At 39.5% G+C, this 144,179-nt stretch overlaps 6 protein-coding genes across 6 annotated transcripts in view; 2 read left to right on the top strand and 4 right to left on the bottom strand.

Annotated features, from left to right (window-relative positions):
- The window catches only part of yod1 (YOD1 deubiquitinase), an 8,552-nt gene extending 2,608 nt beyond the window's left edge, over positions 1–5,944 (bottom strand). Inside the window, exons 1-3 of the mRNA XM_062415886.1 lie at positions 5,917–5,944; positions 1,837–2,049; positions 1–142 (exon numbers count right to left, since the gene is read on the bottom strand). The exon at positions 1–142 is cut by the window's left edge and continues 2,608 nt beyond it. Of these exons, the coding sequence (XP_062271870.1) occupies positions 1–142; positions 1,837–2,044 (350 nt within the window). The 5' untranslated portion in view covers positions 2,045–2,049; positions 5,917–5,944. The remainder of the gene's footprint in view (positions 143–1,836; positions 2,050–5,916) is intronic.
- Positions 5,945–10,659: 4,715 nt separating this feature from the next.
- On the bottom strand, positions 10,660–18,999 carry pfkfb2b (6-phosphofructo-2-kinase/fructose-2,6-biphosphatase 2b). Its single transcript, XM_062445457.1, has 15 exons — positions 18,872–18,999; positions 18,096–18,221; positions 17,504–17,600; positions 16,403–16,469; positions 16,101–16,175; positions 15,350–15,406; positions 15,080–15,204; positions 14,656–14,863; positions 14,228–14,374; positions 13,738–13,842; positions 13,361–13,490; positions 13,183–13,245; positions 13,031–13,095; positions 11,986–12,228; positions 10,660–10,725 (listed from the first exon to the last, which is right to left on the bottom strand). The coding sequence occupies exons 1-15, from the start codon at positions 18,954–18,956 to the stop codon at positions 10,660–10,662; spliced, it is 1,659 nt and encodes a 552-aa protein (XP_062301441.1). The 5' UTR covers positions 18,957–18,999.
- Positions 19,000–19,790: 791 nt separating this feature from the next.
- phtf1 (putative homeodomain transcription factor 1) lies at positions 19,791–32,341 on the bottom strand. The gene is made up of 17 exons (XM_062415988.1): positions 32,035–32,341; positions 31,694–31,837; positions 29,150–29,206; positions 28,966–29,035; positions 28,526–28,684; positions 27,505–27,688; positions 27,028–27,148; positions 25,685–25,882; positions 25,219–25,458; positions 24,917–25,045; positions 23,801–24,070; positions 23,144–23,275; positions 22,926–23,012; positions 22,520–22,675; positions 22,272–22,367; positions 21,344–21,469; positions 19,791–20,595 (listed from the first exon to the last, which is right to left on the bottom strand). Exons 2-17 carry the CDS (start codon positions 31,721–31,723, stop codon positions 20,575–20,577), a joined length of 2,076 nt encoding a protein of 691 aa, XP_062271972.1. The 5' UTR covers positions 31,724–31,837; positions 32,035–32,341; the 3' UTR covers positions 19,791–20,574.
- Positions 32,342–33,726: 1,385 nt separating this feature from the next.
- LOC133978014 (olfactory receptor class A-like protein 1) lies at positions 33,727–34,680 on the bottom strand. Its single transcript, XM_062416334.1, has one exon. It carries the CDS (start codon positions 34,666–34,668, stop codon positions 33,727–33,729), a length of 942 nt encoding a protein of 313 aa, XP_062272318.1. The 5' UTR covers positions 34,669–34,680.
- Positions 34,681–38,609: 3,929 nt separating this feature from the next.
- On the top strand, positions 38,610–39,575 carry LOC133977881 (olfactory receptor class A-like protein 1). The gene has a single exon (XM_062416180.1). The coding sequence runs from the start codon at positions 38,610–38,612 to the stop codon at positions 39,573–39,575; it is 966 nt and encodes a 321-aa protein (XP_062272164.1).
- Positions 39,576–81,528: 41,953 nt separating this feature from the next.
- LOC134003834 (plexin-A2-like) lies at positions 81,529–143,284 on the top strand. The gene is made up of 31 exons (XM_062443189.1): positions 81,529–82,752; positions 85,507–85,689; positions 98,312–98,446; positions 104,578–104,678; positions 106,847–106,970; positions 108,084–108,237; positions 108,758–108,854; positions 111,384–111,498; positions 112,427–112,627; positions 114,680–114,776; positions 115,398–115,597; positions 118,327–118,478; positions 120,557–120,674; positions 121,253–121,389; positions 121,890–122,057; positions 123,643–123,736; positions 127,526–127,765; positions 128,625–128,768; positions 129,268–129,502; positions 130,075–130,217; positions 131,331–131,599; positions 133,080–133,146; positions 133,538–133,684; positions 134,972–135,131; positions 135,942–136,045; positions 137,957–138,053; positions 138,865–139,064; positions 139,206–139,375; positions 141,275–141,487; positions 141,919–142,069; positions 143,189–143,284. Exons 1-31 carry the CDS (start codon positions 81,529–81,531, stop codon positions 143,282–143,284), a joined length of 5,736 nt encoding a protein of 1,911 aa, XP_062299173.1.
- Positions 143,285–144,179: the final 895 nt, after the last annotated feature.

Here is a 144,179-nt window from a genome sequence, read left to right as displayed (position 1 = left end):
CTGGTGAAGAGGCAAGAGTTGTCAGCTGGGACGACTCGACGTGCCAGGATGGGCAAGGCTTCCAGGCGCGGTGCTTTAGTCACAGTGGAATGATCCTGAGGCTTTGGCTTGTTTTTCTCTTCCTCAACAATGAGTGTGTCACCTGTAAGAGGATCACATGCAGTTATCAAATTAATGTTGTGTATATATTATATTTTTACCCTTCTTTTTTATTTATGTATATATATTTACAGGTCAATGACGTGATGCGACCCAGTGTTAATTGGTGTAACCGGTACTTTTTCATAAAAATCTGATTATATACAGGAAAATATATATGAAATAAAATGTGGAATAAATATAATCCACTTCTGCAAAGCAACACTATGGTTTTTAACACATTTTACATAATTTGTAATAACTTATTTAGAAAAAATTGTTGTTTTTATGATATGACCTGCTCAATATTGACAAAATGCTTTAAAATGTAAATGTAGAAATACTATAATAATAAATGTAATAAAAAATGTTCTTCTCATTTGATGATTTAAAATTAAGCAATACACTTAAATACTATACAACTATATTTAATATTTATCATTCTTTTGTGGTTACACCATTTGACATTTTCAGGGGCATTCAGTCTTACTTTAAAAAAAAAATGTTGTAAATATCATTTCAAATGACATAAAACTAACAAAAATACAAGATGTACATTTTAACAAACCTGATGCTGCTCTGAAAACTATTTTTTAAGATATTTTGAATTGCTCATCTTGCCAACCCTTATTTGGCACTGACCCATACACGTCATACATACACACCAGGTGCACAATATGTTAACAAAAACAAATAGTCAAAAGTACAAATGCAAGAAAACGAAATAACAAAAAAACACAAACCAACAAATAAATGTAAAAAACAGCGACAACACAACAAATCTGGAGTTCATTAGGAGTTCATTGGCATTTCAAACAATAAAAAGATCTTAATTTAAAACCAAAGTCATAATCATAACTCCTTAAAACAAGACAGTAAAGGCCTCCACAATTCAACAAAAATCTCTCCATGACCACATTTTTCATATCAATTTCTCCAAAGGAAACATTGTTTTTAAAGTGGTCTATAAACATCTTAAAAGGTGATTCATTTTTTGGCAAAGTATGATGTAATTATTAAAAGTCTGCATTTTTAATTATCTATATGAAAACCAGGCATGTAATTCAGTAAATAAAAACAGGGATTTAAATCAAATTCAAATTGTAAAACTGATTTTGGTAAAAAGATGAACTGAGATACAATAGAGTATGTATATATTAAATGTGTAAATGCAAATAAGGTATAATTACATGTGTTCAGTTCATCTTAATTATTAAAAAAACAGGTTTGTCGAGGTTATTAGATTACATCAGGTATTTCTGACTCCACCCGAATACTTAAAAGGCAGTGTCCTCACAGCATTAAAGAAAGAAAAACAGTATCACAGTTGTTCAGCAGATTGTTCAGACTTGTCTTAAAACTACTTAAATGTTGGCTCAGTCAATGTAATTATAATGTTGTTACTTCATAATTTTAAAGCAAATCATTATTCTATGCTCTATTTTAGTCTAGCTTTTTGTTTTCTTTCTCTCTTTCTATTTTTCTGTACTTTGTTTTCTTTTTATTATAATTAGGGTTTCTTGTTTTTAAATTGCATGTTTTCATGTTTCCAATTTTTACTGTTTAATATTTTGTTTTTATATATAGAAATAAAGCTGCCTTGACTTTAAACTAAACTTGTAACATGCAATGAAAACAACAATAGTCATCTAAACAATAAAAGATGTGAACTAGAACATTTTCTGACGTCTAACATACCTGATTTGATGGGGTAGTCCTTGAGGTGAGCGTCTCCGTTTTGAAGATCGAGACTGGAGGGAGGGTAACCGACCATAATTTTCTGCACATCACAGGGGATCCCTGTCAGCTCCTCCACCTTCCTCTTCAGCTCTTGCACACAGGACTGATGAGTCAAGCCTTGCATTATGTGGCTCCCATTTTTGGTCTTACAGCGAAGCCGCAACATTCTGCCTGTAAAAAAAAAAAATGAATCAGCAATTTGAGCTTAAAGGCGCAGTGTGTAAGATTTAGTGGGATATAGCATAATGGATGAGGCAGAAATGTAATATAATCTTCATAAGCATGCTTCAATTAGTGTATAATCACCTGAAAATAAGAATAGTTTTGTTTTTGTTACCTTAAAGTGAGCCCTTTATATCTACATAGAGAGCAGGTCCCCTTCCACGGAGCCAGCCATGTTTCTACAGTAGCCCAGAATGGACAAACCAAACACTGGCTCCAGAGAGGAATTTTTGCATTTTTCATGAGTTTTGCAGCTACTGTAGGTTCTCCTACATGTTTTCAGTGGGTCTGCAATCTCATTGCTAAATGCCACTAAATCCTACATACTGGTCCTTTAACTCAAATTTGCAACAGTGCAAATATTTGGTATAAACCTTTACTCAAACATCAGAGCAAAAGATAAAAAGTTACATTAACTAGTTATTTAAGAGGGAAGTTTCTGTTCATCTTCTTTTTAATCAAGTTTGACTTTAATAATAAAAATCTATATGATAGATCTTATTATTGTGTCTGCATCTTAAACAAGACATCTTTTACAAATACAGTCATCTTCTAATCTAATTCTTAACAGTAAATATGTAAAACTGATAACAGAACTGTTTGTATCAGTCACTCTCAGCATTAAATTGTTTGAATAACCGTTGGCCTATGTGGCTTCTTCAAAGCAAACCTGTTTGTTTTTCAATATAAAATGGGATGGAGGCCGCACACACATTAATGCCTGCCCACAATGGCTGCTTCAAATGAGCAAAAAGTGTGTTTGAGTCAACATTGTTATGGTTCAACAGAAAGGTTTTCAGTTTACCATTTTAATAACGATAACAGGAGGTAAGATAAACTGTTACTGTTAGTCCAAATGCAAACAGAAAAGCAGTATGTTAGTGTTATTTAAATTAGAGGAGTGGCCTTTATCTGAGACAGGCTTTAAAACAAACAACTTCTTTTTACAACATTGAAGAGAGTTTATATCTTCTTTTGTAACAGCAGCGTCTATAGGATTACCAGCGTGTTTAACAACAGAAGGTTTATTTACCAATCTGCTAATCTTCTCTATGTTCCTATCATATATTTGTCATTAAAATAAAGCGTTAAAGGACAGGTTCACAACTGCTCATGTAAACAATAGTCAGGAGTCCAAATGAACATTGAAATAGGCTTCTTTTTTTTAAGGGTTAGGGTTGATGCTAAAAAGACTGTAAATATGGCAGATATCCACTTGACATGACTAACTCAGACTGCTTAAGCCTCATATAAGCTGCAGATCTAATTTTAAATGCATTTTGGCACAAAAGGAAATCTTTTAATAGCCAGTAGGAACAGGAGGAATTATTACAGCGAGGAAAACCCTGTTTCACTGCTAATATGGGCACCTAGCTGTTGTTTTAAAGCAGACTTGAAGAAATGTGAATCTGTCACTCAACTCGAATTTAACTCTATAAGCAAAAGTCTAACACAGAGATAATGGGGCACAATCTAAGCCTATAATATAATAATAACTTAGCACCTTAAATAACAGATTAATAAGATAATGGGGTAAGATTGAGACTTTTAAATGACCTGTAGACAGTTAAAGTAGGTCTACCTCTTTTAGAAAAAAAAACACTCCAAAATGTTGTTTGGTCGAGCTGGTGATGAACTTAGCTTTATTCAAATCTTACTGTAGTCCTTTACTGTTGGCGAAGTTAACTCGAAACTTTGTGGATATTACTATAAAACTATATTAGCTGACTCAGGCTAATGTAAAATTGTTAGCCACTCTTATATCACAACATGCTGAAAGTAGTGTCATAATATTGCTATGCATCCAGATGAACACCACATAACAATAAAAAGTGCTGATGAATAACAACAGAGGAGGAAAAAAACACCTGACAGCGACGTTGCTTTGTTTTACTTGTCTTTGTTCTGTTGGTGTTATGTGGAAGTCTGTCCCCCCCCTCGAATAATGTCCCTCTCCTGTTAAAACCAAGGGTGTAACTTTGGTTTGAGAAGTGGGGGGCAAACAAAACAATGGGTCTGGGGGTTCCTCTGCTATAAAAAAAAAAAAAAGTTTTCGATTTGAATCCAATTTATGGTATGGTAATACAAAATCCAGGAAATAATTAAGTTGGTCATAATATTCCTCCAGAAAGTATAGTGGCACCTACCTAGACTGGTAAAATCTGGACTGGATTAAATCAGAGAGGCCAAAGTCTCTTTAAAACACAGATTCAGAATTGTGAAAAGCTTTATTCTAATTGTGAAAATGCAATAAAAGGCTGATTTCACTGTTTTCTTTTCATATGTAGAAACTTTAGACCATGTAGGAATAGATGAAAAGAACAGTGATTGTCCGTGGAGATGACGCTGTGTGGTTAAATAATAAAATAAAAATAATAATTAATTAATTTGAAGGGGGGTTGCATGTCCCTCCTTTGTTATTTGAGGCAGACTTCCTCATAACACTGGCAGAACAAAGAATTATGTGTTTTTTTCCTCCTCTGTTGCTATTCATCAGCACTTTTTATTGTTATGTGGTGTTCATCTGGATGCATAGCAATATTACGACACTATTTTCAGCATGTTGTGATATAAGACTGCCGGTGTTATGTGGAAGTCTGTCCCCCCCTCGAATAATGTCCCCCTCCTGTTAAAACTATGTTACTCATAGCAACACATGCCCGGCTGGAGTTAGGTTATGTTACAGATAGCTGGTTTGGGGTAAATTGGGGTTAATATTAAGCACAAGAATTTTTTCTTTTCTTTCATTTTGTACTTAACTTTTTACAATTACAAGTACAATTCTTTACTGTTTTCCTTTATTTTATTTTCATTGTTTGTGTATAATATTATTAAGGTAAATTACATTTGTTTATTTTTGTGATTCCTCTTTGCATTGTTATTGTATATTATCTCTTATAGGTGAGGTCTTAAGATAAGCCCAGAGTGGGTTTCTACCTCACCCGCACGTTTATTTTTTTATTTTTCTCTAACTTTTATTTTTGTGCAAATAAACTAAACTAATCAAAAACTTCAGACTGTACAATCAGCACTTCTCCCAGTAAACCGCTGCATTTTAATGTCAAATACTCGATTCGAATGAATATTGGTATTTCATGTATACAGACAATACTAATAATTTCAATTGTGTACAATATTCATATAATATACATATATATTTATTTCACTTTAATCTGTGCAATAAAAATATCACCTCTGGTATATTACCACTCAATACCAATATTACTCTTGTAAATAATGTCACGATTATCTTTATTACATATTTTTACCAATATTGTTCTTATTGTTTTCGTACTTATCATTTATTGTTCTTTATACTTTTCTTATTGCTGCTCTTATATTCGATTTTGCTGTCCACTTTGCTGCTGTACTAAAGCAAATTTCCCCATTGTGGGACTAATAAAGGAAAAACTTATCTTATCTTATGTTCATGTGAACATAACAAGCCAGTCAGAGGCTAAGCTAGGAACTCCCTGTCGAGCTAGAGAGAAAATGCAGGATCACATATTTTAAAATTGTCACATAACTTGTCACAGATTATTGGCAGTACTCCGGGACATATATATACAAAAAGAAACATGTTTACTTTTGCTCGAATTCATTCACAAATCGCCTTTTTACGCGTTGCTAACCCACATCATCTGCTAACGTTAGCATGCTAATCTACTTTGTGTTAACTGGACAGCTTTTTAGCTTTTTAAAAAGTGTTTCACATAAAGGTTAACTTTAGTAAATTCTGTTGCCTGTCTACTGACTAATCTACACACGACAATATACACTGACTGACCTGACAACGAACTATTTTAGGTTTCTTACCTGCTGGTGACTGCAGCTCTTCATCAAACAATAAACATCCAGTGAGAAGACTGATGTGTGTAGAGCGTCAGGCGACGTCTCTATGACCTCATGACGCTCCCAGTCCACTGAAAACGTAAATTCTCACGTATGAAACTGAACATGTATATAGAAATAGATATGTATGTGTGTATGTATGTATGTGTGTGTGTATGTATGCACATGTATATGAATATATATTTTGTATTATTATTATTTCTTTCTTTCTTTTCTTATTATTATTATTTTTTTATTTTTATTTTTCTTCTTCTTTCTTTATTTTAATTTAAGGTTTTTATTTATTTATTTATAATTATTATTATTATCATTATTAGTTTTATTTCTTTCTTTTTTTTAACTTATTTATAATTTTTTTTTTTTTTACATTCTCTACTATTTTTATTCTTCTTATTTTCCTCTTTTTTAACATGTGTACATCATAATAATGTTTTAAAACTATATGTTTTATATTGAGATATATATACATGTTTAAGGGGAGGAAGGGAGGTGAAGAAAAAAAAGAAGGGTATTGAGTTTAAGTTGGCTTAAAAGTGTATTGATAATTCCAAGACTTTACTTCTTTTTTTTTTTTTTATCTAAAGCAACTACTGGCAATGAAATTACTGTATGCAATGCTCTGAAATAAATAAAGAAAAGAAAAGAAAAAAGAAGGGTTAGGGTTGTAAATTCTCTAATAGATGTACAGTAACTGTGTGTGGAAGTTACTATAATCTTTACGATATGTGTGCATGTTTTTAATGCACACATAGACAAAACATAATTATGCCACGAGTAGGCACAAACTACATTTAAAGTACTACATTTACTACATTTTATTTGTAGATTGCATGTTTTAATGTTTCCAATTTTTTTTTATCATAATTGTTTTTTTAAATTGTAGGTTTATGCTTACATTTCTTACTGTTGAATATTTGTTTTTATGTAAAGCACATTGAGTTGCCCCTGTGTATGAAATGTGCTATATAAATAAAGCTGCCTTGCCTAAAGACAGGGCAGATTTAGTTATTTTGCCCCCTCTGTCTTTGAAGTGTGTACTAAACAAACTGTACATGACTTTAATTTGACACTTTTTGTAGTTCAGATTTGTCCCCTCACTTGAAAAAAAAATGAAGAAAAATAAATAAATAAACTCAAAATCAAACAGCCACTGGAGGCACCTCAGAAGTGAATCTTACGCAGGGTATTAAAAGGGTAAAAAAAGGAAAAGTGCTTTGTTCAGGGAACCATGGCATTTCTTTTGGTTTATTTTACCATTTTTTACAAGCAAACAAAGAACAATGATGTCTGCTGCCTAATACTAATATTATATTATAATATTGTAATCAAACTAATTAAGCTATATCCTTCAAAACAAACAGCAACAAAAAAACAAACATAAATCAACATTTAATTATTAAATCTATAACACGAATAACAAATAGCTCCAACATTCATTCAGTCACAAAACTCAGATTATTACAGATTTACACAATTGACTCAGATTAGGTTATGAATATGAATCTTAGTTTAGGTTGTCTTGTTATGTCTATTATGACTTCTTTGGAGTTATATTTTATACTTTGTTGTAAACCCCATCTGTCATATGATCATCTTAAAAATATTATCTCATATGAACATCTTCATACACACATTACTGTCTGATATGTGACATTTTCAGCAGTGAGACAGTAACTGTTGGCTTCTTTGACAAATTATCACTGTTCTCTATGTTCAGCCAGATAATAAAACGCATTCATTCAGTGAAGTTTTTTAATTGTTTGTTTATTAGTTTATTCTCACTTTATGTATTTTATTGTTTTATGGTTTAAGTGGTTTCAATTTACTGCAGTTATAGTTGAAAGGTGAGACAGGATGTACTCATTAAACCCTTGATTATACCGCTTTTGAGGCCCATTATTGATCAAGCGAGGCACAAACTATGTGTTGTTTTAGTTCTTTAATAGTATTTGAGACATTTGTGCATTAAACAACAGACAGTTACATTAAGGTCACAAATACCTTGTAACAGGTTTGGATCACAGAGTTCACTCTGTAGGAAAACATGCTGCAACAACTTGTGTCTTGTGCCTATATTTATAATGAAAACTTTTTAAAAATCATGTCACTTCACCTTTACTGTCTGCTAAAAAGGCACAAATAGGCTTTAAGCAAGACATGAACTCATCAGCAGTCAAACATCACATTGTCCTGAAAAACTTGTAACATTGTCCATTTCAATACTAAAAAAAGTATCCTGTGAGTCAGAAATAAAAGTAATTAAAGCCGCAAGCGGCGATGGCGGGCCCTCGCTCACCCATGCCACCGCGGGGCCTGAGGCATGGCGGGGCTGTGGCGTGAAGCAGAAAGTGAGAAAAAACCTGGAAGGAGGCCAAAAATGCAATGTTTCGTTCATCCAGTAGGGGGCAGTCACAGGTAGTTACACATATGGTCTGGTGTGGTCTGGTGTGTTCAGGGCGGCCACTCATCAGTCATGTGAAGTTTGGAGTGAATTGGACAAAGCATGGAGTTATGAGAGGTTGATGGTTCATCCACCAGGGGGCAGTAGAGTGTAACAAAACACAAGCGGTTGCATTCAGGGTGGGACAGTGATTACACATGTGAAGTTTTGTGGAAATCGCACAATGATGATGTAATATATGGCACTTCCTGTTTCCACTAGGGGGCGACATGAGTGAGATCGCCTATGAGCGAATGGAGACGTTGAGGTCGGCACCCTGGACCTGTGTACCAATTTTCATGATGATACGAGTTCAATAAAGCCATCAAAAAGCCAAACGTATTTTCATGGCGAGGAATTGATGGTCGCCGCGTCGCCACACGGACGCCATTACTCGTAGCTTCACAGTCTTCATAATGTAGCTTCACCAACTGGTTCTGAATGAAGTTGATGGGGCAAAGTATGTAATTTTAATGAATCTTAGTTAACTTCCTGTTACCACCGGGGGGCGCTATGAGTTACGTGGGAAGTTAATATATCGGGACGTTCAGGGCGGAGCCATCATCATGTCCAGCAAGTTTGAAGCTGATTGGATGAAGTATGTGGGCGTGAGAGCCACTCGTATGTACATGGCGAGCACGCCAAAGTTAGTTGAGCCCTGGCAGACACGCCCTTTGACCTACGGATGCGCAGAGCACAACTTAAGCTCAGCTAGGTCTGGAGATGTTGCGTACATAATTTGAACTTGATCGGGCGAACGCTGTGGGAGGAGTTAATTTTAGGCAGGAAAAATCAAAACCAAAATGGCCGACTTCCTGTTGGGTTGAGGTCATGAGGTCAAGAGGCTTTTTTGCATATGTGGGTATAATACATATGTGTACCGCATTTTGTGAGCATAGGACAAAGTTAGCAAAATTCCCTATGGGCATTTTTGGACTTTGTAGGGGGCGCTATTCCGCCATTCTGTGTCGACCATGTGCGACCACCCAAAAATATCGAATTTCGGATGAGGCCGGACGTCCGTGCAAAAGTATAAGCATTTTCGCATTTGGGAAAGGGGCGAAATTGGGGCACGAAATGTCGGAAGAATAATAATAATAATAATAATAATAATAATAATAATAATAAACATTACAATTTCAATAGGGCTTTCGCCAGGCGACTTGCAGTCGCCGCTCGGGCCCTAATAATAATAATAATAATAAGAAACATTACAATTTCAATATAGCATTTTTCCCCGGGGGTCTTCCATACCACATGATTACTTGATTACTTGATTACTTTGGGGTCACTTGCACTTTGGGGTCACTTGCACGTTGGGGCATGAACGAATTTCAATAGGGCTTTCGCCAGGCGACTTGCAGTCGCCGCTCGGGCCCTAATGAGAATGTAAAGGAACAAAAAAACACATTTGCATGAAGTAATTAACAACATTTTTAGGCAGTATGATTAACATGAACACAAGTGACTGTTAAACACCGCCTTAACACATTACATTTACAACTTGCAGCTTCTGACAGAAAACTATGTTGGTTTTTTTTGTGGTGGTTTATCTTTTGTTGTTGATATGCAGTAAATCCAGCAACATGGAGTGTATTTCTTAACAACATATGAAATATAAAATGCTTCTGAAACAGTACAAAGGAAGTTCATACATTATTTTAACATTCCTCACTCCTTGATCATTTACAGCACCCTTCTTTCAAACCTGAACCAAACCGCTTATATACAACGTAACAGATGATGGCTTATGAATACATTTGATAAGAATCACAAGTACAGATAGTGCATATTAATGGATTTATATTATAAAAATATTTGTACTGCATCTACTTTATAACTATTTATTCTATGAATAGTGAAAACTGATTTTTATCATAACAATGCATTACTTGTTCGTATTACATTCAGTGGCATACAGAGGACCTAATTCTATCAATATATATGAAGGTCAATAAGGCATTGTACTATTCACAATGAGGATCCATTGCCAGCACTGAAATACAGTTTGTTCAGTGGTTGACACTAATGATAAGGCTTTCACGTAAAAGCCTCAGCATGCAGAGACAAAAAGAGAGAGGTTGAGATAAATAGACAAAAAAGTGACCTCGTGTCCACAAACAGTTCGACTTCATCCTAAATTTAAACCGGTTTAAAAAAAATCCAAAATCCAAAAAAAAAAAACCTTTCTTTTTCGATCTTTTGATTCTTTAGACTTGTTGCTCACTTTTCACTGTGCCATGAAGAAAGAGGCTTTTCATCTTCACTCAGAAGCGGACACAGCCACTAGTTTCATCGGGGCTGTCAAAGTCGATTCCTTCGCACAGGGACTCCTTCAAGAAAAAAGGAGAATCTCACTGACATTCACAAATTAACGCCTTATAAGAGCAAATCCTATTCGAGGAAACTAATAGCATCCCAGACGGCCCAGGAGTCTTAAGATCCTATTTGAAAAATTAGGTCATTATGTGAAGTGTGGTAAAACAGCCACATCAGTGGAGATTCTTCTTTGGCACACTCTCAAGAAGTGATTAATTATTAATCACATTCTGACCCCATCTATGATTAGCTCCGAATTATAATCTAGTAGATTCAATTATGTGCGATAATAAGATCAATAGTTTATATTTTAACAGTTTAACTACTTCTTTGTATCTAGGTGTGTAACAAATACCGTCATCAAACAGTTATATGGAAATTATTTTATTGCTGCAGCTTTTTATATTACTAAAGAATCAGGTCATGATAATGTTCTTGATAAGGCCGCTGAGATGAAACAATGCTGACACAGCCGTTCTAAACTTCAAAGTGCAAAGGTGATGGAAGATTAGAGAAACCCAAAGACCGAGAACCATAAAAAAATTAAAATAAAAACAAAACACCACTTTGATAACATATTGGCATGGATAACAAATGACATGAGTTGAATTGTGGGAAAGAAAATGAAGGGCTGGCAACATTAAAGTCTCCAAAATACTCACAGACAACCGCTTCCTATCCGAGGCTGTAAGACAGGTTTGGAGGAAGTGGAGAAAGAAAGAGATAGATAGAAATGTGGAGAAGGGCTGAAGCAATGTACCCACAAGACAAGGCCAACAAACACACAACACATACAAATATGAATATGCATTTAAAAAAATGTGTAGATCAGAATAATGACAATACCTGCTTTGTTAGGAGGTTAAATTTAAATAAATAGACTGATCACTTTTAGTTTATAATGGTTTTGTGCATATTATGATGACTACTATATGTGTACATTTGAGATATCTTTGATGATTGTGTGTCTTTTGTATCCCATGAAGACAACTCATAAGGAGCATTCCTCGGGGAAAAAAAGAGTATGAGGCATGCTGTTCTGTATATTCAAGCTGGAGACAGCCCAGTGGTGAAGCAGAGGACATGCAAAACAAACATCTGGCTTTCAGACAGCCACAACATTAAAAGAGGGAAGTCCCCAATTCAAAACATGCCCTGGTAGAGATAGAGAAAGAGAGAAAGAGATGGACTCCATGTACGTCATTTTCAACACATACACTAAATCATCGAGAGGATCCAAAACTGAGGCGAGGGAATGCCACACACAGGTTTACAACTGGGGTGGGAAGTGACTGATTGTAGCTGACGGTGACTGATTTAGAGAGGGAGCCTATTATTCTGTCACTAACTTGGCTTTGCCGTCCCTCTGGCATCAGAGCCGATGGGGTGGGGGCAAGCGGTAGCCAGGGCTGGTTGCCCGCGCTGTAGAGCCTGGGACGCTTGAACTGGTCGTGACTGGACAAGGGAGTGTAACTATTCCTCCGCAGTATGAGAGCAGAGTCCATCGTGATTTTACCCTGGTAGGAAATGGGGAAATACCGCAAGTATTAAGGAAAAAAAAGATCTGCGAACAGACAACAGCTGGGACACCTGATCAAGACACAGCCAAGCAAACTTGCTGTCTTTTCCACGTGGATCCACAGCAGCAGGTTAAGACAACTGAAGCCTTTTTCCAACCATGTTACTTCACCACACGACACACAACAGTAATGAACAGTAACACTTCGACCCTGATCGCACAGGACACACAGATTAGCACCTGCTTCAATCAAGATAGTGAACTTTGTGACAGGAAAATGATTAGGTGTGCTAAATCTCCTTTCATAAAGTGTGTACATTATCATTGAGCATAATATCAAGATGCAACCAGAGCGATGGTAATGATTATATCAGCCAAGCAAGGTAGCAGGATCAGCCACGGCTTCCATCAAAGTAAAAATATTAAAGAAAAAAACAAAACTCACTTAACATTCAGTAGCTCAGAGGTCAAGCTTAGCTGATTAATTAAGGTTAACATAACAGAAAACAGGGATATGAGGAGAGGAGTCAAGAAAGCAAAGCCTCACATACAGAGAGGGGGGTGAACAGTGATTGCATCACAATTAGCTTGAACAAGCAGACACAACAAACAACAGCTCAACAGACTTTGGATTAGACATTGCAAATCTTCTCATTCATTTTCGGGTTATTACGATGTAAGTAAATGATAAAGACATATTTTGAACATACAATCAGATCTGAGGCTTTTACTGAACAATGCTGAATGCACATTAATGCAATTTTTTTTTTTTTTTCCCAACACAATTCAGAGCAACTTACAAGAGGTCGGTCTCGATGTGTGTTTACTGCCTCCACATTAAGATAAAACACTTCCACTTTACAACCTAAAGAAGAAAAACAAAGATAGAAGCATTTTTAAAAGAAATTATGAGACGGTGTAAATTCAAGCTTTCTGTGAGGTAAGGACCTACCATATGCAACAGGAGTAAGTTTGAGCACTGTGTGAAGCGGACATTTCATGTAAGGTAGATCTTCTGGGGTAAAACAGGAAAAAAAGAGAATATAACATATCAGCATCTGCGTGTATGAATGCACAGTAGTCATAACCTTGAGCTGTGTGAATAGATCTTGTACATCTTCTTTTTATACCTGCACTTTTGTCGAGGAAGTAAGCGAGCAGACAGCGCATCACAGCCTGGTGGCAGATGACTAACACGTTGCCTTGACGCTCTAACTCCATAATAACTGGCTCCAAACGCTGAACAAGATCCTGGTAAGACTAGAGAACCGTGAGAGATGGTTTGAGCCTTGCTATAGAGGGCTATGCTTAAAACGGTGCAAAGTAATCCATGAACTTTTATAACTTGTAATAGTAGCTAAAAGGAAACGACACTGAACAAAGGGTGAAATAATTGCTGCTACACAAAGAAAACTGCTGGTCTGATGAGATTAATTGTCCATAGTTTTAACCTGACTAGACCAAAAAAGAGGTAATTGTGCAAAATGGGCAGTGTGGGTGGGGTCACCTCTCCCCCCGGGTAGCGATAGTGGTATTTGTCCTGGTCCCTCAAAGCAAACTCTTCAGGGAATGTCTTCTGGATCATGTCATAGCTCATCTCCTCACACACACCCTGGAAAAGGAAACAACATGTTCATCCTATATGTAAAGAAATGCTTCTAGTACCATAAATTTAACATTACTGTTAAATAAAACATGAGTGCATAATTTGGCTATAGCATATTCTGCCTAGATGTCCTTGAGAGAGCATGGACTTCCTCCAGAATCATCTGGAGAACATTACTGGGGAAAAAGGTCAGTTTTACTGCTCTGCTGCACTGTTGTCACCGTGACACTGGCTAATTGCTATCAAGCAGTGCTGTGACACATGGAGAGAAACTGAGGACCTGCTGGGGGGCAACTTAATATCAAATCTGTGCTCATTAACTTTTCATCCCCTTTTTTTTGTCGGTCTAACTGCAGGTGAAATGCGGGAGGTGAGATGTCAGGGTACTGACAGCATCGATCTCGTTGAGTATCTTCCACTGCTCATAAGGAACGCCGAGCTCCTCCGCTGTCTGGATGGTTCTTCTCAGCTGGCTTGTCCACACTTTCAAATCTGACAGCGTGTGCTCCTCAATGAAATTGCGCAGGGCATGTGCAAACTGGGATGTGAGAGAGACACAGAGAGTGGTTTTCAATCATTGTCTATTCATCATTCATGCATTCATCATTTTCACGGTATTCCAGCTTTCATGCTCAGTTCATAGAGGCAGGTAAATGGGAGACAGAGGAGATTAAATGAGTTAAAAGTCATCACTGAGGTGTTTAATATATTGCAGTTAAGTACACCGTATCCCACTGAGCCATTTCCCTGAGAGAGGTTCATAATTGGGTTTTGAGAAGATGCTGGCTATGCAGTTCATAAAATGAGGACTATGAATACCTGTTTCCCGCGAGGAGAAAGTTCAGAGTCTCCTCCGATGCGGCCTTCGATGTTGTGGTTGCTCTCTCCGTGCCGACACAGGTAGATGGAGTGAGAGTGCACATGGATGTTCATGAGGTAGTAGACAATCTTGCTCTGGATGTAGTCCTGCACCCGGTTCACCAAAAAACGCCGGCCCACATTCATCACCTTGATTAAAGACAGATCCCTGCAGGTACCAACCAATGGTTGTTCACTGTCACCATCTAGTGTTTATTTACTGAACAGCAAGGTGTTAATCTCCAAAAGAACATTATGTGACACCAATTTTACTGCTTGGTTAACAATTAATGGAGTGATCCAGTAATAAATGAAACGAATAATGGCATTTTTCTAGCTGTAAGATGAAAAATGAAGAAAGCAGTAAGATTTTATCAAGTCTTACTTGTCGTAATCATCAGGATCTAGTGGTTGATAAGTAACCTTGTAGCACTCGATTCGTTTGAGGAAATCATCCATGACTCTCTCTCTGTGCCTCTCTGGGTAATCTGGACTTGACACTTTTACTTCCTGTCACAGTTATTCAACACATGCAAACAATGTGAGCAAGCATTGCTATTCTTATATAACACTTTTGAGAGTGTGAATATTAATAGATTATGGGTTTGACCCAGACATGAAGTCATAATGCCCCATGGGTGACATAAGGTCATACCAGAATATTGGCAGCAATGACCTCTGGGTCGTCACACACGGACTCCACAAAGAACACCTGTTGAAAGAGAGCAGCTCAGTTACAGAAAAACATACAAAACCTGCCGCTGCATTTTCTTACTTATGTATGTTTACATGTTTCTGATGCAATGCAGTTTCCTGATGCAATGTTGCATTTCGTGGCATTTACTGGAAATAAAGAGTTGACCAATCAAACAGTAGAATAGTATGCCACTGTCAGTGGGAATGTACATCTAAATCTACTTTTGTATGAAAAATCATGAATCTTCAAAAACAAGCAAAAATAATTAACTTCTGCTGAAGTAAATCAACTCCATAAAAATAAAAAACTTAATGTCAGTAACAGAATAAGTGCATTATTTTCTAATACATCACAATATTTTGCCACCACATTCATGATTGATCCAGTTTGGTCTTGGGTTAGTAGGTCAGCAAATTTCAGACTGAAGCTTTATAACTGACATTAATGAGTATGTTCACTGACTTTATGACCCCTTTTTTTAATGTACTCAAAATGTACTGTGTGTAAGACACAGAAGCAAAGTAGTTGACTCAAGGGAATTTTGGGAAATGACGGCCAATTCAATGCTGCTATGTTGAAAGTACCACTTGTGACCACAATCCCGCTTTAGGTTAAGACGTGTGTTTAAATATCAAAATCCAATTTCCACCAAAGCCCAAGAGTGAACAAGTAAAATAAGAAATGATGACATAAATTTTGACAAGCTCACCTTGAATGCATTCTCTTTAACAAAAGCTTGAATAAGGTCTCTACGCTCTCTCGTTGTGTTTGTGGCATCAAAAACCTAAGCAAAGGAACACAATAGCAGAAAACATAAAAAAAACATTCCTGACGTGTGATACGTCGTGATCTATGATTAAATGCTTTTAGGACAGTTTCGGATTAAGACTGTCCCGATGCCAGATGTGTTTCTGATCTGGATATTTGAAAGCTGTTGGGAATGAGCCAACACAGAGATACAGGCACAGACAGAGAGACAGATGGATGGAAAGGCAGAGAGAGAAGACTCACTGCAATCTGACCTCCCTCCACCGTCAGGTACACCTTCACATCCTGCAGAGCTACCAGAGCGCACTGCCTGCAGGAGAGAAAGGAAACATAGCAACGGTCTTACAGCCTTACTGAAATTTACATCACGTGTATATTGTATGTGATGACTTAGAAAATATAACTGTATATGCAAGTTTTATGTTATAGTTTGTATTTAAGTCCTAGATTCTGATGATGCCTTACAGTAGCAGTGGCTAAAATAATCCATAGACCTGTTTAGGACAATTTCTTTGGTAGAACAGTAATATATTTAGGTTGTTTTAATGTAACTAGATGTACTAAACAGAACATCACAACATTGTTCCAAGTCTAAATTGCACACTGAATAGCTTGCTTGAATTCTTGCCAATGGTTAGATATAAGATTTATATCGCTCTTTTTTAGCTAGGAAGCATGTAAGTGTATTAAACAAAATGGCAATCTATTCTCTTAAAACCCTCCCAGCTGCCACTTCAAAAAGTGAGACGACAAACTTTTAAAGACTATTTACAGCCTGTGTTTGACCCAGGTTGGATACCGATGCAACAGCCTGGAGGACTCGAGTCAACTTCAGAGTGACAGTGGCAGCTTGTTTGATATCTAGGTCAGAATTTGGTGCTGTGAAGCTGTCAAAAGCCTGTCATGATTTCATGATAGCAGTGCAACACGAGCAACATTTTAATTACTACCACAAGATATGAAGTTAAGAGACGGTTATTTTCTTTGTTCATCTTTTTGAAGAGCTCAGCACTGATTTACACTTGATCTGAATGCAAACTAATAACCACAAGGATTTGGCGGTAACAGTTTTTCCGTGTGTATGTGTGTGCATATTAACTACAGATCAATGACAGACTAAGGTAGGATAAACTCTCTGCTGACCCAGGCTGAGTATCGACTGCTGGCCCAAAAACAGCTTTGTCACTGATGCAGCAGCGGAGGCTGCAGAATACCAAACAGATTCATGTTGACTGGGAGAAATGGGATACTCATGAGGGGACACGGCTGCTTCCCTTACCCTGCTACCCTACAAGACAGATGATATGTGAACATCCTATATTATGACTGACAAGTGGAACTTACTTCCTTATTTTCATGGCCTCCTCATTGTCGTGGCGGAAGAAATCATAGGACTTATAAGCTCTGACGGCCTCTCTGCGATACACACCCAAATTAAACACTGCAAAATGACCAAATGACATTAAAACTTGTCACGTAAGTTTATAAAGATCTTACAAGCAATTATAACTACTATAATTCAAGTGCTCCTGAATCAAGTCTCCTTTTCTGAGATACTCTGACATACAGTAAAATATACATGTCCACCACAACATCTCTAGAAATCATAACTCTTCATAACTCTCATCCATCTTATACTCCAAGCAGGTTAAAGCCAATAGTAACAAATGATTGGCAATTTATTTGTTTTGGACAAAAATCAAGCTCTAAATATAACCACAAATTCTCCTCCAGATATCTATAAGCTTGTTTGAATGTCCTAAAGATAAACTTCTAAATAAAGTACAACCACTTGTAGACCACAATATATTGTACTGCCATTTCAGATAAGACAAAGTAACCCTCTGAGTAACCTTTCCTTCTCCCTAAATATTTTCTGAATGGACAGTCAGGAAGGAACTGAAGGACACTGAGAAGGAAAGGCGTCATGTTCTACCTTTGGTTGGGACGCCTATCCAGTTGAGGTAACGTGTGAGTTTCTTTGACATGTAGGTCTTCCCTCTCGCAGGCAGACCGATCATTACGATCACTGTTGGAGAGTTTGTCATATAGGACGCCCATGCTGCACAGGAGACAGACTTATATTAGTTATACACATTGCTTAAAGTATTATAAAAGTATGTCTGGCCCTTGAATGTTAAACACCAAAAGATAGTGGAAAATGTTGTCTACAAGGCACAGAAATGAAATAATAAGTTGTGTGAAAACTAGTAAAATTAAGTAAATGTAAATTTATTGCGTCTTGTGCAATCTCAGTACAAAGTCAGGCTGTATTTCAGTATAACCACTGCTTCAAAAGTTAATTTTGACGTTAAGACAACATCGCAACTGGGTCATGTGTGAGCTAGACAAAAATAATTCTCATTTTTGGACAAAAATAATCTGTGTACTGGGATCAAAGAGATAATGAGAAGAAGAAACGTCCAGGGAGGAAATAGTCATTTTCTTAGTAACAATGAAAGTGACAAACCACAGAAGGGATCACACAGTGTATTTTTATACCACTGGTCATCATAACTTATAATATTTTTTTCCCTACAGAGATTCACTCCTGTGCTGCGTCACTTACAGATGTGATTTACCACCAAAAAACGTGTGAACTCAGTACAAAGTGAACAACGCCAGATCTTATGTTACATGTGCACCTGTGAAGTGTTAAAGCAGCCATGCAGAAGAACAAATCTAATTATGGGAGGCTTGGACTTTACTTACAGCATTTCTTCTCATTCATTCTCAGGTCTGTTTTCTTGGCTTCTGCTGAGTTTGCAGAACCATTGTCTCTCTGAGTGCTGGACATGTTGAAGCCTTGTTTAAGCCTTTAAGTCAAAATCAACTCTCTCTCTCTCTCTCTCAGAGGGGCATTGTCCAAACTGGTCTGAAACAGAGATATGAGACATGCATGCAACGTGTTATATCCCCACATGCGTGTGACTGCATTGTGAATCCTGCGCACAAAGCTGTTATTTTTCCTGAAAACGTGTTATGGATATAGATATGTATCCCTGGCAACATGGCTTGCACTCCTGCAATGAGGAAAAAATGCGCTGCCACATCATCTATCCATTTAAAAAAAACTGCACAACGCACTATATTTACAAAAGCCGCATATGACAATGAGCAAGATAGGTGATCATTTCCTCTCCATAACCATGCGACACTAAAGCAGAGATGACAATTAAACATAGAATCCATTGCAGCATGCATTTTCACAGCATCACATTCATCTGTCTAGTTCATTATTTTTTTTACCCAGTCGGTAGATTAAAAAATGAGTCTTCCCAGCCAGAAATGCCTCAGCGGACGCCGGTGATCAGCGTGCACGGAGCGGTCTCCAGATGAGCCAGACCGGGAGTTTCCGTCCACCTCGGCGGCCGAAGGAGCCAGTGTGCTCGGCCTGTCCTTGGAGCTGAGCTGCCTCGGCCGGCTGGTGTCCTTCCAAGTTGGAGGTGTGCCTCTACGTCATATTTGTTCCCCTTACCGTAACGTTGATAATAGACATACGATAGCACACGTCAAAGCACTGCCCTCTATCACTTAAATGAAAAGCAGTACAAAAAACTAAGAGCTGTGCAAAAGAAGTTCAAGCATGATACAAATAAATTAAAAATGATGCAAAACATGCATGGATGAAAAACAGTTTATTCACCTCTATCAAACATTTCATTTAAGCACAACTACACTCCTCTTTGCATAGTTATTTTATTCAACAATGGTCTGCATTACAAAAAAAGGCAGATAGTGGTCATAGAGTCATGATACAAGTTTAAGCGCTAAAACAGAACCCCAAATAAATAAAGCCCACTTACAATCTTACAAGGTTTTCTCTTTTAAATTGTACAAAAAATGGTTGAAATCTTCAGTCCTATGGAAATTAATTTAATTTAAAACACAGCCTGTCATCCATTTTTGATTTACTGGCTTTGATAACACGTCGCTTGTTTTACAGTTGATTGTACTACACTGATGAGAAACCTCAGTGAATCAGACTAAAACAAACTTATCTACATTAATGTTAATTCACTATTTTACATCTCACTTTGTGTCCAAAACATCTGTACAAGACGGGATGCCACAGAAGCCTCACCACTATATTTAACCACACACTGAGGAACATTCAGGGGTCAAAGGTTAGGCACTGGGTTAGTGGCTGATGGAAACTGTGTGCTGCCACACCAGCTGAGCAGCCGGTAGTGGTGTGTGTTTGTGTTTGTGTGTGCGTGTGAGCGATTGTCAGAGCACCTCAGGCTTGTGACGGACAGATGAAACTCAGTTGGAAGGCACAAACAAATGAAATATACTGTCAGTAGGTCAGCACACTTTTTTTTTTGTAGATGAGAGGCCGTCTGCAGAGGACACCGGGGAACTCTCTGGTCTCCATGTGTGTCCGACTGTTTAGTGGTTTTGCTGTATTCACATTAAGGCTTAATTTTCCACAGCTGGGAAACAAAAAGAGGATATAAAACTTTAATTAGAGACAAAAGATTACCGTCAGTTCAAGGACATTTTTACTGAACACCAACACATAATCACAGGATCATAAAAGCCCATTACCATCAGCTCTAAAGCTTACTAATAAACAAATTATATCTCTTTTGTTTAATCTGTCTCTATCACAAATGTATGAATTACAAATTGCTTTAGAGGTACATTTTTTAACTTTGGGAAGAGCCAGGCAAGCTGAGATAAGAGTCTGATACTTATTTCACCTTTATGAGAGCGGTGCCGTTCCTCTAACTGTCAGCGGGGGGAGCACATTTTGTGACATTTCCCAAAATGTCAAACTATTCCTTTAAGAATTCACTGTCCTTACTGAGAGCACTTTGACGCTTATCAGTGTATAGTACTTGTTATTTGGGCTACCACGTTAGTTGATGCATATTCTCCTTTGAGAGCTCATCATACACTTGTTAAAACACTTTTAAGTCTCAATATGCATGATACCTACTTGACTGCCAGATGGCCTCGACCAAAAGCAAGAAAATTAGATGAACATGCAACTGTGAAGAGAAAATCTCATAAGCGTCATTTAAGGGCCACTCGAGCAATTTATTATAGCAATACCATAAAGTTGGAGGAGTTACAAGATGTGTAAAATCATGACTTCCTCTTTCCATCCATTTCTTTGTCTTCTTGCACTATTTTTTTTAAGACACAGCAATTTTACCAGTTGGCACAAAGACTCACTCTGATGTTGAAGCCGAGCAAATCGCTGACCACAGCAGACACAGCGGAGAGGATGACCACTCTGGTGATGTTATAGATCAGAGGGTTCACGGTCAGACCCAGCAGTCTGAATGGAGTATCCAGCTCCTGGAGGAGAGATGAGGGAGGAGAGAATACACTGAGTCAGCTCACACACTGCAAGACAAAGCATCATTTTTATGAGGAATGGTGATTTAAATGTTATTCTTTGGAGCATCTAAGTTAAAACTACAAATGGGCAGCTGTTTTTGAGGACATGTTTATTGATAGATCAAACTAATCTGAATTTGGAGTAGTTTTAACAATAGACTCAGGTAACAATGAAGTAATAATAAACTCAGATATATTATCATTCACCACCAATATTATATATTACACATAATGTTATTTTTTTCCTATATTTGTTTCCCCTACTATTGTGTTTTTATTGCTTGTGTACTAACTTACTATGTATTGTTTTTTATTCTTTCTATGGATGCTCTTTCTGATTTTTTGCTATCCACTACTGCTGCAATAATTTAAATTTACCCACTATGGGACTAATAAAGGAATATCTTATCCTATATTTACATTAATGTTCTTATTGCATGCACTGTGCAGCTGTATTATGCAGTAAAGTATAAATACTGTGTAAAGACGTTGCTACTGTTGATACTTAAATGACCTGACTGGACAAAAACTTGATTTGATATATTCTTAATCATATTTAGGCCAAATTAAATTTACTGTAATGTGCTATATGCTCAATATATTACACTCAGAAACACTTCAGACATAGAATTTGGGGGATAAAGCTCTAAGAAAACTGACAGTAAATGACAACACATCTGTACAGCCAAGTACACTGAAGCAATTTCCTTTTAAACTAGAAAACCAGGCTGTAAAACAGAAAAGTTCAATTCATGCTCACCTTCATCAGTTTTGTAGCTAGTTTCAAAACATTGTTCACAATATTGAGTTCTTCTTTCTTATTGGGCTTTTTCTCCATCTTGAGATACAAGTTTATCTGAAACCAAGAAGAGTTTTACATACTGTAAACTGCAGAATAAAGACCCAAGTAATTTATTTAAACCTGCATTGACGAATGAATGAATCAGCTGACAGTGTCATGTCAAAGGGGAACCCACTGAAATCACTCCATGTGTTTTACAGACCTACCTGCTCAGTCAGCAGCACCGAGGAGTTACTGTATTTGTAGTTTGTCTCTGAGCCCAGCGTGGCCAGCCGCAGCAGAAAGAGCATGAGGGAGGAGCACCACACCATCAGATCCCAGTTTGTCAGAGACTCCAGGAATGTTTCGTGGCTGTGTAGAAGCTGACGTAGATCAAAACCAACCAGTTTATACTCCCGCATTACTTTAGAATACAGCATACTTTTTAAATTGAGTTTGCGTTTTATCTTGATCTAGGCAATAAGGGTACATGATCGCATGTTTTATGAATAACTTTCTGCCTGTTATTTTCCGTGAGACTCACAGTATTTGCATGTGTGACTCACACTATTTGCACAGCATTGTTTAATGTTTTCTAAACAGAGCAGGTCTGTTGCAGCAGATATGACTGACCTGGGCACAAATGATGAACGAAATGGAAAGTGCTAAAAGGAAGATAGTGGAGACAATGACGTCAACGGATCGCTGCGGCCCTCGTCTCTGCAATGAACAAGAGAGTCAATGACACACCATTACAAACAAAGGCAAGTCTATCACACCCCTCTAGTGGTGAAACTATGTACAGTCATAAATTAAAAGGTGAATGTTTGTTAGAGCAGGAGAATACACACCCTGAGAAAGGAGCGTAGTGACAACCACATCTTTATGTTCTGCACTTTCTTCAGTCTGAAATGAGGGATCTCGGATTTCTTGGCCTTGCGAGCTGAAGTGAGATGACTGAAGTATTTGGCAAATAAGAGTCTCTGTTGGTAAAACGTGGACATACGTTTTCAGACATGCAAAACACCTGACAGTGTTCATCAGTCCTGCAAAGAGGCAGCTCATTACTGCTACTAGGGGAGAGGACATGAGCTAATGTGAGTGAATGAATGGATGGATGAGTGTGAGTGAGTTGCAAACTATCTGGATTTATTTAAGTACTTTGCATTGTGAATTTTTAATCAGTTTTAATAGTAGAATATACATAGAATATAGATTTAGATATATCTTTTACTGCTTGTATGATTATTGTCATTACAACTTTATTGAAAGATCAGAGGTGACAGAGAGCAGGAGAATGGTTCGTTCAATAAGGGATGAAATTATTTTCATTATCAGATCTACTGACATATTTATTACTTAATTGACAGATTATTTATTCTATGAGATATCTTATTTTATCCAACCAACACTCCAAAACCAGGAGATACTCAGTTTTTGGTCGATCAGCAAATTGATTAATCAACTCATCGTATCAGCTCCTCATACAATACAAAGTCATCGCTCACCTGTTTGTAGGTCCTCTCAGCCACACACATCATGAAGAAGAACAGTCCTGTGAGAGAGACTCTTTGTACCGTCGTGATGAAGAGGAAGGTGTAGGCCTTGGCATCAGGCGGTCCCACCACGACTCCTAACAGCTCCATCGGGGACAGCGAGCCGAAGTTTGACATGTCCAGACGTTGAACCAAGCGGAAGACAAAGGGAAGCAGCGCCAGTGTGGCGGTAACCAGCCCACCAAACACAAGGTAACCCATATCCTGCTCCACCAACTTCACCTATCAACAAGAGAGAAGAAAGAGACGAAGATGGAGACAGGAGACTTCTTGTTTTACAGTTTATGTTGATGGAAGTATCAGTCAAACTACAAATTTGTCTTGGCACCTCACTCACTCAGACAAGTTGACAAGTGATTATTTATGTCTGACTGAATATTGCACAGAACAACTTGGTATCCTTGTTATTGCGACAGTCACAGGTTTGTCATCTGTCATTTTGATTTGCTGCCAAACAGCAAGACGGTGGGTCTTATCTTCAATGAGCCTGTCAGAGAGCAGATGTCAGGAAGACAAAGAGTAGAAACAGCAGCCCACGAGTGCCGTACTGCTGACAGCGAGGAACCCTTTTATGTAACAGTTTCTATCTCTGTCCATTAGTTAACCTACATTGACTCTGTGCACTTTTAGTGACACGAGAGGACGGCCGCAGCAGGTTGGCCCCTGATCACATGGCGAATGTAAGCAGTACTGCAGAGAGCAAGTTGAGTTCACCTGCATCCTGTTATCAGTTGGTAAAAGCTGTATGGTGTGATAATTAAAGGCTGTGCTGTGACTTTATCATGTTAAATGTGACTTCCAATTTTTATCTGCTGCTTTAGTTTGTCTTTCAAGATTGAAATTATATTTACTACAGCATTTAAAAGGCAACGCAGTGCGTCAGTTGAGATTGCGTTGTTGACAAAGTGGTAAAACTAGATGTTTGTATGTGTCAATATTGGATGATATGATTTAAATCCTCACAGTTCAAAGGTCTGGTTGCAAACACTTCAGACACTTAACACAAGACTCCAAGCACATTATCTTTATCGATAAAATCTACACTGACATAAAGAAGAAAATGTATACCCGAGTAAGGATGATCCCACTGATCTCCAATACTGACATGTCTGCTTTTTTACACTCGCCCTGCTCCCATATTATAGCACTGACACGATCCTTGGATGGGTGACACGCCTGCAGCCAGGACAGCTGGTGCTGCAATCAAACACAATAAATAACATTCAATTATTTGGTGTTTAAAAAATTAGTTAAAATCTAGACATTTATGACATTACATTAATGATGCTAGTACCAAATTGCATCTCATCATGATAAACAAAAACTTCCAAACATCTTCTCATTTTTTCTCATATTTTTGGCGATCTTACTCCCGTGATTCCTTGCTGTAGGCTCTCATCATCGCTACTCGGAGTCATGACTTGTGTGAGGGCCATGCTGGAGTTGTACCTCCCGTTCCCCTCGCTGTCACTGCTCCCCGTGGAGCCGGAGTCGGGTCCTTGGAGAAGCTCCTCCCACAGTGTGTCATCGGTGTCGGAGGCTGGACGAGAGCCCTCGCTCGGCCTGAGACGCTCCACTTCACGTGGTTTCATCTTGACGGAAGCCCCTTCCTGTTTAAAATGCCATTACATAAAAAAGAAACACACACACACACACACACACACACACACACACACACACACACACACACACACACACACACACACACACACGTAGAATATACATATGTTACTATAGTTTTATCTGTTTGCACTTAATCTTTATCTCTGCAACAACTGAATGCTCGATGTAAATTGTAAAATGTTTTATACCATACAGTGAAACATTGAGGTCTACCTGAGGTCTTATTGTGGCTTTGGGGTTAGACTTTGTATTTCTATTTCTAACAGATGACACTGGTGCAGATGCTGGCTGGGCTATAGCAGGGTGTCTCTCTTGATGAGTTAGTGGATGAATCACTTCCACTGGTTGCACCCCCTCCTCTTCCTCACTAGACAGCTCGTCGGATGCACCGAACCCCGACTTTCTGTTTCTCTGTGAGAGAATATCAAGACAACACATATTTCTTACAAACACCATCCAAAACATGTGCACAAATATGACCGATTTTTAAGACTATACTGTAATGGTGTAATATGATGCAATCTTTACATATTACATCTGTATTTTAAGCCTGTTTTTTAATGCATTTTTCAAATTAGTTGTAATTTCTAAAGACATTTTTATAAAATAAGTGAATTACATCTCTAAACTTAAAATGACTTTCACAAAAGTTGAATGACAATTTGTTTTTCAAGTCCAACATTTTTTTTTTTTTTTTTAAGTTTCCATACTCCTACACATCACTCAGCAGGCCAACAGAGCTAGTAAATAGACAATGTTGCTGAAATGTAAATGTTGTATAAACCAGCAGTTCAAATGGAAAGACCTTGAGGCTAGAACATCTATTATTCTGTTCTAGCCTCTATTCTGTTCTGTTCTATTCTGTTATTTTGTTATACAGGAGACTGAAAAAAAATAGCAAAACTATCCGACAATCTATTGAATTCCAGCACAAGTGCTCTAAGCCAGTGGTTCTCAAAGTGGGGTCCGGGGACCCCCGGGGGTCCTTGAAACAGTTTGCTACAGGTCAAGTTAGGCCAAAATGCAATGAAATGATTCTGTTTGAAACTATTGAGGTATCAACATAACATGTTCTGGTAATAAAATGTTCCAATGTATTTGACAGAACAGATATTAAGCCTATATGATGTAAGTTGTAAGCCCAAATTTGTGTTGTGATTAAGAGGGGGTCCTTGCAAAATATTTTGCGCCATTAGGGGTCCCCGACCCCATTAAGTTTGAGAACCCCTGCTCTAAGCAAATACAATCTTTGTTCAAGTTCCAATGTTTGTTATAAACCTGAATTATAGTCAAGGACGGTTATTATTTGCATTAAAGACACAGGTACTTCTCTTTATCTTTGCTATATTGGTGCCATTTATCAGCCACAGTTGAGATACATTAATGTTTAAATCAATCGGTCTCTCAAAAGATGACACGGCAAAACAAAATAAATACATTTAAATATATCAAAAATAAGTTGTTAAGAATGAGACTTAAAATCTACAATTCACAGCTGCTGACTGATATCATTTTGTTTCATGCTGCAGTGCTGAGATTTAGATGGTTGACTGTACCCTCCTCTCCTCGTTTCGGTATAATCGCTGGCTTTCGTCAAACTGCCAGGACCCCTGCTGTTCTGTGTCCCCGCTGTCATTCTTGTCTTCGGTTTTTTTCTGCCCTCTGCCCTTCCTTGGCCTGAAGGAGACAGAGAGAGAAGAGATGGTCGGCACACAGCAGACACTGTCAGCTAAAACCACAGGAGTGGAAACATTATTAAGAGCACTGGAGAAGCTTTATAGCACAGAACAACTTTAGGTTGATTTAAAGTGTTTGGGGCTATATATGTGTGTGTGTGTGTGTGTGTGTGTGTGTGTGCGTGTATGTGTGTGTGTGTGTGTGTGTGTGTGTGTGTGTGTGTGTGTGTGTGTGTGTGTGTGTGTGTGTGTGTGTGTGTGTGTGTGTGTGTGTGATGTAGGAGTTTAAGCATGTGCCAAAAGGTGAGAGTGTGTTAGTAAAAGCAAATGTGTAGTGCCTAACAATGAGCAAACCACCTCCTTCTGCGCGCAGGGCTGGTGGAGGTGCTGCTGGCAGCTGGACTGCCTGAGGGCCACCGGCTGGACTCAGTCGACACGATCTGGCAGTGCACGGTACCCAGCAGCAGCATCAGACACATGGGCCCAAACACCTCACTGGCACTCGCCCCAGGGACCTCCAAGAACAGCCCCACTGCTAGCACTGAAGGGAAGCAAAACATTTGGCAACAGCAAACAAAGCGGTCTCTCAGGGGAGACATTATAACAGAATTTATGCTTACTAAATGAGGTCTTTCTGTGCCGCTCAGCTGTGATGGATTATTGCTGCACATATAACTGAGTGCAAACTGACAAATGGAGACACAGTCAGGATTAAAGCTGTATGAAGGATTTGAATTATTTACATTCAAGTCAAATGGCAGAAAAACAAAGAATCAGAACAGCATCCTGCCCATTTAAGATATCAAGAACCATGTTATATTTGTTTCCTTTAGAAAAATCTGCATTTAGCACCAGTTTGGAGGATTTTTACTGCAAGAGCATTAGCAGTACTAATTTTTTATCTCTTTATATCCAGTCTATGGTTTTAATTGAAGAACTACACACTTAAAATGTCACTGTTTGCAATAAAAGTACTTTTAAGTGTCCAGCTTCTCTTTCAATTTTATTACTTTTAAAACCATTATTAAATCATGGTTGATAAATCTCAAACATGCTGGCTAAAAGCATCACAGATTAGGTATATTAGGACATGATTTTTCTTCCTAATCTCTTCTCCGAGTGATGTTTTAATGACATCTTTGGAAAAATGTGAAAATGAATAATGTCAAGACATAACATTATGAGTCACTTTTACCTTAAACTCTAATTTAAACTATGTATACATGTGTAATTAATGCCCTTTACTCATACCTCAATTCAAAAGTCATTATGTAAATGTTTAAACACTCAAAGTTAGGTTTATCAAATTTAATATATTTATAGTCAAGTTAATTTTTTTAATACCAGTGTGAATGAAACTGAGAAACTTTGAGCAAACCTTGCATGAAGTAGAGCACGAGGATACATGAGGAGATGGACTTGGAGGTCACGTGGATCCACCACTTGAAGAAGAAGGGGAACAGCAGCACTCTGACCAGACCTTTGCGAGTCAGAGCCGTCCAGGGACTCTCTGGTTTGGCTTTGCTGAATGTGGATCCTGCGGGGAGGAATGAGAAACAACTTTATTCAAAGTATTATAAATACTCAAATATATTTTACTTTCATTAAAGCAAAACAGAAGAAGAAGTAAATGAAACTGAGCATACAAATAGAGCATTACGGGTAATATAGGCATATAAAGCTCATGTTTAGGGCAAAAAAGGGGAAGAAGACAGTTGGCTATTTTGTGTGTTTCTGTGTTTGCAAATGTTGGCAAATGTGCGTGTTACCAAACAAAATCACAATAGGTGGAGAACTAAGAACTTCATTCACTCTCACCTCTTACTAAATCGACATCGATGAGGTCTGACTTGATGTGACCCGTCTTTTTTGGTTTGCTGTCCAAACCCTATGTGAAAGACAAAGAGTACTTATTTAGTAATAATGTAATAATAACAATGTAGTAATAATACACATAATTACCAAGAGGTTTATTTCTTTACAGAGATTTTAGGCGTCTTACATTCAGATCCGCCTGCCCCAGTGACTTCTCCCAGACTTGTTGATCGTAGGCCCCGATCTGTAGAAAAAACATCACTTTTAAAATCTTTTTCCTTTAAATTAAGCACTTCGGAGGATATTTAAAAAAGAATCTGCAGCCACTATATATGAACTGTTACTGTTTTCCTGTGCAAAAATATGAGAGGGGGGGGGGGTGGAAAGGTATACGAATAGCTGCAGCACCTGATAACTGACCACTACGGGAGAGGTAACTGCATTTTAAATTTAACATCTGAGAAACGCAGGTGTAAAATCTGCAAGCTGGTTTAATGAGACACACACACACACACACACACACACACACACACACACACACACACACACACACACACACACACACACACACACACACACACACAAAGCAGGAGAGAGACTATCAAGGTCAAAATACTGAGAGAGAGGAAGAGAAAGAGAGAGAGAGAGAGTGAGAGAGAGAGAGAGAGAGAGAGAGAGAGAGAGAGAGAGAGAGAGAGAGAGAGAGAGAGAGAGAGAGAGAGAGAGAAACTTCGATTTCAGGCTATGAAAACACAATATTACTGGAGCAAATTAAAAAGATGTATTATAATGTTACTTTACAAGAGCTAGCCATTCAACACACGGCTGTAAACGCTTTTATCTCTGTTTCCCTCAGCCGCCTCCTGCCTGAGTATTCTGGTTGACTTTTAATGACTCATAGTAGGTCAAATCTAGATCAAGGGTGTTCAAAGTCTGACTGTGGGCCTCTTCTCAGACAAAGCTTGGAAAAAAGGCGCCCTTTAGTTTACTCGCTTAGTTTTGCTCAATTCTTGGACACCTATAGGATCATATTTATGTTATTCTATCCCACAGATACTCAACAGTTGAGCCAAGGTAGTCTGATATCGCTGCGTGACGTATTTCATACTACATAAAATATATAAAAAACATCTGTCTGAAGGCATTTATTAGTTTCAGACTGTGGGAAAGAGGGAAAAACAGTAACATTCCCCCAAAACAACAGTTTCTCTAGACTATTTATTTAACCTAATCACACACATTCAGGCTATTCTATGTGATCTCCTTTTGATAACTTAATGTAATAACTATAATGTTATAATTTATTCAGCTCCCACTTTGAAAACCTGTAATCTACAGTATGATTGAAGCAGTTCAGACAGGTCTTTTATATTTAGTACTTATCTGTTTGCAACAATAATCTAGTCAAATGAGCATCTTGAGACAGTTTAACTAACATTTACTCACATATAGCCCTTTAACAAATATTGTTAATACGAATATGTGTTGGTTGAGCCGGCTCCTTTACGTTACCCGACCGAGAGCTGCTTGTTTTTTGTAACAATTCCCCTTGCTTCAAATCTAAGGAGAAAGGCACACAACGATTTAAAGTAGGCTGTAAGGCAGAACTAATATTTGCAGCCAATAGACTCAGAAAGCTGGGCCCGCCTAAATGGCTGAAAGCAACAAAGACAAAGAGAAAGTCTCTCTCTTTGCCTCACTATCATTTGAGTGAATCCTTACATACTGTTCAGGGTCAAATTTGACCAATTTCTACATTTGAGAACTGTAAAAACACCCTATACCCATATTTCTTTTAGCCGGACTTTACCTAATGTGACCTACAGTACACAAAAAAGCAAATAAAACGCAACATTCTTTTCATTTTTGTGCAGCTGATACACATTTTTATAAATGCAAATATACACATTTTTCCTGTGTTTATCACAAAAATCCGCATTCAGACATGTTGTTGTATTGATTATATTCTTTAAAATGTTCAACTAGACCATAAAATAGTGATTGTGAATGTCTTTTTTCCAAAAGATTAATCAGATAGTTATTAATGACTGATGGGGGAGTTTATGAATGTGAATTGGTGTAGAGACTAATTACAAGTCAGAATATGAACAGTATGTAAGGGTTAAAGTTATATATAAACAAGTGTGTTAATTAATAGTAATGAGTGTGATTTGTTTGTGAATGGTATTTGTTTTGGGAAGTTTTTTTAAAAATGTACAACATTTAATATAAATAAATTGTTAAACACACTTGTAATAGTGTCTACTGTTTTACATTAATATTTATATACTTAACATAATGTAAAATTAATGGCAATCTGGAAATTATTAAGTCTAGCATAATTGCACTGAATAACTTAGGTGATGTATGTGCACACAAACCAATCATAGGTGAAAAAATAATACATTTGGGTGATTTATAGCGATTAATGAAGAGCCGACTCTTGATGTCTGAACTGAGCCAAATGATGTGGCTCACTAAAAAGAGACGTAATTCCCATCACAACTTCAGCAAAGAAAAACACTTTTTTTGTATTACACTCCACTGTCTTTAAGACATGCCCATCATTACAGGTCATGTTTTAGGGCATGTATTGGCTTGTGTCGGGCATCAGATCTTACTGGCACGCTTGGCTCATAAAGTGAATTCACTGAGGCAAGCAGCAGCAGGCATAGTAAATATCAACACATAATGTTTTTCACTAACTAGTAACCTGTTGAACTGGTCTTACCTTCTCTTGATACCAGGCTATTCTGGCCATTGTCTGTTTGATGCTGGAAACCAGTGAACTCAAGAGTCAGGTCATTTCAAATAGGAGAGCACAGGAAAGGGAGGGGAGGAGGAGGAGGACTGGGCAGGGATCCAGATGTGTTCACTATTAAAACACAAATAAACACAGCCAGATTAAAAAATATATATATATAATACTGGAAAGAGGAGACTAACATGCACAACACAATTTATAGCTGCAATAACACAGCTGTGAGGCAAGTAAAAACATTGAGTAACCAAAGTTAAGGGTTAGCTTCCCCTCTTAGCAAATAATAGACAAAATAATGTTAATTCGCTTACCTGGAATGAAAATACACAGCTGGTTTTGGCACAAACTGGAAGACACGTTTAAGTAATCATCCCAAAAACGATGACTGGTCAATAAATAGTTTTTTAGGGGCGTTGCAGCGTCTTGTTGTGACACTGTTAGCTGCTGTCTGCTTCACCTCATCTTACACTTTTAATGCAATTCAACTCCTTACAAACCTTACATTTACAGACTGTTTTCTTCATACGAACATGTCTAATTGCTGATGCGTTTACTTGTTGTGCTCTATACTTCACTAATTTCACTTTTGTTTAACATTTGGCTCAATCTTCCACTTCCCTTTTCCGGGGTTTGTGCTCTTTTACTGTGGTTATTTTTCCCTGAGTATGGTCTTTCAGGTGGATGTTGTGCTCACCTGGTTTACAGATTTAATCTAAAGCGTCTAAAATAGTTAGACAATAAATTGCTACCATTATCCTTAGTGTCAAATCAACATTCTTCCCCTCTATATTGTCTCGTAAACATTTAAATATTAAGGCCTGTAGCGCAGTAACAGAGGGAAACGCTGCCTGACAGGCTAATCTGAGGGCGGAACTTACAAAATCGTATTGTACAGAAGCGTATTGCATTCACTTAAAAAATACATAAAAAAGCTGTTTTATTTTGAGTAATTTCCTTTCTTTTTCTGTTTTTCAGATTAACCTTTTCCCTTTTTTTCAGTGTATTTTTTTCTTCTTCTGTTTTTCGGACTAATTTTTTTCTGGATTAATGAGATACTTCAAAATCCTGCAAGAAGTTCCCACCTGCAAGTAACCTACTATTGATGCTCTTTACCTTTGGAAACAAGTACAAAAAAGTATCTCGGTAATTCAGAAAAAAATACTCCGAAAAACAAATGACTCAGGAAAACAGAAACAAAAATTACTCATCAGAAAAACAGAAAAAGAAGTTACTCAGAAAAACATACAAAGAAAAATAATTATTCAGAAAAACAGAGTTTAAAATTTTTTTTTTTCAAGTGAATGCAATATGCTTCTGTAGAAAGTAACCCTTTCCAAATATGGCTGACATTGAAGCCAATCAGAGAGCAGTATGAGAGAGAGCCATAGAGGTGATAGTGACAATTACAGAGCTTTAACTTATCATTAACTTTATTATCAATTTATGTGCCATAATATTTTCTCGATCAACTGATCAAAGGTCAAAATACAGTGAAAAAACTCCTAATCATATTTGCTTCAAGGCCAAGGTGACACTTTCACATTGCTTGTTTTGTGGTACAAACACAAAAATATTCAGTTTATAATTACAAAAGACAAACAAAAGCATGAAAATACTCAATACTATAACTGAGGAGCTGGAGTATGACTTTACCTGTTATTTGATTATCATTATCAATTAATTAGCATTAATTTTCTGATTGACTAATAGACTAATTGTGTCAGCTCGACCAATAATGTCGATGATATGTATTGCTGCTCTAATACAAAATGACCACAAGCCACACAGCAGTTCCATATACCTGTATATTTATGGTTTCGATGGATATATACTGTATATATATTACAGAAAAATCCATGTAACACCATTTCGAAATACTACTTTCTATCACTACTTTCTGAAGGGTTCATTGCCTAGCTAAATGACAATCATCTGTGCACCAGTGTTCAAAACGATACCATATTCTGCACGTCAGTCGACAGCCTGTCAAGATAGAGAAAGAGTCATTTGTCATTCGCCTCCTGCGTGTCCGCTGATGGTTGGTCTTGCTCAGCTGCACACGCGATCTTCGCCTTGACCTTCTTGTTGGAGGAAATGATAAAGTACGGGCTGAGAGAGGCATAGCAGGAGGAGAAGAACACTCTCATATCAGCCACCACTGGTGACACCTTAGCCACCGTGAGCATGTAGATCCAGATCACATTGTCAATCCCAAAGAAGACCACATACAGAATTACCAGGGTGACTACAGTTTTGGCTGCTCTGGTCTCTGCTCCACCACCCTGAGAGCGGCGGATGCTTCTCACCTTGCGGCTGTGGCGGTGGAGAAGCAACAGGATGTAACCACTGGAGCCCACCATCAGGGCAACAAAGGCAAAATCCCTTCCAGAGACAGCCACCCCGTTAATAACGTAGGACAGGTTGTCTCTGAAGTCCACATGACAGAAGCCCAGGTTGAGGGTAAAAGCAGGCACAGTGCCATTACGTGGTGCCATAGAGAAAAAAGGGGCTGCGATACAGATGGCCATGTTGAGGAGCCACAGTCCTGCAAAGGTGGGGAAAACCAAGGAGGGAAGTGCAGGTTTGAGCCTGGACAAACGGGGCCCAGCAGGGGCGATGGTCACTGCCTGAAACACACTGAGCATACAGGTGATGCAGACTGACAAAGCCCGGCCAATACGGTAGGCGTAAATCACCACCTTGCAGCCTGGATCATTTAGCAGGTCCTTCAGTCCAAACACTGTCATGGTCTGGGGGACGCAGCGGGTCAGCAGCAGCATCAGGTTGGCGAAGGCCAGGTGGCACAGGATCATGTCCACAGGAAGGATCTTGGGTTCAGTGTAAATGATGTGGACATACGCCATCAGCACCACAGTGTTCCCCAAGATGCCCATACCTGTTTGCAAGAGGAAGGAGACCCCTTTGATGGTCACACACAGATCCATGACACCAAGGCCTGCACCGATCATGTTTTGCAAAGCAGACAGAGAATCAGATCTGTTATAAATACAATAAATACACACCACAGAACAAACATCTTCCAAGTTGATCACATGAAGTTACATGAACAGATAGCCTAAACATTATCCGTTATTTCTTGGATGTCAGTAGAAACAATGCTCACCTGAAGTTGCAGATGAAACGTAAAGTCTGTTACAGACAAACAGTTTAATAGCCCGCTTTCATATAATTTATAGTCTTCGATGCACTTGGAGATCATTGGCCACCATTGCTGTGTTCAGCCCAGAGTTTGGAAAATTTAAGCTACAAAATAATAATAGTCTCAGAGGGCAAGCTCAGCACAGCACAGGGAATACCACTGAATTTAATTTAACATCCTAATCACCTTCACAATATTCACTTTTTCCTCAATAGCAGAAACAAAGGAGGAATGTATTTGCCACACAGATTTCAAGCTCAATGTATAAATAATAAGTGAAGATGATTGTAGCAGGATTATCTATATATAATCATCGTCTATATGAGCTAGACATAGAGTGGATTTTCGGTTCATTAATTCTGTACATCAAGTTTAAGACGAATGTGATATAATTTTTTCAAATCAATGTTGTTTTTAAAATGAGTGAAGGTGTTGCAGGCTGCACATCAACACAGCATTACAGATTAATTTTAGGCTTTAGTGTTGAGATGTTTTCCATCATCATAAATAGTAACTGAGCAGCCTTGGGTCACATGAATAACATATGTGGATTCTTGTGTGTATTCTCAGCTCGCGTGGTATTTCCCCGTACTTAAATTCCACATGTCAGTTTTCAATTTCTGAAGAAACTGACTGCATGTCAGTCTTACAACGTCATTCCCTGTGGAGCTAAGAAACAGAGTTTACACAACCCCTGTGGAGGTACCAGTGTATGGTTATTGTTGATGCAAAAGCAGCCTGATGATGCCTTGAATGAGCCATCAAGAGGCTTTTACATGCACAGCTGGTGCTTTAATTTGTGCTCCTTGTCTCCACCATGTCCTGAGAGCATGTTAAAAGACACAGAGGAGCAAGACAATTAGCCATATAACAATGCATGTCTGTACTAATTGGCAGCATTGGGACAACCAGCCATTATTCATTTACAATCTTAACTCTCAGAGCTGACATATGCTACAACAGAAGTTTGCAATTCTTACCTGTGAAGGTTCACCAGCACTCGCTTTATAATCTGCAAATAGCAAATGTGTCTTACATTAAAACATTTTATAGGTCATTTATGATAAATTGGCTCAACTGCAAAAATTGAGAATGGGTCTTTGTGATGAAACTGTTGTTTGAGAAGCGTGATTTCTCTTGGGAACAGGCCTTGGAATAAAGCAACATAAGATGTGTTATTTCCCTATGTGTTTTTTTTTTTTTTATTTTTTTTTTTTTTACATGTTTACATGTTCAGAGAGCTAATTAAAATGGCAAGTTCAAGCATGTCCTTCCCCGGGGATTGCATCATGTAGAGTGCAGTGAATTGTAAGTTTAAGAATCCAGGCTTTTTCCCTCCTGACATCAGATTTGTTTTTTTTTGGTTTTGGTTGATGTAAATATTTTTTTTAAATCATTACACTGATACAATTTTAAATTTAAATTAACTAATTATTTTACAATGATACAATTAGAGGTGGGTTTAAAACAGGTCATGCAAAGCACTACAAGGACAATGTCTTACTATCAATGATTTTTTTGACACGTAATATTGTGTTTCTGATGAATGTCTATACAGTGAAAATCTTATAAATTATTAATTTTGCAGGAATAATAAAATATTATTAATTATACTGGCCAGTCAACATTTCCATACTGGTGATAACAGTGTTTGAAATAGTTTGCCAATTGTAAACAATCATGTATAAGGCATCATTTAATTGGTGATTGTTTTAATGTTGCATCATTATATACAGTATAATGTACTACTGCTCAGGTTTGCAACTCAGGTTAAATCAGATAAATGTCACTTTTTTAACCCTTTGGACATTTAAGTATGCGGGTGAGAGCACTAGTGTTTGGTTGGCATTGAGGGAATATTCAGTGCTTTTCCTCACTTTGCCTGTTAATCTTTCCTCCAGCAAAAAAAAAGTGGTTTAAGAGGCTTTTGGCTCAGCAGTTGCTCAGGCTGATATTGATGGGCCTCAGACTACTTATTTGCATGGAGGGGAGCAAAAGTGACCTCCGAGGACCTTGGATTTTATTTGTCTCTGCTCGTACACTTAAACTCATGAGACTGGCCAGTGCAACACATGATTTCTTATATATGTTTATCATACAGGCAAAATAACTGAATCATGCATAATGCCCCTCTCAAAAACGCCAACCAAGCTTTAAATTCTATTTTTATTTCACTGTCAGAGTGAATTTGCCTGTATCACATCAAATCTATCTTATTGACAATTTGCTTCAGAGGATATTGTGACACCGTCTATCTTTAGACCCTCGGTTCAGATAAGGGGAAAAACTCCAAATATATACAAAACAAAACAAAACAAACTCCTTTAAATAAAAATGGGAAGACCAACATCCTGCTCTAATATGGACAGACATGTAATAAAGGGCATAGATCCAAAGTAGGCAGAAATAACCATTATAATGTGGAGAAATAGAGTAACAACAATAGGTAAACAAGTTCAAACATACTCTATTATGAACAATTTGGATCAGAGAAGACATCTAACAAGTATTCCTGGGGCAACCAGGAACTGGTGAGACCTGGACTATTATAAATAAATGAAAATCAAAGAAATGAAAAGAAAAGAAAGACATATAAGTAATATTGCTGATGTTCTCTGTTTCACTTGGCTGCAAGGCAAATTTCCTTTTGGAGACGATAAAATCAACATTTTTCTAACTTGTAAATGTACAAAGTAACAAGAAAATGCGACCCTATCAATACCTACACACTTCATAAATGGTTTTGAAAAATTTGATGAAGATATCGTCCATGTAGCTAATCTCATTAATGGTTTAGTGTTTTCTCTTTTAATTTCAGCGGAGGACACATCTCATCATGTACTTAAGAGAAATGGGCTTAATATTCATTACCAATTCCCTACTGGGGGACATGTTGCAATTAAATCACATAGCAGTGATTTTCCTTTACAACATCCTCACAGTTTAGTTTTAATTCTATTTTTAGACGTTTTATTGCTTGGGATGAATTATATAATCATAAATCGGGTGCTGTGTCACACTGAAACTGTGGATGATCTAGCATGTAGACTGAGGTGCTCTGGTTTCTCACTTTCTTCCACTGGAGGACACTGTGGTGTTGGTATCTCACTAACCAACACAAGATCGGTCTCTTTTATAGGTAGTGGCTTTTAAAATTGATTGCAGAAATGAAAAACACAAAAGTAATGTGAGCGGTCTGATTAGGGGAATCTAAACATAGTATCAGTAATTAGAAAAAAGTATTAAATAGTGACATTGAGAAATGGATTTAATCTTTTTTTGAGTATAAACATTAGGCTGATAGATATTAGTGCACCATTAACACCATTTTCTCTGTCTACTGGCTGTAGCCTGTAAATGAATCCTAACACAGCTTCCTCTGTGTTATCCTGTCTGTTTGACACTCAGTGACAGAAGCAGTCATCTGAATTGATCTCAAGTAATTGGAGGCTGAGGTAAGATAAGTCTAGACTCAGTGGACCATGCAAAACAGACCCAACAACCGTTAGCTTGTTTGCAAGTATAAGAACACAAACAACCTGACTACTTCAGGAGAGAGATCACAAGGTCCAATTCAGACCTTCTTAGCTCTGACTGTTCTCAGGTAAGAGGTGCTTTTTGAATAGCAGATATCACATAACATTCAGAAGGGCATTACAGCTAACAATGCTTTTGCTTTTATTTAATTGATACATTTTTCTTGTGCTGCTTTCTATCCCTGCAGGAATGCCATCTGAGGAGTTTGTCCGTGGGATGCTCTATCTCTCCCTCACTGTTGTGGGAGTCCCGGGTAACACGGCTGTCATCCTGGCATTCCTCCTCTTGCTCTACAACGAGAACCGGCTCCTCCCAGCTGATGCCATAGTGCTGCACCTGGCCTGTGCCAACCTGCTGGTGGTGGGTGTACGCTGTTTGCTGGAGACCCTGGCTTCTTTCCACCTGGCCAACATCTTTGGAGACATTGGCTGCAAAGCTGTGATCTTTGTCTACCGAACATCACGTTCCCTCTCTATTTGGCTCACCTTTGTCCTGAGCGCCTACCAGTGCCTGTGCATCGCCCCTCCTGGATCATACTGGGCTTCTGGCCGTGCCTTGGTAGCCCGCTATTTGGGCTTCTTGTTCCTCTTCCTCTGGGTCCTCAACACCTGCATGAGCTCAGCAGCCATAGTCTTCTCCTTTGGCACCCAGAATGACTCCAGCCTAACAAATCATGGCATCAATGTACAATATTGCTACGTGTACTTCCCTTCTAAGTTGTCCAAAGAAGCCAACGGGGCAGCCCAGGTGGGCAGAGACGTTGTACCCATGGCTCTCATGACCCTAGCCAGTCTGATCATCCTGGTCTTTCTTTACAAGCACAGCCAGCAGGTGAAGGGACTCCGCAGCAGCAGTGGTGGCAGTGGGGGAAGTGGTGGGGCTGAGCAACGAGCTGCCAAAGCAGTGGTAGCGCTTGTTACTTTGTATGTGGTTCTCTACGGGGTAGATAATGGGCTTTGGGTGTACACTCTCACTGTGAGAAAGACCATGAGGTCCTCACTGATCTCTGACCTGCGTATATTCTTCTCCTCACTCTATGCAGCACTAAGCCCTGTGGTTATCATTGCATCTAACAGGAAGGTGAATGGCAGATTGAGGTGTGTAATGCAGGAGAAGCCTGTTCAGGAGAAAGCGACAAGTGTCTCTACTATGTGAAGCCTGCTGGGATTGTTGATTACTTGCAGGGCATCAAGGGCAAGATGAGATGATGAGGACCGAATTTTTATTAAGTATGGGTCATGCATGGGTCATTCTGTCTTTGTATATATTGGATGAATTATGTTTTGTGATAGGAATGGCGAGAGACTCTTCTTTCAACTGCAGTGGCTTTAGTGTACTCTAAAGATAACATGTTCTACATTGCTTTTTTCCCCTCATATGTTATAAAAATGTCATTTAACATTTCAAATATGTTGTAAAATAACACCTGTAGTTTTGGATGAGATGGTGTACATGTGTGCAGGGGATACCTATGTAACTGTCTATAATCAAAGAGAGAAACTGTCATAAAAGCCCAGTTGCTGAAGACTAGTCTGAATGAAACTCTGCTGATCTGGCACTATGTTGCTTTGTTTGTTTATTCATTGTATTCCCTCCATTGTAATTGGTTGGAAGAATTATACCTGGGTGACTCAGGGCTCAATGTAGCTGTCAAATGACTTCCAGCTGCCCATTTAGCTATAATTAAGGCATTGAATAGAACCTGGGAAATGTCTTGTGCTAATGAGGCAGGTTAATTGTCCCACAGTGAATTGGTTAAAACCTGATGGAAAAACTATATTCTTTAGACTAAAAAAAAAAAAAGAAGTACAAGGTGTTCATTATCAACACTAAATTACTTTGTACAAAAGCCAATGTGATGCTGACAATTTATGTCTGAGTTTTACATACTATAAGAAGAGATTTTAGGGACACAAAGCTACGTCTTGGCAGAAGCCCTGAGAGTTTGCTGTGAATGTGGCAACATGGGAATTTAGGAGTCATTATGTAATTGCCATGTCTGCGAGAAGCAAGGGCAGAAAGACAGGGTGAGGACATAACAACCTCTGAGTGACAGTCCAAAAGATATAAAGTGGGGCTGCCAGCACTCCGTGATCCTGCAATAACTCTAAAGTGCAATCAGTGCGGTGCTATTCAACAGCTGTCGCAATGCAGGTAAGGAGGAGTCCTCTTTCTATGCTTGTGCAGAACTGTTGCATTCACTACTAGGTTGACATCAAAAAGGATATTAAAAAGCCAAGCAAAAACTTTTAACAGAGCAATATTCATCTTTATTGCAAAACTTTCAACCATTAAAAACCCTCCATAATGTGATTGTATTTCCTGTAAAGCTTTCTCCAGATGACAAATTCCATGTGTCTTACTCTTCAAACCACTGAAATCTGATTGACACTTTACACAGACTCCGGTGGAATGAAGGATAGAATACATGGATGGTTTCATTAAGCGGAGAGCTTGCTGGCGCCTCTGGTGAAGAATCACTAGGAATGAAGCAGTTGACACGGCTGATTCTCTTCAACGCTTCCAGTGATGCCACTCTCTTTTTTCTGTTGGAAAGAAGTGGCAGATTAGTTAAAAGGAGCAAATACGTGAAAAACGGGTTCCATGCGTACACATGTTCACGTCTCTTTCTGTATGTGCACCGGTGAGTGCGTGTGAAGGGTGTGCCAGGCAGGCCCCTCCCTGCACAAGACAGGACCTGTTTTCACTGTTTCATCCTTCTGGAGTCTTTTGAGCCCACTGAAAGCAGGTTGTTAAACACGTAGACACCAAGCACACATAAATGTAACCATCTATTACTGCCTCACTCGCCTGTCTCCAACAACCTTCAGCTAATACATTTCCCCTCCAAAAGTATTCAGCATATAAAACAGAACTTGAATAGCCTGATAAATGTGCATTATCATCATCTGTTCAACCAACAACCTTAACTTACCTGGCTGACAAGGCAAAATGTGTGATATGCACAAGCTTTCTGGAAAAATAACACAAAAAAGCACCAGTAACTGACATTTACTAAAGAAATCAACCCCAAAAAAAGAAGCTAACATTTCTGTTTCTTTGTCTGCAGTTAGACAATTTATACAACACAAACCTGTACAAAAACCACACAGACAAAACAGTTGTCGAGTTGTCTAGAGTAGTTGGTTAAAAGAAGGGTTGCAGTAAATCCGGCCAGCCGATCCTTCCCTGCTGTGCCTGATGTCAATCTGTTTACCTGCACCTGGTAGAGGCATTTTTGTCCCTCGTTTCCACCAATGGCGATGCAGCAACAGGTTTAAACCTCGCCCCCTTTCTGCCTCAAAGCCAGTCCACACCCAAATATAGCCTTTTTACTCAGGAACTGAGTGTCCAACCAAACCCCTCTCCTCCCCCACAGAAAGTCTTTTTAAAATTACACAGACATCAAAATCTGAATCTCTACAATCACAGTGTGCAGAATGCAGGAATTTGTGCTGGTTATAATGATGCAGGGGCACGTCGGCAAATCATGTAGTAGAACGTGAAGAAAAGTGGCCACAAGTATGACTCAACAACACATTATCATCCTCAAATCAGTTCTAAATAATTTCATTATGATGCATGACATCATTTTAACAACCCCATCGACCTTTACCTCTAAGTTTTCATTTATCAGTAACATCAAAATCATCTGTGTTTTTTCCAGTTAAGATGAGTTCTGACTGACTATAACAACTGGAAACTTTGGGGATTATTACTGCAGTGAAAATTTATAAGTAATAAACACATCCTGCAGTACTTTCAGAACCCACATTTTATGGAAATGACAGACGTAATAAGCCCTTTTTAACTTTGCTGATAATGTCTTTGCCTTTCCTTTCCTTCAAAGGGATGTTTTTATTTTAATTTTTTTAGGCATGTTATTTACAGGTTTTTTTCCCTGTTTGAGCGAGGCAGCTGATGGAGAATGTCATAGAAAAACTGTAGCCTACTTTCATGTAAATCAACTAATTTATTTATTTGTTTTAAAGCATGACTGATTGTAAAGAGGGAAAAAAACAGTTTTATTTGATCGTAGTACCCCTTTGGTATTCTTCTGGGCATACATTAAAAAACCTGCTTGAACCTCTACCTCAGAATACCTGCTGAGAGGTGACCCATGCTTAGTACAATTTTTATTCGATTTTTGCACTCTTAAGTTACTGAGCTGTATGTGTGTCACCCATTTCCTTGCATCCACCCAGTTTAACTGATTCCCTCAAACACACACAGTCACGTCTCAACTTGTCTGGAATGCTGCACAGCACAAAAGCAAGCAACTCTGTAGTCAAGATGGTGAGAGGACATTGTACAGAGTTAAGGTGAAAGTTTGGACTGTTTTTTTCTCGACAAACACAGCAATGAGTCTTGATTTATTGTGATTATCAGCTATTTTGTGCAAAAAGCCTCTGAGATGCCAGATTTTATATCCAATATCGTAAATCTGCAAGTTCTTGGGTTTAATGTTTGACTTTATAGTTCTGACACCTTCATTTTTACTAGACAATCCAGTGGCACCATAGTAAATGTAATCTACAATCAGAGTGGTTTATTGGAGAGCTACAAAACAAAGCTTCTTTTAATACACAATCAGGTGAAAAACCACTCAAAAGAAAGAAAAATACTCCATGGATAAAGCTGGATCAATCAGCCATATATGTGCAAATAAGCATGAACAGTGAAACTATGACACAACCACTACAGTATTTAATTAATCCATAACACACATGGATTATACAGGAAGGCTGTATGGCAGATAACGCCTATTTTCAGTGTTCGAGTGAGGATAAAGACCACAAGTGAAGGGGCTGGGGTGGGGTTGTGTGCTCCAAGGCCTCGGGGCAGCAGCTTGCTGCAACTCCACCACTTTCAGGTAAGATATGCGCTGCTGTGCCAAGACTTGAAAGACATTCAAAGATGCATCCAGCAATGTATCACTATGAGGAAATAAAAAAGATGAAGAAAGGAAAGAGTGGAAGAGAAAAGTTTGGGTTGCTGAGTTGGAGAAAAACTATTTAAACAGTCATGAGAATGTCAAATGAACATCTGAGAAATAATTGAATAATAATAATCTTTCAGCAGAAAGGTAGGAGTTTCAGCTTGAATTGCCTGAAATAAAAGTTGAGCAAGTATCAATATGTGCTACGTCAGTTTTCGCTCAATATGTGGCTTATAATTTATCACTCAAGGGTGAATTAGTTTTTGTTTTATCTTTATTCAGGTAGTCTCACTGAGATCAAGATCTCTTTTTAAATAGAAAGACACATTTCAAGGGAGGAATAAATGTATATCAGGGAGGAATGGGTTTCATTGACATGTCAGTTTGCAGAGATTTATCCTTTGATGAGCCAATCCTGTGTCCCTCAGGGATGCTGATTCATGCTGAATGCTGTGTGAATGCATAAACCCAGTGCTCAGATTTTAATCTCTTTAAATGATTGCGGTTAAAAGGCAGCTAACACGGCGGGGCTCAAACTGGAGGTTTGAGAGTTGAATTAAACTCCAGGAATAACAGTGAAGCTATATCTGCAACTGCCAGTGTTTTATTTATTTATTTATTCATTTAACATTTTTAATAAAAAACCTGAAAACTGATCCAAATGAATTTCACTCGAAAACCCCAGTGACATTCCTGGATCTCAGGCAACACTTTGACATCAAAACCAGGTTTCTACAAAGGCCTGTCAAGGCCTGAGAACAGCTCAGATATTTAGCTTGCATCCTGTATATGAATAAATGTAGATTTTGGATTATATACATGAACTATGTTTTTTTTTAATTTGTGGATGCTATCTCTTCTTACTGTTGCAGATGTAGAAAGTAGATAAAATACCTTAGACCTTGAGGCAAACATACAACACAAACTATGCATGTGAGAACAGGTTGAAGGAATACTTTTAACGTTTTGGGAAGTGCTTATTGATTGATTTTAAGTTTGCACGGTAAATATAAAGCTACCACCAGCAGCTTGTTAACTTAGCTCAGCATAAAGACTGTAAACAGGAGGAGACAGTTTGCTGTTTATTTAATCCACATGAAAACCTTAGTGTTAAATAGACATGGTGTGGTTTTGGGAGCGTTTATGTGCCTGACTATTTCTTAGCCACATGCAGTGATTTCCTGAAGTCCTGTCATCACTGTAAGGTCGCCAGGCAACCAGCGGAGACCCTTTTCGACTCCTTGTTCTTAGCTAAACTAACAGATGTTTGGCGGTAAATTCATTATTATTGTACAGATATTAAAGTTGTATCACTTTTCTCAAATTGCTCTCTGCAAGAAAGCAAATACGAATATATCCCAAAATGTCAAGCTATGCCTTTATAATGTCAAACATCTGCAGTGTTATTTTCTAAAATGCTGTATATTTAGGTATTAGTATTTCCAACACTCACTGATTGGCTGGAATTGAACAAAAGACATTAAATATGTATGTAACTTGCTCTGTCTTACACTGTAGCAGTAGTACCTTTATCTTTCCTATCTTCTCACCTGAATGCCAAAAAGGTGGAATTTTCCACAAGCCACTTCCCCGAGTTCACTGGAATGCAGACAAGATGGAGCAAGTCTGCAGAGGACTGCATCATGGCAGTAACATTATGTTGAGGTGCTTAGCTTGTGCACATCATGTCCATCCCCTTAATTCTCCCTTCAGGGGGCGAGCTATTACTCAAAGTATGACTCTATCCTGTGGTGTAACTGGCTATTGCAGTTGATTGTCATGCGGATTATGCAGAGGGCCAGTTTACCACCACTGATTTCAAGAGTCTGTATTCTCTGATTTGGCTCTGTAACCACTTCATATAGTCTGAATGTTGTTATCTTTTATTTTGCTGTAAGTAGTTTGATGCATCAGGTAATTTCAATGCATCATTCAATACGTTCAATATGTTTGTCCACCTAAGTAACTCCCCCAAAGCCCTAAAACCAACCGGATGCTTTGACACAACTCTAATTTAAAGCTGTTGGAGACATTTACGACTGCTCTATTAAACAGCCATAGATTGCTATCTGCGCCTCAGAGCAACAGACCTTGTTAAGTTATACAACGTGGGCATGTGCTGACATAACTGCCACACATATCTCATCTTGCTATTACCACCTTTCACACAGGTGATGGAAGTTCACAATAACTCGTGTGGAGAAAATGATGAGAACACTGTGCGTCTTTGGAGTCAAACTTATCCTCGTCTGTGAAAGATTTTAACAGGAGGATGTCTGAGAGTCCAAATGTATTTCTATGTATGCTGTATATACATTCAGAGACCACTCAGATGAATCACACAGTCCTTCACTGTTAATGGGATATATGAAAGATGACAAATTGCCTTGAGTGGGGAGTTGTTGACATGCAAGTGTGAGGATAAGGAGCGTTACTTCAACAAACTATGAAAAATTGAGTCTCCTTGTGCTTTTTCAGAACAAGCGGTGTCACTCCACCCACTTAAAGCTGAATAATAGATCTGATGGATCCTCTGTGTATCATACAGCTGCTGTCAGAGTAATTACAAAAGACATGAGTGGAGCTCTCACGCGGCCATATCAGAGTTTATACGAGTCAAGCTTATTACACTGACTCTTAGACTGAGACGATTTTACTTTCCACGGTCTGCTGAGGTGGACCACCTCACGAATTAAAGACACACTCGATGGTTTTGATATAGCTGCTTCATTGTGCCCCTTAACCCCCTAATGTCCACAGAGCTCACTTTTAAGTTTTGTGGCAACTTTTAAAACATTAATCATGAGCTAAGAGGAGGACATTTTAAGAGTGGGAGGACTGTTCGGTGCTACAACAAAATTAGGCTTTACACCTTTAGGTTTTTGAAAATGGGAGGGGGAGAGAGTGCCACCTGTTGATTCATTATGTTATTACAATTATGGGGCAACTTGCATGCAACATTGTTGAAAAGATGGAATCTGATCTGGTTTGGGCAATATGGATGAAATCAATATGATATTACAACTTTTTGCAAAATATGCAGAATTACAGGTAAAATAGCTGATGTTGACAGTGTTGCACTGTTATGCAAAATATGAGACAAGCATCTTTTAAAGCAGAAAACATTGTGGGTTTTTAAATATAACTTGATTGAATTTGCTGATTTGGACAGAAGCATTTTGTGAAAGAACCAAAGAATCCTGCACATCCCTTTTACTCATTAATGATATTTAAGATGTTCATTTGGTAAAATGAACAGCATCGATACAATATATATCTATAAACATAGCCCAAGACAAAAAGTCCTATTGACCATAATGATAGTAATTTGTACTTGGGATGCCCCGATCTGATACGCTTCATTGGTATTGGCTCCAATACTGAACTTATTTTTATCACTAGGTGTTAATCATGAGGTGACTGATGCACATTAAATACAGCTTCTTTTCTGTGTCATTATAAAAATTAAATGTCTCTTTTATCAGTTACATTTCTTTTAGTCATAGCAAACTGCCGACAATTACCTCATACCTTACACAAAAGAGTTTCATGCAGTCGATGTATCGCTATTGAAAGAGAAAAGGTTGGATCGGTGCATCCTTAATTTGTATGGATGTCAGAGAGGTGCTGCCGGTGCTCACTGATTGGTGCTTTTCCCTCCAGGCAATGTTTACCATACTAGTGCTGTTTGTCTGTATGAATTTTACCTGATGAGGGTCTGAAGACTTTGACATCATTAATAAAGTGAGTGCAAGAGGTCAACGATGTGCAGGAGGTTTTTGATCTGACGCATTTTTCTTTAAGACTTTCTGGTATCGAATAACTTTCAAGACAAAACTAGTAATAACTTTACCTTGGACACCCCTGACATACCCACTAATCCTGGCAGAGCTGGTTTCAGGGACTATGTACCTTTTATAAGGAATGAACTGCAAACTGCTCTCAAACTAGATTCTTTCATTTGCCTCTGAGATTTTAAAACTTCATTATCTGATGTTTTTATGACTTTTGTCATTGTTTTTTTTTCAGTACTGCTGGAAAAACACCTGGCCAAGTAGTTTTAGTATGTTAGTTATGTTTTGGTACTTTGATTAAACACAACTAAATCTTTGTACTATGTAAACACAGTATAAACTAATATAATAGAGGTTTAGGTTTAGAAGATAAGTTCCCATTTTGCATTTGTTTAATTAAGAAGAGCCTAAAAGTTTGAGAAACTCATTTAATGTGGCCTTACTTATGGAAATTAAACTTTTTCTTGTTTCAAAGTTTCTTTTTTTTATGATACTTTGACATTCAGTTTCACGCTTATTAAGATCACGACTGGACTTTGCTCTAATTGGTCTCCCTTACCAAAATAAACCCTAAAATACTTCCAGTCTCACAATTATAGCTTGCAGCCTCGCCACCGACACCCTTCAGTAAGAATGGAGGGACAATGTTTCTAAGGGAAAAGGACAAAAAAAAACAAGTCATGTCATATCAACCACAAGAATCTTATATTAAAGATTGTGGTGAACATCAGATTTTTACTACAAACCTGCAAACTGGACATTTACATTATTATGTCTCATTGTGTTATTATGTTGACACCATATATGTCCATTTCTTCACTTACACATGCTGAATTCAATTAACGTGTGTACACAGCTGTTCATGACTTATCCGAAGAAAAGAAGGAAACCAGCTGCGGAAGATTAATTAAAGTAAAGATAATGGCAGCTAACCAGCAGTGTAAACGTATAGTGTGTTTGACTGTTTAAAAGACGCATATAAATAAAATCCTGGTTTAAGAAAGACACATTGCTTTCTGTCTAGATTATGAACAAATGCTTACAGTGTATTAATGTTTGACATCTACTATACGTTCCTGGACACATCTGTAAAACCAATTAATTTCAAATATAAGGAAATGGACACATGTAAGAAGGCCACTGAAGTGCATGCAGTTTCATGATAATAAAGACATTTTGGGTAAGTACATTAGCTCTCTAGTGTCACAGGTTTTGTAGGATTTTCAATGCACTGAATAATGTATTGACTCATTTGTCTGGAGAAGCACCTCAGTAAGCAAGACAATCAATGGCACAGCAGCAGTGCCAGATCTTTAAAGAACTGCCTGTGTTTTTTTTTCTTTCTTCCTTAAACGCAGTCTTCTTAGTCGTAGCATTAGAAAACTGTTTTGATAGTAATTTATGAATTCATGTCCTGGTGGGGAGCTGAGAGACTGGCAGGTGCTCATCATTAACAGTGTCTCATTCCTAAAAACTAATAAACAAACACCTGTTTGAAAACAAAGAAATGCATTTGTTAAATCATGTTTTTTGTGTGCGCTCCAGGGAGCATCAATCAAACAGGGGTTTGTTTATTCGTTTTAAGAATAACTTTCATCTGTTCTTGCAGATTAATTCTATTGTATATCTGCAGGATATATCTGCTACTACATTATTAGTAGCCTGTTTATTTAGTAGTTAGAAGAATGGAAACAATATAAGGTTTTCCATCCCTCTTTTACAACATAGCAAAACATCAGGAAAACTACACATATAATGCAAATTTCTCTGAGGTAAAGAACACACAATCTTTTGGTGTGATAAATCTCAGATGAGGAAAGGGAGAAGATGTTTTTTTCTATTGCAATGTAATGAAATATGAAGCTTTCTTTATTTGATAAAATAGCCAAACAGGCCCACACAGCAGTCATTGAACAAAATGATAACATCAGTATGCTCATATGCTCACAAAGACATATGCTAATGTATGGCAGGTATACTGTTAACCCAGGTCACGATCTTAGTTTAGTGTGTTGTCATACTAACATTTTCTAATCAACACAAAGTATAGCTGAGACTGATTGGAGCATCTTTAGTGTTGCAGGTATTTGATAAAATATGGAATAAACTGACATTTTGACCTCATGATGACACTGAAGTTATGTAATCAACAAAGCTATTTCAGTAAATTGAATGGAATTTCATCCACTTATATTTTGTTTTGTTGAGATATTTCAGTCCAGCTGGGGGGCTAAAAACTTTTTCTATTTGAAACAGACTGACATTTAAAAAGTTGCAGTACTCAAAATACTCATACTCTGGTGTTTTTATGGCTTCTCGACTATTTTCGATATTGATGCATGGACCTTGGCTTCTTGCAGTTTCAGTGTATCTAAGAAGGATATGTTGCATGGGTTAATATCAAAATATCTTAACTATTCCTTTAATACCTTACAACCACACCAAATACCAATTTCTTTTAAATGGGCGACTCTTTCATTTTTTTTGACACATTTCAGCTTTATGCCTTCACTCACTTTAATTCTGTTGACAACATACAGAGCTGAGACAAGTGAAGATTAGTTTAGAGAGGAGGAGATGATGAAAAAAATGATGAATATATAAGCCGTTCATCTCACTCTGTTTAAATCAATAAACAGCAATAATTGTGTGCAGGTTTGTCATAACAGATAATTACAGAACAGTGATCTTTGTCTCTGATTATTATTTAAAATGACGTGTATCTAGCAGCTGTGCAACAACAACAATATCAAAATTCAACTCTACTGTATATGTGCCCTCCACCACCGACCTCCCATCAGCCTCCAATACACACCGACACACACACATGCACATCTGGCCCATTTTGTGGATGGTGTGAGATGCTCTTTCCTCACGTTCTCCGCCTTACCTCTAACCCCCTATGGTCCTTCAAGATATTCTCATTAACAGTAGAGGGCATTGGACACATCACCTCATCACCTCCCCACAGGATCGGGGCTCTCCACCTGACCTTGGAAAACGTCCAAGCCAGCAGCACATCGGGCCTCAGGAGGGGAAAGAGGTTTAGGTTATGGGCTGAAGGTCAGCGCATCGCAGCCTCACTGCATGCTGAAGAGCTCTGCTGCAGCTTTCGAAACAGGATGATTTTTCTCTAGTTTCTCTCTTTCTATCTTTAATGTCTGATGAATCCCACTGACGCTCTGATGGGTCACATTTTTTGTATTCAAATCTTCAGAGTAATTCTCAGGCTCGTGTTTCAGCCCAGGTTTATAATTTATGGACTGCTTATGAGATATCATACAAAATCTAAAGTGACATTGAGTGCTGTTGCATTTCCCTCGGGATGCTCTGAAACATGAAAAGGTTTGTAGCTGGCTGTGCCGATGAAACTCCATCCGGCAGCCAACGCAGACCTCAGCATGACCACTGTTCGCTCGTACTTTCATCTGAAAACACGACCCTGCTCTCTTGAAACACAGAGTAGGCGTAGGCAGAAAAAAAAAAGTCCATTAAGATGGAGTCTAATGCAGAATCGACCAGAGGGCCTAATGATTACTAGCCATTCATTGATCAAGCTCTCCAAGACGGGAACAAAGAACACTTTGAGGGGAATGAACCCTCTGCTTCTACTTCAGAAATCAGTAATCAAACCTGTGAGCCTCAGATGTCTCTTGGCTTAAAATGTCCAAACATTTAACAGTTTATATACTTGAAACACCATTAATTTGATGCATTATTTACACTATTTAAAATGTTTCAGACATTAAAGCGGCGTGACAGCAATCTTGGACCAAACTAAAATATCGCTTCTCAAGGATTGGCATCAAATTTTGTAAAGACATTCAAAATTTTCAGAGAGAAGTTCAGACTAAAATATCTCATCAACTGTGGTTTAATTGCAAAGACTTATGTATATTTTTTTTTACAGAGATTCAGAGTATTAATAGTAGGGATTCCTTTTTCCTCTAGCGCCCTCTTTAGGTCAAAATTTCAAATTATCCAATAATTTTGACCAAATACCTGCTTAAAGTCCGTGTAAAGTCAATTCATTGACTTACTTCTAAACATATTATACATGTTGGAAAATGGTTACAGAAAACATGTGAAAATATATTGTGGACATACAGCCTTAAACTGTTTTTCACCCTCTCATTTTTCCTGATTTTCTGAGCCTGCAAAAAAGGGCTACCCCGTGATGCAGTGGGGTACCCGCGTGACCTTGGTCCCTCCCCTACTATATAAGACCGAGAGTCCCCTCTCCTCAGTGGGTAACCTGCCTAGTGGCTAGTTATTGTTAATATCTAACACTACTACTACTACAGTCTACAGTTAGCCAGTTAGCTGAGCGTCCATGTTTCGGGTAGAGGTGGTGACTTTGATTGACAGGTGGCACTTGGTAGGGGGCGGGGCTTCAGCGAACTCGGCGGGCACTCCCACAGTGTTTGGGAGCAGAGAAAGAGGCTGACTTTTACACAACTTTGAAGCCTAATTTCATATATTTGGCGATTTTTTTAATCATTCAAATTTGGCAGGGTGGTTAATAACACACTTTTCTGTGGTGTGTCAAACTCAGAACACATATTTATTCTTACTTTACACAGACTTTAACTAAACTTCAGCTGAAGTTTGTGGTTAGTACTAACTAGTAAATGTTAACATGCTAACATGCTAAGAAGTTGAACATTGCAAACATTATACCTGCTAAACATTAGCATGTTAAAATTGTGCCGCTAACATGGTTTTAAACTCTCCTGTTTACTTATATTTTAATATGTTCTTGAAGCTAATTATGTACCTGCTCAAGGCTCTTTCATTCAATCATAGCACATGCAAACTTATTCATTTTCCTATTTTCTCAGTCTCTCATTGTTTTCATTAAAAAGAAGGCTTGTGGCTAAAAAGCTAATCTCTGACATTAATGGTTAATCATCAAAGTTTAATGAAACTGCACAAGTAAAATCATTATAGAAAAACTAATTTTCATTCGGCTGCCTTAACTCAGTTTTTCACATAAATGTATAGGTGCAGCACAGGCACAGCAGCTATTGATCTGAACAGGAAACAAGTCCCCTGCATTCTTGGCAGTTCTGGTGTTGACCTAAAATTTGTATCCCTGTGTGCTTAAATGCCAGTGTTTCCTTATTTTTTGACCTCTGGATTTGCTGTTGTTTTGCTTCTGCTTCTTTAAAATAAAAATAAAAAGTTCACATTTTGAAAATAAGGGAGGCAGCAGGAAAATAACCTATAAAATTGAAATAATTCAAGGTAAAGACGCACCGAGAGAAACGTATTATATATGTATATATAAGAGTATATATATATATATATATATATATATATATATATATATATATATATATATATATATATATATATATATATATATATATTATAAGAGCTATCTTAATAGAAGCCCTCTTAATAATACATCCATGGGAGAAACACATCTTTAGTGGATACAGACAGTGTATTCTTACCAATGCTTGTACAGATTTAAGGAGATTTCAGGAGACTTGTCAGATATCAACATTAAATTCATATTGATTATGTTATGTGAAGGAATTTAACGATGTGTGAACGCCAAACCAAACTCATAATACTGCTGATTTTGTACAAAGAAATGGGTCAAAATCAGCTAAGAAAGCATAATGGATTGCAGAAAAGCACAAAAGTGACACCTGCCAAATTTGAATGTACAGTATATTCTCTGGTCTGTCTGCAACGTGTCACATTTGCAATACATTACATCGTTCAGCGTCGGCCCTCCCTGAGAAAAACATGCTGTTCCTTGCTACAGTGCATTATGATTATGAAAGGTTGCAAATGGGCTAATTTGCAGCTTTGACAGTGCCAGCCTCAGCAAAGGCGGGTAGTAATAGGTTTTGAGGTGCCGCTTCAGCGACTGCTGTGATGGGAACGCTGTGGCTGAAAGTAGGCATAGGTCAGGCTTCTCTAGAAACTCTGACAAATTAAAAACAGAAAACCTTTGACATTTATCATGCTAGGAGTCTGCAAAGGTCATTGCCTGCACTTGCTGCTTTCATTTTCCTTCCCCATCCCCTCTGGACATGTTTTGCTGTGATTGCTTATAGCCTGCTAAAGCTGCAGCAAGGGGAATCAGGCACTGTGATTTCAGGGAAATACTCACACGATGACAACTTTCTCACACAAGGAGATATATGGACTACACAGAAATGTAAACGTATGGAGTCTCTCTGCTGCTTCTTTCCTCTTTACCCTTATTTATTTACCACACTGGTAATATACCAGTTGTTAATGGGCCTATCATAATGATTAGTTATCACATCAGTTTCATCAGGATGCTAGTTAGAAGTAAACTGCTGTTGTGTAAACAACCACTGGCGAGTGATAACACACTAAAATTCATTCCTGATTTTCTCGTGATACATCATTCCACACCATAAACACTGAAAACTTGTAATCCCACTGGACCATGACTGTCTCATTTAAATGTTAATATAATTCCCATCATTCATAATTTAATGTGCTCCTTGGCATTTCCGTTCATCTCAGTAATGCTATCTTACGTGACAAGCCAATTTACTGCTGGAGTTGACCAAATTGCTTTAGCATTGTAATGCTAACACCATAATAAATCCTTGACATACAGTCCCTCCTCAGGTAATAAAAAATAATAGAAAGTTATGCACGTTCACCATGAAATCCATTTTCATTGATTTCCCCGGCGTTACACACACCACCAAGATTGTGCCTTTAAGTCGGATGCAGCTGGAGAAACATTACAACTGAAGAATGTGACAGAGATTGCCCTTTTTGCCCTCTCGTTGTCAGAGGTGGCATTAGTGGGGCTAAAGGCAGTGTGAGAGATGACACAAGCGGCGCAAGGAAGACGAATCAGACAGATTATAGCTCTGAAGAGAGAGAGAGGAGAGAAAGCGGGGCCTGGCTTAATGCTGGTAGGTGTCATTTTGTGTGACCTTTCTGGGAATTACCACTGTGCATGACCCAGAGCGTGTCTGCTTGTAGCTGAGACAGTCTGGGGCTTCTGCTGCTGTTTCCCTCTCATACTCCCTCTCCAGCTTCACCCATCCTCACTCTGACAGACATCATGGCCCAACTCAGCCTGCTGATGCCTCGCTACCTTCCAATTGACCCAATCATGGCCAATAACTCTGATAATCCCTCTGTTCTCATTAGCTCCCGCGCACAACTTAAACTGAAATTTGAATTCTACGGGCTCCTCCTGTGTCTGCGAGGTAGCTTAACCTTTCATAAATATGTCGGCACGTCTTAGCAGAGAAAACCTGGGATTAGTCGACTCATGGAAGCTATTGTGGGAGAAAAGCGGCATCAAAAGTTGATCATTGTTTAGGTGGGGGAATATGAATGTGAATTCACCAAGATACAGGGAGTCGAAGCTTGAAATCCTGTGATTAAATATGTAATCCTATGTTAATTGTGGAATTGCATATGTTTAAATGGTGATCACTCACTGGGATGTACAGTTATTTCAAACCAAGCATATCAAATGTGCTTTACAGGATGATTCTGGTGTTATTCTTTACATCCTATAAAAAGACAAAAGACCATCTCTTAATATTCTCCAACTTCCGTTTTTGTGGCACAAGCACATTTGTTCCCACTGGGGACCAACATCTAATAGACAGGTCTGAAATATATGGTATCATTTATTTAATAAGAGCACTCAGTAATCTCTTAAAGCTCCTGGGCACTGTAGGAGTAAGTAGCGCATTTGTTTGGGACTATTTTCAGCTGCGGATTAATACACATTAGTGTTCTAGGCAAGGCAGGTTTATTTGTATGGCATAATTTGTACACAAGAGCAATTCAAGGTGCTTTACGTAATGCATTAAAACATTAAATACATTTTTTTAAAAGAGAGAAATTAATAAAACCAATCAAAAGAATAGAAACCTTTTTAAATAGAATAGAAAAAATGGTAAAAAATAATGGGGTTTTAGAGCAGCATGAATGTGTGAGATTGCTTTAACCCTTCCATACTGTTCAGGGTCAAATTCGACCAATTTTTCACATTTGAGAGCTGTAAAAAACACCCTACCCATTTCTTTTACCTGGACTTTTCATAATGTGAGTCACAGTACACAAGAGTGGAAATAAAATGCATATTTTTTAAGTTTTTGTGCAGCTTATACGTATACGTTTCTATATTTGCAAATATACAAGCGTATACCTTCATTTATTAGATAAAATCAAAAATCAGCATTCAAACATGTTATATTCATCATATTCTATAAAATGTTCTCGTGGACCATAAAACATTCTCCTGCACCATAAAACAGTGATTGTAAATCCATCATCTTTTTTTCCCATAAGATTTTTCAAACATTTATTGATGACTGATAGGGGAGTTTATGAATGTGAATTGGTGTAGAAACTGATTACTAGTCAGTATATGAACAGTATGTGAGGGTTAAAATAAACTGTGTGTTCATGGTAATGACCCAGCAGGACAACGTGACTCATTGTCACATTTTTAATAGTTTTTGGACAATGACAGAGCTCTATAACACAGGAGAATTATTGTATCATGCTTTGGCCACACAGACAATACTTCACACAATCAGAGTTGGTTTTGGTCTTTATATGAGTTTTGTTGACAGTAAGAAAAATGCAGACGGGTGACAAATTAAAGAAAAAATCTAAATGAAATAGAGGAGAAACATATCAAATGCAGATGCTTCTGTGCACCAGGGTTCACTGAATGAGTTTGGTGATTATGAAAATGATGAGGAATGAAATGCAAGAGCTTTAACAGTCACCAGATCTCCACACAATTGAACACCTACAGAAGTTTTTGGACCAACGTGTTAAGACAGTACTCTCCACCATCATCTCCACAAGACCAAATTATATAATATCAACTTTAATCTTCAAATCTGTTTAGTGATGCCTGTGATTGTATCTGATGTTATATGTCCTTTTGGTATGTCTGGCTATGTTTGTTTTTCTTTTTATCTGCTGTACTCAGGCCTCTCCTGCACAAGACATCTTGATCTCAATGAGATTATCTGATTAAATAAAGGTTGTATCTATAAATGAAGGGATATCTTGTGGAGGAATGATGTTCATCCCTCCACAGACTTGGCAAGGAGCACTGAAGCTATTCTGGGGGCTTACAGACACTTCAAGTTGGTTTTTCCTTTAATTCGTCATCCATCTGTACATCGCCTTAACCTTGACAATAAAGAAGTTGCATAAAATATTACAGTGTGTTTTGGATCTCCACACCCACAACAACAGTAGCTGAGTAATGATTATTTAGAAGCAATTGGGAACCAGGGTGGGGTGAGGAATAGGGGGAGGGGGGGCTTGTCTAATAAGATGTCCCATTGAGCAGGACTGCGGCGAAATCAGTTTGAGCTGCAGCCAACGTGTTCACAGGAAGCCATCATCACAAGCAAAAAAAATAAAATCACTCAGCTTGCAAGGAACAAAGTGCACATACTTCAAGGTCCTAATTAAAATAAATTAACCCAAAAGTGAGACAGAGAGGGGGAAAAGACGCAGAGCGAGAGACAAAGAGACAAAAAGAGAACACTGTTACAAAGTTAAATTGTCACTTTAGTTGAAATAATGTCTGTAGGCTTCCATCAATCCCCTCCCACAAAAAAAAAAAAATCTTTGAAGTCCATTTTTCTTTCCCTCAACATGTTTTTCCCTGAAGAGGTTTTCTCATAAATTCATGACAGCCTTGTGTCTATGTTTTTCCCCTCCCTTCACATCCCTGTCTGTATTTGATGTTCCTTACAATTCAGCCTTTGGACACTGTATTTTGAGAGACAGATGAGAGGAAATGAATCATTCATCAGACAAGGCCTAGGCTTCAAATTCCGACTGACCTGCTGATCCAGCGGGCGTGATTCTGGTCTGGCTGATCAGATGGTTGATATTGCAGATCTTGCTCTGGGCGGCTGTTGGGCTACGCTTATTAGGGCTTTCAGTGGCGTATGGTGTGCGGGTCATCATCTCTCCCCGTAGTGACTCTGCGTGACAGCAAACACAAGCTGGCCTCACCTCTGAAAATGTGCACATTTCATCACGTAATTCAAGCATCAAAGCAGATAAGGAACTGCAGGGATAATAGTGTAATAAGAGGGCTGGACAAGCCTGTCAGAGCGGTGATTATTTTCCACCAAGAGGAAATATGGATTTGGCCCCAGGTGTGTGTTTTCTTGTTTTTGTGGACATTCTGTGGGTAAATGTGTCACATCAGAACTTCGCGGAGGCAGATATATACTCATCAAAACTTTTGTGATTGCTTTGGCCTGGCAATTTCGAAACACATCACAGAGGAATATGCCTGAGTGCAGCTGTCAGTGGTGCTGAAATTGATGTGCTAAGACATGTGTTTGTGTTTGCTTTTCCTATCTATAGGTTTGACACTAACTGACATTACATTACGTCAAATAAAAATAATTATTGTGAGGTGACTTTAATAAAAGCCTGATCAACACCGTGTCCATCACAGACATTTTTATCTTGACGCACGTTCATGGCAAAGTGCTCAATAAAGATTAGAGGATGAAAAAAACATCTGCGGTTATGTTTTTGATGTATTTCATAAAATATTTTTTTATTTGAGCTCTATCTGTGCACAGAGACATGTTTGTATGCATGATGTATCTACACTTGATAGATTTTTTTATTCCTTTTCCCCTCTAGAGTTTCTTTAATTCATGCTACACCTGCAGAATACAGGAGGAGATTCATGATTTGCAGGACAGGTTTTTATTTGAGTGCATTTGTTCATATCATGAGGACTTTTCTACGCTTATTAAAATGCCATTTGGATGCCTCTCTCACATCAGAGCCTTTTATTGTTACCATGATTAAGCAAATGAGGGAAAAACATGTTTATAAGACCTCATTTAATCTGAACTTTTTCACTCATATCTCGTTTTAAATTATTAAGTTTATAGTTACTGGGAGGTTTTATTTTAGATAATAATGCCAAGATGGTTCCTCAAATCCTTTTCAAGATCAGGGATGGATGCTGAAGCACACTCTCTTCCTCTACCTCGCTTCCTTTTATTTGCTCAAACACTGTGCAATGATTTCCTGTGCCAAGGTAGAGCCACCACACATTAAACTCTATTCCGAGCACAGGCTTCATCCTCCTGGTGTATTGTGAAAGAATCCAATAATAAGGCTGAAAGTGAGAGAAACCCTGCAGTGATCTAATCAGCGCCACACATTGTACTGAGCCAGTGTCCAATGTAGGCCTGAGACGGGCTCATCAGCAGCTATTTTCAGAAGCCAATTTGAGAATTATTATCACTCAGGGTCTGTTGTATATTTCTTATGCTGCAAATTAAATCGAAATCGTCTTTGACATTTGTGCTGAGGTTTCAATAGGCGACCCCTGGAACATCTGCAGAGGGGCAATTCTGAAATCTCGCTGAGCTGGTGGTTGAATGGCAGTTATAGACATTTTCTTCACTTCTTCATTTTTTCCCTTTCAACTTCATGACAGCACACCTCTTCCCCTTTTCTGACCACACCGACCATCTCCATCTTACAACGAAAGAACCCAATTTCATATTTCACAACATTAATTTGCAGCCCGAGGGAAGGCTTCTGTGTATTTCTGCTGAATATTTACACATGCAGTATCGTCCTCTGACAAGAAAACGCCAATTTACGTGGCACACAAAAATTGCTTTCATCCAATAAACCAAATGCAAATTAATTCCACTAAATAAGGTCAAACATATTCAAGATTTTCCAAGCTCTCTTTAATGAAAAGGGTCTGATGTTGGTCTAAATATGGAAGAGCACACTGCCCTGAGCGCTGGTTTGTAATAAATTCCTAAATAGCCTTGGACTTTCTGACTAAATAACAAAATATGAGATCTTTTAACCTTACTATAAATTAATAAAACTTTAATTCATTTGCTTCAAAAAGACATTTTTCAGATCTGCATTCACGGGGCTCAAATGTGTGCAGTGGGCAGGTTACCAGAGCGATTTGGCTTGAAGAGTGCATCCTGCTCTACAGGATATGGGGGAAATGCTGAGTTGGCTAATCAACTTCTGTCCACCTGTTCGCAGAAGGAATGACCTCCAGGAACAGGTAGACATCGCAGCAGGGAAAGTTCCCACTCAAGCCAAGCATGCAGGTAATGCACAGTCGAGTCGATGAAGCCACAAAGGCAGCGTGGAAAAGAGAAGTAAACTGAAATCAGACTCAAATTTAAGTAAGAGGAAAAAAACAAGGTGGATTGAAAAAAATACAATGAAATCTTAGAAGTGAAATGTATAATCCAAATAACAGAGATTGGGCTGAAATTACATTGTTTTGATGAAATGCGCATTGAACATAGTTAACCTTTCAGTCCCTATGAGACGGACAGGTTTACAATTGTTCAAGTCTTTCTTCAAACAATAATCAGAACATTGAAATAGTTTTTTTGTTGCCATAATCATTCCTCCTGTTTATACTTACAATGTAAGTGATGAGGGACTCCACAGCCCCTCTTCTGTTCAAAAATGCATTGAAAAGTTTATCTCTCATCCAAATGAGTCAAATCAAGTAGATATCTGTCAATGTTACAGTCTTTTTAGTGCCAAAGTCTATTTTTGTTACTACACTTCCACAGCAGCTCAACAGGGAAACACAAAGAGGGACTTTGAAGCTAAAAAGGCTGTAAATATGGCAGATATCCACTTGATATGACTAACTCAGACTGCTGAAGCCTTATATAAGCTACACATTTACTTTTAAATGCATTTTTGCACAAAATGAATGTGGACACACAGTGGATTTTTGACCCCCATCATTTACACGTTGGAAGGAGACACACTTGAAAAATTGTGAAGCTATTCTTTAAGTGAGGCTTGTGCATGAAGTGGTGTTTCTCACTAGCCTATTAGTCGATTATGGTCCTTGTGAGCTATCACGCTTGGTTGTAGCCCCTCCTTGTGTGTTGTTTTGGAGATTCAAGAAACATGTGGCATCAAAGTTGGGTTGTGTCCCATTTTCCTTTAATGGGCGAAGAAGCTGTTAAAATGTCCCTTAATAGCCCCTTTTGTGCACTTTTTACATTTCAGGTGTCGACCTCAGACTGTTGTGAAGTCAGGAGGGTTAGTGACATGTTGTGACTTGAGTAAAATGTAACTTAAGAATTTATTTTGAGTAATTTCTTTTGTTGCACTTCATTAATTTACCAGTAAATACCTGCATTATTTATCGTGCCTAATGCTTGAATGTTTTGAGGCCACAGTTGCTGCACAGATTTTAATGATTTGTTCGACACCCTCAGAATTTTAATAAAATGCATTTCGTAACAGAATTTCTCCAGTCAATTTCTACATGTATGTAATAGCATGTATTGTAAAGAAGTCATAAGATAAACCTGAGAGGCTGCTTTCCTGTAATCTTTGCTATTTTCTAGTGAATTACAGGTTTTACCTCTTTGGGCATCAAAAGATAAATAACAAAAGATTACAACCGGTGACAATGGGTCGTAATTCGACATTCCTTTGTCCCAGGGGTCACAAGCTAAATAATTTGAGAACCACTGAGGGGTAAATTGTAACATCCGTGGTTCATGTCAGGCTGGAGACCTTTGTTGCTTTGTTGAATGTAATTTCCCATCTCATTCTTTTCTTATTTCCTGTCCACTCTCTACTGTGTTTCTAATAAAGGTATGGTATACAAAATCTAATTCATTCTCAAATAGGTCTGGTTATTCCGAGAAAATGTGAAATATGTCCGTACTTGAAGCTGATGTCAAAAGCTTTTTTTCCCCCTGAAAGCGTTAATATGAATAAGGGATCAGAAAACATAAAAACTAGTGACTCTGAATGTGGATGGAGGTATTTAATTCCACATTGTGCTCTTAAAAGTTTAGACTAGATTAATGTGAACCAAACATAATAAAAAAACTATTCTGGTCTTCCACTTCTGCTTCGTTTTCTCAATATTTACAGTATTGATTTGTAGCATTATAAACAGTGGAATAAATGGGAAGCCACAAAATGTCAGCAAATGTCAGCTGATGAAAATGCATGACTGATGGGCGGACTGTGTGTTTTCACATCGTATTCACACACAATTTGCTCTCAACTGTCTGTCTCCTTCCTTTTCCACGACAAGATGCAGCACCCTGCGAAATACCTTCAGAGCCAAAGAGGGTAATAAAGCGATAATAAACACTGTGCCCACACAAACAGATCAGAGAACTTAATTTGCACACTGTTGTATCTGAGGAGAGGGTCAATTTACCATCAATTCAATCAGCAGTGGAGGTGGATTGTTTATAAAATTCAGAGTATTTTCTCCTATTTCTAGTCTGTCAAGTTGTGAGAGAGATATCTGTCATTATTCTGAATTTGCAGGTTAATTAAATTTGCGACTTGAGTGCTGAATATGAACCGAACACAAAGCCGTAAATGCATGATACCTGAGCGCTGTCTGGACTGAAGCTTGACATTTGCTTTCTTACAAAGGCTCTTAAAATATTAGTATTTCCATTTCATTTTACTGCTTTGGTTTACCTCCAGTCATTACAAACTGTATGAAAGCTTATACGTTTGTTGTAAGGTCCCTGACAGGTGTTTCAACATCGAAAATGTATTTTTTAGTAGCAGTATAAATTCAGATTAAATTAGAAACCCTCATAAACAGTATGTGTAATTGCACCGACTGATGGACAAAGCATCATACTGCATAATATGATTAGTATGGTTATTATTTTATTTTATTATCATACTATGATATCATTGTGATAGTTGTACTTACTTATACAATATTTACTACTGTACAGTATGTACTACTTAAATACGTACTGGGAACATGTGCTGGGATGAGTGTTTAACAAAAGAAGACAAGAGGCTAAGTAAATGACAGTAATGACTTTGTGCTTCAGAGGGACTTACACAGGGAATTACGTCAGTCTATATAAACATCGAAGTGGATTGGCACAAAAATGTGGACACATTTATACTTCCCAGAGGATGTATCCTACTGACGGTCTTTTGCAGTTTTTCTTTAACGTCATCATCAAGTCTATATTTGTGTGGTTTTGAGACAAGTGTCTTACCAGTGGATACATCACCATGAACTTGAGAACAGACATTCATGTACCTCACAGAATGAATTATAATAACTTCACCTGATCTCTCAATTAGGGCCACCTATTACTGCACTATGATCCTAAAACCTCAAAAAACTAATGCCATTTCCATCAGCCAAATATTAGCATACTGCCACTCCAAACTAAGATGGTAAACATTCCAATGTGAGCATGTTAACATTTAGCTCAAGGCACTGCTGTGTCAAACGGTAACCTCATGGAGCTACTTGCACTTATATGGAGTCCTTTTTAATATTAGTGTGCATTATAATTAAGGCTGCTGTCATTAGGTTCAGATGGCAGGTAGCTATACTTATGTTATGTGTTTGCTTTTAAAATGATAGTAAAATACTGCAGGGAAAGGCATGTCGTTTTGGGATCTAATTTAAGATCCATCTGATCAAAACTGATTCAAGAGAGGAACCTGGAGCTTTTATTTCTTGTCCTATCATTAGACCAAAAACTTCCATATACTTATTTACTTGTATCCTCAAATACAAACTTCATTGCAGTCCTTTGGACAACATAAAGAGCAGTGTGTTCTGCTATACATTGCTCACAAATGTACATTTTATATGTGTTTTGCCTTTTATTAAAAGGCCATGTATAAGTAATTCAAGCTGAGCCTGCTGTCAATTTTGATCGACAGTACACTATCACAAGCACATCTGAAATGTGGTGTAAATCTAACAGATAGAGTGTAGCTTTGGGGTTTGTTCAAGGTAATCACAGAGTAAGTATAGGGTAAGCATTATTCCCTATACTGTCTGTGTATCTAACAGGGAAACCAGTAACCATTTTGTTTGTACAAAAAATGGACACTGTAATTTTCTGGCTGACATTTAAACGGCTGTGTAACGTTAACCTCCATTGTACGGTCTATAAAGAATAACGAGTGTAATCAATGAATGAAGACCCTGTGAGGTTGAAACCGGTGGACTACTTTTAAAACATTATGTCTGATAAAATAAAGGCTTTTAATATATTAATTCATATTTTCTCCTTGTTCAGTCTAAAGAATGTTTTCTTTTTTGTAACCAGTTTTTCTATCTTTCAGAACATCTTAAATGAAGAATTACTCCATGTGAAAATATGTCTCTGTATTCAGATTAGATAATCAATAGGAAAAATAGAAAAATATAGTTTGTATGAGAAGCGGCAGCAGCGTTGTTTACCGAAATTCAGATTTCATGAATAGAACCTAAGCATCAATTGTTTGATTCTCCTGCAATTTTCTAAAGATGTGTAATACAAAAACACCCGCAGCAATCGGCACAAAGGTATGTTTAAAGTATGAACAAAATAAGAAACCAAACAAACAAAAAGATAACAACCTGTTGTGTGTGTGTGTGTGTGTGTGTTGATGCTTGTGTATTTGCTGGAGGGTGAATTTGGAGCAATACTTATGAATAAAATAATTAAGTGTATCAAGTCAGTGTTGTTGAACAGGCAAACTGATTGATGTAATGAGATTGTGTGAAAGCATCAGTGCTTGTATTCTCATGACAAATTTCCCATGGGGAACAATAAAAGGTAGAGTTATTTATAAATTAAAGTGAAGGATTTTGATTTGAAACATCAGAGCTAATAGTTCTACAAAACAGAAGATTGTATCTTTAATGGAAGCACTTAATATTATTAAAAACACATAATTTAAGCTAATTGCTTCAACACTTCTCCGTGTGAAGTGTCTGCCACATGTTTAAAGAACTGGATGTCAGCTGTGAGTGAAACTGTTGAATGCAGCTTTAGAAAAAGATCATGTCTACCATTTTTTCATCAGAAAACAGTATAAAATATACAGGAGGTGGAGAAAACAACAAACATCTAGCAGCTTAAATCTTAATCCTACTGACTGGGGTACCTGCAGATCTCAGAGGTACTGCAGATTTTTTGTCATATCTCACAGCTGCTTTATTCTATCATTCCAGTTTTTCATGACTTTGTCAATCAATTTGCTCTTAATGACTTCATATGATTGTTTTTCTGATTCTATTTTAATTAGTGCTTTTAAAAATTGCATAATTGATAATGTTTTGAGAGGAATAAGTGAACATTTTGCTATGATGGTTGTTTCCTACAGTAGTTTATTCTCAGGGTCCACAGGGATCCCAGTTGGTCATGCTTGTATATTAAATATGTTGATAGGATGAAGGTTAATTTAAGCTTTCATAACTAACTTCATATATGTGGGCTTTATTTTCTTGAAACATGGGAATATTATGAAAGAGCTGTGTTGAAATCTCAGGTGCATCTGATCCTGCAAAATGAGGTCTTCATCCTTAAACGCTACAACATGATCATGCGACCCAGTGACCTCCACCATATGGCTGCTCGGCCAATCACAGATCCACCGTTTTTCAGTGTTTGAAAGCATCTCAAGGCTTTCTCTCTTGATCAAAAGGAATTTAACATCCACTGTACTTTGGCCAATTTCTCACAGTTAACGTTTTTTGGCATCTTGCTATAACATTTGTAGCAACTTTGACACAAATGCAGTAAGAGTATACCTTTGGGTGTTTTTAGCTACCATCAGAGTGGTTCTCTGGCTGTCCGTGATCATTGGATTTTGACTGCTGTTCTTGTTTGCAACACCGCCTGTCGAGCGGGTATGACAGCTTCCACTGTTGCATCACAGCAGGTTTTGTGCCTGATACACCTACAGTTCAGGTAATACCTGTATTTATCCCCTTTTAGACACCATTGGTTGCCTCATACACCATAAAAGTAGTGAGTATTTCCTCAATTGAAGGTTAATTGGTAATCAGCCTAATGCTTAGTAATGTTGGTGTTGCTGTTATTATTCTGGCTACATTTCTGTATATTGTAAATCTGGACCCCATGGACCATTTTCTGTTTCACATCTCAGATCCACTGCAGTTCAGTCTGTGATCACAGCTTGTTTTACACATTTTGAGTCTGAAGTTTTGCTGTTTTGCTTCCAAACCGACCACCGAATGATCAGACATCTTTTAAATCTTTATTTATCCGCAGGGTGTTTTGCTATTTGAAGGGTAACGTTGGATAAACTTTATATTTTTGTTAATATCAACAAATCCCATGAAAAGACCAAAACCAACCATGTGTTAGTCCATCTGTCAGTATTTTCTGACATCCCCATCCTGGCCGTGGCTCTCAACCCTGAGCCCATTTGTTCCTACTGAAGATGGAAATCTTAAAAAATAATCTGCTTAAATAGCTGAGCGCTGTAGTTTTGAGCAAATGTTACTCAAACAGGAGTAATTTGTGCATTTGCTGCAGACTATTTTCAGCCACTGATTTGGTGGTCTTGTGAGTATTTCTGGAAGCAGGACTTTGTATGATGGATCGGTTCCTGTTCATCATAATGAAGGAATATGTCAGTGTTTTTAATAGTTTCGGACAACAACGGAGCTCTACTGCACAGAGGAACATCAGGGTTTGGCTACTTGTTAGTCAGATCAGTTCATTGTTGGTTTTGGTCTTTTCATTGGATTTGTTGACAGTAAGAAAAATATAACATTAAGTTCAATTCCACAATCAGAGGCACCACAGAAGCAGATGAGGAACTAACATTTTTAATTTTGCACATACAGACTTTCAAAGCTGCACTGGGGATGTGAAACAGACACATTAACCTGTTCACTGACCATCCATCTAACCTGTAAAATACACCTGCTCTTACATTTCCCTCGGATGACTGAAAATGTTTATATGGACACCAGAAAACAGAAAGCAGGAACAGCTGACATGGGGATGCGCAGGATGATTTTTTTTCCTTTCCCCGGCACAGACTCCTTTTGATGAATGGCTCATTATAATCTGTAGATGATGGATGCGAGTTGGGTAAAGCCTGGTGCATGTATATGTGACTGTTTAGGCAAAATGAGGGGTACGAGGGCCTCTCAGTCCTATTCTTTGCACAGTGAAGTGTAACAGTTTGGAGTGAAAGGTTTTAATGGCTTTCAGTTGTTATTATTCTGCGTGTTATGACAGCTTGATTGGGCCTGCGGTCTTCTTTCAGTGCGGTTCCATTTGCATGCACCTCCCTTTGGCTCCTTACTCAGCTTTGTGTTGTTATGGTAATTTTCATGAAGTAGATTGCATCTAGCTGGCTGCTCCACTTGGGTCCTGTCTGTGAGAGAAGCCCGCAGCAAGAGCATAATAATCATAATGAACACATCAGAACAATGCTACAGCAAAATACCACGCGCACCAGACACACTAGAGCCGTTTCAATGACCACTGCAGTTAACAAAGTAATTACAAACACTGATGAAGCTGTAGATTTCCCCGCTTTGCCCTCAGGTACTGTTTCTCTCAGTTTGTACTTTGACTCAGTTCACGTTTGCCTGTTGGCGTGCAAAGACTCTGCATCTCTACTGTGTGTCAGCTTACAGTCAGGGTTCATTTTAGAGTGGCAACCGATAAAATGCTCCTCTGACTATCGGAGGTGCCTCAGTTGTGCAACATTAAGGTAAAAACGAAGCATGGGGGTGTCCCATTAAGGCCACAGTCACATCCTGGCTAAATATAAGTTAGAAAGCAAGTGGCACTTAAGCGACCAGAGCAAATCACAGAGCAAACCATTGTTTTTGCCCAAGAGGACCAGTGCTAAAAGTGCTACATAGCAATTTAACATGAATAAGCCATTAATGTTTTCCTTTTTTAACATAAGAACAATTACTGTTAAGAGCACGACTGAAGTAGAGGAAGTCTGAAGAAAACGCTGCTTCTTTTACTGTGCATCACATAATTGGACCTCACTTTGTGCACACAGAAGAATTGCCTTATGGCACAAAGCAGGTAACTAACTAACTAAGTTATTTTAACACCCTTATATGTGTAATCACATAACACAATTACATACATTTAAAGGGAAACATAGCTAATTTGTATGTTGCTTTAGACCAATAATTCAGCCAAATAACTGTAAATGAAATGTAATGATATAATGTAATGACTAGAGTGGAGTTTTGAGGTCAATGTCAATATTGATATAACCAAACATTTGTGAAAAGAATTGTGAACAATATGTGTATTCATTGAAAAACTTGTGAACAATAAACTGCAATAAGCCACAGCCCATTACCTAAGGAATTAAGTTCATACTGGACAATGCTGCATGTCAGGATTTATGTTCAATGCCAACATTCAGAGCCCACGCAGGAAGTAGTGTGTCCTTTGTTAGGTGGAAAGTAAGAAGTAGAGGTCAGAGTGGTGGATGGGGTGTGTGCTAAATCCAACTTTCATGCATGAGGTTGGAGTTCGGGTGCTGTCACTTGCAATTTATCAACTATAACTGCAGTCTTTCTCTAACATTAACCATACCCGAGCTGCCATAATCAGAAAAGGGATTTTTTTTCTTTTAATTTAAAAAATGTTGGCACTAGATGTAAGAAGTGTTGTCATTAATCATGATCCAGTTTTGCAGAGTCATCGAGATGTCCTCCTGTAGCTGATAACCCAATATATCAATATATCCCCAGGCCAATTTTTTTTTAAGTCAGACTCTAGGACTGAATGTTAAAGTCAGTAGCTACAATAATTCATCGGAATACCGATCAATGAATAAATCCAGTCAATTCCAAGTGCCTGGTTTTAAGACAGCTTATGCTGCTAGAATGCATATTTCTATATCAACGTAGAGGAAATGGAGACGAGCAGAAACATCCTCTTTGCTGCAGTGAGTGACAAATGTTACACGATATTCAAATATGGTATTAATTAGATGGAAAACAAGATCGGCACCTTTCAGTAACAATGATATAACGAGGTGTTTCAAAGAGAATTCTGCAGCAGTCTCCGTCAGTTGTACCCCCTTTTGAGCGGCTAACCTGTGGCTTTTCCGCTCTCTCCCTCTCTCTCCAGCCTTCCCCAAACTCTTGAACACACAAGTGCTCTTCTTGAACAATGATACACAAGTTTGTGCAGCACAGCAACTGCCCTTGAATTAGATAGTGGTGAGTGATTCAACCGGTGGAGTGCATATAACAATCTTCTACAGCTCAGTTACACTATGCATGTTGCTGCCTTCACCAGTATTGAAAAAACAGCACAACTCCTGCGTGTCATTCACAGAAAAAATGAATCATCACTCCTACTTAGCTTGATATTTACTAAACTCAATCATCATGTCCTCTCCAGCACGATGGACAGCTCTTTTACTGACAGACCTGTCACACAGCAGACTAATCTCCAGTCAAATCTATACAGAGACGCTCATAATCACAAAAATGTGAAGCCTTTTCAAGACACACAACTGCAAAAAATGTGTCTTTATTCTGAGCTTTTCTATTTAACCATCCCTATTTCCAGCACAGTGACTGAGCATGTGCCTCCAGTGTAGATACAGCATTTGCATTTGTTGAATATCTGCAGGCTTGTGTGTTTTTGCTTTACTGTGTATGTTAGTGTAACAAGGGCTCATGACCGCAGCACCTGACGTGGGGCCAGTGAGGAGTAGTTGCCATCTGGTCAGCCCTCGGGGAGTCCGCCGGCCACCCAGAGCTGCTCAGCCCTAGACAGGTAGCCCGTCTGACATCTCCAACTCATCTCCAACCCGCCAAACAGTAGATAATGAGGAGCAGGCAGCTGGTCCATGGACACTGTTTGCCCACCCACCAACACCATGAAAATTGTGCCTATTGAGCTTTTCATCGAAGTAAGCATGGGTCTCTTGTGGTATAGCGGATTTCACCTGGCTGTGTGCAGGGCTATCATACAATACACCATATTTCTCTATAATCACAGTGGGATGTGCTTTAAAACTTTTACCTCAAGTAATAAATAATGAGTCATCCTGTGAAACAAAGTCTACATAGCTACGTGGTTACATTATTCAGCCTACAGATGGCAGTGTTTCAAAGCAAACTTATGTAGAGTGCAGCTGCCGAGTGTACCTGACATCTGTATAAAACTACAACACATCTGAATTCATTGCCAAACATGTGAATTGTTGTATTACTTTATTTGAAATAGGCCTGAAAGACTGTCTCTATCTGACTGAGCATGTGGGCGTAACCAGCTGCATCATTTCCTTTCACATTTTTTTTCTTTCCCCAAACCATGTTTTACATTTGACTTCACAGAGGGTGCCCAGATACATGTTTCAAAATATTCATTCAACGGACCACATTTCCACATGTGGGAAGGAGTGAATTACATGCACATAGATAGGAATAATTTGACAAATAGATCTATTCTTTTTTCTTTTTTTAGACACTATCTTCATCCTGTGTGCTGCTGATAACAGGCAGGAGGTCAATTACATATATTATGAATATATTCCAGTTACTTGTGTTAAATTGATTATTTCTGCACACTGGGAATGATTAATATCCATCTGTCTACATGCATAAATATACAAACACCTTGATGAATCCACCTAATGTCTAAAAGACATCAAATGTGATTGCAATGCGCTAAGTTGTGCCAAAGAATGACGTGACGGAGGTTGGGTCTAACAGCGCACACTGTACGTGAGGTGCAAGTGAACTGATGTGTGACTTCATGTAGCACCGGCACATCCACACACACACACACACACACACACACACACCACAGAGAGAGAGAGAGAGAGAGAGAGAGAGAGAGAGAGAGAGAGAGAGAGAGAGAGAGAGAGAGAGAGAGAGAGAGAGAGAGAGAGAGAGAGAGAGAGAGAGAGAGGGGTTATGTGGCAGCCTGTTACAGAAAACGATCAATCCCTGAACGAGGCGGGAGGGTCACTTGATACCGTCTCCTTCTCAGCGGCTGACAGAGAGATGCCCACTGCTGTCCAGATGACTTCACAGGCAGCACGTAGACTAAATTAACCGGCAGTTTATCTCGGTACATTTGGCATTCACGCACATTCTCTGGCTGACTGAGAGACTGACTGGGACTCGGGACGTTCCCTCCCCAAAAATCCCAACGAAACAACCGGATCTGCGCTACTCATGAATGAGTCTCCTCTTATTTCAAGGTGAGTAGTCTATCGTTCGCTGTTTGAGGCTGAGCAGCAGCCTGTAGTGCAGCACAGTACTGTGCAGAGAGGTAAAGTTGGGTAGACTTTGCGCGCCTCGGACGCAGTGAAAGACGTTCAGTGACATTGTGCACGCTGAGTCAAGGTGTGTTTTAAGATGTTGCATGAGTTAAGTATTAGATTATGTCTCTGCTGGGCACCTGTAATAACGAAGAAATGCGAACTGATGCTCAGAAGACTGTAAATGCCTCAGCTTCAGTACCAATAAGATTCATGGACAGGAGGCAGAGCAGCACTGTGAGGTTTGGTGCAAATAATTGCATTATCACTGGGATACATTTCCATATACTTTAGAGAAAGCCTACTGTAGCAGCCTGTTTGTGCAGATTTTTCCAGAACTCTTTACACATGTGGATTATTCTGGGCAATGCATCAGATCACTGGTCATCAGGAGACTAGTGGAGTAAAGGATTTAGCCTGGAGATAGTGAGTCCTCCGCTGCTGTCCTGCCTCCTGCAGCCAGGGCTTGTGTAGCCTTGGCAGCCAGGGCAGAGCAGAAGCCACTGGGATGGTGATAAGGCTAAGCCTGAAAGAACTAAAGCACACGCAGCTGTAGCAGTGCCAACCTCAACAATGCTGTTGACCAAGTGCATCTTTGTTCGAGCCCCCGTCTGCGTGTATGTTTGGGTGGTGGTAGAGGGGGTGATGAGGGCTGGTTGTTGGATTCACAGCTCTTTGACTCTCACCTCTCATGAAAACCAGATGAACCCCTATTCTCTCTGTATGCTCTCTCTGGTCTGGCTTATCTGGCCGGCCAGTTGGACTAGCTTTTATTCTCCAGGCCCCTCCAGAGTGGGTAAAGCCTCTCATGGAGAGAGAGAAAGATTGGCTTCTCTCTTGGTGTGTTCATGCCAGTCATCAGCTCCGGCACTTTATCAGTTGCCTGCTAATTTTAGAATTTAAATGAGTCTCCACATTACTTCTGTTTCTCTATTTTTGAGTGGTCGAAAGACTAGAAAGGCGCTATGTAAGTGCAGTCCATTTACCATCTTTTGCAGTAGCTGATAACATTTTTAAAATAAAACTGAGGTTTTAGTTGTGATGATTGCTTATCATCTGAGGAGTCTATAAGTAGCCTATGTAAATAGACTAAGAATATATTTTCTCTTATGGTTTCAAGCCATTGAGATACTCTCTGATATTTCTGCTATCACTCGATTACAAGAAAATATGTTTGATTGACTATTTTCATTTTTTGTATACTTGAAAAACTCAAAATCTACATCTTTTTAGTAACTGTTTCCCCACTGCAGGTTATCTGCAGACCTCATTATGACCAGTTGTCACAGGAACTATGAAGAAATGATTCTTATTCTCTAAAAATGTTATGAATTATCCAAGTTGGACATTAATTTCTGGACATGCACGTTGCAGTTGAGTTCATTGAATGTCATTTTTGGTATTTTGAGGGCACTAACAGAGTTACATTCACCTTCATTTTTTTTGGCGGCGACTGAGGTTTCAGAGGCAGATATACTAGTTTAATAGCTAGACACTAGTTGGGGTTGGAAAGGTTTTTTTTTTTTTTTTTTAAATTTGGCTTCCACAACAGAGTCAGACTAATTCACAGTATATTGTATTAAACCAGGACACAACTCCATGGAGCATAAAAATGGGTTTCTGTTGGACCGGTCACTGATTTCTGTTTGCTGAAGGTTGTAATTTCCTCACCTTTACCAGTTTTTGTAACAGTAGTTTTGAATGTAGAGAGCTTGTAGTAAAAACTGTATCATTTTGGAGTCTTTTGACCCTGGAGCCAACACCAGACCAGTGTAGGTGAAGTAATTTAGAACATCTGTCTCTGTCATTTTCACCCACAAGCCAGGAGTTAAGTGTTATCTCAGACTTCTACAGAGATTAATGAGCTATACTGTATGTTTGAGAGGATAGGAAAAAAAAGAGAAAAGGGAATCAGGAGCACAGCACTACACCGCGAAAAACAGCTTTTGATTTAAATGACCACCAGTTCAATCTGTGACATTGATTTTGAAGTAATTTGAATATCAGGGAGCGCGATGTGGGTCAGGGGCAAAGGCGATGCACAGTCACTGCAATAATACATCAGGCAAATTAGTGTGTGTAACACAATTACACGGTGTGTGAGTGCACAGCAGCTCACTGCAACTACCCATAACTGGAGACCCCCAACCTCCAACCCTCCCACCCTCCCCCCACTGCTACCCCGTTGCCCACAGAGACACTGATTAAACACGACTGTTCAGATGCTACAGCCCGAGGAGGAGGAAGAAGGAGAGCCCCCAGTGTGTGCATTGTGTGTGTTCGTGTTTGCGTGCACATGCATGTACTGTCCGTGTATGCGTTCATGTGCTTTTTATATATGTGTGCATTTACTAGAATGTAGCGTGTAGCATTGGAGTGCATACATTAGGGAGCAGGACTGGAAGTGATAAAAACAGAAGAGACACACAAACAATGATGTGAAACCAACAGTGACGAGAGAAAGAAAGAAACAGAGAGAAAGCAAAATACTGCAGATCTCCGAGCACTGCTGATATGCTGTTGTCCTGACTTATATCACTCCTTCATCCTCCTTTCGATCCTCAGGCTGCCTCGTATGTCAGTATGTGATCCAGGCCTGGAGGGAGCCGGATATACAGGGTGATAAAGGTGGAAAAAGATATGTAGCAGGAGTGAGAAAGACTAATAAAGACCGGAATAGAGAGACAGATCACTGAGAGAGAGGGAGAAAGGTGGTGACAAACAGTGGAGGAGAGAAGGGGGAGGGAGGAGAGGTACAAGTGGAAAGCGTGCAACTCACCTGCCAGATGGCAGCTTTGGCAGTACTCAGCATGCAGTGATGGCGGTCTTGCAATATGGCGCATCGCTTCCAGATTGTCACACCATTGTAGATACAAACAGTGCAATAACTTTGCTGATGTGTGTGTTTTGCTTGATTTTCTTTAGCTCTAGTGCGTCACAGTGTAAGCAGGCAGCATATGGTTATAAAAACCTGGCAAAGTTGAAGGAAGTCAAAAAGTATTGACATATGTATTTTAAGTTTGAAAATGTTGTAATATTTATTTCTTAGTTTCTTAGAGGGGCACTTGTGGGCACAGTGGTTTTACACATGGCGATGAGTGTACTCATCTTGAGGAGTATTACTCTGGCTATTGTTAATGTTGCTCTGTGGCCCTGGAGTAGATTTCTAAAGTCTGTGGAAATAACCCCAGTGTTGTCCTCAGGGTTACCTCGGCTTGGGCTTGGAGAATACAAATTTGTAACAGAAAGTGTGCTTCGCAAATGTGAGATGTGGAGTTTGGAAGACATGGAAATTTACCAGGCAGAGAGGATCTAACAAAAAGATGCCCTTAAGCTGCATAATGAAAAGGGAGGGATGTTGTGTTTTTGGAGCTTGACTTGTATAACAGACCAAAAGTCAGAATATTTCTGCCTCTGCTGCATCCATTGTGACCACGCTTTTTAAAAAACTATCTCCTGTAAGTCTCTAACTTTATGGAAGTGTAATACTACATTTCTGATGTAGCCCTTTAACTACTCCCTTGTGTCAGGTTTGGATTGTGGCACCCTTTGAAAATATAATTTTGGATTTCATACATCTTATGCTGAGGGAGCTAAAAAATATGAGACTTGGAACATTCAAATTAGCTATTAATTAAAATGTGACATTTTAATATAGAAAAAGAAATGCAAATATTCGTCATGGAAAATGTGTTTTATGACATGATGTATTCACAGAAAATGTATGGAAATTGGACTTAATGTGGTAGAGCCATGGCAAATCTGTGTCCCTCCACTTAAAATCATCCATTTCTTTGAATTTCAGCTAATGCCTTAGACTCCAATAATTTTACATTTCTAGAAAATGACACATTTGTAGTTTAATGGGATGTAGGCAAGAATAGTTGAAATTCCCAATAAATAATAACATCAAAAACTTTTTAACAATCTCTTCACCCATCCTTTTATTACACAAAACCTGCAACTTCAAAGCATTTATGACAGTTTGAGATTATGACGAGAAAAAAAGTGTTGAATTGCAGAAGCCATCAATTTGCTTTTCCTTTGTGACACTGGATGACAGAGCCTTTGGGACAATGTTAAAGTCACAGTTTAGCACGTAGACACTAGCTGAATGAGATGCTTGGGCTGAAAGTAAGTCATTGGTTCCATTATAAACGCCCAGTGTGGTTACTCAGTTGGAGTATCTGCTAAATTGTCCCCATCAGGTTACCTACAACATGTCCCAAAAGCCCAAAGCACCTGAACTACATCTGAGTCTGCTGTAGAGTTCAGCCCTTGGCAGCCACAAACCAGGTGGGACTGGACTTACTTAATAGACTTGGAGAATTCAATTTTAATTTGAAAATCAAATCCTATCAAGTGGGACAGGTTAAAGTGATGGGAAACGTTCTCACTGTGTATTCGCAGTAAATTCTTCACCATTTTGCCCCTGTATGGGCTTTGGTAAAAAAAAAGGTTTCAAAACCCTGCGCCTCATTTGCCCTCCAGCAAGTCTCCATATCAGTAAAATTCACCTGTGTTTGCAATCATGGTAGACCTCTGGCCTACTAGGGTACTGTACTCTTAACTAGGCTATTTATATTTCTGAATATTGGGGAAATTTCTACATATTTGCCCAAAATCCCTGTCCAAGACTGGGGCAGAGGGATAGAGTTTCATAGTAGGTTAGAATTGGGGACAAGCTGGGTTGAGCTGCCCATAGAGACAGGCTGAGATAATCTGGGCAGATGCTTATATTTGTACAGCTTTTGGGTGAATGGCCACTGAGGCCTTATTTGCACTGTGGATTAAATGTTAAATGGGTTTTGGAACAGCAGATACTTAGAGGGAAAGTTGTCGAATGGTAGAACATGCGCTGTCTCTCCTCCTCTTTCCTGTTTCTCTGTTTCTTGTTCACTGTCTATTGCTGTCTCCTCTTGCTCACAGTGATTTGTCAGCAGTGGAGGTAGCAGCTGTTCCTTTTGCATTGTAATTTCTTTGATCGTAATTATTCGTGCCAGCTACCTCCAACCTTGGCATCTTCCACCCCACGAAGCCATATGGGCGAAGAGGGAGGAAGCTGAGGAAACATACAGGCTTCCTTGGAATAAGTTCTTTGATTTCTGTGTGCAGTGGTGTGGGAAGTATGGACATATGTGCTTCACAGCTTCACATAGATGCTCTGCATCACCGTGTTTGATTATTTTTCTCATTCATACACTCGCTGGGGTCTAGACTCTGCCAAATGTAATGCATTTTCCCTGTCAGGTCTCAATGATTTATGCATGCAAAAGCAATATAGCCCTCCACATCTGTAACCGAATCAGTCTGAGCAGAAATATAGCGTTGTTCTACAGAATGAGCAATGTCAACTTGGACCCAAAAAAAGAAAAAAAAAAGCTGAAACTCAGAAGATGGGAGCTAAAAGATAAAATTAAAGCCAAACCGCTGAATATCAGACCGGTAGAAATAGAGCTAAATAAAAATGGCCAAGAAAGAAGGTCTTACAGTACAAGAAAAACACAAGCGGAGAGCTGTTCTGTACTTATCTTCAGGCTGGTGGTTAGAGCTCACATTTTACCACCCTCATTCTCTATTCCCTTCAGCTGTACCGTCCAGAGATCACTCCCTGCCTCGGTCAGACTCCTCTGTTTACCCCTTGTTCTTCTTCTTGCACTTAAGGGATGTTAAGGATGAGGGGTGCTGGGCAGCCGATGAAGCACGGCTCACACGCACATGTTGTGTGGCTCCAAAGAAAACGCAAGGCGCCCTGTCTTCTTCTGCGGTCGCTAAATTATAGAAGACCCTCTTTTGCACCCTGGCTGCATAGGTTTTCATCACAACGCCAGAGGTCACTTTGACTTTCCCTACTATGCTCATCATATATGCAATATGAGGGCCTCGGCAGTTGAGAGGAGCCTGCTTGAGGTCACCATTAACCAGGAAGACCGACAATGAGATTTATGGAAGAGAAGACAGAGCCGAGAAGAGGGAAGGGAGGAGAAAGGCATGCATGGTTAAATCTGAGCGTGGCAGCATTGCCCTTGATCTGGTCCCTGCTCTTAACAGCAATTTCAGATATAGTACTGTATCTGCATGTATAATGCATACGCCCTGAGATAATGGCATGCATCGCAGAGGAGGTTGCTGACTGTGTTGTGGTGATGTGTTGGAATTGGTCCCCCATGTCACATTTGCTTTTGCCCAGGTCCCTCACAGCATCCTGCAGTTATTAGGAGCAGAGCGTGTTGCGATGACATAGTGCCGTTTTACTGTTCCCACAAGACATCCTCCGTTGCTCTACCATCAAGATTAGTGGCTGGCTAGAGAGTCCTAAAGCCAGCAATATCAATGCTGACCAATAAACTAAACAAGTATGGAAAAAGGCAATTACGGTTTGCTTTTGTTCAAATAAAATCATGCCAGCAAACCCAAACATGCCAGAATGTTCCCGACTTAACTAAATGAATTTACAGCAATTTATATTGTTTCCAGAGAATACCCACAAATTATTGGTTATAAGAGTTTTTTTCCCCATCACTGAGAGAAATGTCTGGGGGAAACACTGCTGTTTGAATTAACATTGTAGAACATAATGATGAAAATTAACCACAGGCCAACTGTCATAAAATTTCACTATGCGGCATCACAGTGAAGATATCCTGTGGGTATCTGCAGTGTGAGCATCCACGCTACACATTATGCCTTCTGAGGCCTGAGTCTGTGTTTCTGTCATGGGGCCTTATGAGGCGGGAGCCCATCGCCCTGGGCTGCCCCCTCCACAACGCAGCCACAGATAAAACACGGTGGACTGATCACAAAACACTGCTTTTTCTAATAAACCCCACTGGTCCCTTGTGATTCAATATGACATTCATTTAAAAGTCATCGTTAATAAAGACGGCATTTTCATGTCCTAATTCCCCTACTCATCACTGTAGGTACCAGCGACAGCCCCTGGCTCTGGCTTGCTGGCTCCCTCCTCCCTCCTGTCTCTGCCACGTTTGACCTACTTCTGTCTCCACAACATTGTAAACAGATCTACTAATTGCCTTCATTTATTCATTTGGAAGTCAAGTTCTGTTGAGGCTGGCGCCCTCCCAGCTCATTCATGTGTAATGTGTACAACGCTGGCCCTCCCCCCAATGACTCGTCCATGTGGGTTTTACAGGAAACCCCAGACAAAAGTATCCAATCAGGCCTTGTGAGTTTACATATTGTAAGTATTGTGTAGACGCCATCATGACAGTGCAGTACCAAAAAGGTGCTTCAGCTAAAACTTAATTTCAAAGCAATAACTTTACAGAAAGACTTTCAACTTCCATTAGTAACCCAGTCTTAGAAAACTTCTGACACAAAAAACCCCAGCGTATTTCTGCCCATCTGGCTTGTAATCATGAGGACAGAAGCTGATGACTATTGTAGTTCAGACACTTTTTTTTGCCCCAGTGGTCTTATGCTGTTATTACTTTGTGCAGCCTTATTAATCTAGACCACAATAAACATCAATAAAAAATGTTTCAACACCTTTGATGCCAGTGACAATGACTCCTATTGTTGACTAAGTGTGAGAACTGAGATGCATCTTCTGACCTTTAGAAAGATCATGGCGCAGTCTGTCGACAGTGCTGCTGATCTCACACAAATCCGTAATCCAAAACCTAAACAAGATCCTCTTAAAAGAAAAGACTTTATTGTACAAACCTCTTGCTGGTGTTTAAAAACACAAATTTAAATGCTTCAGAAATACAGATAGTTTTAAGTTAATTATAATGCTTTTTAATATTATCCTCTGGGCTTTAACAGGCTTTTATGAACTAATTAGGTCTCTGCTAATAAAGTTGACATATTCACCACAGCAGATAATGTGCAAATCATCAAAAACCTCAAACATGTTTTGAAGTTTTCAAATACCATCAGTAATAATATTCACATACAGATCATTTTAATTTATGCAAAAGTTGATACGATCTGTGAATGTACCTTAAAAATAAGTTTTTGCTTCATGCTATCAAACTTGAGCAAGCAGTGAAAATGATGCACATGGGCAGCCTTACAAAGAAATACCCCTTATGAACATTTCATTTCTCAACTTCATTTCTGATGGCAGATGGGTCAAACAGACAAGAAGAAGGAAAAAAAGAAAAGAAAAAGATAACCATCCCTTCTGTCCCATGAATCATGCCTAACAGGGTGCTACAGAAGCTATGACAGCATTTCACCCCGATAAAAGCTGAACCCTAAGGATGGATTTGGTTCTACTGATCTCGATCCAGGTCAAAGGGTCGTGTTTGTAGAGCACAAGAGGCTGGCTTCTCCCTGCTCTGCACTGTGATTGGTGCCCACTGAGAGGCCTCATCCCCAGGGGCCTCAGCAAACTGTGTTTCTGTGTGTGAGTGTGAATGAGTCACGTCTGGGCTGGAGCGTGTCTGAGTGGCGAGGCGGAGTATTCAGCAGGGAGGACTGCGCAGGGTGAAGAGCTGTCTCTATAATCCAGGGTAAACACTGAGCAGCATGACTGCACGCTTTAGACGTGACCAAAGCCGGAAGAACAGAAATGGATGAAACGATGAGGCTGCTTGCCTGCCTGCGTTTGCCACCAGAACTTCCTATTTTCTCCATGTTTTTCTTCCCTATTTTGTAATTCTTCAGAGAGTTTGAATGAAGGCTCTCAACACTGAATTAACCTCCTGATGTCCATTGTTTAAGGTCATGCCAGACTCAAACCTGGCTTAAACAAATACCATTTGGTCTGCTATTTGCTGTCAGACCTCCAGAGTGCTGCCTTATTTATTATTTCAAGTTAAAAAAGACAACGTTTGAGGTTCTGATGAGATTACAAGCAGATTATAACAAAGACTTCCACCTGGAAGTCTGCGGTGTGATTTGAACAAAAGAAATTCAAAGTAATGGGATTTTGTTGGACTCTACATAGAGACCACCCTAGTTAATTTGGTAAACAAGGAAGGTAAACATTAAATTACTTTTCTGCCCCCTTTTTTGGCAGCTCAACAACATACACAAAGGACTGAGTCAGATTTTTCTGTTCTTACTCGCCCACTTTCAAACAGCCTTTTGCTGCATTATGTCCCATTCCAAGATCGACTTTCACCCTACATCAAAAAGCAAAAGAAAGCCTTACAAAAAGGTTTGCAATGCAGAAAGTAAAGGTTTCTAGTGACCACTGGTTTAGGCAGTTTGGTTTACTGAAAACAAGTGCATGAATTATGTAAAGAGTTTATCTTCATGATAGAAAGTCACAGTGACATCAATACAGAAAATGGTTCAGGGACTCATCAGTTTGTAAAGCAGATCATTTGAGGGATTTTACAGAAAGGAATTTGCTGGACACCATTTTTCCCAAAATAAAAAAGCTTAAAAAATGTTATTGCCAACATGTCCTGCCAAGTCTCCGCTTTCTGAGAACTAATAAAAGCAAACATGGTTTTTATGTTCAGTCAGGCAAAAATGGTCAAGAAAAGAAAGGAAGCTCCTGTTATCTAACATATAAAGGAGGGATAAAGATAGAGATAAGCAGAGTGTGACTAAGATTGATCCATATGGGTCTGTTTAAATGTCATGTGTTATACATTTAAAAAAGCAAACACTGAACTTCAGATTTAAACGTAGCAAAACAGCGTGTTACAGATATTAGTCTTCGGTGGCCAATTACTGTTAGAGTTGCTCTCAGTCAGTCTGCCAAATTGAACAGAGTAGGTCGAGACACTTCAGTGACTTCTCCTCTGGAGTGAGCGTGGTGGGGACAGATGGACAGGAGATGCTGGAGTGGAGCTGGAGTCATCCCAGCCAGCTCAGTGTCAGTCCATCCGCTTCCATCCCTGGCTCTCGCTCAACTCAGCCGGACGTCCTGTTAGTCAGCCAATGGAGAGCACCCACCGCATCATGACCCCCGCATTAGGATCTGACATGGCTGTCTTCATTTAACCTTTACTTATACCAAGAAGTCTCACTGTGAAAACACCCTGTTTACTTGACTCCAGCCAAAAAAGACAGTTGTCTTTGAACTAAAGCCTTCTAGCGCTTGGCAGGATATCGTTAGAGAATTTAGATGCATTTCTCTGGTGGGGGTTGAATGATTAAAAAAAAAAGAAATTATCAGAAGAGTGTGAAGGGACTGCTAGCATGGTAATGTCGAGGACAAAGGGGGAGATAGAAAGGTGTTTTACAGCCACTAGGAGACAGATTGGAGAAGCTTCTGGTGAGACACAGAAAGGATTTAGGGTGATGTAGGTGTCTTAATTTATGGTCCATCCTCCTATGGAGGCAGTTTTATTACTCCATTAATGGACTTCGATGAAGCAACTGTGTATGTGAAGCCACTTTATCTACAATGCCTGTGTTACCTCCACTAAAGATGTGTCTTTATTTTGAGATTTAAAAAAGGTTGTTTTTTTTCTAAATAAGCACATTTTATACCCTGAATTACACAAAATAACATACATCACATAATAACTATGACAAGAAATCAGAAAGCACATCAACCATTCTTTGCCATGTGTCTAACTCATTCTTCCTTCAGTCCATCATGTATTTGAGGGACATTGTTTGTCCCCTGGAAATATCTACATAAAATATGCTAATGAAATTAAACAGGGAAGTGTGATGGTTGATGCTGCCTGGTTGTGAATCTCTAATGACTCTCTGCCATTCCTGGAAAAAGCCTGATTAATTTGGGAATGTCGGCCGCAGTGGAGAGTGATTAATTCCTCCTGGATTCAACCATTTAAACGAACACGACGGAGGGGAGACAAGAAAACAGGGAGCCCAAAATATGGATGCATAATTAATACATTTGGATCATTTAATTAGCCACCCAAACAGAGGGAAGGCACAGCTACACTGTGTCACTGCTTTGTTCAAGTAATAAGCCACAGTTAGTTCTCTTTTACAAAGAGACGAATATAATGAGCCCCCCTGTTAATAAGGGGAACATTGGACCATCTCTACTAAATATTGGGAGACAGTTTGAACAAATGATTACTTGTTTCTTTGATGTCTCATGTGTCTGACTAAGCAGAGATAGAGAGGGAAAACAAGCACATGTATTTCTAGGTTTTTAGTATAAGTATTTAATGATACCCTGAAATTGTTTTTTTCAATCTCAAAAGAATCAATAATCTTTTGAGTCTAAAAACAAATGTCTCTCTTTTCTCTTTCAGAATGATGTGAAGATTTCACTTTGGACGGACAAGACCGCACTTCAGCTCATCTTCTCCCTCCGGCTCCTTGCTGACACAAAATCTGAGGTGTTTTGTCTAAGCTCGGTATCTTTCTGAGCCCTGTGGGGATGGGAACGTGCTTGGATAAAGGATGGACTTACTGCGGCCTCACTAAAGGTCACGGTCCTCTAAAGGTCATGTCATGGCCCGTGGCACTTTGGCTATTGACTCTAATCTCTGTGAATCAAAAGACGACTGTTGGACAGACTCTGAACAACTTCCAATCAGAGAGGAGGGAGTGGTCGCTGAACCACCTGACTGTGCACCAGTCCACCGGGGCACTGTACGTCGGAGCTGTCAACCGAATCTACAAGTTGTCGGCTAACCTCACCCTCCTGGTGTCCCATGATACGGGGCCAGAATATGACAACAAAGCATGTTACCCTCCACTCATTGTACAGCCCTGCTCTGAGCCTCTAGCTTCTACCGACAACGTGAACAAACTGTTGCTCATCGACTACTCTCACAACCGGCTGCTGGCCTGTGGCAGCCTCTACCAGGGCGTCTGCAAGCTGATGAGGCTGGACGACTTGTTCATCCTCGTGGAGCCCACACATAAGAAAGAACACTACCTGTCAAGTGACAACCAGACAGGGACGATGTACGGGGTTGTTGTGAGCTCGCAGGGTCAGGATGCCACTCTGTATGTCGGCACGGCTGTTGGAGGGAAACAAGATTACTTCCCAACTATCTCTAGTCGCAAGCTGCCTCGTGATCCAGAATCCTCTGCCATGCTGGACTATGAGCTTCACACTGACTTTGTTTCATCGCTTATTAAAATCCCCTCGGACACACTAGCTCTCGTTCCACACTTTGACATCTACTACATCTACGGCTTCTCTAGTGGCAACTTCGTCTACTTCATGACGGTCCAGCCGGAGACACCGGAGAATGGGATGTCCACTAGTGGCTCCCCTGGTGACCTGTTTTACACCTCTCGCATCATTCGCCTCTGCAAAGGTGACAAGAAGTTTCACTCCTACGTGTCACTTCCTGTAGGGTGTGTTCACAGAGGCGAGGAGTACCGTCTGCTGCAGGCAGCTTACCTGTCCAAGGCTGGCAGGGTTCTGGCAAAGTCGCTGAACATCAGCGCCCAGGAGGATGTGCTCTTTGCCGTCTTCTCAAAGGGACAGAAGCAGTACCACGACCCTCCAGATCACTCCGCTCTCTGTGTCTTCACCATTCAAGATATCAACACGCGCATCAAGGAGCGGTTGCAGTCGTGCTACCAGGGAGAGGGAAACCTGGAGCTGCACTGGCTGCTGGGAAAGGACGTGCAGTGCACCAAGGCGGTAAGTGGACTGCAGAGAGAGACATGCAGATGGAGAATGATGTTCTCATCACCATCATTGGTTAATCTTCTGATTTTGCCTCATAGTATATTCACACCTAGGCCATCTAAACACATATGGTGGCAAGCAGCATTGATACAGATTTACTGAAACTTTGATTATTCCACAAATAGCTGATAGGCAGGCAGCCAGAGCTGTGCTGAAGACACCATTCAGGTTTTCAGGATCCCACAAGAGCAGAAGAGCTGGAGGAGATTAATTCCACATTGCTAATCAGAAGAGTTTTGTATGGAGCTTTGATTTCATTCAGGGGTTTGGGCACTGACCCCCGCCTTCTTCTCCTCCCCTTTCTCTCCCTCTCTCTCCTCATCTCCTTCCCTCTACTCTTGTCGCTGTCAGCAGTATTTGAACCCTCTGAGACCTGTTCTTGATCTTGAGAAAAAAAAGGGCTTTCTTGTAAATGTCCAAGTCTGTGCCTTTGTGAAAGCTATAATTCTGCATAATGAGTGGCTTTTATGGAAACAAGTTGAAAGCAAACCATGAAAACAATGATATTCATCACATCCATCACTCTGGTAGTTCCCAAAATGCACTTTGATTCCACCATGCTATCAAACAAATAAGATGTAATGTTCCTCATAAAACAACTGAGCGAGGAAAGAGATACATAATAATGCAATTAATTCTTACTGTGCAGTTAACCAAAGGGCTTTATATCTAAAATGGACTGGAAATTAAACACAGTGGTCAGTTGAGATGATCACAGTCAGTCCTGTAGAGATGTCAATAGAGACTGTGTTTCTGTGATTAATTACTTATTACTTATTAAAGATCAACAACAAGTCTAGCTAGAGATGCACAGATATGGATTTTTGAGGTCAATACTTACATTTCCTACGTGTTGCAATTTTAGACATGCCACTATTAAGATTATGTCATGAAAGAACCAAGATCGTTTTATTTTTTTGCTTTAGTGACACTTGTAAAATGTTAGGATCCTGGAAAAAAGTTATAAAAATGACAATTTCGCAATCTCCCTATCATACAAAACAAAACAAAGAGCCACACTAGTGACTCAAGACTGGCCCAGTGGTTACCATGAAAATGGTAACTTTCTTTTAGCAGGTATAATATTACCATCTTACTTTAGAGTGCTAGCATGCTAATTTTTGCGAATTAGAGATAAATACAAATTACACCAATTAGGCCGATGAAATTCAATTAGTTTTTCAGGTATTTGGTCATACATCAAAGGACAAATATTTGTGTCAATGAAGTTTGACCTGATGATTGCACTAGATGAAAAGTCAGGGATTTGACTACACTTCATCCTGTGGGAACCATTAATGTCTGAACCAAATGTCTTTGCAATCCATCCAATAGTTGTCAAGACATTTTACTTAAAATCACAAATGTCAACCTCACTGGTTGCACAACGGATCAGGGGATCACCAACGTCATTTGGAAACATCTCGAAACCATTAATGTCTGTACAAAAGCTTTGAGCCATCCATCTTGCAAATGATATTTCACTGAATAAGTGAAAACTTTGATCTGATGGTAGTATTACAGTAAAAGTCAGGGCATCACTAAAGTCATTATTGATTCTGTACAAAACGTTGTGGCTGGCAATCCATCCAATAGGTGCTGATGTGTTCAGTCTGGACCAAAGTGGTGGAACCAACGTTGCTATCCAAAGAGCTGCACTGCCAGTGTCGATAAAATTAATATTTTCTAATGCTCCCTTCAAGGGGTTTTAATAGATATGACATTAAAAATTCAGCAGCAAACAATTTTGCAGTCAATAGTAAAGAATTCAACTATTAAAACAAATGTAAATAAATGTTACATAATTAGAAAATATTTATAATCTGTATGTGTACAAGACTGAGGTTCAAAAGAGAGCAGATGAGAGCTCACTTAACAGGCAGAAAGAAACTGGCTCATTTTTATTTTATTCATTTCTTTAAAGACTGGAGGTCAGGTTTAAGCAGTCGGGCGGGGTGAGACGAAGCTTGTTTACTTTACGCTGAGTACACTTCGCTGATCATATTCAGTAAAGCTCAGGTACATAGCTTAGTGGAAGAAAAAGCACGGTAAGGGCTAATATGTGTATAAGAAGTAGCGGATGTGAAATAAGAAATTAGCTGCCCTAAAAAGGTAGATTTATATACTGAGTGACAGGCAATTAACAAAGGTTTGAGGTACATGTTAGTAGATGTAACAGGACTGCTTAGCATGCAGCTCTCTTTGATGCTTAATCAAAACCTGACATCTCTTGTGCTGTGTGTTTGTGTGATGTCAGATCAAGCAATCTAAAAATCACAGAAACGGGCGCAAAATACACAGCGCTCCTCGTGTTTGCCATCAGCAATTAGTCTGCTCCGCAAACTCACCCGCTCCGAGGCTTGTTGATAAACGCAGCAGCCTAAACCCTTTTGAAATAACCATTTTTAACCCTGAAAACTGTGCACTAATGCATGTTAGGCTTATCGGAAGTCAGTTTGATTTCTCCTCTTATATTTGCATATGTCTACAGTGATCTCAGTCATTTTTCTGGCTCCCACTTGCACTCGTCCCTCTCTCTCATTCCTTCCACCTCCCTCCTTATATCTGTCATTCTCACTCCTCCTTCCTTTCACTCTTTCCCCTTTCTCCATTCACCTCTTCTCATCTTTTATTCCTCGCAAAAACACCTCATTGCCTTCATACGCTTAATTATATCTTGATTTTCACCTCCATCTCTCCGTGCAGCCTGTTCCCATCGATGATCACTTCTGCGGCCTGGATATAAACCAGCCTCTGGGGGGTTCCCAGCTGGTGTCCGGTCGGACGGTGTTCACTGAGAGCAGGGACCGATTGACCTCCATCACCTCGTATGTCTACAACGGACACACTGTGGTCTTCCTGGGCACCAGGAATGGACGGCTGAAGAAGGTGAGAGCAGCAATACACTGACAGATGCTGGCAGGCATAACACACTGAATTCAGACACTCACAGATTAGCAGGTTGTTTTTGCTAACTCCCAAGAGGTGCAACCAGATCCACTTGATGACAAATCACATCACTTATCCACATTCAAAATACAACAATTTCTTCAGGTTGCTGTTAGTGCACTTGCAGTATATCTGCATCTTCTGACAGTTTTCTTCCTGTTTTTGAACATAACTGCAAAATAAAGTGTGCTATGAATACCTTTGAATCACTGTACACATCTCAGATTTGTTCAGTAATTCAAAATACTAGTGTGCTAATTGACAGCTATTTCCACTGATTAGAAATCAACCAATCAGATATTAGTATGTATGTTTAAGAATGGGAATGACATTTTCCTACAAAGCTAGTTATCTCTATACCTACAGTCATGAAAGAACAGCAAGATGAAATGGTGAGGATGACATCCACAATTAAGTTGTTGCAATTCCACGGGCAAAAATTACAAGTCTTAAATCAGCATATTTCTTTGATCAATGTGAAAAATGTTAACAGCTCCTAGCAACCGCTACCGCTGCTACACTCACTTCTTACTAATTGATTTGGGCAAAGCAAAACAACATAATCCCACCTCCTTTTAACACAATGTCAGGCTGAATTAATGTGTCTGTTAATGAGTCTAAAAAGTATCTGTTGCTCCTTCACTCTGAGGGACTGAAAACAAATCCAGATATTCAAACATTAAAAGTGTACTCTGGTGATATAGTATTGCACTTCCATAAAGTTTGGAGAATTGCAAGTGACAGATTAGAAGAGTGGGCACATTTGATGCAGCAGAGGTCTCAGATATCCGGACTTTTGGCTCCTAGTGGGGAATCAAGCTCCAAAAAAGCTGGATCTGCACTTAACATCATGCCACTTGATATCATCTTTTCATTACACGCTCTCTGTCTCATAAATGTTAATGTCTTTCAAACTCCAGGCCCACATTTAGTAAAGCAAGCTTTCTGCCAAAGCCATGATAACCCCGATGATATAATTGTGACATAATCTGAGTTAATTTATCAGACTTTAAGCTCCTGCAGACCCACAGATGACGTAATACAACTGTTTTACTGGTTGTGTAGTACCTTACTGATGACAAGTAAACTGGCAAAATTGGTGGAATACCAAATGTTTTACATACACAGGTTTCTGCTACCAAACTAAATGTAACATAATTCATCAGATGTCCATGAGAAATACACCACTAATGAAAATCACCCATTTTCTGTTTTTGTGTCTCACCACCCTGGCACATAATATAATAATGATCTTTAATCCATTAACACCAATTATTGCAATAATCTCCCCAATTAATGCTCTATTTAGCATAAATGGTTATGTTTAATGTATTGTGGCGATTATAATGGGACATTCTGCAGCTGAATAAAGGTGCAGTAATCACGCAGTCTTGCCTCAGTCTTTGTTCAGGAGCTCTAAGACAAAGACAAACAGATGTAAATCTCCATCGTAACTACTTGAGCCAGACAAACACATTTCTGTTTCTTTGTATTGATTGTAAGTAAAATGATGCAGCTCTGGTAGCCTACCTCTTGTTTCACACTGTCCTGCTGGACTCTGGTTTCAATGGCTTTTAGCGTTAAAAATGACTTAAAGGACCACTTCCAAGACTTTGAACCTGCTCTCTGTGTACTTGACATGCATTTTTACATGCTCAATTAAAATCATTAGACTTGTAAATGTGTCCCTAAATCTGTCACGGGATGAGGCACAAAATAATACGATATATCTTATTTTAAAGTTTAGGATAGATTGTGAAAGTCTTTTTTTAATCTCTTTTATATTTTATGGATTGGAAAATGGAGTCTAATTTATATTTTCCTTGTCTTAAAGTCTGAACTAGATTCCCTTTTGTTCAATTTGTAAGTTTGGTCCTCTTTGTTTGATGTATAAATTAATCCGGTTAAGAGATGGTTTGGATAATTTTTCAGCTGCTGCTCGGCCTGTGCTTGCTTCACCAGATGTAGACATTGGGAGTATGAAGGCTAAAGTTGAAAAGAATTAGTTTGTACAATGTGTTACCTGACCCTGTGTCTCAGGGCTTAAGTGCTTATAAATGCTCTAAAAAGCCTTGCTTAAAGGGGATATCAGTATTACGTATACCATTGCCTTGGATGATCGACATGACAGGCTTGAATCATAACCTGATGTTAATATTTATTTACCCAATTTATGTGGAATCATTTCATTTAAGCTCAGTGTAGAGAAATACACCTTCATGAACAACCACCTTACTGCACGTGGCTATGACGACACTGGCACTGTCAGTGGCAAAAACAAGCACTTTTAGTAGATGTATATTGACGGGGCGCCATTACCCCGTAGGAGTACGTTGCAGCCTGTTTCGTGGCTGCCGGCTGCGACTCTCGCTCAATACTGGACCAATTTCAAAAATGATTGTTCCCATTAGTCATTTAGACACAAAAAGATGGGAAAATAGAGTCCAGGTTGAAAAGTACTAAAGTTTCCCTTTTAATTGATTTTGTATCCAGCAACTATCCCACTGAGCTTTTGTGGATGTGCACACAGCTGTGGAGGTCTGATTTATACTATAGGAACGTATCATCCACTCAAATCTTCCCTACTGATTTTTTTCACCCTGTAATATCCCTTATATCAGACCCACAGACTTAAGATGACCTCTTTCTCAGAGGTTCATGAAGTTGATTTACCCCATTGTCAATCATATTTCATTTCAATACATACTGTAATGATTTATTATAATCACGTTTCTATAGGGCTCGTTCTTTGATCGAACTGGATTGACTTGGTAGCACCGCAGGCTCTATTACTGCACAGTCGTAACAACACGCAGCTGACTGAGGAAATGTGTGAGAGGAGAGGACTGTAGTGACATTAGCCTGGGGGCCTCAGTCTTATGAGGAGCAATCTGTCTGACACATACACAATACACACACACACACACACACACACACACACACACACACACACACACACACACACACACACACACACACACACACACACACACACACACACACGGCAAGTCCAGACGGCGAGCACAGATAGCATCACTGCAGCTCTTTCATTGGATGAGCCATCAGGGAAAAAAACAAGATAGCTTGGGTGAGACAGGGACAGAGAGGGAGAGAATAAAATGGAACTGAGACAGAAGAACAACAAAGGGAAGAAATAGAAGATACAGAGACAGAGGTAGAAAGACAAATATTTAATGAGAGAGAGAGAGAGAAAAAGAAGGATAAATTCAGAAAGAGAGACAAAGAAAAGCATGTGTTCAAGAAGTGAGCAATATAGGTTTGGGTGAGCAGAGTGAAAAAATACATCATTACCGCTTTAAGTGCTGAGTGTCTAAAGGCCGGAGTTTGTCATTATACTGACAGAACATACAGCCATGAGTCAGACTCCCAGGAGCCTCCGAGGAGCACGGGGTCACCTCTCCAATCCTATTCCATCACCCCCAAATGGACAGGCTGAGTGGAAATGGGGCATGACAATAAATGCCATCAGCAGATCACTCCGGCAGCAGGGCCTTTGCAAAGGTCAAGTCTGCTCCAGAAAGGATGTAACCAGGGTGAAAGGTCACAAGGCTAACCAACAGTCTCACCACCCAGGCTCCGTGCAGCATATGGATGTGTCCATCATCATCTCGTGATTAGGCTACTCATGTTTCACATATAACAGGACATTTCTATCATCGCCGTTTTGTTTCCTTAGATGGACAATTTTAGCCAAGCAATATGACCTGGTGGATAACTCTAGGCTAAATACAAAAGGGGCTTTTTACACTTTGCATGACATATGAGGTGAATCCAGGTAAAAGCCATTATCTCTCAGCGATCCTTATTTAAATGTGTTCCAGTCTCAAGGCAGGAGGCGTAGATAGATGCAACTTTCAGCAGCACTGATGGCACAGTTTCCGCTCGTTAGCAAAATGCTAGCGAGACCCAGTGAGGGCAAGATTAGCATTTCAGTCAGTACAGTCATGTCAAGATTTTAACCATTTATTTGAACAATAATGCAAATTTGAGTTTTTGTGGTGTGGCTCTGCTCGTAATGATCTGAAACAAATCTGAACAAGCCTTACAAAGAATGTCCCTGAGCTATCAAACCTTCCGGCAGCGGCTGAGATACAAAAACTTGAACATGAACACATATGGTAAGAAAATTCACATACCTGTAGCTGTACAGGCTCATTCAAGAGGCAGCTAGGGAGATGGAGAGAGTAGAAGCATGCAACGGAAATGACACCTGCTAGATGTGGTTGACGGAAAAGGATTTCTTCAACTTGCTTCAAGTTGTCTTAACTATCAGCTATCTACAGTGACATCTGAAACATGTAGGAAAAGATAGAGGCAGCCCAAGCTGACAAATCATAGCTCTTGTGGTATTTTGTGGATGTGTAGTAGCTTTTTTAAGGGGGCGAACACCAGCTGAGTGCCAATTTGTTTTAATGGGGCACCTAGTGATAGAGGACACATTCATTATAGTATTTGTATTTTGACTTGTACTGCCTTTTCCTTTCACAGCAGTAGGGCTTTTGATGGTGGACAGTATGGGTTTTTTTTATCTCTTCAATCAATATCATTAAGCTCACCCCAAAAACTATATGACTACAAACATGCTCTATATTCGCTTTTTGTATGCTGAACTGAAACAAACATTGTTTTTTCTCTTTGCTACTGAAGGCCAGCGTAAGTAAACAACAAACACGCTGTAGAATGACATTATACTTTAACTTACCCTGTAGCAGCTTCAAACACATAACAGGTGTTGGGTGGAATTGATTTTCTGAGGAAATGTTTCTGCAGAGCACAGTAATGTTCAGAAGGATTACAATGGCATACAGAGTAGAACAGGATGCTCCTCTGACATGCAGCGAATGTATTAAGGTCGGCTGTCAAGATGTTCCTAGTGTAACGTTTTGTGTGTTCGGTGTGTATTCCAGCTCTGAGAGATATCAAGGATGTCATAGCTACCCCAGAGGAACTTTAGCAAAATAAATGATAGGCCTTCCGCCGATCTGATCGGCTATATCGGATCAGCAGATATTTTGCATTTTATGCAATTTGCGAGATCGGCTGTAATGTCTTAATTCGCTGATCCGATCAATGTCGTCATTGTTGTGTTGAAACATTTTGCAGATGCTCCCGTTACATAGATTACAGATGGCTTGTGTTTTATCTGTCTCATTTACTCCAAAGAAGTTCCACACCACCGACATATTGAATCCGACAGCTAGTTTTGAGCCCTGTCACGATGTGACGGACAATAACGTTTTTTGAATCTTGAATCATTAGCTGTCGGATTCAAACAAACATGTCGGTGGTGTGGGACTTCTTCGGAGTAAATGAGACAGATAAAACACAAGCTATTTGCAATCTGGGCAACACTGAAGTACTTCGTGGGGGAGCATCTTCAAAATGTTTCAACACCACAAATTTAATCAGGCACCTGGATAAGGAACACAAGGAAGAGCATGCAAGCAAGTTTAAGAAACGGAGCGTGGACAAAGAAAAACGAACACCAAAACGGATGCTAAAGCAAACTGTAAATTAACAAGTTTTTTAAATACACATATTGCTCCCTCATGTGATCGGATCGCTGATCGGTTTAGTTAAACTCACTAATCAGTGATCCTGATAAAAATCCTGATTGTGTAAAGCCTAATAAATGATATGATTAAACAATTTAATGTGTGCCAGAAGACTTCATCTTAAGGAGACAATACTCTTGACAGGATGGGAGGGTTGGAGTCTGGCAGCACATTATATCAGTGGCCGCAGAAACTTAGCAGCAGTATTTTCCCCAAGAAATGTTAGAAAATGTTAAGCTCAAGCCAAATAAAGCCTTAGCCAAATCACTCGTGTGCAAATAGTGGATTCATTATAGCTTATTGAGAGTTGACGGAGTAGGGAAATTCTCCAGTGCATGGCTAAATGACTTGAACTTTTCAAAGTCACAGTTTCTATGAGGGAGGGAGGCAGGAAGGGGGAGATATAGTGATTGAAATCATTAGAATAGGGTATCAGAGGTGGGGATGGCAGAAAAGGTGTGTTTGAGGCTAAATTGAAAGGATTTTCATTACTGCATGAACAGAGTTGGACCTGAGGGTAAAAGTCTTCAGAGCGGATCACCATTAGATGACTCAGTGCAGCTGAAGAAGTAAATGGTATTAAGAGAAGCAATTTTGTGATAACACGGGAAGGTGTCCATCTTTCCGCCTTTCCTAACTGCAGTTTTATTTAGAGAGACTCCATCTCTCTCTCCAGCTCGCTTTGTCCCATCCTCACTCTCTTACTCTTTCTTTTCTTTCTCCTGCTCGGTCACACAAATAGAAAACATACGAGAGAACTGTGACTGCATTGCGGTCAGGAAAATGAAGACCATACGGGTGCCATGAATTGTTCCACTGTCCCCCTCCCACTGCTTTTGTTGGTGGGCCATGGGAACCTGACAAACAATGGGAATGATCGGAGGGACGGGGGCAGAACGGAGGAGGACAGGAAACAGAGAACAGGAAACCATGTCCTCAAGGAGAGAGAAAAGAAGTGAACACATAGAGACTGAGAGGAGACTGTGGTCAAGTTGTACAAAATGTGGTATGAAGACTTGGAAGTTCGCCATGCAGCTGAAGGTTGGGGTGAACTGAAAAATCCTGCTGCTGAATCTGGGAGGCTTTTAACAATAACCCTAAAAAACACACTTGCATGAACACACACACACACACACACACACACACACACACACACACACACACACACACACACACACACACACACACACACACACACACACACACACACACACACACACACACACACACACACATCATGACCTCTCTTCCAACCCAGTTGGTAATCGTGTTTAGGGTATGGGCACTTGCCAACATACAGCGTATCCAGTGGCTGTAATCAATACTCCCCTCTTTGTGACTGTAGTTAATGTGATGGCTGAATGATTAGTCCTGCCCTGTAATACACATCTCCACCTCCGTGACCCCTCCTCCCCCGTACACTCTTCGTTTTCATTAGCAACCGCAGCTCAGCTCTACCCTGAGTTTCATCTCATTAGCATTCACAGTGCGATGATGGATATATGGGCTAATCAATGCCCGCTCTTCTCGGCTGTCATCCACGATCGGACCATATGCACAGCCACTCAACCTTAAAGGTGGCCAGTTGTCTGGCCCTTATGTCGCTGCATGCCCTGTGTCACAATATTGAGTCAAGCCTGAGAGCATCGACTGTGAATTCTGCGCCAAAATCTGTCTTGATTACAGTCTGTGTGCATCTTTAGATCTAGTCTAGCGTGTTTTTTTTCAGTCTGGGCCATTTCTCCTGTAGAGAAATGGGAGATTTATGTGAGGTTTCCTGCCAAGTCTTAACTTCTATACACTTGGTGGTTTTATATGAAAAACAATGTTTTAGTGCAAGTCAGATGTTGCAGTATTCCAGCATAATGTCTCATAAAGAAGAGGAAAAGGAGATGTTTGTTGTAGAGCAAACGAATCAACCTCCTCGTGTCAAGTTCAAAGCAAGTTGGATGAACTGATCTTCAGGGACAGACGAAACCTGGTCAGAGTGGCAGATTGGGAGTGATTGGCTGAACAGATTGTTCCTTGCTTCCTGGGTCATCATCCATATGTTTAGGTTAGCTGGGTGAATTTTCAGGCCACAGACTGGCTGGCCACATATGGACACACTTTTTTGGGTCTGAATAGCCATCACCACATAAACATAGTAATCATCTATTTAGTATGGTTTCCCAATCTGACGGCAAAAAACAGGGGTCCAGGGATATTTACATGTATACTTCCTCTCAGCATGAATCAAATCATCACCTGAAATGAATCACAGACGCAGTCCCATATGTAAATACTCACGGGGGAGAGACATTTGGGGAGGAAATTTTGCTCATGCAAAGTCTGGCAGCTTTACAACCGATGCAGCCCTGTTCAAGCCAAGTGACATCTTAGAAGTAGGGTTTTTTTTTTGTTTCCTTTGGCTCTCAACGGAAGAGAGCAGCTGAGCGTTTAAGATGCAAACCCAGTCATGAGAAAGGGAGGTTGTTTTCATTAAGAGCACATGGGCTCAGGTTGCATATCTGTTTGTGGAAGCCATACTAAGCTGAGTTGTTTATATCCATTGCAGGTTCTGCAAGGGACTTTCAGCAGCAAAGAAGGATATTGCTGTTATTGGCTTAAATATTATTCATGGGTTAAATATATATCCTTGTCAGCTGTGAGGCACTGGGAAGGGAGAATGAAATGAGAAACTCACTGAGGTCATATGAACACGTGGTATTAATGGCAAGTCATTTCTGTTCTCCTGTTACATGACTCAGACCACACAGGGGGAATCCTCTAAAAACTTAGAAAGGTGCTTACTGAGTTTTGTGAGAAATGTGTAGCTTTGATCTTGACCTTGAAACAATGTAGTTCTAACTACCTAAAAGCCTAAACTTTTTGGACTGGTGCGTGTTTTGTGTGTGTTCCTGATATGCCACAATTCATGATAATATTTCTTGATTAAAAACAGTGATCACACACAGTGATTCACGAGTACAAACTTAACAAAAGCCAACAAAAACAGTAGATGCTCACTCAGTGTGTATGTGAATGTTTGTGTATCTTTGTTTGTATGCCTGTATGTGTACGTGTGCATCGTGTGCAAGTTTGTGTGTCACTTTCTACAAGCAGGCTCATTATAAAACCAATTAAACCCGCCTTACTCTCATTATGGAGCTGTGAGGCTTACGGAGAGATTGAGGACCTGTTGTGCTCCCAAAGGGCCTCTGCCTGGTCAAATGATAAAACACCTTTTAAATCCGCTGAAATCAAACACCACGGATAGGTCAGCAAGGGTCAGTATTTGCCTGAGCTCATCCTGGACCTTTTGGCTCTCTGTCAACTTCATCAAACCCAACAACACTTGGCACAGTATTGGTCCTTCTTTCTACAATTGTTTTGGGTTTTTTTTCTTCAAATACATGGTTTCACCGCAGAAATGCTTACATGCTCTGGTTTCAATCTGTGCTATTTATGAAATGAGGAGTGTGGGAAAAAAATAATGTAAACTGGCTCCATTACTGCGTGGGATTGTGGTACACGAAAGAAGGAACAGGACAAGGAGGAGGAAGAGTATGAACAAGAGAAGATAGGGCAAGCTGAAGGTTAGGACGAACTGAAAAATGCTGCAGCTGAAACTGGAAGGCTTTTACCAATAACCCAACAAGACACACATGCATGAACACACACACACACACACACACACACACACACACACACACACACACACACACACACACACACACACACACACACACACACACACACACACACACACACACACACACACAAATATTTCTCTCCCCCGCTCTTGGCTGGTGGAGCTGATGGTTAGAGAGGCACAGCTGCCTGGAAGGTGGAGGCATGATTGATTGATGAAGTTTTGGTGCCCAGGGGATCCAATCATGTAATCAGTTTGTATTGATTGACTGTCCCCATTGAGAGACTGCTGAGGCTCTGCCACCATGTGTGCAACTACTGTAGCCTGGCACGCATTCAAATTTGATTTGGGTTGTGAGGTTGCCTAAGTCCACGTGTCAGGATGCATGCAGGGAAGACTGGCATAATCGCACTGCAGACGTTTTGCAACACTTTGCCACAATTCTCTGCTCCAAATCATCGTTATCTGTCATTTATTTCAATTATTATGTTCGAGAAATTTAATCAGCTTTACTGTAACTGCATCACATGGTTAATGATCCTAATCTCCCAGGAGTTTAAATAGGGCTTCAACCTGGGTTTGCATAGCTAATGAGGATTTTTTTCACTTCAGCTATCATGCTTAATTCAGACTCTCTCTGATTTCACATTTCTGACTTGTATTTCAAGTGTCAAGTTATCATTACTGTATGATGCAATTCACATCATCCCTGCATCAGTGGTGAAAGCTCTGTCTTTATGAGTGCACATAAAAGGTATTTTTGTGAAATGAAAAAATGTAAGAAGCTCTGCCTATTTTGTTGTAGTGCAGAACATATTGAAAAAGGGTTATGTAATAGTAGATAAACAAGAAGTTTTGTATTGTTTGGATTGCAGATTGATGCAAAACTTAAAAGACTTTCATTATGTTGTGCGTACTAAAGGGTAGTTATATCTTTGTCTAACGGCTTACTCGCTATTTTACATCTTTACAAGCATTTTCAAGTCCTCACACGGCTGCCTTCTGACAGCTCCAGCATCCGTAAGCCACTTATTACAAAGACAGACCTGCTTATTTGTTTGCTTCACTGCAACAACACATCTTGTTTGTAGACAGAGGTGCAAGAAGACAATTGAAAAAAACCCTCACCAGTGGGCATCTGTTCTCCATGCTTGCATTTAATGAGCCCCAAAAGATTGCTGTCTGAAAGTCATTCCAAAGTCAAATTAAAGCTGAGCTCAGTGAACACGTCTCAAACCTCAACTGCGTCATGACTATAACTCCAGCGGTGGATTTGGGTCAAAAGTCGCACTGGTCGATTGGACTACTGAATGAGTAGCAGCAGATCCATCTTTCCTCTCCCCTTTCCTAGTCTTAGTCTTTATTTACAATGAATGTACTTTGTCTTGTTAGAATAATGCAGAGAAGTACAGAGCGACAACACACTACCACAAGTCAAGAAGCTTTTAGTCACACAGACCTGCATCACAGCATTATGCAAAACATTGTAAAACGCATAAGGAAAACACATAAACTGATTAACTGTGAACAAAACTGAACTAATTTGGGGGACTTTAAAAGAATAGTCAGACATTTGGGTAATACCTTTAGCCTATGCTGTCTGAGTGATAGAGAGAGACATTTCATAGCTGTGTGAGCCAGTATTTAGCAGCTTTTTTAAGGCTAATTTTAGCTTAAAACAGAGACAACAGCTCCTATCTGAAAGCTGTCTCTAACATGTAAACAGGATAATTTTGGAGTAGATGTAGTGTATTATTCCTCTTTTGGTGATATATAGTTAGCAGTTGTCCTCCAGCTGTAACTGTTGTTGCCAAGTTAGGCTAAACAGGTCTTACATATCTACAAATAGAGTAAATAGAATTAAAATATCTTTTAATGTAAGTCACTTTGTCTAAGACAGCAAATCTTGTCCCTATCATGTCTTACCGCTGTACCTTGCCATCACACAACCCTTTTCTTTGGCACTACATTTGCTCAACCATAAAATGTCTGTATTCCTATGCATGCTGCGCACTGTATTACGCTGCCGATCAGCTGTTTGGGTCAGAAAGTGCTGTTGCGAGATCAGACGGTTGATCTGCAGTTTAATACAGCGAACGGCATGAGTAGGAATACAGACATTTTATGGTTGAGAAAATGTAGTGCCAAAGGAAAGGGTTGTCTGATGGCAAGGTAAAGCGGTGAAGATTCTCTAAATATAGCGTGCACTTAAACTGACATTGATTTTTTTAGGAGGGTCTTTTTCAGGTGGCTAAAATACATTTTGTTGATGGCCCCATCCACAAAAGTATATTTCTTAGCTTTCTAGCTGGTACTCCTGCCTGCCTCTCCAAACTGGGGGTGTGCAGACCCCCCTCTACTGTAGGCAATACATTGACGGATAAGTACCACGTACAACCCCACTTCAAAACAATCCAAACTATCCCTTTAACTTTCTTTTACAGTTGTTTCTGCTTCTAAAAATGTGTACGATACGTTTCAATTAATAATCAATCTTTTCATTTACTTTCTAAGGGCTTCTTTATCATACATAAATGAACAGGCTGTTCTCTGTGTTATTTTGAATAAGCAGCTTCTGTTCATAAGATAATATTCTTATTCATTGCAATAGTTTATTTACAGCTGATTAGTGTTCATCAGATACAGTAGGTGTATTTGTCAACATAGAACAGAATGTAAATGGCTTTTACAAAAGGACATTTTGTGCAGATGGTGTTCCTAGAAAAATGTTTTTGACTAATAATGTGAATAGACTTTTCATGGCCTTTGCTTCACAATGTGAAATTAACAGAAAATTGTCCCTGAGCTCACAAACCTCTGACATACACAGTGTTCAATGAACATGAACATGTATTCTAAAATGTTCAAAATTCATACAACTGAATGTTAATCATAGTAGGTGGCTAGGGAGGTGGAGGGAGTTAAATATCTGAAAGCAGGCAGCAGCGAGGATGTCAGGAGGTCAGCGTGGTCATATGAAATGTTTATATGGACAGCGTGTTGAGAGAGATAAGAGGTGGACATTTGTAACTGGAGGGTGTATGAGACATGTAACTATAAAATGACTTCCCTGCCTGAGCTCCAACAGTTTTCTAACAATTTGATTCAAGAAAATGTACCAAATGCCATAAAAAGATGGTCATCAGACTGAAAACAAAGCCCGTTTTCTGATTTCTTACAATTGAAAGTGTATTTTCTCATAATCTTTTTGAAGGACCCATTTACAGATACAAAGGAAGCGTACAAAGCATACCATATACCGTAGAGGACAGATGACAATCTACGAATGTACAGTAACCATCCAGTCACTGTGTCCTGCAGCGCGGCATTCACTGACTCTTTGTCTCTGCAGATCAGGGTGGACGGTCCTCTGGAGGAAGGAGTGCTGTACGAGACAGTGACTGTGATGAAGGATAGCAGCCCCATCCTCCGGGACATGGCCTTCTCCCTGGACAGGAACTCTCTCTATGTCATGTCTGGCAATCAGGTGAGGAAACACCCTCGTTTTGCTGCTGCTGTCAAGAGAAAGGCTTAGCGGCTGGGTGATGTAGCGAGTAGCAAACCGTCCTTCAGCTGGACTCCCTCAGCCTTGCGGGTTCAAACCCCTTTGACAGCAAGAGTTCGCCATGTTAACACGTCCTTGAGCGAGATGCTGTATGCGTAGCATGAAATTCAGAAGTTTACTTGAAATGAATGTGATTATTTAAGCCATACGGTCCATTAAAAGTGTCAAAACAGTCAGAAAAATATTATTTACATGCTTGTTTAGGTTCAAAACTAATTAGAAATTCTTATTTAGTGAGGAATCTAATTTAATTTAGAAGGATATGGAAAAAGAAATAAGTTGAGCGTTGTCTGAACAGATCACAGCATTACATTTAGCATTACTAAAGTGTATAATCTGGGAGTTGATAGTAAGACAGTTTAGAATCAAAAGTTTAATTTATGTTAATGTTAAATTAATGCAATTTATTTAGAGTCCTAGCAGATGATTATGACTTATCCCCAATTCAATGTGGCAATTCGCAAACATTCACCATGTGTGTGTGTACAGTGGGGATTGTTAAATATGCAGGCTGTGCGTAAGGGGATGGACCACTGTTCTAATTACTTATCCATGCAAATCGACTTACAGTGCATGTATCTTTTGTACGCGGCGCACACACACACACACACACACACACACACACACACACACACACACACACACACACACACATAGAAAACCATTAGCGGCTTTTTCTGTGTGGCAGTATCCCCCCTCATCTGTTCCTCACTTGGCCCTGCATGATCACACAGGCGAGCAGTTGTTGTTGTTGTTGTTGGACAATATTCTCTGCACTCATTGAAGATAAGAGTGAACAGTGGTAATCACTTTCAACTCCCATCAAGTGATTATTTTGGCACGGCTGCATGGCACTGTGAAATGGGATTAGGTTTCATTGCGGCCAAAAAAAAAAAAAAAAAAAAAAAAAGCCCCTATCAGTGCTCTCACTTGTCTTCTGACTGCTGGAATGTATTGAGCCAGAGTCACACGACAGAGAGGAAAAGGGCACTGGGACAATTGCAGTTGTGTCAGTTATTTCAGAGAAGCTCCAAACTATTTTCTCTTTTGAAAAACAGACCGAAACCTATAAAAGCGTGAGGTTTAAGAAAACAAGCGATGTCATTTGAGGAGCAAGGGAGAATAGAGACAGTATTGTGTAGGGCACCGTCTTCTAAAAGGCAACTCTTCCTTCTGTGTGATAGACTGGAAGAGACAGGACATCACTTATTGATGAGCTCTGGTCGTTCAAGGAGAGACACATGCTTCCTTCAAGGAGAGAGCCAGCTACTGTCTTCAGTCCGCTTCCAGGGACAAATACTAATGGAGCAAAAACTAAACCTAGTTTGGCCAGGCCTTTTCTCTCAATATTAGAAAAACTTTGGCTTTGTAGCCCTCAGGAGCTCGGAGCAGCTCCCGTCTCTCTCTCTCTCTTCGTCTTTGCTCAGCTTTCCCCTTCAGACTTTCCCGTAGCTCGGTTAAGGAATCCCCCAGGGAGAGGGCTTCACTCACAGATTTCCCACATTTCCAGTAGATCCCAGAGATGAGCGATTTAAGGATTCCTGGGAGCCAAACAATACAGGAATGATGTGGAATGAGGAGCGAGGCACAGACAGATTTGGCTGAGCTCAGCCGACCCTTGTGGAATAACAATGAGCCTCTCTGTCTCCTGCCGAGTGAAACACGCAGGGTTAGCATGATGATGAAGAGTGAGGAGAGAGAAGAGAGAATCAGTGTGTGTGTGTGTGGATATATGTGTTTGTGTGGCAGTTTTCACACCAAAACATTATTTGGGAACCATTATTGATATAAAAAAAAAAAATCTTCACAGCAGTTAATCTTTTTTCTTACTGTGTGCCTTTAGTTTGATCATTTCTAAAAATAGAAATTCTCAGTATCCAAACACACAATACCATCACTGAACGTCACTTGTCGGTCTGTGAAATGATGGCTAAGGCTTTAAACCTTAGACAAGGGGGAAAATGCTGCAGGGTTTTTCCAGGGCAATCTCTCAAAGTGCCACTCTATAAAATGTAAAATGTAAAAAGTGCTTGAAATCTCGCCCACCCACTTCTTTGTTTCTCTCCACCTCTGTCTGTCTGTCTGCCTTCCCTCCCTTTCATGTATGTGAGTACTGTGTACTGAACAGCAGTGGTTCCCAACCGTTTTTGTCTGACGTACCCCCACAACTCTATCAGATGAGCTCAAGTATCGCTCCAACAACATCCGTCATGTTAAGAATGTGCTTATTTGAATGAATTTTTAATTGGATATTAATTAACAATATTAATTATATAAAAGCAGATATTACAAAAATGTTTTCATACATGACAGTCATCCTGGAGTTATGGATGTTAATCTCTATTCTTTTTTGGGTTGGTTCAATCAATTTTGTACTCGTATTACTGCCACTTGGCGTGGCACAAACTGGAACCATTTATCAGGACTTTGAGCTGCACATCAATTAAAAAAAAAAGAAGTCTGCTCTCAGTTGTAGGAGACGATTTTCAGGAGTTAATGTACAGTTGACTCAGGTTGGTAGGAGATGTGTCCCAGCAGCAACTACCACAGCTTGAGGCTAAAGCCAATGTGAAAGTACCTTAAAGTGCAATGCTGCCAGCAGCCACTGATTTTGATTCAAAATTTCAACTTCTTTAAAATACTAAGTCAATCAATTTTTTAAAAATGTGTCATTATAAGTCAAGGCAAGTGAGCTGGCTCATTTTGGAAATTATTGCTGCAGTAATAGGATTTGAAGACTTATCTTAGCTTTGATGTCTGCCATGTGGGCGTTGATTGACAGCTGTGATTGACAGTTGGACTACTGTCGCCATATTTCAGTCAGTTTAATGTTACTTGATTACCTGCAATTTAGTTAAAGTAGTTCATTTTTACCAAAGAGGGTACTGTTCAGTGTTCCCAATAAGCTAACCTTCCCTTTGGTCCACACTCCCCATTTGTAAGGTCTTAGCTCTGAACGGACAAGATGGTGAGAATCACTTCCATACAGCATGTGTGCTGAACAAGCTATGTGACGGTGGTTATATAACATGACAGGAGTATGGATATTAACTTAAAACTGGAAACACTATCTACAAACTGAATTATGAACTTTATGGCAATACAGTCAGTGCTGCTTACAGTGATAAAATTGAGGAACTGATTTCTAAAATGCCACATAATGATTTTGTGCAGTAGCGAGACAAAACAGAAAGAAAGCCCATACAAAGAGGAATTTAAAATAGACAGCAAACTGTTTTATGTGATCTACTCTGTAGAAATGTTAATGTTTATTCATTATTATTGGTATCACTTACGTTTCATTTGAATTCTTTTATGAGTTTCTATTCAAACTTTTATTTCAAATTGTGATTTTCTTGTTTCAGAACATTACTCCTCAGTTCTTTCTCAGGCAGCAGAATTTAATTAGGCCTGGAAGCAAAATACAAATGGGAATAATAAAGTTGTGGTATAACAATTTGTGGAAACAAAAGATTCATTTCCTGCCATGCTGTGCCCTAAAAATACAAAATGCTGTATATGACCTGAAATAGCCATCATGTGATACTAACAGTCATGTGACCGCTGTGGATTTCCCCGAGCCAGACAGAGGATATAGGATGACAGCAGCGCAGCGGTCTAAAAGCCTGTATGCTCATCTGACGGTGTTTGTAAAGTTGTAGTAAATCCGGATGAAAGTGTTATAACGATAGCGAACTGGTAAAATGATAAGATCAAGCATTAGTGTAAGGGCATCCCAGATGTTGTACAAAGATACAGATTTTGTAATTCCCAAAGCTGGAAAAGTATGTGATCATCCTCCATGATGCAATGATGAAAAAACAGACAGACTGAAAATTGCCTCTAGAATGGAGGATTTTCATTGGTTTTCTGCATTTCCGTTATCAGTTACTCCTGAAATTATCTCAGAGCGGAGAAGGCAAACAAATGCTTCATGAGAAATACTAAATACTGTGTCTGAGCATTTACAGTACATTGAACATGAACTGAGTGTAAAGGCTCAATTGATGGATGACAAAGAATGTAAAAAAAATAATTGTAAGGGTAAATAACATAAAAACCATACAATCTAACTGAGAAATAGAGAGACCGATGCTAATTCACATCCTGAGCTGTTATCATCTTAAGACCTTGTGAAAATAAAACCTAAGGTCATGTCTTTTAATCTTATTTGGATTCAACACAGTGTTGCTCCTGCTCAGGTCAGTTCCACTAAACAAATCAACCTTGATGTGCAGCGCGAGCTTCAAATTTGATTCTTAGCTGGGCAGCAGGAAGCAGAAGATCCAGCTTTTCCCTTGTAAAGGTCACGCTGCCTAACGGCCGCAAACCAACTTTGTTAGTTTAGATGAGCTCCAGTCCACAACAATTCATGGATTATTCCTACTGCGTCACATATGGACTTAGAGCCCTCGCCCCTCCTGCACTACAAAATCATTTTGCTAATGGAATGCACCGAATGGGCTCTGAACTGCAGGAAAAAAAGAGAGAAAGTTATTTTGTAGGGAGCAGTAGATAATCCATTTTGCCAACACAGACCTGAGAGAGCACCCACTCATGCTATCAAGAGCACCGGAGACACTCTAATCCATAATCCACTCTTCATTTGTGATTGCTTACATCAGGAAATTGCTTGCATCATACGTCCAGACCTAGAATAATAAAGTATAAAATAGGCAAGCTCAGGCTGCAGCTCCAACCTGGTTTTGTATGCAGGGGTGATGCTGGCCACGCGACAGCAGTGGCTCTCACAGCAGCTAATGGAGAGCTTATGCTTTGCCAGACATTCATGCATGGAAGTGGCGGCAGTAGTTGAGTGTGTGGTTGTCTGTCTGTCACTTTGACTAAATCTTTTTGCTTATGTGTGGTCCTGTACGTGTAAAAAGTGCAGTATGAGGAGCATAAACCTATACTGTGTGCTCACACACTGACTACCAATGCAGGAATCCAACAATTATCACGCTTAAATATGGGAAGAACATGTTACAAAGGAAAGCGGAATACGAATATTACTGCAAAAATGCTTGTCAATTAGCTGTGGTGTCATTTTATGTGATTTCTGGCATCTGAGGAATAAAAATCAGACAGTTTCTCATGTGGGCACAGACATAAAACTGCATGTTGCAAATTTTCATCAGCAGCAATAAATAGAAAAAAAGGGATTGCTTTCTTCTGGGATATTCTACAGTGTGTGTTATGATAAGGCCATATATGTATAGGCTATGTATTAAAAGGTAGACATGATGAAATTGGCTTTCGTCTCCCCTCATCGCTTCCATTGACTGGGGCTGCCTAAAAACTTGGTATTTCACCCGGATGGGTGTGGTTTTGCAGGATGTAGTAATGCACGCTTCGGTGAGCTCCGTGGCCATCTCAGCCCGTCTTCTGAGTGCATGTTCATGAATTTTCCACGATTGAGGATGTGTTACGTTAGTTTTGTACAAATAATGAAGGTTACTATGTACTTCATTTTCTTTTTGTTTTGTCTCTCTCATATGAATGAAATGCAGCAGCATGAGAGAGACATGCATATGCTTACACACACATGAAGTGAAATCTTCATACATGCAGGGTGTTAAATATAGGGGGTCTTGAGAGGGGGAGGGGGATCAGACAAACTACACTGAATAATACATGTATTCAATATGAGATAGGTCATTTGTAGAGAGGCAGGCTACTGTATCATATGTGAACAGTTATTCATGCAGACCTATGTCATATATGAATGTATGGGCTACATAATATTCTTTTAAAGTATTCCTATAATTTGGATATATGGTCTCACATTAGTGTGCATGGAAATACTTCTTGTGTGTGCCTTATAAGCCCATATGCATATGTATCATCCTACACAACACAAGTTCTAAAATGAGCTGATGTAAACTCAAGAATGATGCCAAAAATGTTGTTAAAACAGGAGAGAGATGAGATGGGTGCAACATTAATTTTCTCTCTAAAAATCTTCTAACCTTTTGTGCCGTGACTATTTACCGCTTCATCTTTTTTGCTGTTAGGTATTTTAACATTTTAACACTGTGGTTTCTCTGGTTTAGGTGGCCCAGGTCCCTGTGGAGGCCTGCGAGCAGTACGGCACGTGTGCAGAATGTCTGAGTTCTGGTGACCCCCACTGTGGCTGGTGTGTCCTGTATAACATGTAAGTCTGCTTTTTCTTCTCCTGCTCACACACACACATTGAATCACAAGAGATAAGAACATCATTACTGTTTACCAGACAGCGAGTAGAAAGCTATAAATAAGGCTGAGCACATGGTCATATGATTTGTCCAGTTAAACATAAAATAATTATTGTGCTCCAAGGAGTTCAGCATTATCAACAGCTGGTGGGGCAAACAGAAAAGCAGGAAGCGGTTGTTGGGACAGTGTGATCCCTCTTAAATAGCGCTATTTAGGACAGCAGAAGCTGCATGCCCACCAGATTTTAATTTTTTTGTCAGGCGAGAGGACGACTAGTGTTAATGGAGGAGGGAGGGATTAGCCTGGCAATCGCAGCGGGTCTACCAACTGCACCTCTGCATACCAGGGGAACATTTTGGAAATGGTGGAGCAAGCTTATCTCCTCCATCTTAATTATCTGACCCCCAGGTTAGCTTGCATAATACCTCGATATGGAGCAAAGGGGATTCAGGGGATTAAAACCCTGTGTTTCTTAACCATCCTGCTGTGTTTGAAGCAGACCTCAGCGTGGGATTTACCCCTGTCTCATCTTATGACGTCTGCATTTCAGCAAGCAAAATCTTGATGATGATCAGCATTATTTAAATTGAAGCTCTCCATGTTATCAAATCACAAGTGAAGTGAAGTGATTACCTAAATTACCTAATTAAACAGTTGTTTCCCCCTTTTTCCTGAGTGCTGACTTTCTCTGCGAGTTCCATTACGCAGTTTATTTAAATTAATGCCTTACACTTATCAGTGAATAGATGCTGCTTTCCCCCCAAGTAACTAAAAGTGAATCATGATCCTCAGACAACAGAATGAAGGTACTTTATTTTTCTGTCTATGAAATCCAGATTGGGGTCTTTTTTCTCTTCGCCTTCTCTCTGAATGACTCTCACAGAGTGTCATGAAGGATCTCTTTTAGGATCTCACTCTCCCACCCCTGGCACAGTGCACCAAAGCACCTATTTGAAAGCGTGTGTGTGTGTGTGTGTGTAGTGTGTGTGTGTGTGTGTGCATGTAAAAAAGCCTGAAGGAAAATGGAACGAATGGCTCAATCAGACAAAACACAGTGAATAAAAGAGGTAAAATAAAAGGCAATGAAAGACAGCCTGAGAAGAATGGTGTCCTTTTTTTTTCTTTTTTCGGAGGCACTTCAACTGATGAGTGGTCGGAAGGTGACCATCTATACTCTTGTGGTTCTGGTCTGCCTCAAGGAGACGAGCCAGCAACAGCTGTCACCGCGTTCCGCCTTTATATTTTGTTGTAATTACAGCAGAGGCCTCTGTGCTCTTTGAGCTCGCTCAGGAGGTGCCACCCCCTCAGCAGCATCTGAGAGTGTATTAAGTACTGTCTCCCCTCGGTGTGCGCATTACACATTTAAAAAGATAGAGATGATGGTGCACGGCCAAAATACTCTCAGAGTTTGCTATTATGATTCATCTGACTCTTTTTAATGCAGTGCTTATGTTTAAGTACAGCCAGCCTGTTACTTACTGAGCCTGCAACTCCTGTAATGCCTCTTTCAAAGAAACAGCTGTACAACCATATTAAAACCAGTCCAAACAACAAATCACCATTTCTAAAACTGGGCAAATTTTTTAAAAGTTTAAATAACTCCTTTCTTCCTATGAATGTACTTTTCCTTTGTACTTTCCTCTTACAAGATTGCTCTAGGGTCACTATGGTGCCAACCCTTTCACTTCTTACTTTTAATTGCCTGTTGGGATGGTTTTGAAGCTTATTCTACTATTGTACTCAGGTTAATTTGCTCTGCAGAAATGTATAATAAAAATGTAAAAGGAATGACCAGTCAAGCATCTGAATGGCAGCCATATGCAGAAGACAACCACTTCCATATTCATTCTATTCATGCACCATTCTATATTATTGCAAAGAAAATGTATTAGTATTGCTTTGAATTGATATCACAGGAATATTTCTGACCTGATTTCACGATATGATGGAGGGAGAAGTTATTGATGACGACAGATATCACCTTAACTTTGACTCTGACAGTATTTATTCCTGTATTTCTGCAAGTTGTGCAAACATTAATATCACTGTCAGAGTTTGTGGGATCCATCAGTAAACTCGCTGCACTATCTGACACATTTTTAATCACGGGTTTCTCTTGCTCCACAGGTGCTCGAGGAGGGATCGGTGTCAGAGGGCGGATGAGACCTTCCGTTTTGCTACTGACATTGACCGCTGCGTGAAGGTTATCGCTCACCCGGACAGCATTGCTGTATCAGCACATAGTGTCCCTGTGAGTCTGCTTATCATACCACCAATCACTGTGCTGTCACTCCACTCACAATGCTGATGTTTATGAGCAATCACCCTGAGTAGCCTTGTATAGCCACATGTACAGTAAGTACAAGCCTGGGAGAGAAGATTAGTTTGGCAAGAAATGAAGTGAGAGGATAGTGATTCTCCCTGTAGGGCATCCACTATATTTATATTGGTTTAAACACATGTTCTGTGGGATTGGAGACAAATGTGAAAAAAAATAGGTGGGAGTTGTTTTTGTAGCAGTGAGCAACCCTGTCTGCATCTCTGATGCATCTGCCAAAAGGTTGATTACATTTCCTAAAAGCTTAATTCAGCTGTTTTTGTCCAGAAGCAAGAGCACAGAAGAGTGAATCACAGCAGGAGATGAGGATCATTATGTCAAAGAAACGGCTCAACATTTTTGGAAACACAATGAAGAAATGAGAAAATCGATATTACTCTCATATCAATCTGTTAAATATGAAACTGGAGCCAGAAGATGGTGTGTGGTCTTTATGTATGTTAGATTGAAAACAGATGGAAACAAGAGGAAAAAGCTAGCCTGGCTCTGTCAACAGATGATGCTTACCAGCATCTCTAAAGCTCACTAATTAACACATTATATATTTTTTTGTTTCATAAAAATTTGTACCAAAACAACAGCTGTCAACTTGAAGTTTTATTAGGTTTTGTGTGCTGGATTATTTCTTGGCTAGGCATGCTGTCTTTTTAGGGTCAGTTTTGTTCTTTTTACACTTCTGTTTTTGTGCGGATTACCCTAACGAGATATAACGTATTAATTAATGAGCTTTAGAGGTGCAGATTTTATCACATTTGGACAGAGCCAGGCTAGCTGTTTCTAGTCTTAATGGTAAGCTAAACTAATCTCCCAGCTGTAGCTTCATATTCAACTGACAAATATGAAAGTGGTATCAATCTTATCTCATTTAATTTACAGCAAGACAAGCATATTTCCCGAAAAACGAAACTATATCTTATCTCAGTGACAAAAAACATACAGTAAAATGTGAATCTTTAATGTTTTGTTGTACCAAGTCAATTTCCAGTTTGATTCATGAAATTATTTTCCTCTGCTTTCTTTTCTTAGCTGCTGCTAGAGGTGAATAATGTTCCAGACCTTTCTGCTGGAATCACCTGTTCATTTGGCCAGCAGGCTGAAGTGGAGGGTCACGTCAACGGGAACAGGGTCATGTGTCTGTCCCCGGCAGGGAAGGAGGTCCCTCGGATACCAGAGGGACAAGGTGAGCTCCAATTCAAAACAAACAAATCAAAGATAAAGTAAAATAGTACAGTCGTTTTTTTCCACAGCTTGGATGCAATCATTACAAATGCTGCCAATGTCACGAACCTCCCAAATATCAATATTCCAGACACCAACAAAATTAGTCCTCTTCCAGACTGACCGCCTTGCATTTTTTATTTACCTAAAGAGTTTGATAAGCACCAAGACGCTGTAGAATTCCCTCTGCGCATATACTGTAATCCCTCAATTGAAGTTTTTAACTGAAGGTTTTCACAAGACAACAGCAATGTGCTCTTGCAGAAACACAAAGGCCAGGTGGCTCTTTACAGTAGTGAGATAAAAGTATTAACATTTTGTTTCTCATTTTGACCTCTTCTTTTCGCTCATTGTTTTCGTTTTTTCACCTATCCTTTCTCTCTCTCTCACCTCGTTTTCATGCTGCTGTCCAAATCTTTTCACTCTTTTTGCTGTCTTTCACCCCCTCCTCTTCCCTCTCTCTCTCTTTCTCTCCCTCTCAGATTGGGCTGGTGTAGAGCTTCATCTGAACTCAAAGGAGACGGGTCAAATAGTTGCCAGCACGGAGGTGAAGTTCTACAACTGCAGCACACATCAAACGTGAGTCCAGCTGCTGCTGCCACCAACCCTCCCCTCTTCCCCCCGCAGTTGATTTGTTCAATAGATAGTGGAGCACAACTTAATTTAGGACAATGATGTAAGGATGCTCACAACCCCACTTAAGATCGGGCTGTTAGATAACCTCTGAGTTCAATTTATCTGTCAGGTTTCATTTAAATCAACATGAGGCATTTGCCATGGCCTGTCTGTTTCAACTTTACTTAAACTGGCAGTTTGTGGGCTCATTGCCTACAGAAATAAATACAACTGAACTACTTTTTTCTTGTTATTATACAACGTTTCAATTAAATACTATCCATGAAATTTTTGGTGCTCTTTTTATGCTCTACCCCCTACGTATCCACACCTGGAAGCTAACCAATAAACCCACACTGTTCATGATGGAGCAGCTTCACTAGTTTTGCTGGGTGTGTTTCGCTGTAGGCCAGCAGTCCCTGAAGGACCCATAAATAGATAAGCATTTGACTCGAAGACCATTTTTTAACTCAGTTTTGTCCTTCTGGGCCCCGTCAGAGAATTGTGTTTGTTGTTAGATATGAGATTTTTTAGCCTTGCTCTGGTGCCTTGAGGGTAGATAAAAAAAATTTAAATTAAAGGGGGCTTTATTTAAATGCTCATCTGTTTTACCCTGCCAATATAAGCTTCCTGACTGGGCAGGGGAGATTATGAATGATTTGACTTTGAGCCAATATGCTAATGTCAACTGCATTTACCGAAATAGCAAACTTTGACAAGAGTGGGTCTGTCTGAATAACAATTACAAACACTGCGACAAAGGTGGATTCTCATTAGGATGAATGCCAATTAGCAGCATTTGTCAGCTTTAAATGAGGTCTCACACTCAGCACTTCATGAGTCTTCTCAGCAACATAAGACAATTAATAAAGCTGCAAGGAGGACACATTTTGAAGTAATTACTTTGAAATCCTTTATTGTGGAAGTTTTACTTTTTTGTCTACTTGCTGTGAGTGGTACAGTAACAGTTGAGATGAGAAAAGTAGTCATTCCTTCCTTTTTGAAGTTTTACTGCAGTTTGAGTTTTAAATGCACATTTCTCTAACCTTCAACTGTGCTGTAAATTATACTGAGCCATGACAACACAAAAGCTGGACTCAGGAATAAGGTCAGTACAGGTGGGTGCATTTGATTGATGTAGTATTCATAGTTAAACACAGGAAATTAGCCCACAGTGGATACACATACCATCTATTCAAAATGCTCTTTGACAGCAACATGAATGCCCCAATATAAGCATCTCATCAAATTGGTCCCACACCAATACGGTGTCTATTAGCTGGGGAGTGACCTTGTGACCTTGATTAATATTTCAGACCAACCAGCACCTCCACCTCCATCTCCCTCACCACCTCAGCATCACAACAACCTCCGTAAATAATTATCCAGTGTTTGCAGCACCCCGCTAGTCCAGTTCTATTAATACCCCACTTCCAAAAAATGTGTCCCTCTCTCTCTCTCGCTCTCTCTCTGACACAGAAGCACACGTTTTGATGTCCATACTGGCCCTAGGCAACTAATTAACATCAACATTTAATGGTGCTACATTACATTTATTGGCATTTGTAGCATGCTACAAGCTGCAGCAGTGTAGAGCTGATAGTGTTTTTTTTCATGGTTTCATCTTATTTCATGACCAAATTCAGGAGAGCAGACTTCGAGGATCTGTTTTCTGCACACTCCACTTCACACTGCACAGCCTACAGTTAGCCCCCTAGGAAAATAGGACAGGTCCATTTTTCTGCTCTCCAATTGTTCTGTAGTTCTGAAGTTGTATCATCATCACCTCCCCATGTTTGCTGACCAATATGTGATTAAATGCAGTCCAACAGGGTTGTTTCAGTCTGACTTTAATACACAACTGACCGCTGGCTGTGTCAACTGAATCTTAGCCAAAGATGTTGCACAATTCTGCCCATCAAATATTCAGTTGTCACTTTCATCACAGATTTTGCATATAATCCGGAGTTGGACGAGTGACTTTAAAAATGTGCTATATTCCTCACGGCTACTTCATCAAAAGTTTGAGACATAATGAAAGGGACTGCAGAGATCTCTGAATTATGAAATGAAAAAATCTAGGTTGTTGAAATGTGTAGATGACAGCCATGGCACTATATGGCCTTGTTATCTTTTTATATAACACTGCGACAAGTGTTTAAGAGTGCTTTAAGTGACAGTGACACTTGGAATTGCCTAGACTTGATGCTCAAGGTCATTTATTGTCATCTGCAAGAAAAAATGCTACCATTCATACTGTGTGCATAGAAACTGGGGACAACTGATATTTCCATGAAACAGACTGACAAGATAAATTCAGCAGAAAGCTATAATCCTTTATCAGTCACCCATTTTCAATCCTCTTTACCCAGGAGAGAAAGATGTAGAAAATAAAAAGGGATCTGCTCTGCATTCAGTATACAGAAAGCCTATTTCAAAAAAGTACAGGCTTAAATGTACAGTCTGTAATAATGTGTTCATTTTGTCCTATAGATGTCTGTCCTGTGTGAACAGTACTTTTCGCTGCCACTGGTGTAAATATCGCAACCTGTGCACCCACGACCCGAGCAGCTGTTCTTTCCAGGAGGGACGAGTCAACGCCTCAGAGGTACATACACATTAACACAGAGACATCGCAGAGTTACATCAGCTGATCGAGTGTAGCGTTCAAGAGCACCAGTTATCAGTTGCTATGTGACACCTTCGCTTTAAAAAGGCACAATTCCCTGACACAGAGACCCACTGTAAAAAAAATAATACAAATGCAAGTACAGAACTTGCTTTCACTCCCACATTGACTGAAAGGCCAGACTAACTTTGTTATGAATATCTCATTAATGCTTTCTATGCTGTAAAATGTGTGCTGACATTAGTCATGTTTTAAACGTTGCACTGAAACAGGCCTATATCCAAAACAATGCAGATTTTCCAGCTGTGACTAAAACTGTAGAGTATTTGAATATAACCTGACAGTTACAGTATCAAATATGATAGAAAAAATAAGAATTGAGTTAATTAAGAAGCATAAAAATATGCTACCAAGAGAAAATAACCATCATAATAATATAATTAAAAATAAATGAGAGTACCAGAGATTGAATAAATAATTACACTGACAAACAGTACAGAAAAGCGTGGTCCTAAAGGATCTAATGTGCAGTATAATATTTAAAAACAGAACATAGTCTCACTGTAGTGTCAAGTATAATGTAGCATGTAAATGCAAATTATACTCGGATTAGCAATCTATTTGCCCCTTTAATCCCTGTGCTACATTAGTCCTTCATGTTTATATAACACATTAAAATATATTAATACAGATTAAAACATACAGCTAGATAGGCAGATACAGACAGTATGTACAGGCTATGCGTTATTACTCTCCAGGGGGGAAACAAGTAATGTAAATACTACTTGTGTTGTGCATGGAGAATACAAAGACCAAACAGGATGGACAACAGGGAGAGATGCATGTATCCTCACTGAACAGTACAATAATTGTTTCTGTATGTGCATGCTTGTTTTTGTTTTCATAGGACTGCCCTCAGCTCCTTCACTCTGGGGAAATTCTCATTCCGGCCGGCGAGGTCCGACCCATCACCCTAAGGGCCCGAAACCTTCCTCAGCCGCAGTCAGGCCAGCGGGGCTACGAGTGTGTGGTGCACGTGCAGGGTGTCAGCCACCGTGTCACGGCGCTGCGCTTCAACAGCACCAGTGTGCAGTGCCAGAACAGCTCGGTATGACCTCAAACACTCCCAGTGGGAGTCTCACAGCTGTCAAATGAGGCAGACAGCTTGGATGCTGTGTAGGAAAGGTACATAGGGTACATCACTGAATACCGCCTGAGGTGTTGAGCATACTGAGGAAAAAGTAGAGGAAAGGGAAAGTGAGAGTGATGAGGAAAAGTGCAAACCATGTGAGAGAGAGGAGGAGAGTGACAAAGTCAAAAAATTGCTGTAAATGGAAACCTATAGGGGGCTACATTAAAATGATTATGCCAACTTGAAAAAAAACGTTTTCCACATATGAATGTGTCATGTGTAAAAACTTTAATGAAAATGTAATAATCCAATTTGAATTTTCATATACTTGTATATTTGTTCGAATATGCTCAAAATGTACCCCCAAAATATTGATATTAAAAAAATGAAAGGTATGAAGGCTATTTAAGTCAACCATGCATTGCTGTCCGAAATAATCCTTAGCAAATGTAATCATAATCATAACTAAACTTAACAAAAACTACTATTATAACTACTGATTCTAGTATTAGTTTGCACTGCAGTTCTGCATGTGGTTTGTCCTAGTTGTGTTGCCGTACCCCAGAACCTTACGTGTTGTAAATGGTTTACACTCCACAGTTGACTCAGATCATGGAGTGACAAGAACTTGTAAATGTTAAAGGCATACTATGCAGAATTTTCCTAAAAACAATGTAAAACAATCCTTCAATCATCACTTATGACCCACCTGAAGTGTGTGGCGGTCTATTTACCTACAGAGACTCTGTCCTCTGTCTGTATTTTCTTATTATTTTGCTGTGTTTGGGGCGTTTATGGGTGTCAACCTTTGGGAAGTGGGTGTGCAGCACCCAGCAAATAACAGCGCTAAGGGTGTGAGTGTAGGACACTATAAAAACGTAATGACATAGACAAGAGGAAGCAACGAAAATGGCAGACACAGCGCTGATGTTCTGCTTGTTCAACAGTTACGACAGCAAGCAGTCGTAGCCGATTCGAGTAAAGTATTAAAGTCTGTTCCAATCTGTCTGCTGTGAACTTGCTGCACACTGCTGTCCGCTGTGTGTGTGTGTGTAGCTCAGCCCTCTCTCGTGCATACAGACTGAGAGCAGAGGAGAAAAGACGCTGAGCTGGGGAGGAGGGGTCAACTTTGAATGCTGTGTTAACAAATCACAACTGACAAATCCTGCATAGTGTATCTTTAATGATCCAAGTCACTGAGGAAAGAAATGATGTCCTAACTGAAGACACACCTCGATGAGAAGACTTACAGACTACATTTCTATTTTGTCACCAAAAGAGCGTGGTGACATGTAAATGTACACATTGATTATATTACTTTTTAATTTTAAAATTTGACTTGAAATGCAAATTAGATTACTATATTTAATTTTAATTTTCACTCAATATAACACATACCTATGTGGGAAATGATGCTGGTTGTGGAATTACATTTTCATTTTCAAGTTTACATTATCATTTTAATATAGTCCCCTAGGCAATATAGCCACTACAGGCTTCCACAGCTGTAAGGATAAAGTGAAAATGGAAACCAGGTAAATATATTCAGCATGACTCCAATCTGACCTTTTCTTGTAAACTGGATGTTGTAAGACTAACATCTGGTTGCTCAGAGTGTAAATGTGTTGCTCCCAACAGTAAGTCGTAGGTCTGGGATGAATAAAAGGAGATTTCTTTCGGGTTTTGTTGCACAATGCAAATCACAGGCCAAATTTCAATGCAAAGCATACCTTGCTACTCTGTGACAATGAATGAAAAGGCCATTTTCTTCAGATGTGGATGATCGGCCACCCCTTCCAGGGTTTGCGTCCCTACATGTCAAAGAGGAGAGGAGCAGACAAGCATGGCAGAAATGACAGATGGTTAAAAGCCTTGTCTCTCTGCTACCCTTTCATCCTCTCATTTCCCCCCACTCTGTGTTTCTCTGTATTTATTTATTTTTTACTCTATCCTCCGTCTCTCTTTGACTTTCTCTCTTCTTGTATCAACTTTCCGCACACTCCCTCACTCTCTGTTTCTGCTTTACAGTACATGTACGAGGGTGTGAAGATCAGTGACCTGGCAGTGGACCTCTCCATCGTATGGAACGGCAATTTCATCATCGACAATCCCGAGAAGATTAAAGGTGCCTCTGCCATCCATCACTGCCAAGCCAGAGAAGTGTAAAGCACTCAATCCACAGGGGATAGATGGGTCATAGAGAGCACTTCAAGGCTCTCAAAAGAGAAAGTTCACAATAGCAGGGAGTGTTATCAAAAAGCAGCCAATCACTCGTACGCCAGAGGGGTGAAGGGTGAATCTTCATATTTGCTCTGTTTGATTCTCACAGCTGGTCTTAGTTTCCTTTCCATCATCATGTAAAAATAGGTGTTTGTCAATTGCCATTGTAGAATTTCAATTAAATATATGCATGTAGCCAAGGATATAGTCGGTAATGGCCGTGCATTTTAACATCATGACATCATTTTTAGTCATTTTTTAAGTTACTTAATATTGGCATAAATATACGCTACTTACAGGAGAAAGGATGTAAGAGACAGACTTCAAAGAAAGGTTTATTGGATTACTTGTGCATGTTTTTGCCTAATACTTGGAAGACGGAATTTATACAAACATGTGTTTTTTAATGAATCTTACTAAGTTCACAATGTTGACTGTCGGCATTGTTGAAGTCAGTTATTTTTAGAGATAATTGTAAGTGGTATGTGAAATAACTCGACTAAATATTATCTGTGTTATCCTACAGTGCACCTCTACAAATGCAGCGCCCAGCGAGACAGCTGTGGCATGTGTCTGCGTGCAGAGAGGAAGTTCCAGTGTGGCTGGTGTAGCGGTGAAGGCCGATGCACCATGAAGCAGCACTGTCCTCCCATATCCCCCTACGCCAGCCGCTGGCTGGACCTCTCTGCCAGGAATGTCAAGTGTACCAACCCACGCATTACTGAGGTTTGTTTTTTATTTGGGTTGTTGCCCAGACAGTCAGTCAAGCCACCAAAATTAAAAGTATAGTGACTTTGAATTATACAAACACAATGTATAACCTTCTTCAGGAAAGTTAAGTAGTTAGGAATGCAGTTTCATTTTAAATAAACAGTTTCTTGGGTAGGGAGTCAAGACTGAGGAATATTTCCCAGTCTTGGCCATCGTGCCAGTTACAACAGAGCTGCAAGGACTGAATTTCTTTTTTTTAGAAGCTTGGATTTCTTAAACTTTTACTACTACTACATTCCATTCTTTTCTGTAAAACATTTCATTATATCAGAGCAATAAAAGTTTTAAGACTTGAATGGGGCAATGCAGAGATATCAGTGTCAGGAATAGGAATTAATGTAATAAATGTAATTAATTCAGAGACCATGAAGCTGGAAATGTCAGATGCATTTAGAAATGTCCTGTATGCAGTATAAAGTGTTTTATTAACAATAACGAGCCAAGATCATTGACTAGGGTGCACGGCATGCCTGAATGGCAGCAGCTTGTAACAGTGGCCGAGACTACTCACTCTGTTCTGGCTGCCAACGGAGAAAATAGAGAGTGTGCTTAACAATATCATGTAAAAGTGATGTCTGATTGGTGGACTTCAGTTTAGGATTGTTGGGTAGTGTAGTGCTTTATCAGAAACGTGGAAACAAAGACTTTAAATAAAGTCCAAACTGTACTGTTATATGACTTTTAGAGGACCGTATACAATGTTTTTGTTGTTATACAAACATTATATAATGCATTATGACTAAAAATCAATGACTCATTTGGGAATTATGATCATTTTTAGGCTCCAAGGATAGCAACTTTACTCCAGACTGGAATATCTCAACAAGTATTAGATAGGTTGCCATGATATTTTGTGACATTTGCGGTGCCTAGACGATGAATCCTAATGACTTTGGTGATCCCTTGAATTGTTTTTCTCTTCTCTTTGAGTGAAATGTCTCAACAAATATTGGATGGATTGTCCCAGAATTCAAAACAGTTAATTTCTTCTGGGAAAAATTGTACTAACCAAATTTTCATTTATCACTGTCATAATATAAACAATTGTAGTTGTACAATACTTTTATTTATAACTAAATACCTGCAAAATGAATGGCATTCCCATCAGCCTTAGCTGCACTTTGCATGTATGTGCTAATTAACAAATGCTACATGATAACACAACTAAGTGATACAGTAAATATTATACCTGATAAACATCAGCATGTTAGCTTTGTCATTGTGTGCATTAGCATGTTGATGTTGATGCATTTAACACACAGCACTGCTGTGTCTGAGTACATCCTCGCAGAGCCACCAGCATGGCCGTAGACTAGAAACACTGATAATCTGTTCATTTTTCTTTACTGGAAGATATAGAGGCTGAAAGTATGAGGATACAGTTTGCCTGCATACCATGTTGGATACACTGGGTAGTCTGTAAATATCACCTACAAACACTAATTTTATCTATGGCTGCCTTTCCAACCTTCCAACTATCTGTTTACCTGAGACGATCCCACATTTTATTCTATGCTGGCTGAATACCTTAAGTGCTTGACAGCTAAACGAATTCAGCCTGTTTAGAGAGTGGTGATGGATCTTTTATGTCACAAACTCCTGTTCATTCTCTTGAATAAGGCACAGTGGGTCAGGCACAGAGATGCAAGGCTCTCCCACTTCAAAGAGCTGCAAGCCTTTGATGTCCCTGTCACATTATTAGTGTTTCTGAAGGAGCTGCAGCAGAATGAATCAACCACCGAGTGCTGCTCGGCAGTGGAGGGAGTGTTGCTTTGGCATTGCTCCTGTTCTGCTCTGCAGGTCCAAAGGTTTCCTGCTGTGGTGGTTAACTTTACACTGGAAAGGATTGTGAATAGGTTTTGCTTTGTTATTCACTGCATTATTCATTTAAGTTTGTTTTGAATTATAGCGTATTTCAGTGCTTTTTGAATAAACCCAGTCAGTATGCTTTATGCATTTCACACAGACTCATGATACATTTACTTAATGTTTGCTTTCTGAGATTAAAGACGGAGAAAGCCCTAAGAGAGTGTGAGGATTCTCAGTTATCCAGGTCATGGTACAGTATTTCTAGCAATACTAAAAACAACTGGACCTGCTTTAAGATGCTCAAAGAAAATCAGAAGAATCAAAAATCCAGTTGTCTTTGACTAAGCATTTCTAGGCAGACGGTGCAAAGGTTTTAGATGTGGTTTGACCAATAAACATTTCATAGGGCTGTATTTTTGTACTGCAGCAACCAACAGTTGATATTTTGTGACAACACTTATCTCTAACCAGGACTTGTCAGGAATTAGTGTTTCGACATAACTGTATTCCTCTGGAGCTGGAAAGATTTTGCATGACCGTATAAACAGTTTAAACCACATGACTCTCCTCGACTGAGACTGATTACATGGTTTGGAGTTAAATTCTCTTTATGGCGCATTACTCTCCAAAATGGGAAACTCCGGGTGCACAACTGCATTTGATTTAGAAATGTATTTACAATCAACTACTAAAGAATTAAATCTAAATCCAAAGCAAGACAATGCATTAAAAAATAAACTTGCATTGCAGGTTTTTGCCATGTTCAGTGTGTAGTTAATGTATGAAGGTGTAGTCAGAGGGGAACACCAGGTGATATCTGGTATATATGGTTCAATTTTTCCTTATCCTACTAAGACTTCCTTATTCTTATGTAGGTGAGCCCAGTTGCTGGACCTCTGGAGGGGGGCACGCTGGTCACTATCCAGGGCCTGAACCTGGGTCTGTTATTCTCTGAGCTGGAGGGCAACGTGAAGGTGGCGGGAGTGCAGTGCACCCCACAGGAGGATGGATACATCACTGCAGAACAGTAAGAGAGACGACTCCCCTCTCCTGCCTAGAAACGCATGGATCCATACTGTACTGTACAGACACATACTGTAGAGATGCAAACACACACGCTCGCGCAATAAAATAAACACATGCCATCTCTCTTTCTCCCTCACACTATTTCCCTCACATACACAAGCACAGTCTGTGAATAAGAGGGAGCCCAGTGATGTCTCATCAGGTTGTAGGATTGTGTGGGGGGCTTTGCATTGCTCTGGTGCAGTCAGAGCCAAAGGAAGAGACAGTCTTTGTGTCGTTGTCGTTATGAGGCTGTCGGCACAGATGTAATTGAAATGCGCTGCATGTCGCTGACTGGAGGGACAATCTGTTAGCCATGTGTTTCTCTCACAGCCATGTAATGCGATTGGGCTCAGGCTGCAGGGACTTTATTTATATCCTTGTAAAAAAAAAGGAAAAAAAAGAAAAAAGAAAAAGAACATACCAGCAGAAAATTGGAAAACTCTCGTGATGTATGAATGGAAGAGCTGAGCAGGGACGATTCTTTGGGTGCTCTTTTTGTATTGGGGAACACAGGTTTTGTTGCAGAGAGCAGTGCATTCAGCAGGGCCATTCATTTGGCACACAGTGCTTTAAAACATGGCATTACAGCTGTTACAACCATTAATTTCAGCATGGGGTCAGTTGCTATAATGACTTATTCATGGAGCACTTTATCTTATTGACCTGACAGGCAATACTGATTTATTGAAGAAACCCGCATGTTGTCATGGCAACCAGAGGTAATGGTGGGTGGCAATCGTGCTGGAGATGGGGAGGGGTGTAGTTTATCATTTGAGTTATATTGCTGTTATAGGTTTCCCATTAGGAAGAAAGATGGCCCTCTATATTGACCCACAACTTCTATGAAAGTCTGCCTCAATCAAACTGGCCAGCAGAGGCCATCTTCTCTCAGTGCAATTCATATCAAATGTGATACAGAGCAGTGACATTTCTGTGTGTGTGCGTGCCTGGCTTGTGTTATTATTCGTATGCATGATGATCTGTTTTTGTGTGCTCACATTCATCAAGGATGAAAACCTGTCATCTTTCGGCAAAAACTGCCATTTTGAATCCGAAAGTGTTCATTTAAGTGATTTGTGTAAATCAGATGGGTTTTTGACATTTGGGGGGTTGGGTCTGTGTCTGTGAGACATCAGGATATCAATGATTAACTATACGCAAACTGACTGGCAACAAAAATAGCACTCATTCATTGTCTATGGGAAGTGCACACATTAAGACAGGCAAAGAGCAAAGAGCAAAGAGCTGTGTGTAGCGGCTGTGTGACTGGCGGGGCATGGCGAACACAAGTTTATACAAATTGTAAAATTTGTCCCAATCTGTCATTGCACCACCAGCTTGGCCCACCACGTCAAGTATCCCAGCATACTTTGTGCAGCTAATTAGTCACTTCCCATAGACAATGAATGAGTGCGGACTTTGTCGCCAGTCATTTTGTGTACAACGGGGCAGCACTGTGATAGTAAGGCTGGGGACCGGAGCACAGAGTATGTAGTAGTAAAGCAGTAGTATAGCAGTGAATGTAGCAGTGCAGACAGTTTAGGCTATTTATCAGTCAATAAATGCTACATCTACTTAAGAGCCAAGCCAAATGCCCGTGTATTGCATGCCATCTGCTAATTAAAATGAAGGATGTTAGCCATGAAGTTCGCGACAATGGTTAGCCTAACCGCTTGATGGAGCCAAAACTGTGTTGCAGCTAAAATGCTTTCCAGTAGAATCAAGGTGTAACCTGAGCAGACTCACTTAAGGTGGACTGATCTTTAAAGCAGATCAGCTATTCTCATTGTAGTGACAATCTCAGTCGCTCCTAAACAGAGAACGGAGAAATGCCCAGCTGCTGAGGCTCTCCTGAATTTTGCTCAGCGTCTCTTTTTTGTGTTTGTGAAAAAGTTTTAAAATATGGGAATGTTTCTGTAAATTTTGGGGTGATTATCTTATCATATTTTGGACACGAGAGAACAAATTGCATTTCAATCTACCTAATGATAGCCATAATGTTAACACAGTCTCTGGGTTTATATTTTGTATCGACAGGATTGTGTGCGAGATGGCTGCTGCTCCAACAGGAAGCGCACCAGGTCCAGTTAAGCTGTGTGTTGGTGAATGCAGACCAGAACTACGCGCTCAGTCCTCCCAGCTCTATTCCTTTGTGGTAATTTCAGCACTGAAACACATTTTATTTTCTCCATTTGTAGTGAAACAAGAATCGAGTGTTTGCAGTGAAATAGGGTCAACATGTGATTGAAGGTCACACATACTAACTTGATTCATTCAAGCTGCTGCAATTTTCAACTGAAGAGCAAGAAGGACAGATAGACTCGAATAAAAGGCTTGAAGAATTTTTTTTTGTGCAACAAAGATTGTGCATATGAAAGTTTAAAACCCAATTAAGAAGGTTTTTGTAATGGTTTGATCATTTTGTGCATCATTTTTATTTTATGGCTACTAAAAAGAAGGTCGTGCTGCACTCGAAAGCTTTTTTCTTTGCTTTTGAGGATGTGCTGTATAATTACTATTTTTAAAATCCTTTTTGATAAGTTATTCTTTGTCAAACTATGTATTTTCTCTTCAAAGAAGTAAACTCCATTTTTGGAGTTTACTTTTTTGTTTGTTTATTCAGCAAAGGCCGGTTTAACAGGGATTTTCAGAATCAGATAAATAACAAGACATACTATATTCTGTGTTTGACCGATGTTAGATGAAACATTAATTCATTTACGTTCACGACAGACCCCCTTGATGCTGGCACTGACCCCTGGTAGAGGACCTGAGTCTGGAGGCACCAAGGTCACCGTTGTCGGAGATAACCTGGGCGCTGGCAGCACTGTTAATGTGTACTTTGGTAATCAGACCTGTGAGCTGTACAGGTGAGTCAGATGATAATCATCTTTGCCTCAAATTCCTTAAGACTCCAGATTCATAAGTGAGACTGCCACCTGTGTTCAATGAAACAGAGTAGGATATCACTCTATTTAAAGAAGCACACTTTAAATACAATTAAATGTCTGTAAAATTAAATGAAAAGTCTTAATAATGACTTACGGGGAGGTGATGTAATCCACAGTGGTAGGTATTGTTCTCTGTGTATTTATAGATATCTATTTAAAGTTCAAAATGCCTCACATGTTATGAGTCAGGAGGGTGAGGCGAGCAAGCCATTAGCTAGAGCACCCTCTAATTACAGTGTTCCATCCCTAATGTGTCTGTAAAGAGGAAGAGATGGGACAGACTATAATGAATCCTCTACCCTCATGGTAATGTGCATGGCTCATAACTGTGTGAAGCCAGGGATTTAGCGCTGTAGCAGCAACTGGGCAGAGTCACAATCAAAGGGATGAATAAATCCCTCTTTTGGTGCTCCCACTAGGAGGACCATGTCAGAGATTGTATGCTTCTCTGCTCCGTCGGTGACTGGAGCAGGACCAGTGCAAGTCAGCCTGAGTGTCGACCGGGCCAAGGTTCCTGGTAGTCTGGCCTTTGAGTACATAGATGACCCCACAGTCCAGCGCATTGAACCGCTGTGGAGCATCACCAGGTAACGCTGAACAGTACAGTACTGCACACACACATACAGACACCAGCCAGATGTACAACACAAAGTCCAAAGACATACAAGCCTGGGCCCCATTTCACAACAAGGATTTGCAAGCACTGCTTACTGGCAAATTGCAAATATTAGCAGTGTTACATTTCACAAATGATTGTCACTTGCAAATTACAGATAAATGTGTGAGTCCCACATGGCTCTGAGATGCTCATACATGAGTCGTAAGTATGTTGTTTTTTTAAATTAGAGAAAAAAGATCAAATTTATGCCACATGAAGTGAAATGCATGGCCATAGGTTGATTGGAGACTCAAAATAAGTCTGAATGGGAGCTATTTCCATGATGTATAGCAAACAACTGCCTCTTTTCATTGTGTTTTCTCAAACGATGACGCACAAGTATTGTAGTATGCTTTCCAATAAAAATGTAATATGATAAAAAAAATCTGTCTGAATGTGGCCGTCTGCCTAGTGTATCACAGTGCCTGCCAATCTGTGAGTTAGCCAGCAAAGTCAGGGTTACAGTGAGAATGAGAAAATAACTGAGGTGTTGTGGTTGTCGGCAATAACAAAGGTTATTAAATGACAAAATCTAATCTGTAATCACAACAAGGTGACTAATATATGGAAATGAAAATCTGTGCTCATAGAAGTGCTTTTATTCATGCTGCATTTTTATTTCTAATGCTCATCACAGATTTTACATGCATAAGTGTGATGCTGCTAAAATTACAGTGAAGGAGAATTTGCCGCATAAACATTTCTATCACACTTGAAAGGTGTGTTACCTGTATTCCCCTAAATAAAAGATGGCACTTAATTTGGGTTTCGGGTGGGATTACCCAGCACTACGTCCCTGCAGATTAGACTTCAGAGAAACTCCCTGGCCCTCAGCCTAGTGACAGGAGGAGCTTTGTGGAGCTGCAATCAAGAGCCCTCATCACGAATGTGCAGTCCCACTATGTGGCCCTACAAGCTTAGGTAGCCTTTGAAGTATGAGAAGAGAAGGATTGGCACTCTGTCAGGCTGACTAGACTGGCCAGTTTTTTTTCTTCCCTTTTACACCATTTTTCGCTTGTTCTCTCTCGTATTTTATCCCCCTCTTTGTCTCTCCCTCTCTACTTCCCAATTCCATACTCATACTGTGTTTTAAACTCAAAATGCAGCGAAGGTTACGCAAAGATTAGAGAGTGTTGTTTATTTTAATCACATCTAGTGCAGATATGTAAACAAGCAGCACCTGTATTCATGCTATGCCAGCATCACAGTCGTGGATGAATATAAAATAGCAGCCAGCTGGTTCGCCGTTTGATCTGGCTCTTCTGCCCAATAACAAAGAGTGAGCTGCCTTGCCAGCTATACCTCCTCAAACCTGCATTAATGCAGTTTCTCTGAAAAATGTTGGGTTTGGAAGTTAAAAAGATTGATCTTTCTGAAATTGTCATTCTAATTAAATCATGCTGAAAAGTCAGTTTGGACTACCTGGAGCTAGGGCGGTGTGCTTGCGTATGTATGTTTGACCAATAATTCTTGTTACTAAAGCAAAAAAAAACATGTTCCTTTCTTCCAAACAGCGGACACACCACCCTGACAGTGACTGGGACCAACCTGGATGTAGTTCAGGAGCCGCGTGTCAGAGTCAAATATGCTGGCCATGAATCTGTCAATGTGAGTATGACAACTGCAAATATACTGCACTCAACCTTTATTGACGTTGCTTACTCAAGCTGATAGAAAATGGCACCGTAAAGTTGTTCTTTATTGATGGTTTGCTTGCATGTAACAAGGTAGATTTAGTGCTGTGGTTCATTTACTTCTTTTGGCCATTGCATACTGATCTATACCGAGTCATTTTTAAAGATGTAGCCTAAAGTTTATACACAATGTTTTTTAATGTCATGATAGGGTTACAGATTAGTTTAGTTTTGAGTGCTAAATATCATATCACTTAGGGACTTGCCAAAGTGTGAACAAAGTCAGAAAACATGCGGTCTAGCCACCAAGCAGCCTGCAGGACGGATAGCAAATTAACTACCAGTGGCTTGACCTACATCAGCACAACCTAATGGGGCAATAGTTTGTGAAATGTCATTGTTGTTGCGGTTGTAATAAGGAAGCCATACATAAACAAAAGGGTTCGAAAGAGGTTGCATATAGAATGGTTCATTCCAAAATGACATTTTAAAAACTGACATGGAAGTACAATTCACTTTCGGCAGGTGATTTATGGTGCTGATTCTGCTTGCCTGAGCTCCTCAGGCAGGTTGCTTCAAATTGATTGATTGTTCCAAAGTGTTGGGGCCCTGATGGCAAATCACCTTTAGCCCCAAATTTTCCACTTTGGACCAGTCAGGGATATTGCCTAAGGATCTAAGACTGCACACTGACTGACGGAGGAGCATCAAAACTTGTAGAGGGAACTTTTAGTTAGAGTTTGAAATACATCAATATAATCTTAAAATCTTAACAGATATCAAATGAAGGCATTTTAAAGAGCATATTAAACGTTTAACAGATGACAGAAATAGTGATATGATTGTTCGTACCAGTTACAGATTTTTAATACAGTTTTATTCATGCCAAATTGAGGAGGGAAAATAAGATACATATGATGATATGATAGTGTAGATCAATAAACTATCTCAGTTTGGGAAATTGTTGGGAATTGTATGGGAAAAACCAAGGAGTGCAAAGTTAAAATATGTCTCGAAAATCACTAACAACTTTAAACTAGTAAACACTTCATCATTTTTCATTTAACAGCAGAGAACATACACTGTATATCACAGAGGCTTTCCTTACAAAGGGCAAGGCCATTTATGTCTCTAAGTTTCAGCGGTTATATCTGTATTGTTGACATAGAAATGGAAAGAAAGGCTGTATGTAAATATCAAAGCACAGGTGGAGGCATGTACAAGAAAAACAAGATAAAGCAAACTGACAATCTAAGAACTTTAAATGTGTGTTGAGGAGGGATTTTCTTTTCCAGTAGACACTGTTTTGTGTGAGAGGTACGCCCTAAGCCAATTAAATGGTGTGTTAATGATGCCTGCCCAGAATTTGAGACAGTCAATTAAAACTGCATGTTCTACAGTGTCACTGGCAGCGCTGAGCTCTAAAGGGATTAAAGCTGCACTTTGACCTGAATCAGCTGCTAAAAGAGGGTCATTGGCAAATTTAATGAGGGCAGTCACTTTATCCACATATCTCCAAAACATAACTCAAATTGCTAAAAAAAATGTTTTGAATTACAAAAGCAGTTAATTGACTTGAAACAACTTTGAAACCTTAGATAAAAACACAGGCTTAGAAACCGGCCTGGAGCTGGCTGAATTTAAGGGATTTGTGTGATTTTGAGGAGGAGATTGAAGAACTTCAGAGAGCTATTGAATATTGATAAATTACCAAAACACAACAGCAGCAATGACGACCTCTTTTAGGAATTTGGTATTCATCGAGGGAGTGACAGCTTATGTGAAAAGCTTTATATGACACACAGTTTCTATTAGATATGCACGAAAAATGGGTTCAAAACAGATAAACATATTGCCTTTCAACATATGATCCAGCTGTGGAGTGATTTTATGTACGTTCACAGATAAGTATATAATCATACTACTGAATATTACATCAGTTCAGAAAATTCTTAAAGATCCTCATTCACACATGTATTAAGATGCACACAAATAATCTTGCTTAGAACAATAATGTGTGTCTAATATGTTTATTCCATTAAAAAAAAAGTATAATTACATGTATAAAATCCTTAAAATGGCATCAACTCCATCTCCCTCATCAAAAATCTATAAATACATCTCTTAACTGCTGGACATAAGTTGTCTTCTGCCTCACCGAAAAGTCCCAATCTCTGACTTTGCACTAGAGGCTTGAAGTTTCTACATCACACTTGTATAAGTAGAATATCGGACCAAGATTAACTTCCAAACTAGTTGCGATGTTACAAATCCTTCTCTTTGGTCTATTCCTTAAAAATCGGAATTTAAATGAGTACATAGAAGATTTCCACTTTCAGCAGAAGAATGTGAAAAAAGCCTGCTAGTGTCAAGCTACTACATATATCATTCTGCACAGTAAAGCTCAGACATTCAACTGTAGAAACGAGAAGAAAAACATTTTCTTACTGGAGGTGGACTTTAAATAACCTCAAGATTCAGCAAAGTTGGTTTATACATTCATAACAAGTGCAAGGGACCCTTATTGTTAGGTGAAGTGGAGCAGTTGGACCCAAATACAGGAGACTGCAGGCAGAGCAAGGCTGAAGTCTTTTTTTAGGCTTGTGCAAGCAAAAAAAAACAAGACTGATCAGAGCAAAACAGAACACAGAAAAAAGTCTGTGCAAAGTGAACAAAGGTTCCAACAAATCGGAGCTGAATACCAGGACTTAAAAACAAACTGAGCTAATGAAACAACAAGGAACAGGTGGCAAGACATAAGGGCGGGCTGGGAGCTGATTGGCTGCGAAAGACACAAGGCGCAAGGCAGGGGCTAACGAGACTGATGCAGGGCAGGTGTGGAGGGAACAGCAGGCTGGGAAAACAGGAAAAAACACCAAAGGCAATAGCTGCTCTGGGATGAGGACACATCAAAAACAGAACTTCATCCATGAGCCAAATAAAAGCCCACAATATAACCATGCACAACCCTCTTATTATAGACAAACCACCATTCATTAAACTGTCCTGGAACTGCACAAATAATAAAGAGCACGAGTCACACTGAGCAAACAACGAGAGACAAACTTCAGCACTACATCGCCAACCCAGGAACCTTTTCCAAACTCTAGAAATATAAATTGCTGTTGACAAACAAGAACCAATAAAAGTGTTAAGGCTGCATGCAACTTAAATTGGACTAAATGACAACTGCAGCTCTCAAAACACAACTACTGTCAGACTTTACTTGAGCACATAGTTCCAAGGAGAGTCAATGTAGAAAGCAACAGTTTCTCAAGTGGTCTTTAAATATAATCTGCAACTTCTTTTCTTGTCCTTCTTACTCAGTCCAGACAGGCAGAAAAGCCTGGGGGCAATCTGGCAGACTGGTGGAGGGACACAAAACCAGACTGCAACAAAACCATAACACTTATTATTAAAGACTATTTAAACTGTTATAGATTTTTAAATCTTAAATTGTTTTAAATGTTTTAAGTTATGAGGTAACAGACGGATATAAGGCATAAAATATTAACTTGTGAATTTCAGGTACTTATTTTAATTGATATTTTATAATCAACCTTTATTGTGTCTATGTATTTCAATAAATTTCATAACAAACATAACTATGAAATATGGTTTGCTTCAATTAAATATGCATACAATGTTTTAGTATGTAGAGTACATTATCTGAAATGTCTCATGTCTCACATTAGTTCTGCTTGTGTGGACTGTATTTACTGTGACTTCTGTAACACGGACGCCTGATTTGATTTCTTTCCAGGTGTGCAAAGTGCTGAACACGACCACCATCAGCTGCTTCGCCCCCTCTCTGAAGGCAGAGTTCACGGCAGACCAGGAGACGATCAAACATGTGGACGAGTTTGGCTTCGTCTTCAACAACGTCCAAGCTCTGCTCACTTACAACAACACAAGCTTTGTCTACTACCCCAACCCTTACCTGGAGCCCCTCAGCCTATCAGGGGTTCTGGAGCAGAAACCTGGTGCTCCAATCATCCTCAAAGTAAGTTAGAGGAGATCTGACCTGCTATTTCTATTATGGTTTCATTTTTTATTGAACTGCAATAGAAGGAGAGGATTTCCCAAGGCAATAACTATCTGACATTAAAAATGACACTGATAATCACCTGATTTCCCTTCAATGGTCGATATGGTTGAAATCTGATCCCATATGATGTGTATTTTTTTGCAAAATATGACTTTATGGTTCACAGTGTAGAGTAGACTATAAAGACTGGATGCCAATATTCTCCAAGATGGTTGATTACTCTAATCACACTAATGGCTGAATATGATATATTCACCATAAGTCATCATAATCATTTATTGAGTTCAAAATGCTGCACATATGATCTTCAATAAATACAAAAAAAGACTAATGCTTTACAGGTCAAATTGCACTACTGTATCAATAAAATGTCCTAAATATTATTTGGTAAAACTTGAAATTACCAGGCATTTGTATAAAATTAAGGGACCTGTAAAACAAGGCGTTGTGGTGTTACAAAACAAAGGCTTTGTGGAAGCAAATTAAAAGCAAATTTGCCAATGGCGTAAAAACCCACAGTGCTGCCAAAGAACAAGAGGTGAACATTAGTACTTTGTATTTTTGCCAGGTCACTTGGCATTACACGCGAGTATGCAGTAGTAGAGGTTATTGCACAGTAGATAAAGTCTGGAATCATTTGTCATCTGACTGCTTACACCAGACCATTTCTTATAAAGATGCTCATCTGAAGCATTTGCATACTTATGTGATGAATCAATGATGTCAAATGAATAGTTCAGTCTTTGTTCTGTGCACTGTACACTGTGGGATCTACTGATGTTTTCTGCTTTTTGTTCCTCTGTCGATATTGCAGGGACGTAACCTGGTGCCGTCTGCAGCTGGTGGAGCCAGGCTGAATTACACTGTGCTGATTGGAGATACACCCTGTTCACTCACTGTGTCTGACACACAGTTACTCTGTGAACCACCAAACCTCACCGGGCAGCACAAAGTCCTGGTCAGTCTAATAGTGATTCTGTCTGTCCGGCAGGTTTCTGTCTCTTAATGCATGTGGTTGCCTGTCTGCCAGGATGTGGGTCACCGTCTTTGGGTCAGTGCTTGTCTGTACGTCACTGTGTTTGTGGGTCACTGGCACGCTTTAGTCTTTGTCTTTCTGTCATTGTCTGTCACTCATGGTCTGGTAGATTCCCAATTACAGCACATCGCCCTCCAGAATTATTGACAGTCACGTTTGCAAATAATGAACAGAAAGCTGTAAAAACAAAACAAAGCTTTTGAGTCTGACACTTAAAACATTTTTTTCAAGGACATTTATAGAGAATAAATGGTCCATAACTTGATGTTTTGTTTTGTTTTTTGAATTCATGGCCAACCTTTTGATGAAAGATTATTTTTCATTTGTTTTGTGTAATTATTTCAGCTTAGTGAGCATTTCCAGCACTGTTTTGAAACACAGAGCTTACAACTGTATGGTTATTTATTCTGACTTTATCCAGGTCCAAGTAGGAGGACTTCACATCTCTCCAGGAGAAGTTCACATCCGGTCTGACAGCTTGCTCACCCTTCCTGCCATCTTCAGCATCACAGCTGGTGGAGGGCTGCTACTCATCATCGTCATCATAGTCCTGCTTGCCTACAGACGAAAATCACATGAGAATGACCTCACTCTGAAGCGCCTGCAGATGCAGATGGACAATCTGGAGTCTCGGGTGGCTCTGGAGTGCAAGGAAGGTGAGTGAGACTGACTGATTTAGGAGATGAAACTATCATAGATCCTGTAGAGCTCAAATCACACCCCAAAAGAACATCTAATCCGTAGTCGTATTATAACTTTATCCTTTGAGAACTGATGTTATGACAGATGTTTTTAACACTTATGCAGCACATATTTATTGTCTCGAGTCTGAATGATTTATGGGACTAGCTGAAGGTAATTTATGATAGAAAAGTATGGGATTGTTCTTTTAGAGCTGTAAAAGTTTAGTTAAATTTTTTACACTAGAGGGAACATTTTGAATTGTAATATGGTCACAAAATTTGTCACAACAACCTTACTCTTTGTCCATCTAAAAAGTCAAACTTATAATTAACATACCTGACATTAAATACACTGTAAGATACATTATGAACTGTACATTCTAACAAACAGGAGGATCCTCAAATGAAACTGCAAATTTTCAATTGGACTACAGAGAAAGGATAGTAAAATGCTTTTTTAAAGGTTGCTATGATAAACTGCTAAAATGTTTGACATGATAAGATGTTTGGTAAAATATTTGATAAACCTCTTTTGTCTTCTGCAGCCTTTGCAGAACTGCAGACAGACATCAACGAGTTAACGAGTGATCTGGACAGAGCTGGCATCCCCTACCTGGATTACCGCACTTACTCCATGAGGGTTCTCTTCCCTGGCATCGATGATCACCCTGTGCTGCGAGAGCTGGAGGTGAGGAATCTGAAGCAGGGCTGCTCAATACTTGAATCCACTTTCAACCACTTTTCTGACGTCTTGACCTTAAGGCTCCGGTATACTCCAAAGTAAATTGATTTTGGCTTGTTGGCAAGAGCTGTCAAAGTGCTGTCGAACAAAGAAGCGTGAGCAAATGCCAGCGTACTCACTGCAGTTTGAGGTGTTTGTTTAATGGTGTCCTAGCCAGCTGGAGGAGCTTGTGAGTGGAATTGTTTGGTGTTTGCAGTCTCAGCATGCACCTACTTTATTTTGAGGAAAACTTTTCTTAGTCTCTGCCAAGTTATCTTGACCTTTTACACTCTAAACATAAGTGCTCGGAAATTAAATTTTCGGGCTATTATAAAGCTGTTTTCTATGTACTTTCAAATGACCTTTTTTCACAATCCTGTGCGTCTAGATCTGGACTTCATCTGGCCTCAAACTCAAGAGTCTGGTTTTAAAATGGACTATTCTGGGATCTTTTTTTAAAATAATTGTTCTGATCTCAGGGGTTTAATTCTTAAGCACTCTATAACTTTTTTTTATAAAAACCTGATGACAAATCATTTGGCCATTTCATTATTTTTGGAACAATTTATAATGAACAAGCCATTATTATGATCACAATGATTTTAAAAGTTCTCTGTTTTGATGAGTCTCTCTGATTGCACTTAAAACTTTCACCTTTTTCATCAAAGTAATAAGTCCTTCAGCTTTTGCAGGAATTAAGATACGTTTTTGTATATTCTCAGACTGAATCAGATAAATATAGCAACTATAAAGTGAAAGGGTTACTTGCACATGAGGGTAAGTCACTGCCACTAGGCCATGCCTGTAGCCACACCAGTGGTTCTGTTTTGCACACATGTATTGAAATGGTTGTTAGTTTCGAAGCATTATTGCAAATGGTGCATTTTTTGGATCAGCAATTTTATATAAGAATGTTTGTGTATTTTTCTTTTTGTTTTCAAATTCCTTCTATCTTACGACTTTTCTCATCGAGTGAATATTATCTAATGAGCGTGATCGTCTTTGTGTGTGTGTGTGTGTGTGTGTGTGTGTGTGTGTGTGTGTGTGCTACACGCATGATGTGTGTATGATGCGATGTAGGTGCCGGGGAGCGGACAGGCGAATGTGGAGAAAGCCTTGAAGCAGTTTGCTCAGCTGGTGAATAACAAGGTTTTTCTGCTGACATTCATCCGTACACTGGAGCTGCAGCGTTCCTTCTCCATGCGTGACCGTGGCTACGTCGCCTCGCTTATCATGACCGCTCTTCAGGGGCGGCTGGAGTATGCTACGGATATCCTCAAACACCTGCTCTCCGACCTTATAGAACGTAACCTGGAGAGCAAGAACCACCCCAAACTACTCCTACGCAGGTGAACCAGCAGTTGCAAAAAGTTGTATTGCAAAAATCTTTACAAAGTGAAAGTGTTTACCAATTTGTTCAGTTGAATATCTCACTTAAACTTGAAGGTTGAGGACTACATAGATAGAAGTTAAGATGTTTTAAAAAAAAGTTCATATCATTCACATAACTTCTCTTGAATGTCAGGAACCAAAACTGAACTTTGAGTAAAGCCCAACAATTCCTTCCTCACTTTCTCTGTCCATATTTTCCATTGTGGTCAGATGATTTAAACCAGAGGCCTTTTCTGTCACAAACCTGACTTATTCTGATCAGCGCTGCTTATCTTTTGGCATAGATAATTCCTTTGTGCATTGTTCTTTCCAGCCCAGTTACTGCACTTCTGATGGATGAGTAACTAGGCCAGCGAAGGAAAGCCCACCTCTGTTCAGCTTTGTATTGTTCAGTGGCGTGAAACAACCGTTACGACTCTGAGAAACAGGGTGCCTGAGCAGACAGGTGAAAGACAGGAGCAGTAAAAGTGATAGAGAGTGGGAGGGACTGGCAGAGGAAGAGAACCTAATGGGGAAGAGTGAGTGCAGCGGCGGCAGAGTCGTTGTCAGTCTGACTTATCTTCTGTGTGCCACTCATGAAACATTCAGCTGTAGCTCACGTTTCTTTCCCCGTCACCTCTCCTCTCCTCCCTTCTTTCACCTCTCTCCCTCTTTCCTCCACCTCTGGTTATCTGCCGATTGTTTTCCCGGTGCTGAGACTGGCCTACTGAATGTTTCATGAGGGTTTTTTTTTTTTTCTTTTTTTTTTTTGAAAAAGATGGCTCTCTCAATCTGAAGCACTCATTAAATATAAGGATGAGTTCACATGGGAGCCGGTACAACAAGAACTTGTTAGCCCAAACATGCTGTTCTTGCGGAAACACACTAAAATTTAATGGGATGCCATCAATAGATGCGTCAATACAGGTTAAGGGTGAAACGCAGGTAAGGACCAGAAAAGAGTGACAGAGAGACAGCAGTTTAGGGACGAAAAGAGGCTGGTGGTTATGATGCTGCAAGCTTAGGATCTGATTAAAAAGGGCTTATGCACAATTTTAAAGGTACTGTTACATGATTTTATGGATTTACTTCACTAAATCCATAAAACCTTTCCCATCTGGACACATGTTAAGTAGCTAAGTGCAGACAAAGTGAGGAAGAAAGAGACTTCAAGGACTTGAAGCGGACATACAAGTTGCTTCTGCACAATTATGTCATGACCCAAATATGTTGTGCATTAGCAGCACTTTACTACAGTATACTGAAGCATGTGTCCTTTGAGACTGACTGGCTGAGTAAGGATGTTATTTCTCTGTAAACTGTCCATGTCATGTTTTTTAGCTCCAACAATGTCGGGCTCTTCTACGTCTTAAGTTATAAAAGAATAATCAGAGCACTCCAGCTCTTTGTGGAACGTCTCTTGCTAACAAATGAGTGTGCTTTCCTCCTGTCTTGCAGAACAGAGTCAGTGGCAGAGAAGATGCTGACAAATTGGTTTGCCTTCTTGCTCCACAAATTTCTAAAGGTAAAAAGAAATCTCTCTCACACCTTATCGCTACAGGTGTCAGTGTGATATACTATGACAATGCTTCTTTAAATTATTAGCATCGATTTTGAAATAGACTGCAGGGTTCGCTTTTGTTGTAAATGTCATTTTAACTGCCTGACATTGATGTGTTTCGTGGACACTGTGGAGCGATAATGGTTACCTGTGGGGTCACATATATCTCCAGCTTTGCGATTCAAAGGGAGAGAAAGCTGTTTTGTTATTCTGATGTGTCATGCTCTACTTCATGAATCTCACCGTCTGCGTTGATGAATACAGATCTCTTTCCTTCCCTCCACTTCTTTCCTATGTTTTATTTTCCTTTCTCCCACCTTCCACTCTAATCCCTGGGTTGGCTTTCAAAACAAAGGAGTGTGCTGGCGAGCCTCTCTTCATGCTGTTCTGTGCCATCAAACAGCAAATGGAGAAGGGACCCATAGACTCCATCACTGGGGAGGCGCGCTACTCCCTCAGTGAGGACAAGCTCATCCGACAGCAGATTGAATACAAGACACTGGTGAGTCAGAAAGACACATTAATAATAATAATAATACAAAATTAAAAGTCTGTAATCATTATGGTACAACTCTTGGCTAAGAGCCTTGATAAATCAACAGAAACATGGCATGTGTCTCGGCTTTACAAATCCTTTAAATATTTGCATAGTTTCAATAACATGACTTCAGTAGATAAATAATCTTGCATGGCCAGATGTCCACAGTGTCAACCTGAGAAAGGTCTTGAGAACGTTTTGTCAAAACAAATTTAGATAACCATACCCTGATGCAGCTATTCATCCAGTGAGGTGCGAGTCCAAGAGATACAAACCTCTCCATTAACAGTAAAAACTGCATTCGTCTACATTATTATCATCTACAAATTTGAAATGCTAATGCTAATTCCTCGTACACTGCAGTCCTTGTCAATGCTAACTCTTGAAGGTGTCCACTGCCATGTGTATCCTCCGAGCTTCACTGATGATAGTATAACAGTATAATCAGAGATACATGTTATCACCCCCAAATTCCCATCCACCCTACAAGCAAAGACCCTGCCAAATCAGGAGGCGTTATTAGTACACTGGCTTCCTAACAGTGAACGCTGTCAATTGTTTTCAATGGATGGAAGTCGCAAGCTGCCTATGATTGATTCTGGGTTACTTTGTCCTCTAATTTGGTTCCTTTATAATATAATTTGTGTCTCGGCCCCTTTCTTACCAACTTTGGAGCTTTAAGTTCTCCAGACCTCAACTACCTTGACAGGACAGAGGTCTGGCTATGCAAATTGGATAAATAATGAAACAGAGTGAAGAACTGATAAAATAATCACAAATAATGAGGCATTCACTTCAGTGTAGAAAATTAAGATTGGTGTACGCTAATCCTTATCAGTAAGGAGTTTGAAAAGTTTCACACATGGTAGGGCAACCTGTATAATAAAACACACCTCTTCCCTTTACCTGTCCATTACAATTAAGCCAGCTGGGTTCCCCCACCAGCCCATGAGAGTATCTTCTCCCTCAGGCTTTAGCTCCAAAGCAGAGCCAGCTAGCGACAGGATGACACCTCTCTGATCGCCATGTCAGAGTCTGAGAGGCTGTGTCTCATTACTTGTTTAATGCCCCTGCAAGAACTGCACAGCCACATCTTGGAGGTGTGAAATTACATTTCTGGCCAACATCCTCTCCACCAGGACACTTTGGTGAGGAGTGGGTAATGAAAGGACTTTCCTAGCAACAACACCTTTCTCTTATTCCCTGTACCCCCCTCCTCTGTCTCTCTCTCTTGCTTTCCCGGATCCCCAGACGCTGAGCTGTGTGAACCCAGACAACGAGAACAGCCCAGAAATCCCTGTTAAGGTGCTCAACTGTGACACCATAACCCAGGTAAAGGAGAAGATCCTGGATGCGGTGTACAAGAACATGCCCTACTCACAGCGACCACGAGCTGCAGACATGGACCTAGGTGAGACTGCAGTTGCAATTATATTGTGTGTAAGCTAACTATATAATACACATGGTACATGATCTGTTGGAATAATGACAGGAGAAATATACAAGTCAGTGTGGGCATTAAAGTCCCCTGAGGCAAATTTGTGATTTACGATATTGGGCTACACAAATAAAATTGACATGTGAGGGGAGTTGTTTCACTGAAGATACAACATCAGCAGATGGCTTGAGACCAGTTTCTGGAGGACAACCCCCCTCCCCATACCTGTTTACAGTCCTAATCAGAGCAACACTCACCACTCACTGACGTTAAACCTTACTGACAGTACACCTACACTCAGGCTTACGCCCACAACTTGTCATCCAATACTGAATGACTCGGCACAAATCCAACTGACACGCACCTTCAAAGGGAGTAAATAAGATACCTTGTAGGTAGTCTCTGATATTGCTTCGGTTTAGTAGTTTTATACCTTAAGGGGCTTTTACAGGTTAGGGATTTGCTGAGGATCAGTTTCTCCTTGTTGCTTTGGGAAGCTTAAATTCTGTGTCATTTGTGTTTTGTTTTCAGAGACTAACTTTAATTGTCAAGTAGAAATACACAGGAAACTGTCTGGGTGACATTTTGGTTGCCACGCATGACAGCTTGCAGTCTCACAGAAGAAACTTACACAGTACACAAAGACAACATGACCTCAAAGGGACAGCACAAGACAAATGAAAGACATTAGACTATATGTAAATGTCAGGCACTTGAGATAGAAACATTCTCCAAAATGCTATATTCACACATTCACTGCTGATTGTATTTTTTTCTCTACAGAGTGGCGGCAGGGCAGAACAGCTCGTGTAGTCCTCCAGGATGAGGACATCACCACCAAGATAGAGAGTGACTGGAAGAGACTTAATACACTCATGCACTACCAGGTCTGTTAATAACATTAACACCAGGGCTACAAGTGTTGACTAAACTGCTGATTGTTTTCTTGATTAATTGGTTTATAATGCCAGAAAAAGAGCCCGACAGGGTTTAGAAACACATTGAAATAGCTTGTTTTCAATCCAAAATGTATTACATTTGCAATTAACATACTATGAAAAAAAAAACTGACTCAAACAATCGACTGATTGTTTTAGCTCTAAGTAATACTAGGCTTACAAACCTGCATATCCTGAATCTTTTCTGACCTGTTTTTAAATGTCAAACTATGATTATTCAGTTGTTCAAGGGCATTACGGCAGATACTGTTGATGAAGGACAGAGCATTACTTATTCATATTCATATCACCCACCTCACCCCAGCCAACCTTTTTCTCTACCTCCCAGCCACATGCACACTTAGTCAAACGAGCATGCACTTGTGTGCCTGTGTATTTTACAACATCTATTTTTCAGCCATAAATACAAACTACACAGGTCACCAACCTTGGATTAGTCATCCTGTTCCCTTGTCATTCAGTTCCTTTATCTATGAGCTTTAGGCCAACTGTACTATTCGCTTACAGGCAACATTTCAGCGTAGATTTTTGTTCCAACAAAGACAGAAATAAAGACAAAAGAAATCTGCATTTGCTGCACTAAAAGCCTGTTTTGACAAGAGACAAAAGTACTCTCTCTTATCTGTCAAGGAGATAAACAAATTGCGCTCTTTCATTTTTAATCTCTCTGCAAGATGTGGAAATGTTTGTTCTTTTGCGAAGCTGGATTTGTATTAGTTACATCTATAGCTCATGCAGAACAGTAGCAGGAATTTAGCTCACGGTGTAAGTGACCTTGCCTCGTCTGCCAGACACAGCCACTGTATATTCACCTGGAACACTTACAAAGAGGTATTGTACAACCAGGACTTACATTGTGCCTCTGCTGAGCCATTTTAACGTCAAAACGCTCAGCTCCATTAGAGTAAATGTGTCCATATTTCATTATGATTGAAATCTAGGTGCAGGTTTAGTTTCCAGTAATACTGCATTAGGGTAACATCTCATTAGCCTTTTATACACTTGAGTTTTAGAAAGGATAAGACCCTCTTTAACAGTTTAAGTTGAGAAGCGGTTAATTTAGTTGTACAGAAATTGTCCTTGTTCTTAAAATCTTATATGAGACGAGCAGTTTCCAAACAATGAATGCATTAAAGAAATATATATCAACAATCGTTAATGGGTTTAAAGCCGACTTTTAGGGTTTGATAAACCAAGTTTTTATATCTCCCAACTAAATGATATTGCTATGCAGAGGATTTCTACTTTTCTTACTGAAACGTTGTTGATTCCATATTCATTTAAAAGTTTAACTTTGATGTTTAACTAATTTGAGTTTGTTTTGGCTTTCAGTTTGAGGAAATACACTCTGATTATGATAACGTTGGTTCTGTTTGGTAGGTGAGGCTGCTGTGATCAATGCTGGGTTACTGAATGTTTTGAACTCAGGGCTGTTCCTTTCTAGGTTGATTGTGGGTTTTGTTATGACCCAACTACCATAGAAAGACATTAAAAGCCTCTGAATGCCTTGACCTCCAACAAGTCAAGGCAGATGGCCGCCCACCTAGAGCCTGGTTCTGCTCGAGGCTTCTTCCCGTTAAAGGGGAATTTTTCCTCGCTGCAGCCGCCAAGTGCTTGCTCATTGGAGAACACTGGGCCTCTGTAAATTAAAGAGTGTGGTCCAGACCTGCTCTAGCGCCCTGAGAAAACGTCTGTTGTGATTTGGCACAATATAAATACAACTGACTTGACTTGAATCATAATTTGACAAATCCCTGATTTTTAAACCTGAAACGATCCTGACAGCTGCAAGCAACAATCTGATAAAAGTAATAGACAGGCTTTACCTTTATCCTCCAGGTGTCTGAACGCTGTGTGGTGGCCTTGGTGCCCAAACAGATGTCCTCTTTCAACATTCCTTCCTCAGCCAGCTTCCCACGCAGTATCAGCAGATACGGTCAGTACTCTTCGAGAAACACAAATACTTAATATTCAGCCAATTTACAGCAGTGGTGCACCATCTGCTGCTGTCACTCAACAGTCTGTTGTAAGCCACATTAGCACACACTGTTATATAGCACATTAAACAAGGAGATGCAACGTGAGTATCCAAAATATTCGATTTTTACAAAATCAAGACAAATACTGTTACTAGTAAATGTATTTTTGATGATTGCTGTGAACCACATTCCTGACTGATCTAAAATATGATTCAAATTACATCTTTGCAGCTTTCCAGCTCAAACTGATCATTCCTACTGGATTTCAAGTGTTTTCTTTTTTCTTTTTTTAAAAAGAGAAAGAAGAAAAAACCCATATGTGATATCGGACAAATTGACAAAAAGAGCAGACAAGAAAAAACACATAATGACAGAAAATGAGGACCAGAACTTGGATTCAAAGCACGCCTTTACTGAATGATTATATGTCAGCATCATTACAATGACATCCAATAAAATAATGACAGCAAATGATAATAGAGTCCACACCCACACACACGCTCCACACACACACACACACACACACACACACACACACACACACACACACACACACACACACACACACACACACACACACACACACACACACACACACAAACTAGTTCACTTGCAGATTACAAAAGAGACAGTTAGCCTTAAAGTCAAATCTGAAAAACAAATAGGGCTTTTCTTCTATCTGAGAAGATATTAAGTCATTTAAATTAGAAACTTCATTTACAGCAGTTTTGGATTACATTTTTTTTTTACATCTGATATTTGATCTAGGTGTGGAGGTACCCTTCCGCTCCACCCCAACCAGCCCGGACAGTCCCCACTCCCGTGTGCCCATGCTGACCCCTGATCTGGAGAGTGGGGTTAAAGTTTGGCACTTAGTCAAGAACCACGACCATGGGGACCAGAAAGAGGGAGAGCGTGGTAGCAAGATGGTGTCTGAGATCTATCTGACGAGGCTACTGGCAACAAAGGTGCGCTATATTAGAAATATTGTAGTAGCAATATATTGGAGTAAAACAATGGCAGCATCTGTGATCAACTGCCATTTAAATGAGGTACTGATAAATAAGTACAAGCAATGCAAGTCTTAACTCTATGCATGTTTTCTACAGGGCACACTACAGAAGTTTGTGGACGACCTGTTTGAGACTCTGTTCAGCACTGTGTGTCGGGGCACCGCTCTGCCTCTAGCAATCAAATACATGTTTGATTTCCTGGACGAGCAAGCCGACAGACACGGCATCCATGACATGGATGTTCGCCATACCTGGAAGAGCAACTGGTGAGAAACACAGAGAGAGCCTGGCCTATCATAATCATCATCGCTGTGATTTTAAAGCGATCTCACTTAACAACATACTCTCAGTGTAAAGAAAAAGCACAAGGAACAGCTTTCTGATACAGTGTTGGAGCTTGTCTATATGAGAAGAGAGAATATAACCCCTATTTTTAGCCTGCTTGCCATGCTTCCTACAGAACTCAGAGTTTTCAAATTTCATCACCAACAAAGCAGTCGATGCTCTGAACTATTAAGCCCTTCACACCAAGGTGCACCCTTCGGTCAGAGAATAAGTCTTCTTTAAGCTCCTAAAACTCAGCAATTTGGAAATTTGGAAACCTTACTTGATACCCCTTGGTTAACGTTGAGAAATCCAAAGAATATAATTGTGAATACTTTAACTTCACTTTACAATTATTCTTCAATATTCTTCTAAACTCATTCTAAATATTATTCTCATAGAGTGAATTAGAGGAACTGATAAAAACCAAAAGGGAACATCTGTACACATGGAGAAAATTATTGCATTTTGCACATTGACAGGGAGCAAAATCACAAAAGTATTGCTTTTGTGGCCACTAAATCTGCGCAGATGACATGTAATTCACAAATCACCTGTAAATGGTGAAATGCACCCCAAACTGTGATGCCAAGCAAATAGCGTCTTGGTGCTCCTTTGCGATTGGCACATATGTAAATTAGATCATGTTCATACAATTGGTGCAAAATTGACCTTTTTCTATGCAAATGATCCTCGCTGCAAAAATAGTCCAATTCACTAAGACCAGCACTAATAGCCACATGCAGTTAGAGTGAAATTATTAGCGTCTTTAGAGAGTTGGTGGTAACTGAAGTGCTCTCTCTCACTCTTCAAATCTTCAGACTTGTGAGGTACTGAATGATATTTAATTGATACTGAATGATATCAAGGGTGAAATCTTCTGCAGGGGGGGTCAAGTGGGTTTGGTTTGGTAGGATTATCTCAGACTCTCAGATACTTAAAAATGAATAAAATAAAAATGTCCTGACAGCGTTGATGGAGCTCAGGATTCATCCATAAGGGGCAGCTTTATTACAAACCATTTCACCATATAAAGCTGCAATCTCTGTGTAATAGCTGACCTGTGTAGATGTGTAGCAGAACACAGAAAATTCATTACAGTCAGGTCATGAACGATCCGGTGTTAATGAAGTTACCACTGTTGTGCCACATGTGTAAGTGCACAGCCTTCTTTCTCAATTTGGAGACGCACTTTCAGCTGCTGTGTGATGCTGCAGCCAGCTGTAGACAACACAGAACATCATTACTGGTGTTTCTGCGAAATCCTTTTAGTGACACTTGAACAAAATTATTGTAAGATTCAGACATTAGTCTAACATGATACAGACCAGCTTGAGTCACATTAATAGTTGTATATTTACATTTCAGTAGATTATGTCATATTGTAGATGTGAAATACTACAGAAGTAAAAGAGGCAAAATACACGAAAGTCAGTTTGTGATTGTGGTTAGCTCTCTTTATGCACCTCTGTTCATTAAAGAAACATTTGAGGCTTATGTGCTTTCTGCAGTTTTCCTTATGGAACAATCTCTGTGCTGAAATGTTGAGTAAATCCTGAAACACTGGAAACCGCTCTGCTCACTCAAACAAGACACAAGACACAAAACAAGGGCAAATTGTACTACTAAACTTTATGGGCGTGTTTGCACCGTCGTATTATCAGTGCAACATCTTTTGTGAATCAGACCTTGAAAAGAGGGCAGATGGAGGTTGCAAATGACACGCAGTTCATGGTGCTATCAACAGCCGCAATCAATTCTTTGTGAATTTGCCTCTGACAGAGAGTTTCACTGTGTAAAATCTTTCTCTATACTTCTGTTTCAACTTTTGTTATCTGTAGTCTGCCTCTGCGCTTCTGGGTGAATGTGATCAAGAATCCCCAGTTTGTCTTTGACATCCATAAGAGCAGCATCACGGACGCCTGTCTGTCAGTGGTGGCCCAAACCTTTATGGACTCTTGCTCAACGTCTGAACACCGTCTGGGCAAAGACTCACCCTCCACCAAACTACTCTACGCCAAGGACATACCACATTACAAAAGCTGGGTAGAAAGGTGTGTATGTGCGTTTGTACACACGCAATGTCAATGAGTGCTTGGTTTGATGCAGCAAATCTCCCTGCTAATGCAATTTTGACAGAATCTTCATGTATAAGTGTGATTGTGACAAGTTATGAATACAAATCATGATGTTATTATAATAAATTATGCATGCAAATCAAAGTTTTCATAAGTACATGAAGCTGTGTTTTGTAAGAACAGTGTGCAGGTGGTTTAAAGGTAATGTGAGCGTCACTAAATGACTGAACCTGTGAGTGACACATTTCCTTATTTTTTCTGCAAAAACACCTTCGATTTACACCAGTGTTTAACATCAGATATTCTTTAGCCTTTACACAACAGGCTGAATCGAAGCGAAGAGAGAAGGTGTGGTATGCATGGCTGTGTTTTGGACACTGAGTCTCTGTGTGTGTGTCTCCTCTCAGGTACTATGCTGACATCAACCGCCTGCCTGCCATCAGTGATCAGGATATGAATGCCTATCTGGCTGAACAGGCCCGCCTTCACTCCAGTGAGTTCAACGTGCTCAGTGCCCTCCATGAAATCTACGCTTACGTCAGCAAGTACAGCCAAGAGGTGAGGCTCAGTGAACACACGACAACATGGTAATGTGCTAGCGCTGTGGTTAGCCATCTGAAGTTAGCTTTTTTTAATATATTAAAGCAGCTCTAATCAATATTGTAATATTAACGGTGGATCAAGTGACTACGTGTAATATGTTGCTTGAGGTGATGCTCCACAAAGAATGATCACCAGACTCCCCTCAGCTTGGAGCGTTTCAGCTCCTTTCAGTTCACTGATTTGGTTTTCTGGCTCATAACTTTACTTTCTGGTTCAGTATCTCTCACCTCGCTCAACTGCTTTGTTTCCAGCTGCAGCAGACATGTGTTAACAATAAAAAGCTGTGATAAACCCGTACACTACCTGCCCAACAACGAACAGCAGAAATAAACTTTAGAGAATTTCTGGTGAACACAGTGCTGTATTCAGCAGCTCAAAAGCCAGATATCTTCATCAGAAGGTGGCACAAATCAAAATAAAGCCAAAGTAAGAGTGAATTCTTTAAGTGGCCACAAACATGATTCCAAATGAATGCTTATTTTGCTCCATGTCAGCTAGATGTGTAGATAAGCTATTGTTTGCTAAACCGTTTGCCATATTATATCATTTATATGGTAAAAGTATGTTTCTGTTGTAACTGTGTTTCAAAATTTGGTAAACTTCCCCCAAGTGGCTAATTGTTGTCTATAAAAAAATATCACAAAGTAATGAAAAATGCCCATCACAGTTTCAAAGAACTCAAGGTAATATTTTCAAATGGGTTGTATTGTCAGCCAGCAGCTCAAAACTTTTTTAAATGTTTTATATATAAGAGAGAAAAGCAGAGCCTTCATGTTTAAGAGGCTGGACTCAAGAAAAATTATGAAATTTGTTGCCTGATAAATGACTTAAATGATAAAACTATAAATTGAGTAGTTCATTAATTGTTTCAGCCTGAGTTGTACAATTGTACTTTCTACTAATGTATACATGTGCATTCAATTCTGATCAATCAAATTATACAAACAAGTGATAATTAATTTATTGTATGCATAATTGTATGATTCCTATAGGTGACCACTGACATGCCTCATGTCCTTGGTTTCACAGTTTGTGTATTAATGCACCCGTGTGTGTGTGTGTGTTTTGTATTAGATCACTGAGGCACTGGAACAGGATGAACAGGCCCAGAAGCAGAAGTTGGCATATAAAGTGGAGCAGATCATCGCAGCCATGTCTACAGAGAGCTGAGACACACACACACACACCGACACCGACACACACACACACACACGCGCGCGCACGCACACACACACACACACACACACACACACACACACACACACACACACACACACACATACACACACACACACACACACACACACACACACACACACACACACACACACACACACACACACACACACACACACACAGTACATGCAGACACACATATGGAAACATATACTGTTACAGAGGAGTTGTGAGCTCTATAGTCAAAGCAAATTACACTCACATGCATGCATTATGTGCATGTGTGCACATAAACATTCACACATAAACACACATACTCACAAACTTTATGGACCTATTGTATGAACAAACCAACAATACATTCACAAAGCGTTACATACACACGCAAACACACACATACAAGTGTACATACACAAACAAACCAGACACCAAACACCAGAGCCCGCATCAAACAGCAGATCGTCCCAAAGCACGATTTTTGAATCCAATGTCATCGTTTTTTCAGGAGAAACTCCAGTAGGCTTCTAAAAGCGCTCCTATAGAGAGAAAGAAAGGGGATTTGGGCCATCATGGTTTCTGAAATTGCCGCCAATTCTTTTCCGCTGGGTAATGGTTTGTCTTTGTAGTTGGTGCTTATACTAAATATGTGTGTGGCATGGCTGGAGCTCTGAAGAGAAAGGCACTTAATAAAGAATGACTCAACTTGAAAATTCACTGGAGGAGCTCAACAAAGACAGGAGTCAATTTAATGGGACGGCACATTTGGTGAGACAAGACTCAAAGTACTTTTTATATGTCAAAGATGAAGGACACTTATTCGCAGTACATATCATGGACTTGAAGTGACATTGCCATTTGGAGCCATTTGGAGCAGAGTTGTGTAACTTTG

This window comes from Scomber scombrus, chromosome 3 (assembly GCF_963691925.1).
Source record: "Scomber scombrus chromosome 3, fScoSco1.1, whole genome shotgun sequence".
Taxonomy (NCBI): domain Eukaryota; kingdom Metazoa; phylum Chordata; class Actinopteri; order Scombriformes; family Scombridae; genus Scomber; species Scomber scombrus.
The sequence above is the reverse complement of the archived record's forward strand: the minus strand, read 5'-3'. Positions and strand labels throughout refer to the sequence as shown.

Bases quoted from the DNA above. Each gene is read 5' to 3' on its own strand.
- LOC133978014 (XM_062416334.1), bottom strand. From the start codon at position 34,668: ATGGATCTGTGTGTGACCATCAAAGGGGTCTCCTTCCTCTTGCAAACA.
- phtf1 (XM_062415988.1), bottom strand. From the start codon at position 31,723: ATGGCCAGAATAGCCTGGTATCAAGAGAAG. The intron at 28,685-28,965 runs GTGAGAGTGAAT...TCCTCCCCGCAG, and splicing joins CGATGTCGATTTAGTAAGAG to GATCCACATTCAGCAAAGCC. The intron at 25,046-25,218 runs GTAAGATCGCCA...GTTTGATTGCAG, and splicing joins TACAGCAAGGAATCACGGGA to CACCAGCTGTCCTGGCTGCA.
- LOC134003834 (XM_062443189.1), top strand. From the start codon at position 81,529: ATGGGAACGTGCTTGGATAAAGGATGGACTTACTGCGGCCTCACTAAA. The intron at 123,737-127,525 runs GTGAGTATGACA...ATTTCTTTCCAG, and splicing joins CTGGCCATGAATCTGTCAAT to GTGTGCAAAGTGCTGAACAC. The intron at 135,132-135,941 runs GTGAGACTGCAG...TTTTCTCTACAG, and splicing joins AGCTGCAGACATGGACCTAG to AGTGGCGGCAGGGCAGAACA.
- LOC133977881 (XM_062416180.1), top strand. From the start codon at position 38,610: ATGCCATCTGAGGAGTTTGTCCGTGGGATGCTCTATCTCTCCCTCACT.
- pfkfb2b (XM_062445457.1), bottom strand. From the start codon at position 18,956: ATGTCCAGCACTCAGAGAGACAATGGTTCTGCAAACTCAGCAGAAGCC. The intron at 14,864-15,079 runs GTAAGACTTGAT...TGGTACCTGCAG, and splicing joins GATCCTGATGATTACGACAA to GGATCTGTCTTTAATCAAGG. The intron at 13,491-13,737 runs GTGACCCCACCC...ACGGTTCTCTAG, and splicing joins ATCGCTACCCGGGGGGAGAG to TCTTACCAGGATCTTGTTCA.